Raw genomic sequence first — 144,179 nt, 5'->3', positions numbered from 1 at the left:
AAGATAAACATAAAAAAATCACTTGGATTCCTCTACATCAACAAAAAGAACATCGAAGAGGAAATCACCAAATCAATACCATTCACTGTAGCCCCCAAGAAGATAAAATACTTAGGAATAATTCTTACCAAAGATGTAAAAGACCTATATAAAAAAACTACAAAGTACTACTATAAGAAACTAAAAAGGACCTACTTAAGTGGACAAACATACCTTTCTCATGGATAGGAAGACTTAACATAGTAAAAATGTCTATTCTACCAAAAGCCATCTATACATACAATGCACTTCCGATCCAAATTGCAATGACATTTTTTAATGTGATGGAGAAACAAATTACCTACTGCTTCATATGGAAGGGAAAGAAGCCTCGGATAAGCAAAGCATTACTGAAAAAGAAGAAGAAAGTGGGAGGCCTCACTCTACCTGATTTTAGAACCTAATACACAGTCACAGTAGTCAAAACAGCCTGGTACTGGTACAACAACAGGCACATAGACCAACGGAACAGAATTGAGAACCCAGATATAAATCCATCCATATATGAGCAGCTGATATTTGACAAAGGCCCAGTGTCAGTTAATTGGGGAAAAGATAGTCTTTTTAACAAATGGTGCTGGCATAACTGGATATCCATTTGCAAAAAAATGAAACAGGACCCATACCTCACACCATGCACAAAAACTAACTCCAAGTGGATCAAAGACCTAAACATAAAGACTAAAACGATAAAGATCATGGAAGAAAAAATAGGGACAACCCTAGGAGCCCTAATACAAGGCATAAACAGAATACAAAACATTACCAAAAGTGACGAAGAGAAACCAGATAACTGGGAGCTCCTAAAAATCAAACACCTATGCTCATCTAAAGACTTCACCAAAAGAGTAAAAAGACCACCTACAGACTGGGAAAGAATTTTCAGCTATGACATCTCCGACCAGCGCCTGATCTCTAAAATCTACATGATTCTGTCAAAACTCAATCACAAAAAGACAAACAACCCAATCAAGAAGTGAGCAAAGGATATGAACACGCACTTCACTAAAGAAGATATTCAGTCAGCTAACAGATACATGAGAAAATGCTCTCGATCATTAGCCATTAGAGAAATGCAAATTAAAACTACGATGAGATTCCATCTCACTCCAACAAGGCTGGCATTAATCCAAAAAACACAAAATAATAAATGTCGGAGAGGCTATGGAGAGATTAGAACTCTTATACACTGCTGGTGGGAATGTAAAATGGTACAACCACTTTGGAAATCTATCTGGCATTTTCTTAAAAAGTTAGAAATAGAACTACCATACAACCCAGAAATCCCACTCCTCGGAATATACTCTAGAGAAATAAGAGCCTTCACATGAACAGATATATGCACACCCATGTTTATTGCAGCTCTGTTTACAATAGCAAAAAGCTGGAAGCAACCAAGGTGTCCATCAACAGATGAATGGGTAAATAAATTGTGGTATATTCACACAATGGAATACTACGCATCGATAAAGAACAGTGATGAATCTGTGAAACATTTCATAACATGGAGAAACCTGGAAGGCATTATGCTGAGCGAAATTAGTCAGAGGCAAAAGGACAAATATTGTATAAGACCACTATTATAAAATCTTGAGAAATAGTAAACCTGAGAAGAACACATACTTTTGTGGTTACGAGGGGGGGAGGGAGGGAGGGTGGGAGAGGGTTTTTTATTGATTAATCAGTAGATAAGAACTGCTTTAGGTGAAGGGAAAGACAACACTCAATACATGGAAGGTCAGCTCAGTTGGACTGGACCAAAAGCAAAGAAGTTTCCAGGATAAAATGAATGCTTCAAAGGTCAGCGGAGCAAGTGCGGGGGTCTGGGGAACATGGTTTGCGGGGACTTCTAAGTCAATTGGCAAAATAATTCTATTATGAAATCATTCTGCATCCCACTTTGAAATGTGGCGTCTGGGGTCTTAAATGCTAACAAGCGGCCATCTAAGATGCATCAATTGGTCTCAATCCACCTGGAGCAAAGGAAAATGAAGAACACCAAGCCCACACGACAACTAAGAGCCCAAGAGACAGAAAGGGCCACATGAACCAGAGGCCTACATCATCCTGAGACCAGAAGAACTAGTTGGTGCCCGGCCACAATTGATGACTGCTCTGACAGGGAGCACAGCAGAGGACCCCTGAGGGAGCAGGAGATCAGTGGGATACAGACCCCAAATTCTCATAAAAAGACCAAACTTAATGGTCTGACTGAGACTAGAGGAATCCCGGCGGCCATGCTCCCCAGACCTTCTGTTGACACAGGACAGGAACCATCCCCGAAGACAACTGATCAGACATGAAAGGGACTGGTCAGCGGGTGGGAGAGAGACGCTGATGAAGAGTGAGCTAATTATATCAGGTGGACACTTGAGATTGTGTTGGCAACTCTTGTCTGGAGGGGGGATGGGAGGATAGAGAGAGAGGGAAGCTGGCAAAATCGTCAAGAAACGAGAGACTGAAAGGGCTGACTCAATAGGGGGAGAGCAAGTGGGAGAAGGGAGTAAGATGTATGTAAACTTATATGTGACAGACTGATTGGATTTGTAAACGTTCACTTGAAGCTTAATAAAAGTTATAAAAAAAATAATAATTCTATTATGAAAACATTCTGCATCCCACTTTGAAATGTGGCGTCTGGGGTCTTAAATGCTAACAAGCGGCCATCTAAGATGCATCAATTGGTCTCAACCCACCTGGAGCAAAGGAGAATGAAGAACACCAAGGTCACACGATAACTATGAGCCCAAGTGACAGAAAGGGCCACAGGAACCAGAGACCTAAATCATCCTGAGACCAGAAGAACTAGATGGTGCCTGGCCACAACTGATGACTGCCCTGACAGGGAGTACAATGGAGAATCCCTGAGGGAGCAGGAGAGATCAGAGGGATGCAGACCCCAAATTCTCATAAAAAGACCAGACTTAATGGTCTGACTGAGACTAGAGGAATCACGGCGGTCATGGTCCCCAAACCTTCTGTTGGCCCAGAACAGGAACCATTCCCGAAGACTACTCATCAGACATGGAAGGGACTGGACAATGGGTTGGAGAGAGATGCTGATGAAGAGTTGTATCAGGTGGACACTTGAGACTGTATTGGCATCTCCTGTCTGGAGGGGAGATGGGAGGGTTAGAAACTGGCAAAATTGTCATGAAAGGAGAGACTGGAAGGGCTGACTCATTAGGGGGAGTGTAAGTGGGAGTATGGAGTAAGGTATATATAAGCTTATATGTGACAGACTGACTTGATTTGTAAACGTTCACTTAAAGCTCAACAAAAATTATTAAAAAAAAAAAAAGACCAGGCTGACTGGCCTGACAGAGACTGGAGAAACCCCAAGTGTGTGGCCCCTGGACACCCTTTTGGCTCAGTAATGAAGACAGTCCTGAGGTTCATCCCTCAGCCAAAAATTAGACAGGCCCATAAAACAAAATGAGACTAAAGGGGCACAACGGTCCAGGGGCAAGGACGAGGAGGCAAGAAGGGACAGAAAAGATGGTAATAGGGAACCCAAGCTCGAGAAGGGAGAGTGTTGACGTGTCATGGGGTTGTTAACCAATGTTACAAAACAATATGTGTACTAACTATTTAATGAAAAACTAGTTTGTTCTATAAACGTTCATCTAAAGTACAATTAAAAATTAATTAATTAAAAAAATAAAAATTGCATGTGCTCTGAGATTACACCCAATAAAAATACGTGACAGCACGTGAAAGCTGAACAATGAATAAGGAAGACTGAAGAAGAATTGATATCTTTGAATTGTGGTGTTGGCAAAGAATATTGAACATACCATGGACTGCCAAAAGAACAAACAAATCTGTCTTAGAAGATGTACAGCCAGGATGCTCCTTAGAGACAAGGATGGCGAGACTGCTTCTTACATACTTTGGACATGTTGTCAGGAGGGATCCGTCCCTGGAGAAGGACATCATGCTTGGCAGAGTATAGGGTCAGCAGAAAAGAGGAAGACCCTCAATAAGGTGGATTGACACAGTGGCGGCAACAATGGGTGCAAGCATAACAACGATTGTAAGGATGGCTCAGGACTGGGCAGTGTTCTGTTGTGCACAGGATCACTATGAGTCGGAACCAACTCAATGGCACCGAACCAAAAAAAAAGTACGTGGAATTTGGACTAAAATTAAAAGGGACTAAAAATTTTTTAACTTTATTATTTCAAACTTGAAGATAGAAATTAAAAAAAAAAAAACCCAAACTCATTGCCATCGAGTCGATTCTGACTCACAGTGACACTGACTCACGGCGACCCTGGAGGACAGAGTAGGGCTGCCCCATGGAGTTTCTCAGGAGTTCCTGGTATATTTCAACTGCAGACCTTTTGGTTAGCAGCCCAGTGCTTAACCAGTGTGCCACCAGGGCTCCAAAAATAGTAATAGCCAACATTTATTAAGCAATTACTATACCCCGAGCAATGCCAAAGATGAGGAAATTGAAGAATTTTTACCAACTTCTGCAGTCTGAAATTGATCAAACGTGCAATCAAGATGCATTGACAACTACTGGTGATTGAAATGCAAAAATTGGAAACAAAGAAGGATCAGTAGTTGGGAAGTATAGCCTTGGCGATAAAAATGACACCAGAGATCGCATAATAGAATTTCATAAGACCAATGATTTCTTCAATGCAAATACCTTTTTTTCAACAACATAAATGATGACTATACACATGGGCCTCGATGGATGGAATACACAGAAACCAAATCAATTACGTCTGTGGAAAGAGATGATGGAAAAGCACAATATCACCAGTCAGAACAAGGCCAGGGGCTGACTGTGGAACGGACCATCAATTGCTCATATGCAAGCTCAGGATGAAACTGAAGAAAATTAGAACAAGTTCATGAAAGCAAAAATACAGCCTTGAGTATATCACCTGAATTTACAGACCATCTCAAGAATAGAGTTGATGCATTGAACACTAATGACCGAAGACCAGACAAGTTGTGTAATGACATCAAAGACAACATACATGAAGAAAGCAAAAGGTCATTAAAAAGACAGGAAAGAAAGAAAAGACCAAAATGGATGTCAGAAGAGACTCTGAAACTTGCTCTTGAACGTAGAGCACCTAAAGCGAAAGGAAGAAGTGATAAAAGAGCTGAACAGAAGATTTCAAAGGGCAGCTGGAGAAGACAAAGTATTATAATGAAATGCACCAAGACCTGGAGTTCAAAAACTAAAAAGGAAGAATACACTCAGCATTTCTCAAGCTGAAAGAATTTAAGAAAAATTCAAGCCTCAAGTTGCAATTTTGAGGGATTCTATGAGGAAAATGGAAAGCCTGGTGGTATAATGGTTAAGTGCTACAGCTGCAAACAAAACGGTTGGCAGTTCGAATCCACGAAGCACTCCTTGGAAACTCAATGGGGCAGTTCTACTCTGTCCTATAGGGTCACTATGAGTCAGAATTGACTCAACGGCAATGGGCTTTTCTTTTTTAAATGGGGAAAATATTGAACGGTGCAGGAAGCATCAAAAGAAGATGGAAGGAATACACAGAGTCACAATACCAAAAAGAACTGATCAACATTCAACCATTTCAGAAGTTAGCATATGAACAAGAATTGATGGTACTGAAGGAAGAAGTCCAAGCTGCACTGAAGGCATTGGCAAAAAACAAAGCTCCAGGAATTGATGGAATACCAACTGAGATGTTTCAACAAACAGAGGCAATGCTGGAGGTGGTCACTCATCTATGTCAAGAAATTTGAAAGACAGCATCTTGGTCAACCAGTTGGAAGAGATCCATATTTGTGCCCATTCCAAAGAAAGGTGATCCAACAGAAGGCAGAAATTATCAAACAATATCATTAATGTCACACGCAAGTAAAATTTTGCCAGAGATCATTCAAAATCAGCTGCAGCAGTATATTGACAGGGAACTGCTAGAAATTCAAGCCAGATTCAGAAGAGGATGGTGGAACAAGGGATATCATTGCTGTTGTCAGATGGATCTAGGCTGAAAGCAGAAAATACCAGAAAGATGTTTACCTGTGTTTTATTGACTACACAAACACATTTGATTGTGTGGATCATAATAAATTATGGATAACATTGTGAAAAATGGGAATTCCAGAACACTTATTGTGCTGATGAGAAGCCTGTACGTAAATCAAGATGCAGTTATTCAAACAGAATTGGGGGATGCTGCACAATCGAAAGTCAGGAAAGGTGTAAGTCAAGGTTGTATCCTTTCACCATACTTATTCAATCTGCATACAGGACAAATAATCCAAGGAGCTAGATTATATGAAGAAGAATGTGGCATCAGGATTGGATGAAGACTCATTAATACCCTGCAATATGCAGGTGACAAAACCTTGCTTGCAGAAACCGAAGAGTACTTGAAGTACTTACTGGTGAAGACCAAAGACCACTGCCTTCAGTTTGGATTACACCTCAACATAAAGAAAACAAAATCCTCACAACTGGACCAGTAACCAACATCATGATAAAAGGGAAAAAGACTGAAGTTGTCAAGGATTTCATTTTACTTGGATCCACAATTAACACCTATAGAAGCAGCAGTCAAGAAATCAAATGACGTATTACATCAAGCAAATCCGCTGCAAAAGGCCTCTTTAAACTGTTGAAAAGCAAAGATGTCACTTTGAGGACTAAGGTGTGTCCAACCCAAGACATGATATTTTCCATCACCTTATATGCATACGAAAGCGGGACAATGAATAAGGAAGACTGAAGAAGAATGATGCTTTTGAATTATGGTGTTGGCAAAGAATGTTGAATATACTGTGCACTGCTAGAAGAATGAACAAGCCTGTCTTGGAAGAAGTACAGCCAGAATGCTCCTTAGACACAAGGATGGTGAGACTTCATCTCAAGTACTTTGGACATATTATCAAAAGGGACCAGTCCCTGGAGAAGGATATCATGCTTGGTAAATAAAGAGTCAGCGAAAAAGAGGAAGGCTCTCAATGAGATGGGTTGACACAGTGATTCCAAACATGGGCTCAAGCATAGCAGGGATTGTAGGTATAACATGGGAGCAGGCAGTGTTTTGTTCTGTTGTGCATAGGGTCAGTATGAGTCAAACCTGACTGGGTGGTACCTAAGAATAACAACAACAATATGCCAAGCACTATTATAAATTATTTACATTTTTTATCTAACGTAATCCTCAAATAACCCTATGCGGAAGGTACTATTACTATCTCCATTTTATGTTGCTGTTTTTAGGTGCCATGGAGTCAATTCTCAACTTACAGTAACCCCATGTGACAGAGTAAAACTGCCCTGTAAGATTTTCAAGTCTTTAATCATTACCCAGTGGTTAAAGTGCTCTGCTGCTAATCAAAAAAGGTCTGTGGTTCAAACTCATCAGCCACTCCACAGGGGAACGTGTGACAGTTGTCTTCTGCTAAGATTTACAACCTTGGAAACCCTATGGAGCAGTTCTACTCAGTTCTAAAGAGTCGCTATGGGTCAAATCCACTGCAGTGGATTTGGGTTTTTATTTTTATTTTTGGTTTTAATCTTTACAGAAGCAATTCCAAGTTTTTCTCTCAAGGAGCCACTGTGTGGATTCACACCATCAACCTTTCAGTTAGTAGCCATGTGCTTAAACGTTGTGCCTTCAGGGCTCCACTGAAGCAAAAAGAGGCTTAAAAGCTTTTTCAAGGTTACTCAGCTATAAAGGGGCTCAGTCAGAATTCAAACCCAGGCAATCTAGCCTCATGATGATAGAACTATGAATTACTTTTCTTTTTCAAACTGACCTATAGTATGGTTGATGTATTTTTTAAGTGACTAAAAAAGGAGTTTTCTGTAACCTTTTGCACTCAGAAAAAGCTAAAGATGTACAAAGCATCACTGTGATGCTTTGGCAAATTCTGTGGGAAATTCTCTAACACTTTGAGGGTTATTTATTCTAAAACTACCTAGAAAAACAAGGACTAGCACTCCTAGTATCATTCCTAAAAAACTAGTGTTATGGATTGAATGGTGTCTCCCAAAAATGTATATCAATTTGGCTAGGCCATGATTCCCCGTATTGTAAGATTGTCCACCATTTTGTCATCTGATGTGATTTTCGTACATGTTATAAATCCTATCACTATGATGTTAATGAGATAGATTGGGGCAGTTATGATGATGAGATCTACAAGATTAGATTGTGTCTTAAACCAATCTCTTTTGAGATATAAAAGAGAGAAAGGAGCAGAGAGACATGGGGACCTCATACCACCAGGAAAGCAGCACTGGAAGCAGGGCATGTCCTTTGGACCCGGGGTCCCTATTCCTGAGAAGCTCATAGTCCAGGAGAAGATTGATGACAAGGACCTTCCTCCAGAGCTGACAGAGAGAGAAAGCCTTCCCCTGGAGCTGATGTCCTGAATTTGGACTTCTAGCCTACTAGACTGTGAGAAAATACATTTCTCTTTGTTAAAGCCATCCACTTGTGGTATTTCTGTTATAGCAGCACTAGGTGACCAAAACAACCAGCCTTGGCTATAACTTGATTCAGGGAGAGTTAAGAGTACAGCTGGGCTCTCAGGAGCATGACATGCTGGGATAAAGAGTATGATCATGTGTTCTCATTTACCTGGTGAACATGCCATACTCTACTGATGGTGGACTCTCCTATCCCTAGAGAAAGAACTGTGATTAAATCATAGAAAATCATGTTCCCTGTGTGAATAATGCAGAGGCACAAGCTTAAAAAAAGAAATGGTGTTACAACAATTGGGTTTTGTTTTTGGTTTTTTGTCTTTAATAAATAAGTCTGCAGGAAATTCTACCTTGAGCATTTTTGCCAGAAGACGTAGTAATCTCTTTTGCTTTCACTCAAGAACAAAGGGAAACTTGAGTGTCATCTTCAGTTTAGGTTCTTTTTAGAGGAATAATCCACCAGTTTCTCTTACGTAGCATGGAACCCTAGGTTTGTGGTGCTATTTTCAGTTGATCCAAAGTATTGATTAATCACTCCAAGCTAGTTTTCTTCCATAGCTTATTCCTAGAAATTAAGAACAGATTTTTTTTTTTTCTTTCTGGTATATTAAGGGTTGGAAACCCTGGTGGCGTAGTGGTTAAGTGCTACGGCTGCCAACCAAATGGTCAGCAGTTCGAATCTGCCAGGCACTCCTTGGAAACTCTATGGCGCAGTTCTACTCTGTCCTATAGGGTCGTTATGAGTCGGAATCGACTCGACGGCGCTGGGTTTGGTTTTTGTTGGTTATTAAGGTTTACGTATTTTAATGGAGTCCCTGGGTGCTGCAAACAGTTAGTGCACTCAGCTGCTAACTGAAAGGCCTGGTGATCTATTCAAAAAAAAATCAGCCATTGAAAACTCTATGGAACACAGTTCTACTCAGACACATGTGGGGTCTGGTGTTAACTTGACAACTGGTACTGGTGATATATATATGTATGTATGTATGTACATGTATATACATACAGACACACATATGTATATATGTACTAGAACCACCAACCTTATGGTTAGCAGACTTCTTTTTTTTTTTTTTTCCTTTATCTCTCACTGCTTATCTATTTTTGTTGCTCTGACTTTTCCCATGCCTCCTTTGAGTAACCTGTTTTGAAGTCTTTATTTCCCGTTTATGCTAGTCTGGCATTTATACTACTTGGACTTCCTCAAGTTGAATTCTATGGCCATGTTTGGAAATGGCCCCAGATGGGCAAGGCTCCAGTGAGATTGGGATGCTGTTTTAAGCAGCTGTACATTTGGGTGTGTGATCTGCAGCCACAGTTATAACAGCTGATGTAACCGTATGTACACGATGTGGTACCTTTATAATTGTTCTCTAATCATGACTTGACCATCTCTAGTCTCATCACCCTAATTTCTCTGGGGATGGTGGTAGGTCCGGAACACTCTGCCAGGACCTGGTTTGGCTTATGTACCCCAAGCTCCAATGAGGTTATAGAGTTCCCAGCACCAAGCCTTCTACTGTTATCTACCACCACAAGTAATTTTAGTGACAGTATGTGAAGGTACCATTAATTCACAATGTACGGTCAAATTAACGATCCACCTCAAATAACTCATTTGGTGGGAACAACAAATTCACCTTTCAAGGAGTAAGATAACTTGTGTGATCTCATTCTATCCTCACCCTCCATACAGACCAGAAAATATATTGTGTCTTTTTTTAATGTTAATAAGTTACTGACAGTCAACTTTTCTTTTTCTTCTCATTGAAACACTTATGGGTCCAAAACACATGTCTACAGAACACACACATACCACAGACTGCAGTGAGAGAAAGGTAATGTAATGTCAGCCCAATCCCCATATTGGAATGGGGAACCTAATGACAAATTATAGCCTGTCACTCCTAACAAATGAGCTAAGTGGCAATAATAGGAATTTGAGCAGCTTTGAGTTCTCTGGTTTTGAACAATACAGCTTAGGGAAGTTATACAAAGTATATGTTGAAGCATATGTATTTTTAAGGCTCTCTAAGATCACTGGAGATTTTCTAAGAGCTGAATTATGGAATTGAAAAAATTCCTGCTCGTGCATGGTGCCACATCCCTCCCTCTGCCTTTCACAGTCTTTGTTTCTGACACTCCACTCTACTTAGCAGCGAGACAGGGAAGGAAGGCAAACAAGAGTTGTTGGCAACTTATCATGTGTCAGAAAATATTACATATTCAACTTCATTAAATCCTGAGAACAGTTATGGTTATTATGCTGGTTTTACAGAAAAATATAATAAGCCTCAAATTGTCTATGGATTTTGGTAAAATAGTTGGTGCTCAACAATGAGTGAATGAATCTGTTGAATGGTATAATCTTGTCCAAGGCCACACATCTGAAACCAGAGATCTTGCCTCCACCCCAGGGCCCTTTTCACCACACAGAGCTGCCTCCCAGAACGTCTGTCAGAATCTCCCTCCTCCAAGTATTTACAATAGAAATGTTGTTGGGTGCCATCGAGTCAATTTCAACTCATAGTGACCCCGTATGACAGAGTAGAACTGCCCCACATGGTTTTCTAGGCTGTAATCTTTATGGGAGCGGATCACCAGGTCTTTCTCCTGTGGAGCTGCTAGGGGGGTTCAACCATCAACCTTTAGTTTAACAGCCTAGTGCTTAACTGTTGTGCCACCAGGACTCCTTACCCCCTAAAAGCAGAGCAGAATTGGCAAAGAATTTTACACATGGCAGGTGCTCCACATTTGTTCAGTGGATACTGGGTATAACCTAGAAGTTGAAATTTGGTTTCTCAGAAGTGGGCATAGCTCAGTAGCAGTGTCTCTCCCCTCGTCAGTCCATGATACTCCAAGCAGTCTGAGCCCTGTAACAGCTCTCCTGCTATCAACCAACAAGTTCCTTTATAGGAGACCAGGGAATGAGTACAGAATTAGCTCATCCCTCCTCTCATGACCAGCTTCCCTGTGTCCCCACTCCCTGGACCCAGCAGAAGTGGTGTGAGATGCTACGTGAACGTCTGCGTCACTCAGCACTCCCAGCTGAGCACAGCTGCTTCTGCTCCACCTCTGCTAACCTCCCAGGGCCTTGAGCCCCAAGCCAGGAAACCCTGAGTTTATGTGTATCTATCACCCCAACTTAAATCATGGGCCTTTCCCTTGAAAGCCATGGATTATCTAAATATAAAAGATTGTCTCTACTATTAAGGTGTCAGATGGCAAAACTCACTCATCCGGAAATACTTTGCTGGCTTAGTAGCTGTTTTTGTGCACCAACCCTTTCCCCTGTTGTAATGCATGTGTTCTCTTTCTAGATGTGTTAACATCTGTTATGGATTGAATTTTGTCCCCCCAAAATATGTGTTGTAAATCCTAACCTCTATGCCTGTGGTTACAATTCCATTTGGGTATAAGTTTTCTGTTATGTTAATGAGGCAGGATAAGCGCAGGGTGTGTCTTGAGTTAATCTCTTCCAAGAGATAAAAAGAGCGGATTAAGCAAGCAGAGATGGGAGACGAGAGATGCCAAATCACATGAAGATTGCCCAGGAGCAGAAGCTAAAAGAGACAAGGACTGTCCTCCAGAGCTGACAGAAAGAGAAAGCCTTCCCCTAGAGCTGACACCCTGAATTCAGACTGCTAGCCTCCTCAACTGTGAGAAAATAAATTTCTGTTTGTTAAAGCCATCCACTTGTAGTATTTCTGTTATAGCAACACTAGATCATTAAGACATCTAATTTTATTTCTTATCAGTTCCAAGGGGACCACCTGTTGGTCCTTAAAAGCACTTCAAAACTAGGATGAGTTTTTCTCCGAAAATCCTAGACCTCTTAACCAACCAAAATCAAACCCAGTGCCGTCAAGTCGATTCCTACTCATAGCAACCCTATAGCACAGAGTGGAACTGCCTCATAGAGTTTTCAAGGAGCACCTGGCGGATTCAAACCGCTGACCCTTTGGTTAGCAGCTGTAGCACTTAAGCACTATGCCACCAGGGTTTCCAGACCTCTTACATACCTTTAAAAATAAAAATAACACAGATGGTACTGGAAGATTGAGCTCTCCCATGTTACAAAGTTACAAAGGTCACAGTTTTCAAAGAATTGATTCTATTTTCCTATTGAAATCCAAAAGTAAAAGCAATGAAACCCAATTACTCTTGCATGTGTCTAGTCACGATAAAACTTTTTGTTAAAAGGTGAAAACAGTTTACCATTTTGTCCTTCAATCCATCCTCCACACAAAAATGCAAATCTAACCTCAGTAGATTCTCCCACTTAGAACACTCCACCTGCACTGGAGTGTGCATTGTAGCAGTGTTTCATCAAGTTCCAAGACTTACCTGCTGAAGGGGCCGGAGGTAAGATAATGACCGAGCTGGACCTGGAGGGGTCTGGGTCACACTGGGCAGCACACACACCATCCATCAGACCTGGGCTGGAATTAGAGGATAGTATTGCCCTCCAAATTTTCTAGGAAATCCAGATTTTTTAACGTAAAAGAGTCTATATTTTAAATGTTGACAACTTATTTTTTAAAAATACTGAATGACAAAATCCATATAATTTCCAAATTTGAACCCTGGGTCCCCTGTTTTTGATGCTAGACTCCGACCTCTGTCCACCTGTAGCGCTTCATCCGCTCACTCTCTCCCGTAAGCACACACCTGATCATATTCAGATAATGACAGTTTTATAAAGGCACCTCACTGGTTCCTACTTGAGTGCTTTCATTCAGGTATTCCCCAGCCCCACCTGGAATGTCCTCAACCCTTTTCCTACTAGTAAACACATAGTCATCTTTCATGATTCAGCTCAAGAGCCTTTCCTCAAGACATACACCTCATCCCTATCCAGGCCAAACTGAACTGTATATAACTTCCCTATTACACCTGTAATGTTTTGCTCTTGCTTATTTACCTGTCTCTCCCTAAAAGATTAAGCACCTCAAAGGCAGGGGTAGTATCTTATCAATGTCTGTATTCCCAGTACTTAATGCAGTATCTGGCACACCAGCATCATCACTGTCGTCATTATCATTAGCACACATAGTACTTACCATGTTCCAATTGCTTAATGAGTATTAACCTGTATTATTATCCCCGTGTTACAGATAAGAAAATCAAAGCACAGCATGGCGAGATTGAACACCAAACAGTCTAGAGTAAAGACCACGCTTCTAAATACTATACTGTATTTCCTCCCATATGGAGCAGTGTTATTCTTTGGAAATAAAGTCAAATCTATTAGTCATTTTCTCATAGTTGACCATTAAATGTTCCTATCCCTTTCTTATGTATCTTTCAGTTGCTAATCAAATAGAGGCTCAGAGATAATTTCATAAGGAAGGACATTATTAAAGTAGTAATATTAAAAGACCCTAAATCTACCCAGGCTTCTGAATTCATAGGCCCTTGTTTCAGCCTTGATGCAAAACCAAGTGCAGCCTGACCCAGTGATAACCCCATTAGGGAGTTTATTTTTGGTGCGAACAACCATTTAAGCAAATATGCCCTTCTGTTTTTTCTAGTGCTGTTTGTTATTGTAGTAAAATCCAAGTTGGGCTTCATGTGGGAAATCAAAGAGCCAAAGACAGGAGGACTTTTCATTATACGCAGACATGCAACAGAGCGCTTTTTATTCTCATTCAAGCATTTATGACCTATCTGCACAGCCAAAGAATGGAAAATCTGAAAAGAAACTAAGTGCTAGCCTGGCCTCTGCTCCTTCACCCAGATGGGAGTTGCACAGGCGTGTTTGAAGTTTCGGGTCAAGTGTTGTCACTCTCAGAAACCAGTGGGTCTGCATTTTCCTTCGCAGCACAAGTACTCCAGCTACAGACATTGTTCCTGTTTTTATCTGATTATAAATATCCAACTAAAGTCGTTAAATGTTTGGAAAAGGTGACGGGCTGATAATACTTAAGAGACTTTGCATTACTCTGTTGCCAATTAAATAATGTAGTCAAGGACAACTGGGGAAGTCATTTAGCAGGATTAATCAGTAATCTAAAAGCTTTGTGTCTGTGTGTGATTGTCCTTTTCTTGGCTGGCATCTGTGAATTGATCATTGAAAAATCTGATAAAGGAACATACTAAAAGTACACGGTAAAACCCAAATGATTTCCATCAATTACAGCTCACCTTTCATAAGGCTCAAACTTGATATTTTAAAACATTTTAGTTATCATCTTGCTTCAAAAAAAAAAAAAAAAAAGCACCCTTGGTTAAAATTCTACTTTCCTTTCTTTAAGATATTTGAGACCTAGGTGGTTTAATCCTCCACTTGCTGTTAGGTGCCATCAAGTCATTTCCAACTCATAGTGACCCTACAACAGAACTAAACAATGCCCGGTCCTTCACCACCCTCATGATCGTTGTTGCAGCCACTGTGCCAGTCCTTCTCATTGAGGGTCTCCCTCCTTTTTGTTGACCCTCTACCAAGTCCCTCTTGATAACATATCCAAAGTAAGTAAGACTAAGGGGCCTTCTGGCTGTACTTCTTCCAAGACAGTTTTGTTCATTCTTCTGACAGTCCACGATATATTCAGTATTCTTTGCCAACACCATAATTCAAAGGCATCATTTCTCTTTGGTCTTCCTTATCCATTGTGCAGCTTTCACATGCATATGAGGCGATTGAAAATATTATGTTTTGGGTCAGGTACACCTTAGTTCTCAAAGTGATATCTTTGCTTTTTAATACTTTGAAGAGGTCTAGGAAGGAGGACCTGTAATCCTCCACTTAGTACTGATTTTTACTTGTATAGTATTTTTTAAATAAAGATTTCATGCCCTATATATGCGCATGTTCATTTTCCCCTAAAACCTAGGCCTGTATTCCTAACCCATGACAACTACTGCCATCTGCTGGTCATTGGTATATAATTCAATATGAACAGTTCTGAGTCAGGAATGAATTATGAAAAACCACGTGCAATGTTCTAGGAGCAACGGAAGTAAATTACAGTAGAGTACACTTGGCACTTTAGAATTGACCCCTTTAAATTACAACTTCTTTCTCCCTCTCTTTCTAGAATTGACCTTTAAATTATGACTTCTCCCTCCTGTTGGGGAAATATAATTAAAAACAAAATCTACTCCCAAACCAGAAAACGTCTCCACAAATACAGAAGAGAAAGAAAAGTTTTATTATTGAATAAGCATTGTGAGGATGGGCAGGATTGGGCAATGCTGTCTTCTGTCGTACATAGGATCGCAACAAGTATTAAATCAGAATGTTGCAATTGCCTAAAGAGACCCTTTATGTAGCTAAGTGGATACAACCCATTACATTCATGTGTTCAAATAAAATAGTTGTGCTATTTTCTAATATCTTAATCACAAGATACCTGAAGTTATGATAACCTTCTTCCAGGAAACTTGATGATTACATTTCAAAAGAGATGTTTCCCAGGTCCTTGAGGAAACATCCTTGATTTACATACTTCTCAAAAAAAAAGAGAAAAAATTTAGAATTACAAGTTATCTAAAGTAAATTCTGAAAGAACCGTGAAGGGGCGCCTCTTCCCTCATTTTCAACAGGGAGAATTAAAACTTCTTATTTTCAATTTGTATTTGTCCTCATACTCCCTCCTCTTGTCTTCCTTCCTCTTTCCATCCTTTCTTCTTCCTTCTTTCTTTCCTTCTTTCTGTCTTTCCTTCCTTTCATGAAGCCAATAGGACACAAGGCATTATGCAATGTTAACCTACAGGTTTAAAGAAACAAAAAGGCAAACTTTTGCTGCCCCCTGGTGTTCAAGTTCCTTAGCTTTTCTGGGCTTTCATTTTCTCTTTTGCTAAAACTAAAAACATAATAATTCATTAATTATTGTTTCAGTTCTTCTTTTTGTCAAAGAAGAGACTCTCATACTCTGTTAGAAGTGAAAGAAAAGGAGTTTTATTGAGGGATAATACAGTTCAAGCTGGGCGGAGCTAAGTAAAAATACAAAGCGCTCCACCATTCAGGCAGAGAAAGGGGCCTGTACACCTAGAGATCACAGGAAAGGTAGGGAGTCAATGCAAGACAAAATGTGCTTCACCTTGAAGTCCTTTAAAATGTAAAGATCAGCCACTTGGCTAGGAGGGAGTGAGTTACCACCCAGGTTTACCAGGTTATACATGATTAGTCTTGAACACATTTTTCCTGGAAACAAATTGTTTACATCTTGATACATTCTTCCCATGAACAAACGGTTTATATCCTGACCTTTTGCTTCCTGGGAATGCACATTGGCCCCAACATTCTTATACCTAACAGGAGTGCCTCCAATTTGGAACTTTTCCATTTACACTTTCATTCATTCAGTTATACAGTCATTCACTCAATTATTCATTTAATGAATGAATATGAACAATACTATGAACCTATAAACCATGCTGTATGCTAGATGACTAAAAAAACCCAGTGCCGTGGAGGATTTTGTGTTGCTAGATGACTAAAAAAAAAAAAAAAAAGATGACTAGAATACAAAATTGTGACCAATGTGACAAGGAAAGAAAAATGAAAAAACTGAAAGCAAAATTACACAAAAATCTGTTTTAAAGTGTCCCTAGAGTTCACAGCATCAGAATCAACTCCATGGCAAGGCAACCAACAACACAACAGAGTGCATCGGTTCAGCTGTACCAAATCTGTGGTGCCAGGGCTTAACAACAGTCTGAGAAAAGAGGGGGGGAATGTGGAAGTGGGGAGAGAGAGGAGGAGAGGAGGCGGTGAGGAAGAGGGCAGGCACGTGAACAGATGTAATCCAGGGGAGGGTGGATGTGCTCCAGGCATGACAGCACAGAGGATAACTTGTTCCTTCTTTATTACAAGCATATTATAAACAAAACTTTAATAAAGGACAGATGAGGTTAACAGGAGTATGTTTCTTTTGGAGCAAGATTTGTACATAATGTTTTAACTTAATTCTGGTCATTATTGTCAGATAATCTAGAATAAAATTTTGCATCTGGTACAAGATCTCTTGGGGAGCCAATGAAGTTCTTAGCAACACCATGATTCCCTTCCCTCATCTCCCCTCCATTTGGCCAGCTAGAGACATTTCACACTTTGATCAGATGCTGCCTCAGTGGTCGCCAATACTCCGCACCTATTCTCCAATTCAGTCACTTGAAACAGCTGGGGGTTCCACAGAGGTGCCATACCTCCATGACATACCTTGGCTTGAACTTGGCACTTGGTGCTCTCTTCCCTTCTCCCTCCCTTTTTTATATAGTGAGAAACAGTTTTATTTCTCCTGGAATCCAGATTTCTGGGTTCCATGGAGCTGAGGTGGCCAACCTAGGCCATTTTCCTGAGATGTTCTTTTGAACCTCGAGCCTTGAGAAAAATGGTTTCTAAAAGTTACCTTTGAGTCAAATAATGGTCTAGATGAACTAGTAAAAACCCTTGTGCTTTCAGCATTGTGCTTTTTTGAGGAATTATCTATGTGCAGTCAGTGCCCCAAAACAGAAACTCCAAAGATCAGGCTAGAGCTATGTTTTAAGTAATTGTTCTTCAAGACAATGCTGTATGAAATCCTTCCTAACCACAAATTGTCTTATCAGTTTTGTTCCAATCCTTTTCCACGACAATGTAGATGAGCTGGGGTATAAGACTCTTTGCAGGTTTTCTCATCTTTGAAAGATTTTTGACTCCCTAGTTGAAATATTTTTTTTTAATTTTTTTAGTTGAAATATTACTGATTTGCAAATCATATATTAAATAAACTTCAATCAATTTCTATCATTGTCTTAATATGATTTTTGTTTTAACACTAGGTAACTAGTAAATGTCCTTCAGGATGCCTGACACATATTACACCCTCTGGGAAGCTTTCTCTGAAGACTCCCGTCTTCCGTTTTCCCTCAGCACTTTAGAATACATTTTCAATTGCATTCTGTGCCAGGCTTGTTCGTTAACTCAAAGTCAAACCAAACCCATTGCCATTGAGTCTATTCCCAGTCATGGCGACCCTTGATTGCTGCTGTTGTTATTAGGTTCCCTAGAGTCTGTACAACTCATAGTGACACCGTGCACAACAGAACAAAACACTGCCCCGTCCTGTTCCATCTTCACAATTGGTGCAATGTTTGAGCCCATCGTTAAAACCACCGTGCCAATCTATCTTGTTGAGGGTCTTCCTCTTTTTCACTGACTCTCTACTTTGCCCCACGTGATGTCCTTCTCCAGGGACTGGTCCCTCCTGATAACATGTCCAAAGTGTGTGAAACTAAGTCGCACCATCCTTGCTTCCAAGGAGCACTCTGGCTGTACTTCTTCCAAGGCAGAACTGTTGATCCTTTTTTCTGGCAGTCCATGGTATAGTCAATATTTTTCACCAACAGCATAATTCAAAGGCAGCAATTCTTCTTCAGTCTTCTTTATTTATTGTCCAGCTTTCACATGCATATCAGGCAACTGAAAATACCATGGCTTAGATCAGGCACACCATTGCCCTCAAAGTGACATCTTTGTTTTTGAACACTTTGAAGAAGTCTTTCGGAGCAGTTTTGCCCAACGTAATGCATTCTTTGATTTCTTGACTGCTGCTTCCATAGGTGTTGACTTTCATCCAGGTAAAATGAAATCTTTGACAACTTCAATCTTTTCTCCATTTATCATGATGTGGCTTATTGGTCCAGTTGTGAGGATTTTTTGTTTTTTCTTTGTGTTGAGATGTAATCCACATAGTCTTTGTTCTTCATCAGTAAGTGCTTCAAGTCCCCTTTACGTTCAGCAAGAAAGGTTGTTTCATCTGCATATCGCAGGTTGTTAATGAGTCTTCCACCAAGCCTGATGCCATGTTCTTCTTCACATAGTTCAGCTTCTTGGATTATTGACTCAACGTACAGATTGAGTAAGTATAGTGAAAGAATACAACCCTGATGCATACCTTTCCTGATTTTAAACCACGCAGTCTCCCCTCGTTCTGTTTGAGCAACTTCTTCTTGGTCTATGTACAAGCTCTGCAGGAGCACAATTAAGTGTTCTGGAATTTACATTCATCCATAATTTGTTATGTTCCACACAATCGAATACCTTTGCATAGTCAATAAAACACAGGTAAACATCTTTTTGGTATTCTCTTCTTTCAGCCATGATCCATCTGACATCAACAATGATATCCCTCGCTCTACATCCTCTTCTGAATCCAGCTAGAACTCTCTGGCTGTTCCCTGTAGATGTACTGCTGCAACTATCTTTGAATGATTTTCAGCATAATTTTACTTTTATGGGACATTGGTGATATTGTTCCATAATTTTTGCATTCTGTTGGATCACCTTTCTTTGGAACGGGCACAAATATGGATCTCTTTCAGTTGGTGGGCCAGCTACCTGTCTTCCAAATTTGTGGGCATAGATAAGTGAGCACATCCAGGGCTGCATCTGTTTGTCAAAATATCTCAATTTCATATTCTGTCAATTCCTGGAGCCTTGTTTTTCACCAATGCCTTCAGTGCAGCAACCACATAGGACAGAGTAAAACCACTCCATAGGGGTTCCAAGACTGCAAATCTTAATGGAAGCAGACTGCTACATCTTTCCCCTGTGGAGTACCTCGTGGGTTTGAACCACCAAGCTTTCAGTTAGCAGCTGAGCGCTTAACAATTGTGCCATCAGGGTTCCTATTAATTGTTAACAAGCTCCTCCAAAATCTCAAACTCCTTTTGGATCACCCTTTCCATCTCATTGCCATTACAGGAACCTAGTCAACTGTATCTCTCCACAGCTTTCTTGTGGGGAGGTTGATATTCTTCCATTCCCCATATACCATGGGGTGGTATTCTCCTGGTTCCTGGTGTTGATTTGGCCCATGACTGCTATAAGAACAAATATTATTGTGAAATCTCTGCAGTTTGGCTTTGCAATCCTCTAACCATCTTTGTGGCTTTCATTTACTAGCCTTTCCAGAATTGGAACCTGGCTCATGGTCTTCCTCTTACCCTAAGCCCTACCTGCCACAGTTCCAGGAGATGCAGTATTAATGTGGCCAGCATGGCCTGGGGCGGCGGAGGGGGGGCCTTCTCTTTCTGATTCAGTTGTTCACTTGCTGCATCTTTCCATGATGTAGAGTTACTAATCTTCTAAAACCTTGAGGTCCGGTATCTCCCTCCAGACCCTCCCCTCCTTCCATCTTTTATATCTCCTCACACCATCACTGCTCTTAGACTTCTTTGAGACCTCCAGTTCCTTGATCCTCCACTTTCACCCATCATTCCACTCCCTCCGGGCCTCTTTGTTCCCTACAAGGCTGAATTCCCTGGTTGATGATATGGTCTCACCTTCTCAGTATTCTCAGTCCCTTGAGGTTCAATCCAATCAGACAGTAGGGGCCTGCAGAGAAGATTATACACTCTTAAAGATTAGTACCACTTCAGATTCATGGTCCCCAATCTGATATGGTCCCACAGTCATGCCAAATGTTTGCTATCTTTCCTCAAACCTATTATGCAACCCCTGTCTCCTACTTTGTTGAGAAAATGAGGCATCAGCAATGAGCTCCTTTAAGTCCACAACACCTGCTCTTTTTTTTTTTTTAACACCTACCCTTACATTTATTTACAGCCACTCCCATTTTTCCCTCTTTTCTTCCAGGCTCAGGTCTCCTTCCACTGATGCAGGACCATCATTTTGCTGGTGCTTTTGATCCCATCCCTCTTGGGATCTCTGGGATCTTGTCCATTAGTTGTCCCTCTCATTGGTATTTTCCATTTTTTCCTCTGTGTGAACTTCTTTCCCTCTGCTTACAAACATAGTCAAAACTCTCCCATCATTAAAATTAAAAAAAAAAAAAACCCTTGACTTCTTAACCTCCTCTAATTTTCTCCCAATATTTCCTCCCTTCTCATCCAAACTTTATGAAAATAGGTTATCAGCTGTCTCTGTTCCTCACCTCCAGGCTGTTCCACACTGCCCAATCTGGCCAGAGTTTCTGCACTTGATGGAACAGCCAGTGTAAGCTTTTATTAACATTCCAGTGTCAGATCAGAGTGAGGGCATTGGGTGTATAAAGAAATGTTTGAAAGCTATTTGGTTTTGGTTTTTAAATCAATTTTTTATTAATTAAAGGAAAAACAATTTAATAATAGTTGTTAAAAAATAAGCAACTTTTCCTTAAGCATTTGAGTTCAACTTTAAAATCTTGTTCCATTTATAAGTTTAATAAAATGAGAAATATCATTTTCACTTTTATATTATTATTGAATTAGCTATTATCGGCTTAAAGGAGCGCTGGAGGTATAGTGGGTAAGCACTTGGCTGCTAATCAAAAGGTCAGTGGCTTGAACCCACCAGCAGCACCTCGGAAGAAAGATGTGGCAGCCTGCTTCCATAAAGATTTACAGCCTTGGAAACCCTACAGAGAAGTTCTACTCTGTCCTATTGGGTCGCTATGAGTCGGAATCAACTCAACAGTAACAGCTTTGGTTTTATTATTATTGACTTACTGGATTAGTTATTATTGAATTAACATTCCTATATTGAACATAATAATTTCCCTGAGTTCTTTTTTGTGATTATATACAATTAAATAGTTTCAACATTATATTCTACTTAATACATAAGCATTTCGAATTCCTGATAAAACAAATTTACGACACCTAAAGGTTTGCTATGAGTCAGAATTAACGGCAATGGGTTATAACCAAAACATTTCCAAGAACTCAAAATAGTTCTTGAAATTGAATTATTTAGACTCAGAAATACAGCAACACAAAATACCTTGCACAATATCTTTGCCTTTTAGTATCAACATAAGCTAAAATCAATTGCATATTAAATTGGAATTATAAGGATAATCGGTGAGAGTCTATATACCTTCACATACTTTACAAAAGTTTAAATAAGAAACACAGAGCTTTTTCCTAAACTTAAGAGTATTATTAGTCCTATGTTGGATTTATTTCACCATTTGTTTTTAACCAAAACCTTCCCAAGATTGAAAGGCATTTATCTAGTGTGACCATATCCTTTATCTTTCAAAGTGGGACACTTTTGAGTGAGAAGAGGGGGGAGACTAAAATACAGTAAAACCTGCAAAAGCAGGAACCTGTGTAAGGTGATGCCTTAGTTATCTAGTGCTGCTGTAACAGAAATACCACAAGTGGGTGGCTTCAACAAACAAGTTTATTTCCTCAAAGTCTAGTAGGCTACAAAATCAAATTTAGGGCATTAGCTCCAGGGGAAGGCTTTCTCTCTCTGTCGGCTCTGGGAGAAGGTCCTTGTCATCAATCTTCCCCTGGACTAGGAGCTTCTCAGCACAGGAACCCCAGGTCCAAAAACATGCTCTGCTCCCGGTGCTGCTTTCTTGGTGGTATGAAGTCCCCATGTCTCTCTTTCTTGCTTCTCTCTTTTATATCTCAAAAGAGATTGGTTTAAGACACAACCTAATCCTATAGATTGAGTCCTGCCTCATTAACATAGCTGTCACTAATCCCATCTCATCAACATCAAAGAGATAGGATTTACAACACACAGGAAAATCACATCATATGACAAAATGGTAGACAATCACGCAATACTGGGAATCATGGACTGGTCAAGTTGACAGATATTTGGAGGGACACAAGTCAATCCATAACAGGTGGAAACCTGTCAGAGAAGGAAAACTCAAATATTTTCCACTAATAGAGAATAGAAAAGTAGTAAGACTGCACCGTGTCAAAGGCAGAAAACTTGCAAGACCCAGAAAAACAAGGCAGTCCTGAGGAGTCCCAGCTCTCACAGGTTGAACTATAATTATAATGTGTTAATTGATCTATATTAGCTATAGTCTAGGACTGCCCCAGGCAAACCAGGCTATAAGGACTAGTTTACAATTTGGAGTGGGCAGAACTTCCTGGGTCAAGTGCTCAGGACCACCTATGGTTATATAGGTCAGAGATTGAGACCAGGATATAGGACCTGAGAGATAACTGTTTCCTTGGTAATTCTATTTGTGCCCCATGTGGATCTGCAAGGTCTTTTTATAATTGCTGTGTAACCAGGGACTTCAAGTGTATACCCTTCATAGTGATTTTTCTATTTATATCTTCCAATTTCTTGGACATGTTATCAGGAGGGACTCAGTCCCTGGAGAAGGACATCGTACTGGACAAAGTAGAGGGTCAGCAAAAAAGAGGAAGACCCTCAAGGAGATGGATTGACACAGTGGCTGTAACAATAGGCTCAAGTATAACAATGATTGTGAGGATGGTGCAGAACCAGGCAGTGTTTCGTTCTGTTGTACACAGGATTACTGTCATTGATTTAATTTTGTCCCCTGAAAATATCTGTCAACTTGGCTAGTCCATGATCCCCACTATTGTGTGAGTGTTCACCATTTTGTCGTCTGATGTGATTTTCCTATGTGTTGTAAATCCTACCTCTATGATGTTAATGAGATGGGATTAGTGGCAGTTATGTTAATGAGGTAGGACTCAATCTACAAGATTAGACTGTGTCTTAAGCCAATCTCCTTTGAAATATAAAAGATAGAGTTGAGCAGTGAGACATGGCGACTTCACACCACCAAGGAAGTAGCACTGGGAAAAAAGTGCATTCTTTGGTACCAGGGTTCCTGCACTGAGAAGCTCCTAGTCCAGGGGAAGATTGATGACAAGGACATTCCTTCAGAGCCGATGAAGACAGAAAGCCTTCCCCTGGAGCTGACACCCTGAATTTGGACTTGTAGACTACTAGACTGTGAGAGGATAAAATTCAGTTTCTTGAAGCCATCCACGTGTGGTATTTCTATTAGAGCAGCACTAGATAACCAAGACAGTTGTTATGAGTTGGAACTGACTCAATGGGACCTCACAACAACATGTAACCAGGGACTTCAGGTTTATACCCTTCACAGTGATTTTTCTATTTATATCTCCCAATTCCAAGTTCTACCCTTATCTATGTCTTTCTTAACCTCTTTTATTGCCTGATTTGGGTAGACAGAATTCACCGCCCCACCATCACCGATTGCTTTCAATGTTTCCCACTGGCCATGACTCTAAAAGTCATTTTAATGTTATCTCTTTGGCTTTTGCATTTCCTTCATTTCTGGCTCTGAAACTATAAATGTTTGTTCATGCTAAGGATAGACGTCACCAACAACTTCCTAATTATCAAATGAATCAATCTTTTTCGCTCATAGTCATAATGGACCACATTAAATATCTGAACAACTGTCTCCAGCAACTTCATTTCCCTTCACACTCATCCTCTGATACATCACCTCTACCACCATTACCACTATCATTACCACCACCACCACCAAGGCATGCACACACATCTCACCTCCCTAATTCCTTGGCTCTTCCTTTAAGACTCAGCTATCACTTCCTCCAGGAAGTCTGGGAAAGATACCCCTGCTCTGTGCTTCCAAGATACTGAGTAGCACTCTCATAAAGCAGCCCTTATAACATTGTTTTATAGTATCTGGCTTTTTTCTCTGACTCCTCTTACCAGACCAGGAGCTCCCTAACAACTGAGAGTGTATAGGTCACGCATCTTCCTCTCTTCAGCATTCAGCTTCAGGCCTAGCACACAGTGGCAAGAATAATATAGTAACTAAGAATTCAGACATTGCAGTTAAGACAGATTTAGGAATCTCAACTCCCTAGTTGCATAAATCTGAGAGGACTTCTCAAATGTTCTGCACCTCATCTTCCCCATGTGATAATAGGAACAATAACATCTACCTTTGTGCTTTCTCAAGCATCACATTCTACCTAGAGTTTGATTATCTTAGTTTAAGATTTAATCCCCGTAAAAGTCATAGACTTTTGGAAGAAGTAAACTGCTGTTGGAGTGATTGGACATTTACAAATTAGTAGGAATGATAGGTTTGATTTTTTTTTTTTTTTTGATGGGAGAAAGAAAGGGAAGGTCTAAGGGCCCCAAACAGACAAAGAAGCTATTGAAAGGGGCAAATAAACAGAAAGAAGGTGTTACAGATTGAATTGTGTCCCCTAAAAATATCTGTCAACTTGGCTAGTCCGTGATTCCCAGTATTGTGTGATTGTCCACCGTTTTGTCATCTGATGTGATTTTCCTATGTGTTGTAAATCCTATCTCTATGATGTTAATGAGATGGGATTAGTGGCAGTTATGTTAATGAGGTAGGACTCAATCTACAAGGTTAGGTTGTATCTTAAGCCAATCTCTTCTGAGATATAAAAGAAAGAAATGAGCAGAGACATGGGGGCCTCATACCACCAAGAAAGCAGAGCCAGGAGCATGCAAGTTTTGGGCCTGGGGTACCTGTGCTGAAAAGCTCTTTGACCAGGGAAGACTGATGCCAAGGACCTTCCCCAGAGCCAACAGAGAAAGCCTTCCCCTGGAGCTAGCATACTGAATTTGGACTTCTAGCCTCCTAGACTGTGACAGAATAAATTTCTCTTTGTTAAAGTCATCTGCTTGTGATACTTCTGTTATAGCAGCACTAGATAATTAAGAGAATTTCGTACCAGGAGTGGAGTGCTGCTCTAACAGATACCTAAAATGCAGAAGCAGTTTTGAAACTGTAAATGGATAGAGAATTAGAAAGGAAGTGAGAAGAGCTTTCTCACAGAGGAGAGAAATGGCAGCAGCAGAACCAAGAGACCAGCACAACACAGTGCTAGAGCCAACCCACAGTGTGAGAGAGGGTCTTTTGGCCAAAGTTTATTGGCAGAGTGGGGTGCCTCCAGGCACTTATTGGTGGAGCTACAGAGCTTTGGAACACTTGCCCAAGACAGGCAGATGCAGGTGGTGAGGCCTGAGGGGTGGAGAGGCCAAAGAACCAGGAAGCAGAGAATCTGAAGAGGCAAGGAACACAGGAAGCAGAACTGCCTCAGCCTCAAACAGTGGAGTTGCTATTCAGATGGACTAGGAGAATGGGGCCATCCAAGTCTGAGGAAGCAGAAGGGGTGAGGCCGAGTCAACTTCTTTGGGTTTCCTCATCTATAATATGGGGATTATAAAACCATCCACATCACATCATAGCTGTGAGGATTAAATGAAGAATACATGGCTCTCAATAAATATTAGCTATTTTACATGCTGCTGTTAAAGATGTTTAAAAGACAAACACGGGCCCATTTCCAATTTACTTTTAAGACTATTTCCAGACACCACATGTATTTGGTGGGGAAAGAAAGCAGTACTCTCAGGGTTATTTCCTAGATTTTAGTATTTGTCCACTGCCCACAGTTTTATCTTAAGTTCTAAAAGCAGAATGAAGAGCAGGAGCTGCAAGAGAGCTCATCAAATACATGGATCTTATGTCATAGCCCAGACCCTGACATGCTGAGAAGAGCACTCTGTGTGCATCTGTAATATTAAAATATATTCTGAGAACCTATAATTTCTTGGTCCTTTCCTATACAGAACACAGAAAATAAGACCCGTATTTCTTTAGAGCAAGATTGAACATATTCTCTCTCCTTCACGAAGGTAGGTATAGGGCTTAGGGGTTCGTCTTACAGTTTACTTATCCTATAAATGAAATTATAATGCTTCTCATAGGGCGTGAGAATTCCAGGATTCCAAGATTCCAGGATGGATGGCCATTCCATCAGCCAGAATATGTTCATTATGGGAATCATTATTCTAGGGAGAGTGGAAACTGGACAAAGTTTTTCTTCAATAAATTCAAATGTTACATAACTTCAATGATAGAAGTGATAAAAATGGATACAATTTGAAGTGAGCTTTGAAGAAGAGACAATGTGACTTAGAATGGAAGCTATTTCTAGGATCAAATGGACTTAGAATGGAAGGAAGGGATGGAGAAAACCAAAGAACTGCAACAAGACAAATAAGGGAATCTCCAACCATCTGGAACTCACCAAAGTTAAAATAGATTGTCAAAACTGACTTCTGCTTATCTCATTTCAAAGCATGTGGTTCTTCCCTCAACCAGAAATACAGATGCCAACACTCAGGCCCTCATGCCACTGGGTGTGATCCAAACCCACATAAAGAAAGCGATATTATGGGAATTCTGTCTTGGGTATGTTATTAATTTATACCTCTGGGTGATCCAAATGCTATTTTTGGAGTGTTTCTCGATGAAAGCAATATTGATATTTGGGGTAGGATGTTCTTTTATTCATTGTGCAAGACTGTCCCACGGATTATAAGATGTTTAGCATCTCTAGTACCCAGCCACTAAATGCTAGTAGCACCTCCCACCGTGACAACCAAAGACCCTCCCTCTGAATATTTTTAAATGGTCTTCAAAAGAGACATGCTGCTTCCCCTTGGGAATGGCCAGAAGACTATCAGAAGGCCCCAAAACTTTTATTCATTCCTCAGAAAAAGGACTTGACCAAGTTATGTTTTACAACTAGACACTCTACTTTTACTAAAGATTATTATAAAAATTGCCACCTAAAATTCGCTGTATGTAAATCTTTTTTTGATGAAGTTAGTATATATTTCTAATTCACTCCATAAAGTTGTTGTTGTTAGTTACAGTCAAGCTGACTCCAACTCATAGTGACCTTACGTATAACAGAATGAAACGCTGTCCAGTCCTGCACCATCTTCAAGATCGTTGCTATGTTTGAGTCCATTGTTTTGGTTACGTCAATCCATCTTATCGAGGGTTTCCCTCATTTTCACTGACCCTCGACTTTACCAAACAGAATGTCCTTTTCTACTGATTGGTCTTTCCTGATGACGTGTCCAAAGTAAGCTAGCCAATGTCTTGTCATCATTGCTTCTAAGGAGCATTCTGGTTGTATTTCTTCTAAGACTGATTTGTTCCTTCTTCTTATAAAAAAAAAAAAATTTTTTTTTCTTCTTATAGTCCTTGGTATATTCAGTATTCTTTGCCAACACCACAGTTTGAATGCATCAATTCTTCTTCTGTTTTCTTTGCAATAAATGTCTTCTTAAAATTAGATTTAGTGAGTGTTTTCTTTCCCCGAGATACACTGCTACGCTTCCTCCCTCTGATAAACAGAGTTATAAAACTCTGATAAACAGAGTTATACAATGGGGCATTTTTCTTTTCTCTTGTTTGCTTAAAATGTTAGTGCAAGTAATAATTACTTAATGACCTATAAGACAAGCATAAGAAACCTAGAAAGCTCCAATTAAGCTTTCTGTGGCAAAATAAATCCAAGTTTCCACTTAACTAAAATATTAATGTTAAATGATATTATCAGAGAGAAGACACACCATTATACTTAAGAAATAATGACATGATTTAATTAGTTCAGTTATTTACCACAACTAGGAATGTTAAAAGAACTTGTATTGCAGATAAATCTGTTACATGTTATATTAAATTCCTTTACAGAATGCTACCTTAAGATTGGCCTGGTATATATTTGCATATCTTTTGCTTCTTACCCCAATAAACACCAGCCATTCTTTGAGTATGTTTTTTTCCCTTGTGGGCACGGAAAGAAGAAGTTAATTATTTTGAGGACTGCTTGTGGAAAAATTTCTCTGAACATAATTTTGTTAAGGGTCATTCTATTTTCCCAACAACCATACTGTGGACAAATGATGACGTTGGGGTTTTTGAACCTGAATTTACACCAGTGTAGAGATCTCTGGGGTCTTCAAGCCTGCATGGGTTAGCCTGGCTGCTGAACTTGAAGAGGCAACAAATTTTTTTATTTATTGCTATTATTATTTTGTTGTTGTTTTCTTATCGTCCTCTTACAATATTTTGTTAACAATGTTCTGCTACATCCAGAGTGACCAACTGCTAATAGAACGTGCTATGGCCTAGCCAAGTTGACACACATTTTTGGGGGGACACAATTCAATCCATAACACCATCGTAATACCTTATAGACGAGGGGATGGGGGTTGGGGAATTATGCATGACGTTTATTTGAAAAAAGCGAAGCTGTTGGAATATTCAGAGTTTCACAATCAGAAGTGTTGTAAAGTAGTCTTGTAACTTCTTTAGAATTGTCTCTAGAAAAGCAAGGTTGGTAGGTTAGCAGAAGGGAATTCAGAGGGCAGGAAGATGAGGGCAGCGCAAGATGCAACTTTCAAGGATATACCCTTGAGACTCTCATTGACTCTTTAAGAATTTCTCATACCAGTCAAAAAAAGGGAGACTACTTACTGGCTACTAGAAATTGTGTCCTCCTTTTTTCTATAGCCCATTAAGAAAAAAAAATTATTTAAAACTTGGAAATAAGGCAAAAAGATTACTTCTTGCCTTTTGAAAAACACACTAAAGGAATGTCTAACAAGCCTGACTAGGGGGCATAAAGCTCTGGGAGAGCAGGGGCAAACTATGGTCAAATCCAGCTCTCCACCTTTTTGTGTAACTACAAGCTAAAAAATAGTTTTACATTCTTAAATGATTGGGAAAAAAAAAACAAAAGGATAATATTTTGTCACACATGAAAATGATATAAAATTCAAATTTTAGTATTAATATATAGTTGTGATGCAAGTGGTTAACACTCTTAGCTGCTAAAAGAAAAAGGTTGGAGGTTCCAGTCCACCCAGACGTTCTCGAGAAGAAAGGTCTGGTGATTTACTTCTAAAAAATCAGCCATCAAAAGTCCTATGGAGCACAGTTCTACTATGACACACAGGAGGTCACCATGTGTCAAAGCCCACTAGACAGCAACAAAGCTGTACTGGAATATAGCCATGCTCATTCAATTAGGTATTGTCTATGCTTTCATGAAAGGAACCCTGGTGGTGCAGGGGTTAAGCACTTGGCTGCTAACCAAAGGGTTGGTGGTTTCAACCTACCAGACACTTTGTCACAGGATGAAGATGTGGCAGTCTGCTTCCATAAAGATTTATAGTTTTGGAAACCCTATGGGGCAGTTCTACTCTGTCCTATAGGGTTGCTAGTAGTCGGAATCAACTGGATGGCAATGAGTTGGTATGCTTTCATGCTACAAGGGCAGAGTTGCTTCTTGATGTTGCACTTTAGCACACAAGGTTTGCCCACCCCTGACCTAAAGTAGGAGACCTCGTGGCACAGTGGTTAAGAGCTTGGCTGTTAAACAAAAGGTTAGCAGTTTGAATCCACCAGTGGCTACTCTGTCCTATAGGGTCTCTAGGAGTCAGAATTGACTTGACGGCAATAGGTTTGGACTTAAAGTGTGTAACTTTGTTTTACTGTTCCTTACTATAAGGGCTGGGACTCTGTGGTGTTAGATGCTATCTTGTAGAACAATGGTAAGCTAAAAATGGGCTCTTTTTCCTTTTAAAGATGCAAAAGGTAACTATTCATAGACAAGATAACCTCCAAGGCTACAGTTTTATTGCCCTGTAAAACAACAACAACCTTCCTCTCACTTACTTTGGACATGTTATCTGGAGGGACCAGTCCCTGAAGAAGGACATCATGCCTGGTAAAGTAGAGGGTCAGGGGAAAATGAGATGGATTGACACAGAGGCTGCAACAATGGGCTCAAACATAGCAACAAGTGTGAGGATGGCGCAGGACCAGGCACTGTTTCGTTCTGTTGTATAAAAGGGTCACTGTGAGTCGGAACCAACTCAATGGCACCTAACACCAATGACAAAATAAAAACCAGTTTTGTATCTCATCTTTCAATTTTATTTTAGCATTTTTTTTTTTTTTTTTACTGTTTCAGCTTATTATACCCTCCTTTGAACAAGCTTTGTCATCCTGCTACTTTCTTCATTAAGGAGTTAAATACATCTCTGACATAGGCTGACTATATATTTAAGTATAATGTTTTAACTTTCTGAAAATTTATTTTGACACTCTCTTCTAAAACGGTTGGCTTTTGTTTGTTTACTAAAAGAACTCTGTAATGGCTATTGTTGAGATCAAATCACCTATAGTTGGCCACTTGCTTGCTTCCAAGTATTTGTGTGTGTGTGTGGGTGGGTGGGTGGGTCTGTGTCTGTGTATTTCTGGTAATGCCTAATGATGTAAACTGCCAGATAATTAGCTGTGGGTGGGGAGGTGGGAGCCTGGTTTCTTACAGGAGGTCAGGAATTTCCTTAATTTTGTCTAAAAATGTTAGTTTCTTCCCAGAAATAACATGTGAACTGTATCACTCAAAAAACCAGAGCAGGCTTGGGACAATTTTCCCATGACAGACATCACATGTTCAAGCAAACACTTGAGCCCTCACCTGTAAATAACTGTAGAAAAGCCGTAAGTCTAGTCTATCCCCCTCCAAGTTTTCAGCTCCCTCGCTTCCAGGAGTCTAGTGCTTATGAGGTCTAACTTCTACTTTGTGGCAGAGTAGACCTTGTGCTGAGTTACAGCTGAAGTCCAGAGCTGGTCACCTAAGCACATAAGCTGGTCAATGTCCCCCAATGAAGTAGCAGCCATAAGACCTAGGGCATCCATGCCCCTCCAATGTCCCTCTCCAAGTGGTGGGCTTCCTGGTCCCCAGTAGTGCAATTTAGACCTGAAACAAATGAGAGAACGGAAGTCTTTACCATTTAAGTAAATAGGCTATATGGGCAGGATCCAGGTTAACATAAGACAGTGATATATTGAAAAACAACTGTTCTTGTGTCTTGTTTCAATATTTTGCTCCTGTAGGGAATAAGGGAAGTATCTTTCACAGCCCTTCTTTCACCCCCATCCTCATCTTGTAAGTAGTTAGCACCATTTCTTTGTTTCAGAGACCATTCTTAAGATTCACTGCCACCCAGTGCTTTTTTGAGGGGGCTCAATCCATCAAGGGAGGTTAAATGGAGTTGTCCTGACAGTAGGGAAGGATGGGGGCTTTGAGAGTAAGGGATAATCCCAGTGTAGGGCTGGGAGAGGAAGGTGGTTCTGCAATGAAATGATGGAGATACGAACCTGGATTCTGAATCCAGGCGTACTGGATGCTGCTCTGGTGGGAGGGGTTAAAGATGGCCTCATCACTTTAAAAGCGCTCACACACACACAGTTGAAGATGAGTAAGCCAGACTTTGTAAATCAGAAAGGTTAACCATTAGCTTGTTACTCTTTGTCTATTTCCCCTATGTAATCCAAATCAAAAACTTTGTTGCTCGACTCATAGCAACCTTTTACCGACCTCATATGAGGAGAACTGCCCCAGAGGGTTTCCAAGGAGAGCGGCTGGTAGATTCGAACTGCAGACCTTTTGGTTAGCAGCCGCGCTCTTAACCGTTGTACCACCAGGGCTCCTATGCCATCCAGATACCTGAATTAAGGCAGTCTTTTTTTTTTTTTTTTTTTTTTGGGGGGGGTCAACCCCATCTCTGCCCTGGCGCCTATAAATTAACGGAAATGAGCCAACTTCTGCTTGAGTCACAGTGGTGGAAAACACTGTTCCCCCGCCTCCGCCAGGATTTTGCAGCGGGTGTGACTCTCAGCCTGTGATGCTGATTCTCCCTCCCGCGAGAACTTCAGGAACGCAGGCAGGCCTTCACCGCTAGTACTGAGCAGAGCAGGGAGTGACAGTCTTCCTTCTAGGGTTTTTGTGAAAGTTAGCCCGTTAAAGGACCCGGCAGAATCTGGCACCATGCAAGCGCTCCCTAAATGGTCTCTCTCATCGTTATACTAAACCCGCTAGTTAGAACAGGGCTGGCAAATGAAAACGAAGTCCGAGAACCGGAAGGGTCTGCACAAAGGGGAGGGCCGCGCGCGGCACGGCTCTTTGAGGAGGGGTTTGGCGGGAGATCCTGCACACCGTCCAATCCACCCCCTACGGGAGAGGAAGAGGCGGAGTCAGGCCGCCCTCCCGACTCCGCACTGCTCACTCCCGCGCCGGCGTTTGAACCCGCTCGGGCTTCAAGGCTCGCTCGCCCGGACGCACCTTTCGCAGCCACATCTTCCCCGGCGCCGGGCAGGGACGTGCCCTGCCTCCTGCAGACATGGCCTCGAGCGCTGCCACCACGACTGTAAAGGTGAGATTAGCAGTCCCGGCTGCGGTCCGCCCTGCCCGGTGCCCTCTCGCCCTGGTTCCGGGGATCCGTGCCTCTGGCGGTGCCCCCTGTCCGTGCGCCCCGGCCGCCGCTCGGATCATCTGGGGCGCCGCACCCGGGTCCGACTCGCCTCGGGGAAAGAGGGGGTATGCTTGCAAACTCGCCACCACCTTTGGTCTCTTCTGTGCTCGCACCCGCATGGCGTAGGCACCTCTCTTGGCATGGTTCCTCTCCCCTGAAGCTAGAGGGTCGCCCAGGTGGCTGCGCACCTGCAACTGGGGAAACCGTCTCCTCGTGTCTTGTCCAACTTGCGCTTCCGCTCCCTGACTCCCTCACCGCCCGCGGCCCACGTGGGAGAACTGCCAATTTGCTCTTCTACGAGCTTCCGGTTTTCTCTTCCAGATTTAGGCCTTCTCTGCTGAAGTTTTCCCCAGCAGTGCAAGGCGGTGGGGCTTATAAGGCTTTTTTTTTTAAGTACCTAACGGTAGTACTGGCTTTCCCGCCGTGTGTTTAGGCCTCTGGCTTTAAACTGCTATGTTTGCAGTCTTGAAAGTTCGAGCTCTATTTACTAGTGCCTTCAGTCTTCAGGGGTTTCTGCACAAGGAGTCATTGTACCGTGGGAATTTTGGCCAGAGGCGGCCCGAGTCCTGAGGGTTGTAGCGAGTCTCCCTGGGGCTTTAAACACTTTTCTGGTAAGAGTCTCCAGAAGAGTGTAGAATTACATTGCCTAAGGGAAAACTGATGATAAAACTTAAGACCTCTTTTAGGTTGTTTATTATTGACCACCAAGGCAGTTAACTTGTTTGACTTTTCGAGATTGTTGGCGTTAGGAAATCCATGTCCGCGGACTTATGCAAGCATATATTTTGATTTCCCACACTTTGTTCAGTTCTCCGGAGACAGGCAGATCTCTGTGCGGTCGGTTTGCAGTCAGCCAGAGTAACTGGCTTATTAGCTTGCAGCTCTTGATAAGACACCCTGAATGAGAAGGGTCTGGGGATGTTGTAGCCAGACTTAGTTGTGAAACTGCTCTTGCCCTTTTGAAAAGAACATTGTATTCAACAAATATTTATAGAACAACAGAAAAAAAAGAACACCCAACAAATATTTATAGAACATGCCTCCTGTGCCAGGCTGGGGAATCAGGGCAAAAAGGGTTTTCATGACGCTCATGGGCAAAGTATGTGTGTTCTTTAGACGCTCATCTCTGAAGTGGGGATAGTACTGCAGGGTTTGCTGGGAAGGTTAGAATTGTATTTGTCTAGCGGCGTCCCTGGGCAGCACAAATGGTTAAGGGCTCTGCTGATCGAAAGATTGGAAGTTCGAGTCCATCCAGAGGCATCTGGGAAGAAGGGCCTGGAGATCTAAGTCTGAAAAATCAGCCTTTGAAAACCCTGTGGAGCACAGTTCTGCTGACACACATGGGGTCACATGAGTGGGAATCAACTTGGCAGCTCGTGGGTCTGTCTAGCACATGCTCGAAGCTTATCAAATGATAGTACTTATTATTACGGGAAGGAGCCCTTGTGGCGCAATGGTTAAGTGCTCGACTACTAACCAAAAGTTTGGTGGTTCAAACCCACCAGCAGCTCCATGAGAGGAAAGACCTGGCAGTCTGCTTCTATAAAGATTTCAGCCTAGGAAACCCTATAGGGCAGTTCTACCCTGTCATGGAGGGTCACTAGTGTCGGAATCGAGTCGATGGCCCACAACAACAGTATTAGGGGAGCTGAGATTAATGTTGAATATCTTTTCTCAAACAGGTAAACAAATTGTGGTGGGTGTTATTACATAACAGCTTTCATTGGGCAAGCAGGAAAGTGTCACCCTTGCCTTACAGAAATATGCTTAAAGTGCCATTAAAAACAGAAATGGTATTTAAACCAGTGTCACTTTAATCTGGTTCAGCATTCTCCCTGCCACACAGTTTCCCTGAAAAATTAATCCCATACGTTTAAGTGCAGAGCGGGCACTGTGATTAGAGCACTGATGTAAATGTTGGATGATGGATATTTTTGGCCTTGGCGAACTGCTGAATGTAAAATTAAGAGGTACAAATAGTGCTAGGCCTGCCTGGCTGATTTGTCTCTTTGAGGTTGGAAAGGGTGACATCTTTGCTGTTGAGAAGCCATGATGCCACCACCATAGCCCTCAGACTGCAGAAGCAACATCCTATATAGACAATGAGGACTAGTGACCAGGGCAAAAACAGACTAACAAAAACAATGTTCTATCCCCAAATCACAGAATAGTAGAGCTGAAATATTCTGTCAGGACCATATAGCCACCACCCCCAACCCCTTTGTGCAGGCATAAGATTGAGGCCCACCAAGGCCAACTGCCATGGTTAATGACAGAATAGGGCCTAGAGCTTGGCAGTCCACCAGTTAGATGTAGTGAAGCGTTTCTGAAATCTGGCACGTGGTTGCTCTATGGTTTCTGTTTTATTTTGTGAGTAACAAGTAAACTAAGTCCAGCAGTTCCACTCCCAGATAAAACTGTCCCATGATACCAGTGGGGGATTGGTTGTGGGACCCCAGCAGATACCAAAATCTGTGGATGCTCAAGTGACTTACATAAAATGGTGTAGGATTTGCATAGAACCTATGCACACCCTCCCGTATACTTTAAATCATCTCTAGATTACTTATAATACCTAATACACTGTAAAAGCTATGTAAATAGTTTTTATACAGTACTGTATTGTTTAGGAAATAATGACAAGATCCAAAGTGAACAGTGCTGAAACAAAGAGTGCTGAAGAGAGACTGAGGATATGTGAAATGTTGGGGGGCTACAGGAGGGTGTACCTACACATCACTTCATTGGCGTGGATTCAGTGTGGTACTCAGCAGAGGGCAAATTCAAGTTTTGCTTTTTGGGACTTTTTCCTCCCTTGACTGTTTTAGATGCGAGATTGGTTGAATCTAGGATGTGAACCCGCAGATACGAAGGGCTGGTTGTATATACTCAAAAGACTTAAAAGCAGGGATACAAACAGGTAACTGGTACACCAGTGTTCATTGTAGCACTATTCACAGTTGCCAAAAGGTGGAAACAACCCAAATATCCACCGACAGGTGAATGGATGAACCAAATGTGGTATAGCCATACAGTAGAATATTACTTAGCCATAAAGAGAAATGAAGTCCTGGTACATGCTGTGACATGGATGAACCTTAAAAATATTATACTGAGTGAAATAAGTCAGACACAAAAGGAAAAATATTGTATGATCACACTTGTGTGAAATAGCTTAGATTTCAAAGGGTGGCTCAGAAGACAAAGTATTATAATGAAATGTGCAAAGACCTGGAGTTAGAAAACCAAAAGGGCAGAACATGTTCAGCATTTCTCAAGCTGAAAGCGCTGAAGAAAATATTCAAGCCTCAGGTTGCAGTATTGAAGGATTCTACAGGGAAAACATTGAACGATGCAGGAAGCATCAGAAGAAGATGGAAGAAATATAGTCACTGCACCAAAAAGAATTGGTCAGTGTTCAACCATTTCAGAAGGTGGCATATGATCAAGAACCATTGGTATTGAAGGAAGAAGTCCAAGCTACACTGAAGGCATTGGCAAAAAACAAGGCTCCAGGAATGCCAATTGAGATGTTTCAGTAAATGGATGCCGCACTGGAGGTGCTCAGTCATCTTTGCGAAGAAATTTGGAGGACAGCTACCCCGCCAACCTAATGGAAGAGATCCATATTTGTGCCCATTCCAAAGAAAAATGATCCCACAGAATGCATAAATTAGTGAACAATATTATTAATATCACACCCAAGTAAAATGCTGAAAGTCGTTCAAAAGCAGTTGCAGCAGTACATCAACAGGGAACTGTCAGAAGTTCAAGCCAGATTCAGAGGGCACGTGGAATGAGGGATATCATTGCTGATGTCAGGTGGATCATGGCTGAAAGCAGAGAATACTAGAAAGATGTTTACCTGTGTTTCATTGTGCAGAGGCATTCAGCTGTGTGGATTGTAACAAATTATGGACAACTTTGCAAAGAATGGGAATCCTGGAACACTTAATTGTACTCATGTAGAACCTGTATATAGACCAAGAGGCAGTAGGTGGAACAGAACAAGGGAATACTGTGTGGTTTAAAGTCAGGAAAGGTGTGTGGCAGGGCTGTATCCTTTCACCATTCTTAATTCCATCTGTATGCTGAGCAAATAACCTGAGAAGCTGGACAACACGAAGAGCAGGGCATCAGGTTTGAAGGAAGATTCATTAACAACCTACGACATGCAGGTGATATAACCTTGCTTGCTGAAAGTGAAGAGGACTTGAAGCACTTACTGGTGAAGATCACAGACTCCAGTCTTCAGTATGGATTGCAGTTTAACATAAAGAAAACAAAAACCCTCATAACTGGACCAAGAACTAACATCATGATAAATAAAGAAAATATTGACGTTTTCAGGATTATCATTTTACTTGGATTCACAATCACCGCCCATGGGAGCAGCAGTCAAGAAATCAAAAGATGTATTGCATTGGGCAAATCTGCTGCAAAAGACCTCTTTAAAGTGTTAGAAAGCAAAGATGTCACTTTGAGGACCAAGGTGCGCCTGACCGAAGCCATGGTATTTTCAGTCGCCTTATATGCATGTGAAAGCTGGACAGTAAAAAAGGAAGACCAAAGAAGAATTGATGCCTTTGAAATATGGTGTTGTCAAAGAATATTGAGTATACTATGGACTAACGGAAGAACAAACAAATCTGTCATGGAAGAAATACAGCTGAAATGCTCCTTGGCAGTGAGAATGGTGAGACTTTGTCTCACATACTTTTGACATGTCATCAGGAAGGACCAGTCCCTGGAGAAGGACATCAAGCTTGGTAAAATAAAGGGTCAGCAAAAAAGAGGAAGACCCTCCATGAAATGGGTTGACACAGTGGCTGCAATGATGGGCTCGAGCATAATGATTATGAGGATGGCACAAGACTAGACAGTATTTCGTTCTGTTGTACATGAGGTTCCTATGACTTGGAACCAACTCGATGGCACATAACAATAGGCAAATACATAGAGACCAAAGTTTGAAGTTGAAGTTTTCAAGGATTTCATTTTACTTGCATCCAAAGTCAATGTCCGTGGAAAAAACAGTCAAGAAATGAAATGGCATGAATTTCTTTTTGGCAAATCTACTGCAAAAGACCTCTTTATTGTGTTCAAAAACAAAGATGTCACTCTGAGGACTGAGATGTGCCTAACCAAAGCCACAATGTTTTCAGTTGCCTCATAAGTGTGCGAAAGCTTAACGGTGAATAAGGAAGACCAAAGAACAATTGATGCCTTTGAATTATGGTGTTGGCAAAGAATAGTGAATGCACTGCCAGAAGAATGAAAAATCTTAGAAGAAGTACAGCCAGAATGTCTTTTCGAAGTAAGGATGGTGAGACTTTGTCTCATGTACTTAGGACATGTTATCAGGAGGAACCAGCCCCTGGGTAAGACCCTTAATGAGGTGGACTGACAGTGGCTGTATCAATGGGCTCAAACACAGCAACAATTATGAGGATGGCACAGGACCAGGCAGCATTTCATTCTGTTATACATATGTAGGGTCACTACGGAGCAGTTCTACTGTGTCCTACAGGGTCGCTATGAGTCGGAATCGACTCGACGGCACTGGGGTAGGGTCACTATGAATTGGAACCGACCAGACAGCACCTAACAACAACAAAATTTATCAGTGGTTACCAGGGGCAGGTGGAAAGGGCATGGGGAGTTACTGCTTAAGGGGTACTGACTTGCTGTTAAGGATGATGAAAAAAATTGGAAGCAGATAGTGGTGATGGTTGTACATGGTGAAGACAGTTAATGTCACTGAATTGTACACTAAGATAGTTGAAATGGCAAATGTTTTGTTGTATCAGTTTTGCCTCATCTGTTTTAAGGAAAAAAAAAACTTAAAAAAAAAAAGTAAACCAAAGAAATCATCTAACTTAAGAAAGAGGGGGGCTGGTTAGCATGCATAAAGCAGTTCTCCAGCCTGTGCCCCCTGGGTGTTCTCTTTCCCGATGTGGGTGTAAGAGGCGCATTATGTATCTGCGCTCGCAGTTACTTCACTGGCAGGTGGCATATGTGGTGGGATTCACTGTCACTGTTTCATCTGATCATTTACAAAACAACAGTTCAGTTGGAGGTGCAGGGGTTGGGGGAGGAAAGAGCTGTGGAGCTGAGAGGCCAGCCTCATACCGCAGCCCCAGGGCTTGCTGGTCAGCAGCTTAACCTCCTGAACCCTAGGGTCTTGGGCTGCAAGGTGAGTACCAGTAAGAACTACTTTGAAAGTTTGTGGATTTAAACATAGTAGCATGTCACTTTCCCGGCCCAGTTCTTGGCACTCCACTAATGTCAGCCTCTTCATCCCCCTTTTTAAAATACAAATATTACCAAGTGTTTGAGCTGAGATTCATTCTCCCCAATCTGAAGGATACAGTTAGCTCGCTCACATGGAAAATAACACCAGGTTTGATAGTATGATATTTAGTTTATTGTTCGAATCTAGCTGTCTACTAGCAGAATTGTATTAAGAAATATTTATGGAATACTTACCAGACATTAAGGAGCCCTAGTTGTACAGTAGTTAAGTGCTCAGCTGCTAACCAAAAGGTCAGCAGTTAGAACCCACCAGCCGCTCCACAGGAGAAAGATGTAGCAGTGTGCTTCCGTAAAGATTACAGCCTTGGAAACCCTATGGGGCATTTCTACTATGTCCTGTAGGGTCGCTTTGAGTCAGAATCAACACAACAGCAACAGGGTTTGCCGGACATTAGGAATATGTCTTGCAGACAAGGTCTCTTAAAGCTATATCTTTAAGACAAGGTCTCTATTTTCTTCAAGTTCATATTCTTGTGGTGTGTGAGAGACCCACAAACATGAAAATAAAACACCAATGACGGTGAGAGTGGGGGGCAATACTTTTGAAGAGGTGAATTTTAAGCTCATACCTGTGTACCGATGAAGAAGCAGCTACATGAGGACCTGGAGAAAGAGATGGAGGGCAGGGACAGCTAGTCCCAAAGTTCTGGGGAGGACATGAGCTGCGTGCGTATGGTAGGAATGGAAATGTCAGTGACTGGTGCGCTCTGAGAGTTGGATGGGTGTATCTGTTAGAATCTTCCTTGTAGATTTTGGATTTTCTTTTGATTATGTTTTAGAAACCATAAGATGGAATATTATCTGATTTACATTTTTTTTTCAAACTTCACTGAAGAATATAGTTTTATTGCTTCAGAGATAAGAGTTGAGTTAAAAGTCAGACTTTTATATATGCATGGTATTTTCTATGTACTATGGGGTTTTTTATCATAAAAGTATAAAAATGTATAGAAGCTAATGTTAGAACAGAACAAAGAAGTAAGTTTTTCTTTAGATGGCAGTAATTGCACTGCATTGTATATAAAAAGCATTGTATATGGGTGGGTACAATTCATTCCCAAATGTTGACATCACTTTTCCCTCCCCTTTTTTATCCTTTTTTTTTTTATTAACTTTTATTGAGCTTCAAGTGAAAGTTTAGAAATCAAGTCAAACTGTCACATTTAAGTTTATATACACCTTACTCCGTACTCCCACTTGCTCTCCCCCTAATGAGTCAGCCCTTCCAGTCTCTCCTTTCGTGACAATTTTGCCAGCTTCCAACTCTCTCTATCCTCCCGTCCCCCCTCCGGACAGGAGATGCCAACACAGTCTTAAGTGACCACTTGATATAATTAGCTCACTCTTCATCAGCATCTCTCACCTACTCACTGTCCAGTCCCTTTCATGTCTTCATGTCTAATGAGTTGTCTTCGGGGATGGTTCCTGTCCTGTGCCAACAGAAGGTTTGGGGACCATGACCGCCGGGATTCCTCTAGTCTCAGTCAGACCTTTAAGTATGGTCTTTTTACGTGAATTTGGGGTCTGCATCCCACTGATCTCCTGCTCCCTCAGGGGTTCTCTGTTGGGCTCCCTGTCAGGGCAATCGTCGATTGTGGCCAGGTACCAACTAGTTCTTCTGGTCTCAGGATGAGGTAGGTCTCTGGTTCATGTGGCCCTTTCTGTCTCTTGGGCTCTTAGTTGTCGTGTGACCTTGGTGTTCTTCATTTTCCTTTGCTCCAGGTGGGTTGAGACCAATTGATGCGTCTTAGATGGCCGCTTGTTAGCATTTAAGACCCCAGACGCCACATTTCAAAGTGGGATGCAGAATGTTTTCATAATAGAATTATTTTGCCAATTGACTTAGAAGTCCCCTTAAACCATGGTCCCCAAACCCCCGCCCTTGTTCCGCTGACCTTTGAAGCATTCATTTTATCCCGGAAACTTCTTTGCTTTTGGTCCAGTCCAGTTGAGCTGACCTTCCATGTATTGAGTATTGTCCTTCCCTTCACCTAAAGCAGTTCTTATCTACTAATTAATCAGTAAAAAACCCTCTCCCACCCTCTCTCCCTCCCCTCCTTGTAACCACAAAAGTATGTGTTCTTCTCAGTGTATACTATTTCTCAAGATCTTATAATAGTGGTCTTATACAATATTTGTCCTTTTGCCTCTGACTAATTTCGCTCAGCATAATGCCTTCCAGGTTCCTCTATGTTATGAAATGTTTCACAGATTCGTCACTGTTCTTTATCGATGCGTAGTATTCCATTGTGTGAATATACCACAATTTATTTACCCATTCATCCGTGGATGGACACCTTGGTTGCTTCCAGCTTTTTGCTATTGAAAACAGAGCTGCAATAAACATGGGTGTGCATATATCTGTTTGTGTGAAGGCTCTTATTTCTCTAGGGTATATTCCGAGGAGTGGGATTTCTGGGTTGTATGGTAGTTCTATTTCTAACTGTTTAAGATATCGCCAGATAGATTTCCAAAGTGGTTGTACCGTTTTACATTCCCACCAGCAGTGTATAATTCTCTCCGCAGCCTCTCCAACATTTATTATTTTGTGTTTTTTGGATTAATGCCAGCCTTGTTGGAGTGAGGTGGAATCTCATCATGGTTTTAATTTGCATTTCTATAATGGCTAATGATTGAGAGCATTTTCTCATGTATCTGTTAGCTGCCTGAATATCTTCTTTAGTGAAGTGCGTGTTCATATCCTTTGCCCACTTCTTGATTGGGTTGTTTGTCTTTTTGTGGTTGAGTTTTGACAGAATCATGTAGATTTTAGAGATCAGGCGCTGGTCGGAGATGTCATAGCTGAAAATTCTTTCCCAGTCTGTAGGTGGTCTTTTTACTCTTTTGGTGAAGTCTTTAGATGAGCATAGGTGTTTGATTTTTAGGAGCTCCCAGTTACCTGGTTTCTCTTCGTCATTTTGGATAATGTTTTGTATTCTGTTTATGCGTTGTATCGGGGTCCTAAGGTTGTCCCTATTTTTTCTTCCATGATCTTTATCGTTTTAGTCTTTATGTTTAGGTCTTTGATCCACTTGGAGTTAGTTTTTGTGCATGGTGTGAGGTATGGGTCCTGTTTCATTTTTTTGCAAATGGATATCCAGTTATGCCAGCACCATTTGTTAAAAAGACTATCTTTTCCCCAATTAACTGGCTCTTAGCCTTTGTCAAATATCAGCTGCTCATATGTGGATGGATTTATGTCTGGAATCTCAATTCTGTTGCACTGGTCTATGTGCCTGTTGTCGTACCAATACCAGGCTGTTTTGACTACTGTGGCTGTATAATAGGTTCTGAAATCAGGTAGAGTGAGGCCTCCCACTTTCTTCTTCTTTTTCAGTAATGCTTTGCTTATCCGAGGCTTCTTTCCTTTCCATATGAAATTGGTGATTTGTTTCTCTATCACCTTAAAAAATGACATTGGAATTTGGATCGGAAGTGCATTGTATGTATAGATGGCTTTTGGTAGAATACACATTTTTACTATGTTAAGTCTTCCTATCCATGAGCAAGGTATGTTTTTCCACTTAAGTATGTCCTTTTGAATTTCTTGTAGTAGAGCTTTGTAGTTTTCTTTGTATAGGTCTTTTACATCCTTGGTAAGATTTATTCCTAAGTATTTTATCTTCTTGGGGGCTACTGTGAATGGTATTGATTTGGTTATTTCCTCTTCGATGTTCTTTTTGTTGATGTAGAGGAATCCAAGTGATTTTTTTATGTTTATCTTATAACCTGAGACTCTGCCAAACTCTTCTGTTAGTTTCAGTAGTTTTCTGGTGGATTCGTTGGGGTTTTCTGTGTATAAGATCATGTCATCTGCAAATAGAGATAATTTTACTTCCTCCTTGCCAATCCGGATGCCCTTTATTTCTTTGTCTAGCCTAATTGCTCTGGCTAGGACTTCTAGCACAATGTTGAATAAGAGCAGTGATAAAGGGCATCCTTGTCTGGTTCCCATTCTCAAGGGAAATGCTTTCAGGTTCTCTCCATTTAGAGTGATGTTGGCTGTTGGCTTTGCATAAAAAAAAAAAAAAGATGCCCTTTATTATGTTGAGGAATTTTCCTTCAATTCCTATTTTGGTGAGAGTTTTTATCATAAATGGGTGTTGGACTTTGTCAAATGCCTTTTCTGCATCAATTGATAAGATCATGTGGTTTTTGTCTTTTGTTTTATTTATGTGACGGATTACATTAATGGTTTTTCTGATATTAAACCAGCCTTGCATACCTGGTATAAATCCCACTTGGTCGTGGTGAATTATTTTTTTGATATGTGGTTGAATTCTATTGGCTAGAATTTTGTTGAGGATTTTTGCATCTATGTTCATGAGGGATATAGGTCTGTAATTTTCTTTTTTTGTAATGTCTTTACCTGGTTTTGGTATCAGGGAGATGGTGGCTTCATAGAATGAGTTGGGTAGTATTCCGTCATTTTGTATGCTTTGAAGTACCTTTAGTAGTAGTGGTGTTAACTCTTCTCGGAAAGTTTGATAGAACTCTGCAGTTAAGCCGTCCAGGCCAGGGCTTTTTTTTGTTGGGAGTTTTTTGATTACCGTTTCAATCTCTTTTTTTTGTTATGGGTCTATTTAGTTGTTGTACTTCTGAATGTGTTAGTTTAGGTAGGTAGTGTTTTTCCAGGAATTCATCCATTTCTTCTAGGTTTGCAAATTTGTTAGAGTACAATTTTTCGTAATAATCTGATATGATTCTTTTAATTTCAGTTGGGTGTGTTGTGATGTGGCCCATCTTGTTTCTTATTCTGGTTATTTGTTTCCTCTCCTGTATTTCTTTAGTCAGTCTGGCCAATGGTTTATCAATTTTATTAATTTGTTCAAAGAACCAGCTTTTGGCTTTGTTAATTCTTTCAATTGTTTTTCTGTTCTCTAATTCATTTAGTTCAGCTCTAATTTTTCTTATTTGTTTTCTTCTGGTGCCTGATGGATTCTTTTGTTGCTCACTTTATATTTGTTCAAGTTGTAGGGACAGTTCTCTGATTTTGGCTCTTTCTTCTTTTTGTATGTGTGCGTTTATCGATATAAATTGGCCTCTGAGCACTGCTTTTGCTGTGTCCCAGAGGTTTTGATAGGAAGTATTTTCATTCTTGTTGCATTCTATGAATTTCCTTATTCCCTCCTTGATGTCTTCTATAACCCAGCCTTTTTCAGGAGGGTATTGTTCAATTTCCAAGTATTTGATTTCTTTTCCCTAGTTTTTCTCTTACTGATTTCTAGTTTTATTGCCTTGTGGTCTGAGAAGATGCTTCGTAATGTTTCGATGTTTTGGATTCTGCAAAGGTTTGCTTTATGACCTAATATGTGGTCTATTCTAGAGAATGTTCCATGTGTGCTAGAAAAAAAGTATACTTTGCAGCAGTTGGGTGGAGAGTTCTGTATAAGTCAATGAGGTCAAGTTGGTTGATTGTTGTAAGTAGGTCTTCCGTGTCTCTCTATTGAGCTTCTTACTGGATGTCCTGTCCTCCGAAAGTGGTGTGTTGAAGTCTCCTACTATAATTGTGGAGGTGTCTATCTCACTTTTCAGTTCTGTTAAAATTTGATTTATGTATCTTGCAGCCCTGTCACTGGGTGCATAAATATTTAATATGGTTATATCTTCCTGATCAATTGTCCCTTTTATCATTATGTAGTGTCCTTCTTTATCCTTTGTGGTGGATTTAAGTCTAAAGTCTATTTTGTCAGAAATTGATATTGCTACTCCTCTTCTTTTTTGCTTATTGTTTGCTTGATATATTTTTTTCCATCCTTTGAGTTTTAGTTTGTTTCTGTCTCTAAGTCTAAGGTGTGTCTCTTGTAGGCAGCATATAGACGGATCGTGTTTCTTTATCCAGTCCGAGACTCTCTGTCTCTTTATTGGTGCATTTAGTCCATTTACATTCAGAGTAATTATAGATAAATAAGTGTTTAGTGTTGTCATTTTGATGCCTTTTTATGTGTGTTGTTGACAATTTCATTTTTCCACATACTTTTTTGTGCTGAGACGTTTTTCTTAGTAAATTGTGAGATCCTCATTTTCATAGTGTTTGACTTTATGTTTGTTGAGTCGTTACGTTTTTCTTGGTTTTTATCTTGAGTTATGGAGTTGTTATACCTCTTTGTGGTTACCTTAATATTTACCCCTATTTTTCTAAGTAAAAACCTAACTTGTATTGTCCTATATCACTTTGTATCCCTCTCCATATGGCAGTTCTATGCCACCTGTATTTAGTCCCTCTTTTTGATTATTGTGATCTTTTACATATTGACTTCAATGATTCCCTGTTATGAGCATTTTTTTTTTAATTAATCTTAATTTGTTTTTGTGATTTCCCTATTTGAGTTGATATCAGGATGTTCTGTTTTGTGACCTTGTGTTGTGCTGGTATCTTATATTATTGGTTTTCTGACCAATTTCCTTTAGTATTTCTTGTAGCTTTAGTTTGGTTTTTGCAAATTCTCTAAGCTTGTGTTTATCTGTAAATATCTTAATTTCGCCTTCATATTTGAGAGAGAGTTTTGCTGGATATATGATCCTTGGCTGGCAGTTTTTCTCCTTCAGTGCTCTGTATATGTCATCCCATTGCCTTCTTGCCTGCATGGTTTCTGCTGAGTAGTCTGAACTTACTCTTATTGATTCTCCCTTGAAGGAGACCTTTCTTTTCTCCCTGGCTGCTTTTAAAATTTTCTCTTTATCTTTGGTTTTGGCAAGTTTGATGATAATATGTCTTGGTGTTTTTCTTTTTGGATCAATCTTAAATGGGGTTCGATGAGCACCTTGGATAGATATCCTTTAGTCTTTCATGATGTCAGGGAAGTTTTCTATCAGCAGATCTTTAACTATTTTCTCTGTGTTTTCTGTCCTCCCTCCCTGTTCTGGGACTCCAATCACACACAAGTTATCTTTCTTGATAGAGTCCCGCATGATCCTTAGGGTTTCTTCATTTTTTTTAATTCTTTTATCTGATTTTTTTTCAGCTATGTTGGTGTTAATTCCCTGGTCCTCCAGATTTCCCAGTCTGCATTCTAATTGCTCAAGTCTGCTCCTCTGACTTCCTATTGCGTTGTCTAATTCTGTAATTTTATTGTTAATCTTTTGGATTTCTACATGCTGTCTCTCTATGGATTCTTGCAACTTATTAATTTTTCCACTATGTTCTTGAATAATCTTTTTGAGTTCTTCAACTGTTTTATCAGTGTGTTCCTTGGCTTTTTGTGCAGTTTGCCTTATTTCGTTTCTGAGGTCATCCCTGATGTCTTGAGGCATTCTGTAAATTAGTTTTTTATATTCTGTATCTGATAATTCCAGGTTTGTATCTTCATTTGGGAAAGATTTTGATTCTTTTGTTTGGGGGGTTGTAGAAGCTGTCATGGTCTGCTTCTTTGTGTGGTTTGATATCAAGTGCTGTCTCCGAGCCATCACTGACTGGGACGCTGGCTCCAGGCTCCGAAAACAGTTGCTGCTTCCCCGTATTTGTTCGTTCTCTGTCTCTAAAGCTGTGTTTGTTGTTCAGGGTTCGTAGATTGTTATGTATGTGATCGATTCACTTGTTTTTCCAAGTCTTTGTTGCAAGAGGGATCCGAGGTAATGTCTACCTAGTCCGCCATCTTGGCCCCGCCCCTGATTTACATTTTTAAATGATCACACCAGCTTCTGGTTATAGAAGACTGTGGAAAGACAGCTGGGTGATGAAGACACAAGGCATGGTATGGAAGTCTTAAGGTGGGAGCCATGGAAACCGGTTGCTGTTGAGCCGATTCCAACTCCTGAGGTCACCCAGGAGTAGAACTGTGCTTCATTGGGTTTTTGATAACTGATTTTTCGGAAGTAGATCTCCCTTCTTCCAAGACACCTCTGGGGGGACTCAAACCTCCAACGTTTTGGTTAGCAGCTGAGTGTGTTAACAATTTGTACTACACAGGGGCTCCAGGAGCCACAGGTAGTGAGAAATATGGGAATGGGGGTTGTCATTGTGTGCCATCATGTTGATTTTGACTCAGTGACTCCATGTGACAGAGTAGAACTACCGCATAGGGTTTTCTTTGCTATAATCTTTTTTTTTTTCCTATTGTGCTTTAAATGAAAGTTTACAGGGTAAATTAGTTTCTCATTCAACAGTTTATACACAAATTGTTTTGTGACATTGGTTGCAATCCCTATGATGTGTCAACACTCTCCCTTTCTCCACCCTGGGTTCCCTGTTTCCATTCGTCCCATTTTCCTGTCCCTTCCTGCCTTCTCATCCTTGCTTTTGGGCAGGTGTTGCCCATTTGGTCTCGTATAAATGATTGAAGTAAGAAGCACATTCCTCACATGCGTTGTTGTTTGTTTTATAGACCTGTCTAATCTTTTTTTTTTTTTTAATCTTTGGCTAAAGGGTGAACTTTGGGAGGGAGTTCAGTTCTGAGTTAAAAGAGTGTCCAAGTACCATAATCCCGGGGTTCCTTCAGTCCCTGTCAGACCAGTAAGTCTGGTCTTGTGTGTGTGTGTGTGTGTGTGTGTGTGTGTGTGTGTGTGTGTGTGTGTGTGTGTGTACCATAATCCCAGGGTTCCTTCAGTCCCTGTCAGACCAGTAAGTCTGGTCTTGTGTGTGTGTGTGTGTGTGTGTGTGTGTGTGTGTGGATTTTTTTCTATATTTTTTTCCCCGCTCTGTCTGGGGCCCTCTATTGTGATCCCTGTCAGAATGGTCAATGTTGGTAGCTGGCACCATATAGTTGTCCTGGGCTCAGGCTGGTGAAGGCTATGGTACTTGTAGTCCACTAGTACTTTGGACTAATATTTCCCTTACATCTTTAGTTTTATTCTTTCTCCTTTGCTCTGGAGGGGATGGGACCAGCAGATGTATCTTAGATGGGCTGCTCTCAAGCCTTTAAGACCCCAGATGCTACTCACCAAAGTAGAATGTAGAACGTTTTCTTTATGAACTATGTTATGCCAGTTGACCTAGATGTCCCCCGAGGCAATGGTCCCCAGCCTCATCTTGACTGTAATCTTTACAGAAGCAGATTGCCAGGTCTTCCTCCCATGGAGCCATCAGGGCCCATAGAGTGGGAATATATTTTGTAATTAAAGCAGAGATTGGTGAGATGTAAGGAGCATCAGCCATGGTGGTGTGCTTGACCACACGGAGGGCCATGCAAATCTTAGGCCTCCAGACTGAGGCCATTCTGGAGGGCTTCATCAGTGGACTGAATGGGCTATGGCTCCTTAGGCAGCTGACCAGCTTTGCTTTGGGGCATTCAAGAAGATAACTCATGTTAATCCTAGTTGCTCTGGCAAGGATGGGACACGGTCTCATTGTGGGTGGGTTGTTGTGGATGTTAGGTGCTGTCAAGTCAGTTCGGATTCATGGTGTGACTGTCTGTACAACAGAACAAAATCCTGCACAGGATTGCCCAATCCTGTGCCATCCTCACAATCATTGTTATGCTTGAGCCATTGTTGTTGTCACTGTGTCAGTCCATCTCCTTGAGGGTCTTCCTCTTTTTCACTGACCCTCTGCTTTACCAAGCATGATGTCTTTCTCCAGAGACTGACTGGCCTCTGCAGAAAACATGTCCAAAGTACATGAGACAAAAGTCTCGCCATCCTCACTTCTAAGGAACAATGTGGCTGTACTTCTTCCAAGACACATTTGTTCGTTCTTTTCTCAATCCTTGACATATTCAATATTCTTTACCAACACTGTAATTCAAAACCATCGATTCTTCGGTCTTCCTTATTCATTGCCCAGCTTTCACATGCATGTGAGGCAATTGAAAATACCGTGGCTTGGGTCAGGCACACCATAGTCTGACCCTTTGGTTTTTAACACTTTAAAGAGGTCTTTTGCAGCAGATTTCCCCAGTGTAATACGTTGTTTGATTTCTTGACTGCAGCTTCCATGGACATTTGATTGTGGATCCAAGTAAAATGAAATCCTTGACAACTTCAATGTTTTCTCTGTTTATCATGATGGTGTTTATTAGTCCAGTTGTAAGGATTTTTGTTTTCTTTATATTGACGTACAATCTGTACTATGGTCTTTGATCTTCATCAGCAAGTGCTTCAAGTCCTCTTCACTTTCAGCAAGCAAGGTTGTGTTATCTGCATATCGCAGGTTGTTAATGAGTCTTCCTCCAATTCTGATGCCACATTCTCCTTCATATAGTCCAGATTTTCAGATTATTTGCTCAGCATACAGATTGAATAAGTATGGTGAAAGGGCATGCCTTTCCTGATTTTAAGCTACCCAGCACCCCCTTGTTCAGTTCGAAGAGTTCCCTCTTGGTCTAAGTGCAGCTTCCTCATGACCACAATTAAGTGTTCTGGAATCCCCGTTCTTTGAAATGTTATCCGTAATTTGTTATGATCCACACTGCCGAATGCCCTTGCATAGTCAATAAAACACGGGTAGATATCTTTTGGGCATTCTCTGCTTTCAGCCAGGATCCATCTGACATCAGCAGTGATATCCCTTGTTCCACATCCTCTTCTGAATCTGGCCTGAATTGCTGATAGTTCCCTGGTCCCTGCTGCAACCACTTTTAAAAGATCATCAGCAAAATTTTACTTGAGTGTGATAGTAATGATATTGTTGGATAATTTCTGCATACAGTTGGATCACCTTTCTTTGGAATTGGCACAGATATGGATCTCTTCCAGTTCTTGACCAGGTAGCCGTCCTCCAAATTTCTTGGCACAGACAAGTGAGCACTTTCAGTGCTGCATCTGTTTATTGAAACATCTCAGTTGGTATCCTGTCAATTCCTGGAGCCTTGTTTTTCACCAGTGCCTTCTGTGCAGCTTTGACCTCTTCCTTCGGTACCAAAGGTTCTTGATCATATGCTACGTGCTGAAATAGTTGAACGTGACCAATTCTTCTTGGTGCAGTGACTCTGTGTATCCCTTCCATCTTCTTTTGATGCTTCCTTCCTGCGTTGTTTAATATTTTCCCTGTAGAATCCTTCAATACTGCAACTTGAGGCTTGAATTTTTTCTTCATTCTTTCAGCCTGAGAAATGCTGAGTTGTTCTTCCCTTTTGGTTTTCTATCCCCAGGTCTTTGCACAGTCACTAAAATACTTTGTCTTCTCAAGCCACCCTTTGAAATCTTCTGTTCAGCTCTTTTACTTCATCATTTTTCCTTTTGCTTTAGCTACTTGATGCTCAAGAACAAGTTTCAGAGTCTCTTCGGTCTTCCATTTGGGTCTTTCTTTTCTTTTTTTTAATGACCTCTTGCTTTCTTCATGTATGATATCCTTGATGTCAATCCACTACTCACCTGGTCTTCAGTCATTAGTGTTCAGTGTGTCAAATCTCTTCCTGAGATGGTCTCTAAATTCAGGTGGGATATACTAAAGGCCATATTTTGGCTGTTGTGGACTTGCTGTAATTTTCTTCAGCTTCAACTTGAACTTGCATATGAGCAGTTGATGCTCTGTTCTGCCCTTGGCCACTAGCCTTGTTCTGACTGATGATATTGAGCTTTTCCATTGTTTCTTTCTGCAGGTGTAGTCAATTTGATTCCTGTATATTCCATCCAACAGGGTGCATATGTATCATCATCGTTTATGTTGTTGAAAAAAGGTATTTGCAATGAAGAAGTCCTTAACCTTGCAAAATTATATCATGTGATCTCCGACATCATTTCTGTCACCAAAGCCATATTTTCCAACTACTGATCCTTCTTTGTTTCCAACTTACGCATCCCAATCACCAGTAATTATCAGTGCATCTTGTTTGTGTGTTTGATCAATTTCGGACTGCAGAAGCTGCTAAAAGCCTTCAGTTTTTTCATCTTTGGCCTTAGTGGTAGGTGTGCAAATTTGAATAATAGTCATATTAATGGAGCGAGTAATGGGCAATAAACACAATGGTATTAAAGGCAATGGGTATTAAACTCATGGAGTCTAGACTGTAGAGAATCTCTTTCAAGCTCTCCTTTTGGCTGAGCGTGGCAGGCAAAAGCCTTCAGATTGAATGTCCTTGAATAGCTCTCTGAAAGCAAAGGACAAGCATAGGCCACAGTTGGGAAGTCCAATGACCAATAAAACCAAAAACCAAACCCATTGTTGTAGAGTCAATTCTGACTCCTAGCGACCTTTTAGGACAGGATAGAACTTCCCCAAAGAATTTCCAAGGAGCACCTGGTGGATTCGAGCTGCCAACCCTTTGGTTAGCAGCCTTAGCACTTAACCACTACGCCACCGGGGTTTCCCAGTGACCAGTGAGTGCTCATTATTTTCACTGGAGACAGGGTGGCATTTTGGACATGTCAGTTCTTATTTTGTGGGGCTGTCCTGAGCATCACAGGACATGTTGTGCATCCTTGGTCCCTTCCCAGGAAATGCCAGTAGTACTCCCCCAGAATACCAGAAGGATGTTTACCTGTGTTTTATTGACTGTGCAGAGGCATTCGACTGTGTGGATCATAACAAATTATGGATAACGTTGCAAAGAATGGGAATTCCAGAACACGTAACTGTGCTCATGAGGAACCTTTACATAGATCAAGAGGCAGTTGTTTGGACAGAACAAGGGGATACTGATTGGTTTAAAGTCAGGAAAGGTGTGGATCAGGGTTGTATTCTTTCACCATACCTATTTAATCTGTATGCTAAACAAATAATACGAGAAGCTGGACTATATGAAGAAGAACAGGGCATCAGGATTGGAGGAAGACTCATTAACAACCTGCATTATGCAGATGACACAACCTTGCTTGCTGAAAATGAAGAGGACTTGAAGCACTTACTAATGAAGATCAAAGACCACAGCCTTCAGTATGGATTACACCTCAACATAAAGAAAACAAAAGTCCTTACAACTGGACCCATGAGCAACATCATGATAAATGGAGAAAAGATTGAAGTTGTCAAGGATTTCATTCTACTTGGATCCACAATGAACAGCCATGGAAGCAGCAGTGAAGAAATCAAGAGACGCATTGCATTGGGTAAATCTGCTGTAAAGGCCCTCTTCAAAGTGTTGAAGAGCAAAGATGTCACCTTGAAGACTAAGGTGCACCTGACCCAAGCCATGGTGTTTTCAATCGCATCATATGCATGTGAAAGATAGACAATGAATAAGGGAGACCGAAGAAGAGTTGACGCCTTTGACTTGTGGTGTTGGCGAAGAATATTGAGTATACCATGGACTGCCAAAAGAACGAACAAATCTGTCTTAGAAGAAGTACAACCAGAATGCTCCTTAGAAGTAAGGATGGTGAGACAGCGTCTTACATACTTTGGACATGTTGTCAGAAGGGATCAGTCCCTGGAGAACGACATCATGTTTGGTAAAGTACAGGGTCAGCGGAAAAGAGGAAGACCCTCAACGAGGTGGATTGACACAGTGGCTGCAACAATGAACTGAAGCATAACAACGATTGTAAAAATGGCACAAGACTGGGCAGTGTTTTGTTCTGTTGTGCATAGGGTTGCTATGAGTCAGAACCGACTCGACAGCACCTAACAACAACAACATTCCCCCACTCATTGTAATGACCAGAAATGTCCCCATGCATTGGTGCTTCAATCGTGGAATTCTTACCTTCCACTTGGGAGACTCGGATTCAATTCTAGACTAACACACTTCGTGTACAGCCACCACCTTTCTGTTAATGGAGGCTTGTGTGTTGCTGTGATGCTGAACAGGCTTCAGCGGAGCTTTCAGACTCAGGCAGATTAGGTGGAACGGCAGTCTGCTGAAAAGCAGCCAGTGAAAACTCTATGGATCACAACAGTTTGATCCGCAGCCAATCATGGGGATGGCACAGGACCAGGCAGCATTTTGTTCCCTTGTTCATGGAGTCGCCGTGAGTCAGGGTAACTTGACAGCAGCTAACGAGAATTTCCAGATGCCCCCAGGAGGGCAAGGTTATACTTGGTTGAGAACCTTGGGGCTAAATCCCTGGATTAAATGCCCTGTGAGGAGAGGTAGGAACAACTAGTTTTGTGTACTGAGCAACAGAGAAAAATGAGAAGAACAAGGGCTTTTTTGTTGCTTTGAAGACTTTTATTTTGTCTTTTTGTTTTTTTGCTGGGGCTGGGATATGGGAAGCTGTTCATATATCCAAATACATAGCTGCTTTGAACGGAAATTGTAACTGATATTGCATGCATTACTTTATTAGATTCTCATAATTTATGAATCAAGTAAAAATCTTACCCTTAGAGGTACATATGAGGAAACAGATAACATGCATTTTTGTATGCAGTGGACCCTAGATCCATGTTACAATCATGGTATTCTCGCTGTAGGGAACCTGGCTGTGGCTCAGAAGCATCTAAACTAGTGGCTGTCCAAGTGTGAGCTGCATCACCATCACCTGGGAACTTGTTACACATGCAGATTCTCAGCCCCCTCCCTAGATCTATCAAATGAGGAACTCTGGGGTGGGGACTTCAATCTGGGTTTTAACAAACCTCAGGATATTGGGGTGCCTGCCTGAGTTTAAGAACCACACTGGAGAGCTTTGGAAAGAATGTTGGGCACCTACATTTTTAACAGGCTCTTCAGGTGATTCTTACCTAATGTATCAGTTTCCTATTGCTGTTGTGACAAATTAGCACAAATTTGTTGCTGTTGTTAGGTACTATCAAGTCAGTTTTAACTCATAGTGACCCTTTGTACAACAGAAGGAAACACTGCCCGGTCCTGCACCATCCTCACAATCATTGTTATACTTAAGCCTATTATTGCAGCCACTGCATCAGTCCATCTCGTTGAAGGTCTTCCTCTTTTTCGCTGACCGTCCACCAAGCATGATGTCCTTCTCCAGGGACTGATTCCTCCTGATAACAAGTCCCAAGTATGTGAGACATAGTCTTGCCGTCCTTCCTTCTAAGGAACTCTCTGGTCGTACTTCTTCCAAGACAGATTTGTTCGTTCTTTTGGCAGTCTGTGGTATATTCAATATTCTTCTCCAGTATCACAATTCAAAGGCGTCAGTTCTTCTTTAGTCTTCCTCATTTATCATCCATCCAGCTTTCACATGCACATGAGGTGACTGAAAACACCATGGCTTAGGTCAAGAGTACCTTAGTCTTCAAGGTGACGTCTTTGCTCTTCAACACTTTAAAGAGATCTTTTGCAGCAGATTTGCCCAATGCAGTGCGTTTGATTTCTTGACTGCGGCTTCCATGGGTGTTGATTGTGGATCCAAATAAAATGAAATCCTTGACAACTTCAGTCTTTTTTCCATTTATCATCATGTTGCTTATTGGTCCAGTTGTGAGGATTTTTATTTTCTTTATGTTGAGGTGTAATCCATATTGAAGGCTGTAGTCTTTGATCTTCATCAGTAAGTGCTTCAAATCCTCTTCACTTTCAGCAAGCAAGGTTGTGTTATCTGCGTATAGCAGGTTGTTAATGAGTCTTCCTCCAATCCTGATGCCCCGTCTTTCTTCATATACTCCCACTGCCTGGATTATTTGCTCAGCATACAGATTGAATAGGGATGGTGAAAGGGTACAGCCCTGATGCACATCTTTCCTGACTTTAAACCACTCAGTATCCTTCTTCAAATGACTGCCTCTTGGTCTGTGTACAGGTTCCTCATGAGCAAGCACAATTAAGTATTCTGGAATTCCCATTCTTCGGAATATTATCCATAATCGAATGCCTGTACATAGTCAATAAAACAGAGGTAAACATCCTTCTGGTAGTCTCTGCTTTCAGCCAGGATCCATCTGACATCAGCAATGATATCCCTTGTTCCATGTCCTCTTCTGAATCTGGTTTGAATTTCTGGCAGTTCCGTGTCGATTTACTGCCGTAGCCACTTTTGAATGATCTTCAGCAAAATTTTACTTGTGTGTGATGTTAATGATATTGTTTGATAATTTTCACATTCAGTTGGATCACTTTTCTTGGGGATAGGTGTAAATATGGATCTCTTCCAGCAGGTGGACCAGGTAGCTGTCTTCCAGATTTCTTGGCATAGACAAGCAAGCACCTCCAGCACTGCATCTGTTTGTTGAAACATTCAGTTGATATTCCATCAATTCCTGGAGCCTTGTTTTTCACCAGTGTCTTCAGTGCAGCTTGGACTTCGTCCCTCAATACCATCGGTTCCTGATCATATACTACCTCCTGACATCATTGAACATGGACCAATTCTTTTTGGTGCAGTAAACCCAGTACCCAGTGCTGTGACTCTGTATATTCCTTCCATCTTCTTTTGATGCTTCCTGTGTCGTTTAATATTTTCCCTATAGTATCCTTCAGTATTGCAACTCAAGGCTTAATTTTTTTCTTCATTTCTTTCAGCTTGAGAAATGCCTAGCGTGTTCTTCCCTTTTGTTTTTCTATCTCTTGGTCTTCGCACATGTCATTATAATACTTTAACTTCTTGAGCCACCCTTTGAAATCTTCTGCTCAGCTCTTTTGCTTCATCATTTCTTCCTTTCGGTTTAGCTACTTGACATTCAAGTGCAAGTTTCAGAGTCTCTTCTGACATCCACTTTGGTCTTTTCTTTCTTGTCTTTTTAGTGACTCTTGCTTTCTTCATGTATGATGTCCTTGATGTCAGTGCACAGCTCATCTGGTCTTTGATCATTAGTGTTCAATGAGTCAGATCTATTCTTGAGGTGGTCTCTTAAGTTCAGGTGGGATATGCTGAAGTCATACTTTGGCTCTTGCAGTCTTGTTCTAATTTTCTTCAGTTTCAACTTGAACTTGCACATGAGCAATTGATGGTCCGTTCTGCAGTTGGCCCCCAGCCTTATTCTGACTGATGATATTGAGCTTTTCCATCATCTGTTTCCAGAGATGTAGTCAATTTGATTCCTGTGTATTCCATCTGGCAAGGTCCACGTGTATAGCCCCCGTTTATGTTGGTGAAAAAAGGTATTTGCAGTGAAAAAGTCATTGGTCTTGCAACATTCTATCATACAATCTCCACCATCGTTTCTATCACCAAGGCCGTATTTTCCAACTACTGATCCTTCTTTGTTTCCAGCTTTCACGTTCCAATCACCATTAATTATCAGTGCATCTTGATTGGGTGTTCAATCAATTTCAGACTGTAGAGGTTGGTAAAAAATCTTCAATTTCTTCATCTTTGGCCTAAGTGGTTAGTGCATAAATTTGAATAATAGTCATATTATAACTGCTCTTCCTTGGCATGTGGATATTATCCTATCACTGACAGAATCGTACTTCAGGATAGATCTTGAAATGCAACACCATTCCTCTTTGTGGTGTCATTCCCACATAGTAGACCATATGATTGTCCAATTCAGAATGGCCAGTACCAGTCCATTTCAGCTCACTATACCTGCAAAACCAAACCCACTGCCCCTGAGCTGATTCTGACTCATAGCGACCCTGTAGGACAGAGTAGTACTGCCCCTTAGGGTTTCCAGGGAGTGCCTGGTGGATTCCAACTGCTGACCTTTTGGTTAGCAGCTGTATCGCTTAACCGCTATGCCACCAGGGTTTCCTTCAGCTCACTAATGCCCTAGAATGTTGATGTTTATACATTCCGTTTCATTTTTGATGATTTCCATTTTCGCAGATTCATAGTTTGTACTTTCCAGGTTCCAATTATTAATGGATGTTTGCAGCTGTTTCTTCTCATTTTGAGTCGTGCCGCATCAGCAAATGAAGACCCTGAAAGCTTGACTCCATCCGCATCATTAAGGTCGACTCTACTTTGAGGAGGCAGCTCTTCCCCAGTCATGTTTTGAGTGCCTTCCAACCTGAGGGGCTCATCTTCCGGCACTATATCAGACCATGTTCCAAATCATAAGATTTTCACTGGCTAATTCTTTTCAGAAGTAGACTGCCAGGTCCTTCTTCCTAGTCTCTCTGAGTTTGGAAGCTCAGCTGAAACCTGTCCTCCATGGGTGACCCTGCTGGTATTTGAATACCGGTGACATAGTTTCCAGAATCACAGCAACATGCAAGCCCCCACAGTACAACAAACTGACAGACACATGGGGACCACAAATTTAGTGGATTAGAAAACAACATGAATTTATTCTCTTTATTCTGGATGTCAGAAGCCTGAGATGAATCTTACAGGTCCAAAACCAAGACATTGGTAGAGCTTGATTGTTCTGGAGAGTCACGGGGAGGATCTGTTTCCTTGCTTTTTCCAGGTCCTAGGGGCTGTCCTCATTCCTTGGCTTACAACCTGTATCACAATACCTTAGTCCCCTGATTCCATTGTTACATCTTCATCCATTGACCTTTTGCCCTCTTTTTCTTATTAGGATCCTTTGGTTCCATTTAGGACCCACCCTCATAATCCAGGATAGCTTCCCCATCTCAGGATCCTTAACTCATAAAGTAACATTCACAGGCCCCAGGGATTAGGATATGGATAAATATATTTTGGGGCGGCATCATTTTTCTGCCTACCATACTCAGTTAGTCCAGATTTTGGAAATTTATGATCCAGGCCCTAGAGTAATGGTGCTTAGTTTGGGAGGTACACATCATTCTGGTTAAGGGGGAAGGACATGGATTCCTGTTCCATCCTTGCTCCATACGATTTGCTTTTGGACGAGCTAATTTTTGTGCTGCTTCCTTGTGTGTAAATGGGTGTAATAATACAATGCTTATCTCTTGGTGGTTGTGATGATCAAACAAGGTACGGCCAGTGAAGCACGTAGCATAGTGCCTGTGACACATATGAGCTCAAACAGTTACTCTAAAACAAAGGCAGGCCCTGAGTTGACTCTAATTTAAGTGGCTCCAGGAGGTGCGGACAAAATTAGGCACTAGACGGGCCTGGGTGTTTCTTCCCAGCTGTACTTTGCCATCTTGCCAGCAGGTGGCGACATTGGCCACATCTTGGTGTTGCAGACCTTCATCTGCAGCAGGAAAATGGCTGAGGTCCAGTTCCCTGGTGGGGCAGTACTCAATTGAGACACTTGTCCTTGTCCTTTGCCAGGTGTGGGTTTTCATAAACAGCTGGAGTCAGTTGGATGACTGCATGGCCTCGCCTGCGGGTCATTCAAGTGCCAGAGACCCCATCCTGGCTTTCGCTGATGAGCAGTACCACACATTCCTCCCTAAAAGCTGAGATGCCAGTTACCTAATGCAGGACTTTCATGCAGCCAAGGTGGTGTAGACTGAAGGTGGGGACTGTAAGGGTGGGCTCAGGAGGACACCTTGTTAACAGCTTTTAACCACTGCTGTGATTCTGGCCTAGGTTGCCGAAACTGAAAGGGTAGTTCCAAAACGAACTCCAGTACAAACAAGCCAGAGGGTCCAGTGTGGAATCCAGACTCTGAGATGGCATGGCCCAGGGAACATCCAGAAACAGCCAAGAGAAAGTGGTAATAGGTCAGAAAGCCAGAGTTGTCAGGAGAAAGCAGAATCCCCAGCACTTGTTTCCGATTCAGTGACTCGGCCGTTCCATGGACCAGGGTGAGACTATGGGCTGAACAGTTTATTAGCCTCCCCATGATCTGTGGTGCTTCAGAGGTACGTGAAATGAAGGATAAGATGGAAAAGCCAGACTAGAGAAAGGTTAAAAAATTGCTATCGAATGGACTCCAACACATGGTAACCCCATGTGTATCAGAGTAGAATTGTGCTCCATGGGGTTTCTGATGACTGATTTTTCAGAAATTGGTTGCCAGGCCTTTCTCGAACCTCCATCCTTTTTGGTTAGCAGCTAAATGCATTATCCATTTGTATCACCCAGGGAGGAGGATTAGGATCGCATAAAACGGTGATTGATTTTTTCTGTTTCAGTTGAACTGCCATGATTTAAGTGTATTGACTTAAGTGAACACTTCTGCCGATTTGGTAACTAATATCGGCTAGGCTGTACCTGTCACGTTAAATTCTAACAAGGTAGGAGGTGAAGGTGGGGTTCTGTAGCCTGCTGTGGTTTCAGTAATGTACCACAAGGTGGCACCAACTTCAAAAACTGATTTTGCCACTTAAGGAAATTGTGGGAACAAGTTGAAAGCTCCAAATCATGTAACCATGTTGTGAACACAGATACCCTAATTGGAGAAAGCTGTGTCATGTCGAGTCGTTGCCCTTGGAAGCACTTCAACTATGTATGCTTTTGAGTCTACTGTATAGAATTAAAATATTAAAGCCCGAAGGATCCATAGGGTTTCTCCAGTCCCTGTTTTTCAAATTGGTAGGAAACTTACAGAGGTGCTAATTCTGTTTTTAGAAGTAAAACCATTCTCAAAAGGGAGGAATAAGAGGAGTATGCTGTTCCCAATAAAAAACAGTTCTAAATTAGAAAATCTTCAGTAAAATCTCAGTAAATTTCCCTTATTTTGTTGATTTTTTTTTTCTTTCAGGAAACTAAGGGCCAAAGAAGTAAACCATTTTCTCACATAGTAATATAAATCAGCTTCTATAATCTGATCTGAAAAAATATGTAATTTAGATGATCATTTATTTCTTAACTGTGAAGTTTTTTTCTCAAGGAGTTACTTCTATTAAATAGAAATTGTACTTATGATAATAAGCTTAAAGCTTTTCATTAGAAAAAATGCTCAGGTTACTTTTCATTAGGCTCATCATCCTGTTAGCCCATCACTGACTGTTTAAATACTCTTCCTTCTTCAAGATGTATCAGCCCAAGGAAGCCTTCCAATTAGTGTCACTTATGTAGTTCTCTGCTTTAACAGTTTATTTAGTACTTCATTATCTTTGTAATTGTTTTTGTGTTTCTTAGTCACTGAATTTGATTAAGCCCTAGAGAGTACACCATCTCCTCACTTATTGACTTGGTTAGGTTCCAAAGACCAGGTCGTTATGCAAAATAGGCATTATGGGAAAATGGAGGGTGATTATATCATATCACTAAATGGAGGATGACTACATCATGACATAACTGCCAAATCACTGAAAATCATGCCCCAGCCAAGCTGACACATAACTTTAACCATCACAGCCAGTATTACTCTCACCCCACACTCGGCATTCATTACTGCCAGATGTATGTCATTAATGCGCAGAATAGACAGTAGATGTTTTACTGTTGTTGTATATGCAAACTTCTGGATAACAAGATAGTTGATAAGTGAGGAGAAGGTGTAGTACCAAGTTTCTTTGATTCAGATTAGTCCCTGAAGACAAGTACTATAAAGTTAATCTCTGGAAAATACGGTAGAACACTTGAATTAAGAAAATTAGACTACCTTTAAATAACATATATGTTTATATGTGTATGCATGTATGTATATGTATATAGGTGGCACACATGGTTTGCACTCGACTGCTAACCCAAAGGTTGGCAGTTCAAACCCATGCAATGTTACTGAGGAGGAAAAATCCTGATGATCTGCTTCTGAGAAAACTCTGTGGAACCATTCTTTGCATACATGGGGTTGCCATGAGTTGGAGGGACTTGACTGCAGCTGACAACAATATATACAAATATAAACATACATGTATAAATAACAGTTTGATTTCGCGTGTGTGCATGCATGTGCATGGGGAGGCTAACTTTTCATAATATCCTAAACTCTCTGTTCTCTTTCCATTTCTATGATTCTGTGGTTCTAGTAGCATGGGGAAGAAAAATTTCCCTTGTTTCTTTTTCAAATGGGGGGGAGAAAAGGAGCCTTGGTAGCACAGTGGTTAAATGCTAGTGGCTCCACAGGAGAGAAGACCTGGGAATCTGCTTCCGTAAAGATAACAGCCTAGGAAACCCTATAGGGCAGTTTACACTGTCATACAGGGTCGCTATGAGTCACAGTCAGCTCGGCACACAACAACAATGAGGACGAATGGTTACCGAATGGCTCTGTCTAATATTTTATATTCCAACAGTCTTCTAAACATTTTTTATTACGTAACCCATTTGATTGAAAAAGTAAAGTTGTTAATAAAGTACTTTCTGGAACCACATTTGCCTATTTTTAGGTTTGATTTTTTTATGTCAGCTAAAGTAACTTTTCTATGCTTATTTATACTTTAAGCACTCAGAAATAAATGCGATGTAGTCCAAAAAGGTGACCTGTGGTTTGGTTATTTCTGGAATGTAGAAGACCTTCAAGTATTCATTCAGTGTATGAGTGTTTTTCAGTAATTTTCAGATTTTTTAAATAACTGAAGCTTAGCAGGAATGAAGGAGAATGTAGGAGCGTGAATAAATGCATTTGCTTGAAATAATGGCTTTTGTTTCTAGTGAAAAATGACCAAATGTGTTATCTTTATTTTTCTCACCTTTTCTCTCCCTTAGATTGGAATAATTGGTGGAACAGGCTTGGATGACCCAGAAATTTTAGAAGGAAGAACCGAAAAATATGTGGATACTCCATTTGGCAAGGTTAATATCCAGTTCATGGAGACATGTCAGCTTTTTTCTTTCTCCTTGCTGGCTTGATTTTTAAGTTAGAAAAATAAAGAATTGCTTTGCCTTGGCAGTCCAGGGCTGTGGGCCCCAGACGGGAAGGGCTAGGTGTCCTGCTTTGGGGCTCTATTAGCTGAGCTCGTTTCCGAGGGAGGCCTTGGACCTGGCTGTATTGAGAGCATGGCTCAGGCGTGCGGATAACTTTCGATTTATGTGTTGCTAGAAGCCAGATACTCATTTTAGACATAGCAGCTGTACTCTTCTGGCCTCCCCATTCAAATCAGCTTACCTCTGTTTTAGGCCCTTGGGTCACCCCATGCTAATTCAGGGGATAGACTGATGACTATAGGGAGGAAGTATTATAAAGAGGAGCCCTGGTGGCGCAGTGGTTAAGCGCTTGGCTGCTCACTGAAAGGTTTGCAGTTTAAACCCTCCAGTCACTCCACGAGAGAAAGATGTGGCTGTCTGCTTTCATAAAGACTACAGCCTTGGAAACCCTATGGAGCAGTTCTGCCCTGTTCTCTAGGGTCACTATGAGTCGGAATCGACTTGATGGCAATGGATTTTATCATTACAAAGTAGCATTTTCTTAGTGAGCCCTGGCCCAAAGGAGGGTTATCTTAGGGACCCCGAACACAGTTGATGTTGTAAATGTATGACTAAACTAGAAATAAAATACTCCTTCTTTTCTAGTAGAGGCCATTATTCTCCAAGCCCCTGTGTCACCCGGCCTGGACCAGGGTAGGGTGTCTGCCTTCTCCTGATTTCATATTACTGCTTCCAAACATCATAGTTCCTCTGATCCTCCTGTGAAGATTCCCACATCTGACCATCCCAACCACACCAGCCTTTTCGCTAGCTCCTTAGACTGACCTCAAGTCCTCCAAGTCCTGCAGTCAGTATGGCCAGCTTCCTATTCTCCTGCTTTCTTAACCTCCTTCAGCTCCAAGGGCCTTTTTCCACTCCCTCAAGTCATTACATGGACATCTTGGACCTGGTTAAGAGAAGCAGATAGGTCCAATGCTGAGTTCTTAAATCCCATGAAGCTGGCCTTCTGTCCTTTCTGCCTGTCACTCACACTTATTTTTGAGCCTGCCAAAGACCCTTGACCAGTCTACCATCCCAGATCCTTGAGGTGCCTGCTTCAAATAGATCTGACTAAATAGTACCTACCCAGGCATCCAAGGCAGACTTCAGAGTCCTGCCGATCACTGTGCCTACAGAGGGCTCAGCGCTACTTATTGAATGATTAAGCTGATCAGTCAAATCTAGATTTCTTTCACTTCTCTAAGACAAATCCTATTGTGGATAAACAGTTAAAATGGCCACTTTTTAATTGTGTGTCTATATATATACAGGGAGTCCCTGGGTGGCAAACAATTAAGAGCTCAGCTACTAACCAAAAGGTTGACCTTTCTAATCCACCCAGAGGCTCCTCAGGAGAAAGGCTGGAGATCTATTTCTGAAAAATCACAGCCTTTGAAAACCCTATGGAACACAGTTCTGTTGTGACACACATGAGCTTGTTGTGAGTTAGAATTGACTCAGTGACAACTGGTTTGGTTTTTGTGGTATACATGTGTATTTGGTATGTGTTCATGTGTGTATTTATATATATATAGAATATGTTTTGAAGTCATTGAGTTAAAACCATTTTTCTTTATGTGTAGCCATCCGATGCCTTAATTTTGGGGAAGATAAAAAATGTTGATTGTGTCCTTCTTGCAAGGTAAGATATTTTAAGCTTCTCCAATGTTACTACTAAATGAGAATTTAACTTTCCCTTAGTTTCTGGAATGAGTCATGATGCAAAGGCTTATGCGTTGGTGAAATCAGAGCATCTTAGTCACGTGGCTTCACCACTGACAGTGTTGGAGTTATCCTGACCTTGGATGCCAAAGATCTCACTTCTGTTAGATTGGGAAAGTGGTCAGAACGGGCCAGTGGACGTGATGACTTTGACTAAGCTTGAAGTTCTGGTTTCAATTCCAACTGCAAAAGGAAATGTTTCTTCTGTTCTTTTTTATTTTTTTTTCTTCCTGTTATCAACATCATGAAAGACAGTAGTTCATCTGTGACCCCTTACATAGCGATGGTTGCATATTTGGAGGTTGTGGGTCCAGGGTCTCTGAAGTAGGCTGCTTCTGTGTCCATAGCCTTGACTCCTTGATGAGGCTAGTGCCCATTTTATAGAGATTTGTGTTCTGCTAATGATGCAGTTTTTTCGGACCTTGATTGTCTCCCATCTACAATGGTTTCTTTGGCCTGGGGTTCTTTCATTAAAATGCTTGCTCCAGCTTACTCTCTTTAATTCCTTGCCCCAGTGTTTGTTTCCATCAAGTGAAAAACGTATTCCAAATTTAGATAGTCTTTATTAAAAAAAAAAAAGACAAAATAATTTTTATCACATAGTTAGAAATTAGTCAAATTACATGCATTAGTTTTCTTTTGCTGCATTACAAATTACTACAGATTTAGCTGTGTAAAACAACATATGTGTTTTATCTCACAGTTTCCATGGGTCAGGAGTCTGGGCACGGCTTAGCTGGGTCCTCTGCTCAGGTCACACAAGGCTGCACAGGGTGCATCTGGAGCTTGGGGTTCTCTGCCAAGTTCATTTTGTTGTTGGCAGAATTTAGCTCCTTGCGATTATAGACCTGAGGCCCTTAGCCCCTAAAGGCCACCCACAGTTCCCTGCCATGTGGCCCTCTCCGTAGGCAGTTCACACCATAACAACAGCTCGCTTCTTCAAGACCAGCAGGAGAGTGAAAGCTGGCCAAGTGGAGTCCAGTCACAGGAGGCCCATCCCAGCCTTGTCCTGTTCCACTGGTAGGAAGCAAATCTCAGTTCCACTAGCACCCAAGGGAAAGGAGATTATATAAGGTGTGAAAACAGGGCCACCCTAGTATCTGTCTGCCACTCTACATTTTTAAAGTATAAGTGGCTCCTCTAAATCCAGTGAAACTAAATTGTAGTTTTAGATGGTCACGTGGGATGGATTTCAGGAAACCTTAGCTGATCTGTGGTCATTGCTGGAGAACTGCTTAATTTTTCCAGACTGTAGGAAAAAACAAGGAGCCTTGGTAGCACAGCCTTGGAAGCCTGACAGGGCAGTTCTACTCTCCTTTTGGGCTGCTGTGAGTCGGAATTGACTTGATGGCAATGGGTGTGGGTTTGGTGGGAGAAAACAATGGGTGGCGTGGCCCATGGTGAGTGTTCTATGTTTCTACAGACTGAACTGAAATGTGTTGGGCTGTGAAGTATTTGACCCTCTAATGCAGTGGTTCTTAGCTACTTTTGATTTTTTAATTTCTTTTGAAAAATCTCATTAGAGTTTTAGAGACCAGCCTCAGGAAAATGTGTATCCTTTCTGGGTATTCATGGACCCCCACCTTCTGCTGTCAGTTAGTTTTCTGAGTTTTTACATGCTCTAAGCATTCATCTGCCTGTGGTGCTCTCCTTCCCCCTAGGCATGGGAGGCAGCATACCATCATGCCTTCCAAAGTCAACTACCAGGCAAACATCTGGGCTCTGAAGGAGGAGGGTTGTACCCATGTCATAGTGACCACGGCTTGCGGCTCCTTGAGGGAGGAGGTTCAGCCTGGCGATATCGTCATTATCGATCAGTTCATCGACAGGTGAGCGAGCACTGTACATGCTTTGGGCTCTTAGAAGATCATTCTCTGAGTAGTGCAAATGGTTAATGCGCTCAGCTGCTAACTAAAACGTTGGAGGGTCAAGTTGACTCAGAGGCGCCTTGGAAGAAAGACCTGGTGATCTACTTGTGAAAAATCAGCCACAGAAGACCCTATGTGGCACAGTTCTGCTCCTACACATGTGGAGTCTCCATGAGTCGGGGCTGACTTAACTGCAGCTGGTGAAAGATCATTCCTGTCCCAGGTGGATGATCTGTGGGAACCTGGCCGAGAAGGGAGGATGAGGCCACAGACTAGTTTTAAGCGTTTTATTGTGGGAATTTTTAAACATGTCCAACATACAATAATGCCACAAACTCTCAAGTTCCTAATTCCCAGCTTCAACAATTATCAATTCACTGCAGTACGTTAACTTTAAAAGATAAGACGTAAAGCGCACACATTAATATTTCTTTAGTATGTAGACAATAATCTCCTTTTCCTTTAGGTCACACAAACTTATTTTTTTTTTTACAGTTGGTTTGGTCAAATAAAGGTCCAGATGAGGTCCACTCATACACACATGGGCCTAATCAGCCTTTTAGTCCAGAAGTTTCCACTCCCACTTTTTCCTTTTTCTTTTTGTCCTGGAGAGCCTCCCCGCATTCTGGATTTTTCGGTATCTAAATGGTGTCCCTATGTGATTGCATCTCCATGTCATTTAGTGTCTTCCTCTGTCCCCTGTAAACTGGTAGTTAGCTCTGGAGGCCTGATCAGAACCAGGTTTGATTTCTAGGTGAGAATACTTCTGTTCCCACCATCAGAAGGCATGTAACATCAGCTTGTTTCTTTTCGTTTTTGGAGAGTATACCAGTCTCCCTTTTTTTTGTCTTTCCACGACATTAAGATTGATCAGTCAGTTATCAGGACATTTTTTTTTTTGATTGCACAAATAGTATGTAACATTCCTTTTCCAAAGAGTTAAGCAATAACAGACTGCCGAGCACCTGGGCCTTTTGAAATAGTTGAAGAATTCACAAAGGGAAGCAATGGTCTCCTGGATGTGGGACAGGGGCCTCTGCTCTCTGATCCTTGGCCCTGGGGTGGGGTGGGGTGCCACCAGGTATAGACCAGTTGAGGACTCTGACCGCAATCCCTATCCAGTCCATCTTGCTCCTCACAGCTGTCATCTGGAAGCTTGCTACACCCTCAAAGGCCCCCCTACCACTTAAGGTCCCAAGGGAAGCTTATTCAGTCCAGCTCTATATGTCTTCTGCCTTTCTAGGGGTTCTTTACAATTTCTGGTCCATTAGAAACATTCTTGTTTCCTGACAGAATGAAACTGCATTGGGTTGAATCGTATGAAATTGCCTGTTTTGTAGGTCAGGAATGGTTAAGTATCAAAAATTTCATGTGGTTCAATGTAATAAATAATAGAAAATAGACTAAAGTCAACGCCCATGGAAGCAGTAGTCAAGAAATCAAATGACATATTGCACTGGGCACATCTGCTGCAAAAGACCTCTTTCAGGTGTTCAGAAGCAAAGGTGTCACTTCGAGGACTAAGATGCACTTGACTCAAGCTATGGTGTTTTCAGTCACCTCGTATGCGTGCGAAAACTGGACAGTGAATTAAGGAAGATCAAAGAAGAATTGACGCCTTTGAATAATGGTGTTGGTGAAGAATATTGGATATACCATGGACTGCCAAAAGAACAAACAAATCTGTCTTGGAAGAAGTACAGTCAGAATGCTCATTAGAGGCAACGATGGAAAGACTTAGTCATATATTTTGGACATGTTATCAGGAGCGACCAGTCCTTGAAGAAGGAGATCATGCTTGGTAAAGTAGAGGGGCAGCGAAAGAGAGAAAGACCCTCAACAAGATGGATTAATGCAGTGGCTGTAATGAGCTCAAGCATAACAAAGATTGTGAGGATGGTGCCGGACCAGGCAGAGTTTTGTTCTGTCGTCCATGGGGTCAATATGAGTGAGACAGCATCTAACAACAACAGACTGAAGTCATTATATGTGCCTGCCTTTTTTCCCTGTCATTGATTAGTGGCTGACTTTATATAATTTATTTTCTCATTTATTATCCATCTTTCTCTCCAGAACCTAAGCTATATGAGGGCAAGGACCTCTCTGTCCTATTTGCCACTCTAGCCCTGGCACCTAGAGCAGTGCCTGGACCATGGTTGCTCCACCAGTATTTTTGAATGATTGAATGAACATGATTACTGGAAGAGAGAGGCAAGCTGGGGTTGGTGTTCAGAGGACATTTTGATTGAAGTCTCTATAGCCTTCAAAGTCCATATGTTTAGAGGTTAATGACATGAAATGATTGTAATCTGATTATTTTAAAAAGCAGAATATAAAACTGCATGTCCAGAATGATCCCACTTTTGTATAGTATTATATATGAAACTGCAAGGAAAAGCCTGAATTGGGTACTAAGCCTAGGATGAATTTGTTACTTAAATTCTATAAGTGCATGTTGTCACATTTCCCAAATCTTTTCTCACATGTAGTCAACACAGATACTCACGTACTGGCTCTTTCGAGGAAGCAGTTGGGTCAGAAAGAGGGAGAGGAGGAAGAGAACAGGCATTGGCATCAGATCTGGCCTTCCTCTTATCTTGACACTTAGCTGTATAGTCTTGGTGGTGAGCAGCTTAATCTTTTGGTGTCTGTCTCTGTGATGTCTGGATAAGCTACCTCTGTAGTGTTGCCATGACAGTTGAAAGTACCCTAGCAAGTGCCTTTTATTGGAATACTGGTGGCACAGTGGTTAAGAGTTTGGCTGCTAACCAAGAGGTTGGCAGTTCAAATCGACCAGCTGCTCCTTGAAAACCCTATGGTGTAGTTCTACTCTGTCCTGTAGGGTTGCTTTGAGTCGGAATCGACTCGACAGCTGAGGGTTTGTTTTTAGTTTAGCATATGTTACCCAATAAATGGCGCTTGTTGGTAAAACAAGAAAAAAAGACCTGTTAAGAGGAGAATCCCTAGGGAATATCATTTAAGTGTAAGATACACACTTTTTATTAGTTGCTGTAGCATCAGCTTCAACTCATGGTGACTCCATGTACTGCAGAACGAAACGTTGCCCAGTGCTACTCCGTCTTTGTAATCAGTGGCATATTTGAGTCCATCGTTGGGACCATTGTGTAGTGCCTTCCAACCTAGGGTGCTCGTCTTCTAGCACAATATTGGACGATACTCTGTTGTGGTCCGTATGGTTTTCTTTAGCTAATTTTTTTGAAGTATATCACAAGGCTTTCCTTCCTAGTCATCACAGTCTGGAAGCTCTGCTGAAACCTGTCTACCATGAGTGACTCCTGGTTTTTGAGATACCAGTGGCATAGCTTCCAGTATGGTAGCAACATGTAGGCCACTACAGTACAACAGACTGACAGACAGGTGGTGGGAAGAATGAAATCTCATTAACAATTTTTATATTGATTACATACTACAATTATAATATTTTGGATGTATTAGGTTAAGTAAGACATAAAAACTAATTTTACCTGTTTTTTTTTTTTTTTTACTTTCTTAATGCGGCTACTAGAAAATTTTAAATTTCATATGTGGCTTGTGTCATATTTCTGTTGGATAGCAGTGTTCTAAATGACACTGGCACTGGTGAGCAAGTGGTTTCCAGGCTTAGGCACATATATGACTCACCATGAGTGTGTCTGAGTGGCCTCTAAGAGAAGAAACCAGGACTATTTGCCTTATGGGTAATGGCCTCCATGTGTTGTACTGATGGCACATTTTGTGGTAATGTCGATCTTGGGCCATTCCTAGGGATTTAAATCAACACTGCTGTTTTGAGGCAGGCGCCAGACACCACCCACCGCTTGGTGCTGTCATTGGTCTCTGAATGGTGAGCCATAAGCTAGAGGCTGTTCTGAGCCTGAGGTTCCCATAGCTGTACCCACAACCCCAGCTGATTTGACAGAAATTGCAGAGTTTCACAAAGCCACCCATGAGTTATAGAACCACAGGGTGCAGGAACACTGGATTAGGAGGTTGCATCTTGCTTTTCTCTGGCCTCGGTCAAATCACTTCACCTACCTGGGTCTCCATCCCCTCCTTTGCCTACACTGCTGGTGTGTGCCTCTTCAGGGACTGATCTAGAACCACACAATTTGCCTATTGCTATAACTTTACTAGCACATTATCTTAGAGAAAACATCTTTGTCCTAAAATGGAACGTTTTAATCTCCCTCACAGAAGTCTGATAAAGGAAGAGGTGCAATGGAGTAGTATGGCTGTTTTACAGATGTGGGAGCTGCTTTCACTACCCTGAGTGCACAGTAGAGGAAGAAAATACCAACCAGCATATCAGCCATGCTGTGCATACCTGAGAGGTCATTATGGCTTAAGAGTAACAGGTGGCCCTGATTTTCACAATTGTTTTGAAAAACTTTAAATTTCTTCTCTAAAAATGAAATATGGCCTTGAAAGGAGTCTGAAAGGTCAGAAGCTCTTTAAGAATGTAAGGTCAAATGTTAAAGACGTCAGCTCTTACTCATCGTTTTTTTGTGTGTCAGGAATATATTTCCCACCTTCTTTTTTCTAGTTATGTGTTAAAAAGTTAGAAAACCCAGATAACTATTAGTAAAATCACCCATAATCCCCCAAACTCCAAGATAAAAGATCATTCATCTGTGAATATCATTCTTTCTCTCATACCACATTGCAGCTGTGAAACGTCTAAACACCTGGCCCCTTGTGAGCAAAGGAGAACATGCATGTCACTGACCTTGAGACAGCAGGACAGCAGACCAGGTGGGGAGGCCTGTGGTGATTCCAGGTATTTTGGGGTGCGTACGGTCAGCCCCATGTCTGTGTTTCTCAAACATGGAAAGCAAATGACTTCACTGGCGTTTAAAGTGAAAGGAACCGTCTTTTCTTTGTGATTGGGGCAGTAGCGGAACACAAGATGTATGTTGGTCTGAAAGTTGCGTACCAGAAGAGTGTGTAGCATGTGCCGTTTTCCCATTTTTATTGCACGATGACAGGCTTCCTGACTTCTCTCTTGCCACAGGTCCTGGGCTCCGTGTGCGACATTCTTTACAAACCAAAAATTAAAAATGGGAATTCTGCCATAGCCACATTTCCTGTGTGGAGTATCTGTGAAATCTGTGTTGGCAATTATAGTCAGGGAAACACTGAGAGCCTGTAGGAAGCTGGTCTTCCGTAGGTCTCCTCAGTACCCTACATCTCCTGCTGTGTGGGGTTTGATTAATCCATTTCTTTTACCTTGTACAAGGCCCCATTGCTTGAGCCACAGGTTATTTGGCAATTTGGGGTAAAACATGGTGAAGAATGGAACTTGTTCCACTTCCTGGCAGTCATTAAATAGTCCACTTGAGCTGGAGAAAGAATTCTTTCCATGACATTTTCTCCTAAGAAAGTTATTGATGCCATTTGTACTTTAAAAAGACTTCACATGGCATACTCTCCAAAATTAATAATTTGAGAGTTCCTCTCCTGTGCGTGCCGGGACCCTGGGTGGCACAAACAGTTAACTGCCCGGCTACTAACTGAAATGTTGGCGGTTCAAATCCACCCAAAGGCGCCTTGTAAATAAGGCCTGCCAGTATACTTCCCCAAAAAATCACCCATTAAAACCATGTGGCGCACAGTTCTACTCTGACACACATGGAGTCGCCATGAGTCGAACTGGTTTTTCTCCTGTAGGTGCAGGGTGCATTTGGCTCTCACAACATCACCTGTGGGAACTAAGCAGGATGATCTGTGGGTGGGGGAGACAAAAGACCTCATAAGGAGTCACTGTAGGTTCCCTCCTCAGAATCTGGCTTTGCCATGTGGAATAGGCACGGCACTCTGAAAGCCTAGCCACCCTTAGGTTCTAGTAAGGTTTTCTGGGTTGCCTTATACCTGCATTCATCCTGGCATCCTCTCGTTCTTCGTCCTCCACTTTGTCTGTTTTGCCACTGTTCAGAGAGCAGCTGGAAGAGCTGCCTGTCCCCTCACTTGCTGATTGGTTCTACCTCATGTTATCTTTCCCCTGGTGGTAACTGTTCTTTGCAAATACATAAAGATGCATCTCTCTCCTATGAGCCCCGCAGGATTGTGGTCAGTATTTTCTGAAACCAGCTGCTTGTGCCTCCTCCTGCCTGTGGCTTGACAAGGGTGCCCTGTCAGCCTAACCAGGTTCTGAGATGTGATGTGGAAATGTTTAGAAGCATGACTGTGCATTTGCTTGATTTTTGTTTTATCTTCTTGCCGCCAACTTTGAAGCTTAGGTGTGGCCATCACCCATCTCCTGTGCCACCCTGCTCTTAAAGCTTGCCTTCAAGGATGCATTATAAAGTGGTGCGAAGGAGTGGCTTCTAGTGAGCTTTGGTTTTTTTTAATGAGTTTTTGGTGAAAGTTTACACAGCAAATTAGGTTACATTTAGCAATTAGTATGTAAATTGTTCAGTGGCATTAGTTCCTTTTTTTTTTTTTTTTCAGTTTGTCAACTTTCTCATTAATTTTGTTCTAGATTGTTCATTTCCAGTAGTTTCCCTGCCCCCTTAACCCTTTCATTTTTGTTTTAAGAGAAGTTATTGATTCTAGTGAGATTTTTTTATTGCATTGGAACAAAGCAAGATTACCTCTCCACTAGCTGCATTTTTTTTTTTTAAGCATTAGGCATTTTGTTGTTTCTTTCTGTTTTCCTCCTGGTACACAGGCCCTCCATTTCCTAACTCAGTTGTTGTTAGATACTTACACGCATTTGTGTCTGTGGGAGGACTGGCAATACGGCCTTTCTTTCACCCCAGACTACTAACTGCCACGCAAGGCACATGGGCAGGGATTCCAGAAATTTCCATATATGACCTCTCTCTCTTCACCATTAATCCTGATTATACCACCAAAAGGGAGTCAGTTCACCATAGCATGCAAGTATTAAAAGGAACAACTAGATCTGTAAACTGGGTAAAAAAGATACCCATATTAGGTTAAAAAAAAAAAAAAGTACAGAGTAGTAGGACCCATGAAACTGCTTCTGTCACTACCACTAACATCTCAGGGTAAGACTAGCAAACCTGCTAATAAGGAAGAGGTAGATTTCTTATTTTTTAATTACCAGTTTGCCGTCAAATCAGCTCTGACTCATGGTGACTCCATAGGGTCTTCAGTGGCTGATTTTTTGGAAGTAGGTTACCAGGCCTTCCAAGATGCTTCTGGGTAGACTCAAACCTCCAACCTTTCAGTTAGCAGCCAAGCAGTAACTGTTTGCACCACCCAGGGACTCCTACTTAATTAAAAAAAAAACCAACTCAATGCCGTCAAGGCTGTCATCTTTATGGAAGCAGACTGCCACATTTTTCTCCATTGGAGCGGCTTGTTGGTGGTTGAGTCAAACCACCAACCTTTTGGTTAGCAGCCGAGCACTTTAACCATTGCACCACCAGGGCTCCCAAACCAATTGCCTTCGAGTCGATTCCACCTCATCGTGCCCCTATAGGACAGAGTAGAACTGTACCATAGAGTTTCCAAGGCTGTAAATCTTTACGGAAGCAGACTGCCATACCTTTTTCCCCTGGAGCAGCTGGTGGGTTCGAACCGCCAACCTTTCAGTTAGCAGCCAAGTGCTTAACTTTTGTACCACCAGGGCTCCTTCTACTTAATAGTGACCCCTATGTAGGGATGTTTTGTAGGTAAGGGTTGTTTTTTAAAAACAATGAAATAACTACTACATAAAAGCTAATGATTATAAAAGAAAAAAAAATCAGGGTATGATTATTAGTGCCTGGCCAAGTGTTTTCTGTAAAGTGTGGCCAATATGTTGGCCTGTTGTGCCCAAGGCCTCTGGCTAGGTCACACTTGAAGGATGCAGTAGAGGAGCTCTGGCTTGGAAAGAAAGAAATCCAACTTTTTTTCCTTGCTGTGCCCCCAGATTCCTTTGTTACTGAGTGTCCTCATCTGCTAAATCTGGGTTGGAACAGTTCCTAAGAGTTTTGGAGTTGCATACTTACTCATCAGGAAAGTCCCGCTGTAAACACTCAGTGGTAGCGGATTATGTCAGTTTTTTTCTCCTTCCTAGAGACAGCCCTGCCTGGGCCTTCTGCACAATATTATAGTTAAAAGTTCTTCCTTGTTGTTGTTAGTTGCTATTATGGATTGAATTGTGTCCCCCCAAAATGTGTCAACGTGGCTAGGCTACGATTCCCAGTATTGTGTGATTGTCCACCATTTTGTGATCTGATGTGATTTTACCATTTGTTGTAAATCCTGTTTCTATGATGTTAATGAGGCAGTTATATTAATGAAGCAGCACTCAATCTACAAGATTAGGCTTTGTCTTAAGTCAACCGCTTTTGAGATATAAAAGAGAGAAGCAAGCAGAGAGACAGGGAGACCTTATACCACCAAGAGACAAAAGCCAGGAGAATAGCACGTCCTTTGGACTCAGGGTTCCTGCACTGAGAAGTTCCTCGATGAGGGAAGATTGGTGACAAGGACCTTCCCCCAAAGCCAGCAGAGAGAGAAAGCCTTCCCCTGGAGCTGGCATCCTGAATTCGAGCTTCTAGCCTGCTAGGCTGTGAGAGAATAAATCTGTTTGTTAAAGCCATCTGCTTGTGCTATTTGTGTTGTTGAAGCTCTAGATGACTAAGACAGTTGCTGTTAAGTCAGCTCACACTCATGGTGACCTCGTGTACAACAGAACAAAATATTGCCTGGTCCTGCGCCATCCTCGTGATTGTTGGTATGTTTGAGCCCATTTTTGCAGCTCTCGTGTCATTCCATCTTGTTGAGAATTTCCTTCACTTTCTCTGACCCTCTACTTTACCAGACATGATATCCTTTTCTAGCAATTGATCTTCCCTGATGATATGTCCAAAGTAATCAAGAAGAAGTCTTGCCATTCTTGCTTCTAAGTTCTTGCTACCTTCCCCTATAAAGGCCCCAGAGGTTGAGTGTGCTCTCAAGTCAAGTACATAGTCAGTTTCTTTCCACCTCTTAGGCAGAAGATGGATGCTGATGAGTACAAATGGAGGTTTATGGTGAAGAATGACACAGGAAACCTTTGCTTAACTCCTTCTCCAGTTCCTGTCAGCAGCCATTTTAAATGCTTGCTGTTCTCTCACAGCTTCCTGCCCATCTCCTGCATTCTTCATGAAGAATGTCACCTCTTTCTTTACAGAAAAAAAATGGCAGCCACTAGGCATAAGTTCATCATCTTCCTTTGCCCTCCCTTTCACCAGTTAAAATGTGTATTGCTTTCCAGTCAACCTTCCCATTTTACAGTTTTTTCCTAAGAATAAAAACACCAAATGGTGCATTTTTATAGACATTTATACAAGGATGTGTCCATATTGTTTCCTAAGTGAGTATCCTAAGGCAATGGTTGAGTAACCACCTTGTGGGGTGTCATGAAGCTATAAAAAGCATTCATTAAAGTTATATATGTTGACCTGGATCAGTGCCCGTGATACTTAAAGTGAAAATACCAAGCTGCTTAGTGATGACACTAGTAACTGCTTTTATAGCTCTTATGCTTAAAATGAAATGTGTTAGAAAACCAGAAGGGAAGAACACACTTGACATTTCTCAAGCTGAAAGGACTGAACAAAAAATTCAAGGCTTGAGTTGCAATACTGAAGAATTCTGTGGGCAAAATATTGAACAACGCAGGAAACATCAAAAGAAGCTGGAAGGAATAAACAGTCACTGTACCAAAAACAGTTGGTTTACGTTCAACCATTTCAGGAAGCATATGATCGAGAACCAATGGTATTAAAGGAAGAAGTCCAAGCTGCACTGAACACATGAGCGAAAAACAAAGCTCCAGGAATTAACTGAATGCCATTTGAGATGTTTCAACAAACGGACGCAACGCTGAAAGCACTCACTTGTCTATGTCAAGAAATTTGAAAGTCGCTACCTAGCCAAACAACTGAAAAAGATGAATATTTGTGTCCATTCCAAAGAATGGTGATCCAACAGAATGTGGAAATTATCAAACAATATCATTAATATCATATGCAAGTAAAATTTTGCTGAAGATAATTCAAAAAGAGTTGCAGCAGTACCACTACCAGAAATTCACGCCAGATTCAGAAAAGGGTATATGACGAGGATATCATTGCTGGTGATAGGTGGATCTTGGCAGAAAATGGAGTGTCTTAGGCTGAGTTCTCTAGAGAAGCAAAACCAGGAAAGCATATAAATAACCATAAAGGAAATGGCTCATGCAGTTATGGAGGCTGGAATATCCCAGATCAGGTCAGGCTGAAGGCTTTTCCTGATTCATGTAGCCACGTGGGCTGGCAAACCCAAAATCTGCAGGTCATACAGCAGGGCTCTTGGTCACAGGCTGTGAAGAATGACAGATCCCAAGATCAGCAGGCAAGGCAGCAGGTAAGCAGCTAGCTCAAGTCCCAAGAACCAGAGATCAGACAAACAGGAGCCAGCTTCAGGATCTCGAGTGAACAAAAGCTGGCCAGCCTTGCCAGAGGGTCCATCTATATTGGGTGCAGGCCGTACCCCCAAGGAAACTCCCTTTCAACTAATTGGCTACTCACAGTAGATTCCATTACAGAGGTGATCACATTATTTCAAATCTCATCATGAAAATGATCACATCATCATACAACTGCCCAAACTGCATCGTAACTGCCAAACCACTGAGAATCACGGCCCAGCCAAGTTGACACACAACATTAAAGATCACAAAGAGAATACCAGGCGTTTACCTGTGTTTTACTGACTATGCAAAGCCATCAGACTGTGTGGATCATAGTAAATTATAAGTAACGTTGCAAAGAATGGGAATTCAGGACACTTAATTGTTCATAGACCAAGTGGCAGTCATTTGAACACAACACGGGAATACTGAGCGATTTAAAAACAGGGAACGTGTGCATCAGGATTGTATCTTTTCACCATACTTAAATTCAGTCTGTATGCTGAGTAAATAATCTGAGAAGCTAGACTGTATGAAGAAGAGTTTGGCATCAGGATTGGTGGGAGACTCATTAATAACCTGTGATATGCAGGTAACACAACCTTACTTGCTGAAAGCAATGAGAACTTGAAGCACTTACCAATGAAGATTAAAGATTACAGCTTTTAGGGGTTACGCCTCAGCATAAAGAAAACAAAAATGCTCACAACAGGGCCGATAAGCAGCATCGTGACAAACAGAAAATATTGAAGTTGTCAAGGATTTCATTTTACTTGCATCCACAATCAACATCCATGGAAGCAGCAGTCAAGAAATCAAATAGCATTGCATTAGGCAGATCTGCAAAAGACCTCTTTAAAGTGTTAAAAAATAAAGATGTTTACTTTGAGAACTAAGATGCGCCTGACCCAAGCCATGGTATGTTCAGTTCCCCTATATGCATGAGAAGGCTGGACAATGAATATGGAAAACTGAAGAGCTGATGCCTTTGAATTACAGTATTGGTGAAGAATATTGAATATACCATGGGCTGCCAGAAGAACAAACAAATCTGTCTTGGAAGAAGTACGGCCAGAATGCTCGTTAGAAGGGAGGATGGTGAGACTTCGTCTCATGTACTTAAGGTATATTATCAGGAGGGACCAAACCCTGGAGAAGGACATCATGCTTGGTAAAGTAGGTGTCATTAGGTGACGTCGAGTCGGTTCCAATGTGTACGATAGAACGAAACACTGTCCAGTCCTGTGCCATCCTCACAATGTTATGCTTGAGTGCATCATTACAGCCGCTGTGTCAATCCATCTCGTTGAGTGTCTCCCTCATTTTCAGTGACCCTCTCTACCTTACCATGCACAATGTCCTTCTGCAGGGACTGGTACCCCATGGTAACATGTCCAAAGTATGTGAGACAGTAAAGTAGAGGGTCAGCAAAAAAGTAGAAGAACCTCAACAAAATGGATTGACACAGGAGCCCAAATGATGGGCTCAAGAATAGCAGTTGTGAGGATGGTGCAGGACCAGGCAGTGTTTCATTCTGTTTTGCATAGGTTCACTATGGGTTGAAACTGACTCAACGGCACCTAACAACAACAATACTATGATCCTGGTACTGCTAATTATCACATCACTAGGAGGCATCTCCCACATGCCTTATTATCCCCTTTAACAGGTCAGAAAACTGAGGCCCAAAGAGATTGTGATTCGCCACCTGTGTCAGAGCCAGGATTTTAAAATGTTCATGTCCATTGTCCCAGCAAATCCTCTTCTTGACATTTGACCTTAAGAAACGCATGTACAAGGATGCTTGTGTAGAGACACCAGTCATAAACGCTTTTAGTTACACATTCATTGTGTAACAAGTAAATAAATGATGGTACATCCATGGAATACATATTATTAAGCACATTGTGAAACAATCCATTTTGTATCCTATTTAGGTTCTTTCAACAGAGAGAAAAACTGTACTTATGTGTTTGTGTGACCATGTGAATTGTAGAACAAGAACACTTTTTCTTTTTATTTTATACTATTTTCAATTTTCTGGTTTCCCTTTTCTTTATATCTCTTAGCTTCCCACAGCTGTAATTAGACACTCGCCACATTCTTCCAACAGCTACACAGTATTCCGTTGATGGGTGTATCATTTATTTTAGCAGCCTTGTAAGTGGAAAATTTAGTTCATAACCTTTTATATGAACATACTTTAGGGAAGGAGCCCTGGTGGTACAGTGGTTAAAGCACTCAACTGCTCAGTCTGCTTCTATAAAGATTTTTTTTTTTTCTTGGAAACCCTGTGGTGCAGATGTATTCTGTCATATTGAATTTCAGTAAGTTGGAATTGACCTGATGGCAACAGATTGGGGTTTATTTTTTATTTTTATTATTTGCATTTTTATAACTGTAGGGTAAATTCCCAGCAGTTGGAGTCCTCGTGGCATATTGCTTAATCACTTGGCTGTTAACTGAAAGGTAGGCAGTTCAAAACCACCAAGCGCTCCATGGGAGAAAGATGTGGCAGTCTGCTTTTGTAAAGATTACAACTTTTGAAACCCCATAGGGCAGTTCTACTTTGTCCTATAGGGTTGCTCTGTGTCAGAACTGACTCAACGACAATAGGATGGGAGGAATACTGGGTGTGAAGGTGGGCACATTTGCCGTGATAGCACTACAGAATCTACAACTTGACCGAGCGCCCTTCTTTTCCCCCAGAGCTTGGGCGCTAATGAAAAGAGAGTTTTCTGTTTTGTTTTGGGTTTTTTTATTTGTTTGTTTTATGTTGCTTTCTTAAAAACTGCAGGAGAAAGATATAGCAGTCTGTTCTCTTAAAGATTTACAGCCTTTGAAACCCTGTGGGGCAGTTCTCCTCTCTCCTAAAGAGTTGTTATGAGTCAGAATCAACAGCAACCGGTTTGGTTATTCTAAAAACTGAATGTGTCTGTCTGTCCGCCTATGAGGTGAAATCAATTCCCCAAAATCACTTCTTATGAGCAGCTGTTGTCCTGCTTTGACAATACATTAATTGACTCAGGTTCCTGCATACCAGGGCTTGTCCAAACCCTCAAATGTTTATGGGTTGTGTTTGCTTTTGTTGTGGGGCAGCTCTTTTCCCTCAGCTTGTTTGCAGCTCTTCCTCCTCAAAGGAAAAATTTTAATCAACAGATTTTTTAGCATCTCAATTCAAGAAACAACCTACCAGTCAGTCTTTTTTCTGGACTTTATTTTTCTTTCCTGGCATTACCTTTGTGTGTGTGTGTGTGTGTGTGTATGTGTGTGGTAAAATGTAGATAACCTAAAATTTGCCTTTTGAACCATTTTTTAAGTGTATAATTCACTGGCATTAATTCCATTCACAGTGTTGAGCAACCATCACCACTATGTAGTTCCAAAATTGTTCATCACCCCAAACAGAAACCCTGTACCCGTTAAGCAACAACTCAGCCATTCTCTCCTTCCCTTTTCAGGCTTTTTTCCCCGTGTGTCTGAAAATAGCCTGTGTTCTCGCCTTGACTGTTTTGAACTCACTTCTCCTGATGGTATCTAGCATTTACCCTTCCATGGCTTCTGTGTGTGTATGTGTTCGTACTAATTTTTCCTATGATGTATTTCTGTTCGACAAACTCAAGCAACTTTTTGGTTACTCTTGACTAGAGGACCATGAAAGCGTCATACTCTGAGGTTGGCAGATGAGAAAATGAAAACAGATTTCCCATAAGCCAGTTACTACTGCTGGTCTCTTGCTTCTTGTTAGATCTCATTCAGTTCCTGCATCGACCATATAAGGTAGGTGGTATTGTTCCCATTTTAAAAATGAGGTGCAGGTTACAGTGACTTGCTCAGGGTCACACAGCTAGTGAGTGAGTGGTAAAAACCAGTCAGATCAGTTAGTCCCTGAAGTCTGCTTCCAGTGGGATCCTAAGTTAACGGGGAGGTGAAATTAGCAGTCCCCTAGCTTGGAAAGTTTACTGATTGAAGCAAAAGTAGGGGGCAGACCTTCAGCCCCAAGCGTTTATTGCTGTAGAAGCCATTTCTCAAATCATGTAAACATGTGTATTAGCTTCCTATTGCTGTTGTAACAGATGGGCACAAATTTAGCAACTTTAACAACACAAATGTATCATCTTACAGTTTTGGAGGTTAAGATTCAGCATGGGTCCCACTAGGATAAAATCAAGATGTTGGCATGGCTGCATTCCTTTCTGGAGGCCTTTCCGCTGTCAAGATGCTACCTGCCTTCCTTGGCCTGTGGCCCCCTCCCATCTTCAAAGCCAGCAACGACAGATGGATTTCTTCTTACATCTCATCACTCTGACATTGACTTTTCTGTCTCCCTCATTTAAGGACCCTTGTGATGGCAGGCTTACCCAGATAATCCAGAATAATGTCTATATTTTAAGGTCAGCTGATTAGCAACCTTCATTCTGTTGTTAGCGTAAATTTCCCTTTGCCATGTAAGGTCACATATTCACAGGTTCTAGGGATTAGGTTGTAGACCTCTCTGGGAGATTGTTATTCTGTTTATCACACCATGCCTCTTCTGCAGCTCAGTAAGATGGAACTGCCACTGCTAAATCTCTCGTCCCTGGTGTAGGTTGTTGTGGGAGGCGTGAGATCCTTCCCATTCGTCTCAGCCACAGGCTAGAACACATTTTCCTATCAGTGTCCTTCCAGCCAGTGGGTTTGATGTTGCCTGAGGTGAATTGTATCCAATTGGGACCAAGAATAGATTCCAATTTCATCTCCTCATGTTGTTGTAGTTGTTAGTTGCCATCAAGTCGGTTCTGACTCATGGCAACCCGGTGTGTGCATAATAGAACTCCTCTATAGCATTTTCAAGGCTATGACATTTCAGAAGCAGGACTGTCTTCCAAGGTGCCTCTGGGTGCATTTGCACTGGTAACCTTTCGGTAGTAATGCAGCACTTAACCACTTGGACGGCTCAGGGACTGTGCCTATCCCAACGGGGCCCCTTTATTAGGGAAAGGTGCTCACCTGTCACTGCTGCAGACCTAGCTGCTTTCAGCAAGAAGCTTACAGTCTATCTGGCAGGTGTTCTCCATTGACCCGCTCTAAAAGATTGCTTCTACTTCTGAGCCCTCTGCACCTGAGTTCATCTAAACGGTGGTTTAAGGGACTACTGTCACCCTCGTGACTCCTCAAAGGGATAGTAGTAGTAATACTTTGCAACAAATGTTACTATCCAGCCTCATACTCGGGTTTAACATGTAAGATGGGGGTATTATTGTATCAAAGTATGTTGAGATATAGCTGCTTGAGGCTTTTGCAGCCATGTTTTCATGTATGGAGTCCCTGGGTGGTATGGTACAGTGGTTAAGCACTCAGCTGCTAACCAAAAGGTCAACAGTTCAAATCCACCAGCTGCCCCATGGGAACATTATGGGACAGTTCTACTCTGTCCTATAAGGCCACTATGAGTCAGACTTGAGGGCAACAGGTTTGGTTTTGGTGGGTGGTGGAAATGGTTAATCTTCTTGGCTACTAACCAAAAGGTTGGAGGTTCGAGTCTACCCAGAGGCTCCTTGGAAAAAAGGCCTGGCAACCTACTTCCAGAAAATCAGCCACTGAAACCCCTGTGGAGCACAGTTCTCCATCACTATGAGTCAAAACTGACTTAAGGACAACTGGTTTTCTTACATAATCAAGTGTATAAGTGTTGGTATTGCTGATGCTTCCTTCATGAAGAAACAGACTTAGAGAGATGAACTAATTTGCTCAAGACCGCACAGAAATTCAGTAAAGATTCAAATCCAAGTACAAAAGTAGATTTCCTGTATTTTCTGCGTATCGAAACCTGTTGCCATCTAATCAATTCCAACTCATAGCGTCCTTCCCTATAGGACGGAGTAGAACTGCCCCATAGGGTTTCCTAGGCTGTGATCTTTAAGAAAGCAGACTGTCACATCTTTCTCCATGGAACCGCTGGTGCGTTCGAACTGATGGCCTTTCAATTCACAGCTGAGCACTTAACCACTGCACCACCAGAGCTCCTGTTCAGCCTGAGGGTGAATTGTTGCAATTCTGTTTACAGAAGAGCTGTCTTGGGTGGAATTTGAAAGTACTTGTGGCGTGAGCTGGCAGGCGTGTAAGCCTCCTGTCCAGGCTCGATCAAGAAGCAGAAGTCTGCTCTGTGAGGACTTTACTGGCAATTATTCCAGGGTTCTTTCAGAGTTCTCCGTGACGAACAAAAGGGAGGACAGGAGTTCTTAAAATTACTACACACATTTTCATTCTAGAATTTCCCTTGGGGCTGTTCTCTGCTCACCTCGGGCGAGAGCCCCATTGCTCTCCGTGAGAATTTCAGCATAAGTAGCATTACCTCATTTTATGCTGTGTGTAAGTGGTACAGTTTACAATCACTGGAAAAGTTTAGTCATTAAACGTTTCATTGAATGCATGGACACAAATTCATTAAGCAAAACCACGTAGGTGGGCAAATTGAGTGAAGAGGCATTTCTCATCTGCACCTTCCCTTCCAGCATCTTGATAGTATAGCCCTGAAACCATGGGTTGGTTTTAATGCCTTCATCTCTTCCCCAGAGCCAGCTCCTTCTCTTGCTTCTTAGAAGCTTGTGCACTCTGAGTCACAGCTTTTGTTTCCACTGTGTGGCCTTTTTCTTGGTGCTGACTCCAGTTCTGTCTCTAGCCCAGAAACTCACTTTTTCAGCTGCTGTGGGATGGGCATCTTTGTTGACTTAATCCTCATGTTGTTCTTGTTATTGTTAGCTGCCATTGAGTAGACCCCCGACTCATGGCACAGTGAAATGAAATGCTGCCTGGTCCTGTGCCATCACCATGATTGGTTGCAGATCAGACCATTGTGATCCATAGGGTTTTCACTGCTGATTTTTGGAAGTAGGCTGCCAGGCCTTTCTTCCCAGTTCATCTCAATCTGGAAGCTCTGCATCTAGCTCAGCATCATACATAGCAACATGCAGACCCCCACCGATAGACGGGTGGTGGCTGCACATGAGGTACATTAGCAGAAATTGAACTCAGGTCTCCCACGTGGAAGGTGAGAATTCTACCCTAAACCTCCAGTGCCCCCTTAATCCTCATAATGCCATTATGAGTGGGTAGAACAATACCATATTTTATTATTGGAAGATGGAGAATCACAAAGGTCAGGCCTTGTGCTAAAAGTCATATAGTTGATAGCAAGCTTTGTTTAAAGAAAAAAATGTAAAATGTTCCACCCGAGGGAGAGGATTGAGACCGTAGTCAAACATCACATGTATATAGCATAACAAAGTGTAATGTAATAAATATTATATCTTAAGGTGAGCGTTCAAAGCAGAGAGAGGAGTAACTAGGCAAAGAAGGGCTGGGCTAGAAGAGAGAAGGAACAGAGATAGAGAAGATGGAGTGTTGCCTAATGGACATCTACTGGATAGAGCTGCTGGAGGTTTCTGCAGTCCTGTTTTTCATACTAATCTCGGGTGTAAGTGGGCATTCTGCTAATACTTGACTCATTGAAGACTGAAATGAAAACAAGCCAAAGCCACCATTTTATGGGTGTGTTTTACAAAAAGAAAAAAGCCCTTATTTATATAGGCTGCAACAGTCATCTGACCTGTTTTTCAACCCCATCTGGAGTTGCGATGGGGATGACTTAACCTTCTCCTTAAGACACAAAGGGTTGGGAGAAGCACGGACAGGATTTTCATTCCTCCAAAGTGCTGAGGCCTCATCTCTGGGTGAGACTGCTTCGGTCTAGCTCATGTTCCTGCTTGGTATGTGAGGGGGTGGAAGTAATGGGTTAACTTTGGTAGGGAGGGGGGCCAGCTGTGCACTGTTCTCTCTAGACCAGTAAAAGTGTTTCTTAGTGCCGTTTCCCACACTCCCACCCACAGAAGAGGACATCAGAGGACGTTTTACCTTCCCCTGTTGGCTTTCCCCTGCCCCATCTCTCCCCTGCTCTCCTTCCCTCTGTAGGGAAGATAAGGACTTGCCGTTTCCTGTCTTACTCATGTGTTCAAGTGTAGAACAATTGAATGGACATAGAAAGTGATTTATTCTGAGAATTTCTAGTGAGAAAGAGGTGGAGGATTTGGCACTGGAATTAATGTTAGCCCTTCTTTTGTTGATTCAAAAATGTTTTACCAAATCATAAAGAGGGACTAAGAAATGTAGTCATAGATCTTTCACATGGAGAGGAAGACAAGGCGGTATAAAGAAATAAAAGTTCAGTTTAAACTTAGAAAAATAGGGGTAAATATTAAGGTAACCACAAAGGAGACTAACAATCCTACTCATCACAATAAAATAAAATAAATAGAGACTCAGCAAAAACAAAATCAACAACAACAAATATGAGGAAAGGACAATATATAAAGAAAATCTACTCAGCACATAAAATCGATTGGGAAAAAGAAACTGTCAACACACAAAAAAAGACATCAAAATGACAGCACTAAATTCATACCTGTCCATAATTACCCTGAATGTAAATGGACTAAATGTACCGATGAAGAGAGAGTGGCAGAATGAATTAAAAAATAAGATCCATCTATATGCTGCCTACAAGAGACACACCTTAGACTTAGAGACACAAACAAACAAAAACTCAAAGGATGGAAAAAAATATATCAAGCAAACAGTCAAAAAAATAGTAGGTGTGGCAATATTCATTTCTGACAAAATAGACTTTAAAGTTAAATCCACCACAAAGGATAAGGAAGGACACTATATAATGATTAAAGGGACAATATACCAGGAGCATATAACCGTATTAAATATTTATGCACCCAGTGACAGGGCTGCAAGATGCATAAAAGAAACTCTAACAGCACTGAAAACGGAGATAGCTCCACAATTATAGTAGGAGACTTCAACACACCACTTTTGGTGAAGGCTAGGACATCCAGAAAGCAGCTCAATAAAGACACGGAAGATCTAAATGCCACAATCAACCAACTCGACCTTATAGACATATACAGAACAGTGCACCCAACAGCCAAGTATACTTTCTTTTCTAGTGCACATAGAACATTCTCTAGAATAGACCACATGTAAAAAACCCACTGCCGTCGAGCCAGTTCCAACTCACAGCGACCCTATAGGACAGAGTAGAACTGCCCCATAGAGTTTCCAAGGAGCTCCTGGTGGACTTGAACTGCCGATCTTTTGGTTAGCAGCTGTAGCACTTAACTACTATGCCACCAGGGTTTCCAGGCCACATATAAGGTCATAAAAATGCTTTACCAAAATGTTGAACTAAGAGGCTTTAGAACTGATAATGGCGATCTAGAGGAACACAGTAAAGGAGACAGCAAAGAGACAGATTCCAGAATGTGTGGCAGGATAATAGCTTCTTTCTTCAGTGGGGTCAGTGGCATGAAATAATAAGGCTAGGGGTTGAGAGCAGGAATTACTCCCAGTTTTAGAGACATGACAACCAAATGCTAAGGTAGGACCTCTTTTGGACCCGGAAACTAACAAAGCAGCTGTTGAAAAACAATTTTTGAGGCCATCAGGGAAATTTGCATATGGCCTGATGTTAGGTCATAGTAAAGAATTACTGTTATTTTTATCAGGTGTGATAGTGACATTGTGATGGAAAATAATCCACATGCTTTGATGCATCTGAAGTACGGGGACATAAGGCCTGGGATTTGCGACCATGAAAAAAATAACAGATGAAGCAAGTTTGGCAAAATTTTGAAAATTGTTGAATCTGGTTGCTGGGTATGTGGGGCTCGGTATATAATCTTCTAATTCAGCGACGATTGCAGATTTTCGTGTTGGCTTCTTAAATGTTTTACTGCCCTCCCTGAGCCCACTAGTGAGTCGTATTTACACACAGGTGTGGTTAGCCGGTAGCCTGTCACAGCAGCCAGATCACAGACACTCGAATTCCTGGTTGCTACCAGCCCAGAGCCAGGAAAGCCAAGTACCATCCCAAAGCTGCTTTTTTTTTTTTTTTTTTTTTTAACCATTTGCCTTCAGCTTCTCCAAAGCTATTGATTCTGGAGTCAGGACCAAGATGTCAGTCTAGAGACGGTGGAATCACTGGCCCCTGGGTGATGGAAAGATGGTTTTACAAACAAGCAAACCTTCTCACTTTGTCTTGTAGGACCACTACAAGGCCTCAGACCTTCTATGATGGGAGTCGTTCCTGTGCCAGAGGAGTGTGCCATATTCCAATGGCTGAGCCATTCTGCCCCAAGACGAGAGAGGTTTGTAGTCTCTGGAAGGTGTACCAAAATAAACCATAAGGGTTTGGGGTGGCATCTAGAGCCAGATTAATTGGCTGAGCAGGTGGTCCTTCTTCCCCTCTGAAGGGAAAGTTTATGCAAGGTTTTATGAAGAGTTGTTTCCCTTTGGGCGTCCCTAGATGATGTAGACGGTTTAGCACTCAGCTGCTATCCCAAAGGTTGGCGGTTTGAGTCCACCCAGAGGCACCGTGGAAGAAAGACTAGATGATCTACTTCCGAAAAATCAGCCAATTAAAACCCTGTGGAGCACAGTTCTACTCTGACACACATGGGATCTCCATGAGTTAGAATCGACTCCATGGCACCTGGTTTCGTTTGGGCTTTTGGTTTCCCTTTGCTATAGTGCCTCAACTACTCAATCATCTGCCAGCTGAACCACTCAAAGTTGTAACCTACGCTTTTATAAGCTTCAATTTTGCTCTCAGGAAACCTCTTCACTCATTTAGTATAGCATAGCATGTTGGTGAAAAGTATACACTCTGGAGCCAGATTGCTTAGGATCAAATCTTTGTCCTTCAGCTTAATAGTTGTGTGTAATAGGACAAGTTACTTAACATCTCTCCGCTTAGGTGTCCTCACTTATAAATTGAAGATAAATGATAGTTTGTACCTCATACAGCTGTTCTAAGGAATAAAACAATTAATGCATATGGATTGCTTTGAGCAGTGCTGTCAGTAACAAAGCATCCAATGAATAGTAACTGCTTTTATTAAATTTTATTATTATTGATAATCTAAGAATTGTCAAAATAACATATTTTTTACCTTTGAGCTGAGTTTGGCCATTGCCCAGCCTCTTCCCAAGGTGATAGTAAACTCTCAGAACTAAGTGGGCAGTCCTGCCAAGGCCAATGGTGGTCTAAGATGAAAAATCACAGCCTTAGCTCCCAGGGTACAAAATGCTACCACAACCCAAGAGTTGATTTCTTGGCCCACACATTTTCTTATATCTTCTTATAATCCCAGGTTTGAAAGTCAGAAGTGTTTTCAGAAGTGAACTTCCTAATAAAATCTGCTTTATAGAGTAAGCAAACTAGGGAATTTAAATATCTATACATAAAAATATATATATCTATACATGCTTATCATTCAGATGTATACAGTAAGTAGAAGATTAGTTTTGAAACACAAATCTGTTCCTGTAATTTTTGCCCTCTGTGGGGATTTCAGGGTGGAAAAAAGTCCTGTCCATTTCAAAATCGAGGCAGCTTGCTGAGAAATAGGCTAGGGAGAGAATATGCATGTTAATATTAAATCTGAGATCTTGTTGTACCAGATAGAAAACTGATAGGGAACTAGGTATAAAGGTGGGTGGGGAAGTACCAATGAGCTATACATACCCATTGTGGACGAGTCAATTCTGACTCATGGTGACCCTTTAGGACAGAGCAGAACTGTCCCATAGGGTTTCCAAGGCTGTAATCTTTAAGGAAGCAGACTGCCACATCTTTTCTCCCGCAGAACAGCTGGTGGTTTCAAACCACCAACCTTTCAGTTAACAGCCAAGCACTTAACCACTGCACGACCAGGGCTCTTTACTCAAGGTGAGAAAGATTGCGTTAGTCATAATGACACAAGCGTTTTTTAAGAGCAGTACCAGTAATTACCAGTAAGTAAATAAGAGGAAAACTCTTGCAAACCCAGGTTCCTTAAAAAAAGGGAACTTAAAGTCAAATAAGCAGAGTGATGTTCTTCCATTTTACTGACTTAAATGGGATTTAATTTTTCGTTTTAAAGACTTAAAGTTTTTTATTACACTAAATTTGGCCAAAGTAATAACATAGTTTATTTTATGGTTTTTACTTATGGTTTTATAAGTAGCAAATCTTTTTTTTTTTTTTTTTTTTTTGCCATATTACTTATTTTCTAAGTTAGAGTTTACCTTGATACCAAACCAGGACCAAACCCATTGCCTTCGAGGCAATTCTGACTTATAGTGACCCTATAGTACAGAATAGACTGCCCCTGGGGTTTGCAAGGCTGTAACCTTCACGGAAGCAGACTGCCACATCTTTCACAGAGCAGCTGGTAGGTTCAAACTGCCAACCTTTCAGTTAACAAGCAGGCTCTTCAACCACTGCGCCACCAGTGTGGCAGTTGTGTGACAGTTTCCGAGATGGAATTTGGCCTCCCTTGAGACTAAATTGGAAACCCTGGTAGCATAGTGGTTAAGAGCTATGTCTGCTAACCAAAAGGTCGGCAGTTCAAATCCACCAGGCGCTCCTCAGAAACTGTATGGGGCAGTTCTTCTCTGTCCTATAGGGTTGCTATGTGTCGGAATCGACTCTGCGGCAATGGAGTTGGGTTTTTTTTTGATACTAAATTAATTCAGCTAATATTACTCTAGCCAAGCCAAGCACCCCATGAGGACTGAAAAAATACTAGGGAAAGCATTTGGGGAAAATAAGCCTTCAAAATATTACTTTCTTCATATACACTCTAAAGGAGATTTTTAAATATTGTCCAAAAAATGGGAAGAGTAGATATCATAAATAATCACTTGACTTGCAGTATCCACATGATCTTTCAGGCAATGATAAGGAAGAATTATCAAGATGAATTCTCAAGCGACAAGGGGTACAACAGTTGTGTCATATCCTAGCATTTGTGCTAATACATGTGTATGTTTAAAAAGATTACATATGTAAATATTTACATGCAAATAGAGTATTTCTGGAAAGTTAATGAAAACCCTGGTAACAGTGGTTTCCCGTGGGGAACTCAGTTCCCAGAAGAACACAGAGGTGGGAGAAATACTTCTTAGAGAAGAATGAATATCCTTCTGTACTGCTTCTATTTTGTACCATGTACAAGTATTATTCCCAAACTAGTGTCATTTCTGGTCATCTTAGGAGGTGAACTGAAACAAGTCCATCAAAGTCCTGACACATTAAATGTATTTAAGCCAGTCATCTACTGCTGCAGGTACCTTTGTGAGACTTGCTCCATTGGGATCACCGTATTTTTATGCAGTTAATGCGCACCTTCTATGTTTTTTTTTTTTTGGCCAACCACTCACCCCCAAGGTATTTTCTTAGGCATGCTGTGCTAATTTTTTTTTTTTTTTTTTACAGCAATGTGTGAAAAAATTTAGCATAGTGGCTCTTACAAATTTTGGAGGGCATGGTTTGCAAACAAATGTAGAAGACGTATGTTATTTGCATAAAAATATGGTGCTCAAGACAAGAAAATTAAGTCCTCTCTCACTCCACCGGTTTTATTTCTGCTCCTTTCCTCTGGCTTCATCTGCTCTTGAAGTGCAAAGTGCCAGTTCAGGTGGTGCTGCCTCCGAGGCCTCTGATTGGCACACCCACACCCATAAGTCTCCTCCCTTGCCTCTTCCTATTGACCATGGGATCTAACTCCCAGAGTGATGCTGAGGACACAGAGTGGCACGCAGGAGTTGTAATCTTCCTTCACACATCTCCTCCTGTCTCTAGAAGCACTCTGAAGTTTGGCCAAGATATACAGTTTGGTTTTTCATGACCTTAAAAACATTTCATGAAGGCAGGACTGGGCTGGTTATATCTTAATTTTGAAAAAAAGGATTTAGGCTCTTACATTTATAACCTATACTACTTAGGAAAAGTTTTGTGATAAAATTATCTTATTTTCAGCACTTACAAGATTAATAAACATAATGTAAAAAAAAAAAAAAAACCACTGCTGTCGAGTCGATTCCGACTCATAGCATCAACTATTCATTGTCTATGGTTTGTCATGGTTCTAGATTTGAAGTTGCCAAAGCTTCTGTTAAAATTCCCCTATTTCCATAGCATAGTACAAGTTATTTTTAAGAAAACAGGTTAATTTGCTTCTGTGCTAAAGCATGTGCAGGCAAGATTTTGGCCCAGATTGGAGCTTTGTATAGACTTAGAAGCACTTCATTTTATATAATATCCCAGGAAATTTTGCCAGTTATTTTGCAAACATGTAGAAGCTGCCATTAATAACCATGAGAATACCAGTTTAGCTTTCATATAGTGTTTCCAGTGTGCCCAGCATAATTCTGTCCTGTGCATATCTGAACTCATTTAATGCTTGCAACATCTCTGAGTTACGCAGTATTATTCCCATTTTACAGATGGGTAATCTAAGACATAGAGAGGTGAAGTGACTTTCAATTGTGTGCACTGTAGGTGAGCGGTTGAGTTTAAGAAACTTTTTTAATTAAAAGGGAATTATTGAAACACAGGCTAAGAAAACATGAAATTAATAATCTGAAGATTAGGTGTCAGTTATTAATCAGAACACTGGACAAAATGATTATGCTTTTTAATAATGTTTATAAAACCCATGCATGGCCTTGTCACCAAATGGATGCCAAGATAAATTGCTCCTGAGACAGCAAGAATTAGCCCAGCTTCATTCTGTTTTCACCGTGTGCCCTTGGAGAGGTCAACAGGCAAAAGAGACTATGACGGATCACTTTGTAGCCAGAAAAGATTTTACAGATATCTTCAGATTTTATATAGAAGAGCAGTGGGAATGGAACTTGTCAGGAGCCTGGCAACAGTTGTCAGAACTTCTCTTTGGGGAGATGTGAGCGGTGAGAGGCACGTTAGGTTAGCCTTAGAGGTTAAGGGTTAAGATTCAAGTTGTCTGTATTGATAAACCAGCTCAGCTCATAAAGTTGGTGAGAAGTAAAGGAGATTTAAAAAAATGTCCACCGTGTCGCAGCAGCTCAGTGTTTGCTCTTAGAGCGATGAGCTGTGTATGTGCAAGAAGGTAGGGAAATGGAGAGTTACATAAATGGGTAGGGGTCTAGGAAAGACCCTTCTGTGATCTTCCAGGTTCTCTCTGAACTTCTTTAATTAGCTAATTAACCTGTTTAACATCAGGGAAAAATAAAGTCTTACGCTGTTTGCATGTTCACATGTTTTGAGTTTGTGGCTCTTTCTCTTTTAGGTCCTTATAGAGACTGCTAAGAAGCTAGGACTCCGGTGTCACTCAAAGGGGACAATGATCACAATTGAGGGGCCTCGGTTTAGCTCCCGAGCAGAAAGCCTCATGTTCCGCACCTGGGGGGCGGATGTTATCAATATGACTACAGTTCCAGAGGTGGTTCTTGCTAAGGAGGCTGGAATTTGCTACGCAAGTATCGCCATGGCAACAGATTATGATTGCTGGAAGGAGCATGAGGAAGCGGTAGGTGGAATCTCTCCTGAGCATGTCTCTGCGTTTCGTCGTGCCATGAAAACCAGTAAGAGAGTATCTCAACTATTTGTTTCTATTGCATTAGTTCCAGAAAGTGCTTTTCTTCAAGATTCGTGTACTAATAAGGAAGGATGAATTGTCAAGCGACAAGCAAGGTGCACACCCATTCCATCATATTTTATCATTTGTATTAAAATATAAGCGTGTGTAGAGTACTTCTGGAAAGTTCGCCAAACAAAACTGATAACAGCAGTTCCCTTGGGGAGATGAGACGGGTTTCTGGTCAGCTTTTTTATATTGTCATTAGGTGTCACCAGATATTTCCTGTTAACTCCCATTTTGGAAGATGGAAACAAAGCTCTTCACAGGAAAGAAAAAGCATTTTTATCGAAGGATCAATAGTGAACAGTACACTGTAGGCATACATGGACTACAGTGTTGGAAATTATTTTGAGACTTAGGCCTTATTTTAAGGATAAAGGTGTCTTTTGATGCTGTATATAATTTCCGTGTGCTGTGTTACTGTTTATTTTAGTTGTTTTCATAGGGAAAAAATCTATTTTCTCTTCTTGGTAAGGACTCTTCATATCCATCCATTTAACCTACCGTGACTGGATACTGTACTTGGTATAAGAAGGTGACACAGCAAACAGACAAGTCTGTTGGGGGTCAGGGAGTAGACTTAAGCAAACTGTTGTAGGAAAGCTAAGAGGTACAAAGAAATGGTGCACGAGATACCAGACTACCAAGCCAATTAACAAACCAAAGATTTGAGGTCTGGGAAGCCACCTGGTTTAAGTGTGATGGGAAAGGTGGGCATGAGTTAGTGGGGGGAAGAGTAGGGGGACGAGGGAGAGAGGAGCAGGGTCATGTCTCAAAGGGCCATGAAAGCCTTGGTGAGGATTTCAGAAGGGAGGCCCATGAGGGAATTTATACCCCTCATTGCAAAGTCTGATTGGTGTTCGAGAACACTGGACCACTGAACTGAGGCTTCCAAAATATATACTTCATTGTGGAAAATTTCCAACGTATGCTAAAGTAGAGAGTAGAGCATAGTGGACCCTCAGATACCCGTCACCCAGCTTCCACCGTTAATCAACTCACGCCAATCTTGTTTCGTGTATGACTCTACCCGCCTTCTCTCCTCCCCCCTCATTATTTTGAATAGTTGTCTAAATGGCCTCTTTTTTTTTTTTAATAAATGCAACCACAACACCGTTATTGTACCAAAACAATTGATATTAATTCCTTAATATAAACAAATTTAAAAAAAAAAAAAAGGCCACGCCAGACAAGAGACGGGCGTTCGTGGTGAATGGGACTGCTCTTGAAGCTCTGCGCGCGGGCCCCTCGCCCCCCACCCCCGCCCGTCCGCTGGCGCCGCGTGGAAGGCCAGGGGTGTGGAATCCGGCCCGACCTCGCTCACCTGCCCCCCGGCCTCACTGCCCGTGTCGGCGGCGGCGGCGGGGTCTTCTGACAAGCGGGACAGCCTCCGCGCTCGCCCTGGTGTTGTGCCTCTTGTCCGGCCTTCCCCACGGCGGAGAGGGCCTTCCCGTGCGCGGTGCAGCACCGTGCGCCACCCAGGTTGCGCGAGTGCGCCTCAAGCGGCCCTTTGCGGTGCTCCTGGAGCGCTCCAGGTCGTCCCTCAGGTGCCGAAGCCGAGCGGCATTGTTGTTCCGGTTCCCAGCCCACCCCTCTGGTCACTGCTTACGTGTGTGGGTGTGCGTCCCTGGAGCCTAGAAAAGGACCAGAAGAAAAGGCGGAGTCGAGTCGTTAAGACTAGGGAACGCCTGGCGGGACGGTGCCGTCGTTTATCCTCAGAAAGCCAGTGAAAAGGGACACGTGTGCCCAGTGCTTGCCGAGACCCACGTGAGGCATGTGAGAGCAGACGGGGGGCCGCGTGCTGTGTCCGTTGGAGCCCCGGTCGCGTAGTCGCAGATGGGCCCCAGAGGTACGTTGTATGTAGTTTCCCAAAGTCTGCGCGCGGCGCGTACCCGCGTAGGCCCTGTGCTTGCGGTAATCTGGCGCTAGTGAGACGAGAAATAAAAAGGGTGCGACCTTCCGGGGCCCTCAGTTGCCTCTGCGGTGCTCCCTTCCCTCCTAGCACAAGTGGAGGGTGGACGTGGCGGCAAAGGGGAGCACGCGCGCCCGGGTGAGGCAAGCTGGTGAGCGCGATGCGGCAGGCTCCGGTCCGGCCGCGAATGCTCGCCTTGCTTTTCCCCGGAGGTGCTTACCAGTACCGCAGACCCCTCACCCCTACCCCTCACCCCCACCCCCCGGGCGTCCTTGAGCGCCTTGCGGGGGATGGGTGGGGACTACCCGACCTCAGAGAGACAGCCTTCTCCAGGATCTTCGAGGGTGCCTTGGGGTACCGGATCCCCCAGCCGCCGCCCCTCTCTTGAGCTTAGCCACCTATCGTGGTTCGTAGGCAGAGCCCCTCACCCTGGGAGAGGTCCGCCGACCCTGCTGTGGGGCCGCGCGCTGCCCTTCGCCTACGCTTACCGCGGCTTGCGCCTCCCCTTCCGAGTCGGGGGAGGGTCTCGCTGGGCCAGGAGTTCAGAGCCGGGCCGAGTGCACGCGTGTGCGGCTCTCCAGTTGTGCGCCTGGGGGTGGGGGCGGGGGGCCAGGGGCCGCCCCGCAACTGCTTCCCCCCACCCCCCCGCCTTAGTGCAGCTTTCTACCTGCACCCATCCCTCGCTCAGGAGCGTTCCCGGCTATGCGCCCCTGGGCTGGATGGATGGACTTGGCGGGGGCTGCCCCTGGAGCGCCTCGCTCGCCACCGTCGATCACCCCTGTGGTCCGACCGATCACCCCTGTCGTCCGACCGATCACCCCTGTCGTCCGACCGGTCGTGCACACAGGGTCCCCGGTCGAGGACTGAAACTGGCCTCGCCATGTTGGGCGTCGCCGCCGGCCTCCCTTGCAAGTGGTGTTTCCCGGGGACACGCCCTCGGACCAGGCCTGGGCCGGGTGTGCGGGGCTGTAGAGCACTAGAGGGTTGCCCAAGGTGGGGGAGAGAGAGAGGGAGAGAAGGAGGGGTCCATGGGCTTCTGTGACCACGGTGGGTCGGTGGGGTCCGACCTCCCTCCGTTTTTAGGAAACCCTGGTAGCGGAGTGGTTAAGAGCTACAGCTGTTAGTTAACCAAAAGGTTGGCAGTTCGAATCCGCCAGGTGCTCCTTGGAAACTCTGTGGGGCAGTTCTGCTCTGTCCTGCAGGGTTGCTATGAGTCAGAATCGACTCGACGGCAGTGAGTTTAATGGGTTTGGTATAATCACATGTACGACGGCAGTGAGTTTAATGGGTTTGGTATAATCACATGTACGAACTGTTCACATTTTCTCCCTTTTCTCATAGTCTTTGACAGTTTGTTCAAATCGAGATCCTTTCCAATCCACACATGACTTTTTCTTTTTAAAATAATACTTTGTTGGGTGTTTGGTGAACGTTTACACTGCACACACATTACGTTTTAATGACACGCCTCTAAGTCTCTTAACCTAACCCCCCCCCCCCAGTTTTATTTGAAGAAACCAAATAACTTGTCCTGTAATTTTTCTCATTTTAAAGTAGAGAAAGGGACAAACAGTCAAGAAATCTTGAAGTAAGGAAGAAATGGACGTGGTTGTTCCGGGCTTATTTAGGGGAGATGCTTGTTTCGCCGTCCAGTTTCCCGTAGAATGGGGTAAAGTGTTCTTGCTGTCTGTCCATCACGTGTGCGGAGTTTGGGTCGTGTATGAACACAGGTTCTTTGTCTTTCATGAATGCCCCATCCTGACTCCTCATTGTAATAATTGCTAACTGCCAGGATGCCTTTGATATGTAGAGAAGAATAAATGGAGTTCTCAAGGCCTTGGTAACGTTTTAGATCCTGTCCTGGGGAAATTTCATCTCTTCCCAGTTCCATTTTAGCCTTTGACTACATTCTTTCTGCCTCTGAATTCTGAATCCTCAAGTTTTATAACTTTGCTAAGAATACCAGATACTGCTTTGCATAATACTGGAAGTTAGGAAGGTATTCTGTAATTATGCAGCATCTTTTGTTTGTAAGAGATTGGCAAATCCTGATTTTAAGTCACCACGTAGTATCTGATTTGGCAGCTTTGGTAACCTAAGGACAGCTCAGCCTCATGGCATTGAGAAGCTATTTCCAGTCAATAGGGAAGTCCAACTCCTGCAGCCCTCTGAGAGCAGATTGCTGCCTGTCCGTGGCTTGTGCTCCATCTAGTAGCATTTGTCGGCTCCTTTGCAGAACTAACAGTGCTTCCCTTTAGTAGGTCAAACGAGGTTTGAAAAGCAGTCAGTTGAAAACATGAAACTTTAATTAGGAACAGAGAAACTAAGGTCTGTATAAGAGGTAAGTACAGAGATAATGTTGAATGCCACAGAAGGGGTTAGATAAAAGACGACACTAACTCAGCCAGCTATGTGAGTCATGCTTGAAACCCAGATACACAGTCCAGAGTGGTAAGAAGGTTTAGAAATATCTTACGCCCTCCTTCAAATTCTAGTTGCTCCATTTAATTGTGCCCATTGTGACCATGGGTGAGTTTTTTAGCCTGTTGTCTCTTCTGTAAAATGGAGCTGGGGGAGTGCATGGTGGTGGTTAGTTAAGATTCTGACCTGGCAGGATTATTAGGAGAATTAAACAATTATATGTGTAGAACAGCCAGCCTAGTGCTGGCTTATAGGAGGGTGGTCATCAGATGGTCTTATGATGGAGTTGTGTGGGGTGGACCAGGAAAAGGTTTGTGAAATTTAAGCTAGATCCTGAACAGAGGGTCAGGTTTTATTGTGAGGAAGCATTTTGGGTGGTGCTCAACAGCAGGAACAAAGGAGAGAAAATAGAGGTCAGGGTCGATGTGGAAATATCAGTTAGAAAAAAAGTATAAGGGAAAAATCTCTTGGATGTTTCATGACCCTGCATTCCAAAACTCGACTTGAAACATCCCTGGACGTGTACCTGGTCATTATCTAGCTGGTGGCTGCTTTATGTTCCCACAGCACCTGAGCTCACCTCTGTTTCAGGGCTCATTTTTTTTTCTAAACACGTTTTGGTGTTTATGGGGGGGATCTAGACTTTGCATTCAAGGCAATAAAAAGAAAACTGTAATCATCATGCCCCTAAATCTTGGATTTCTAACAAGCATAGGGAAGCGAGAGAAGTAGTCTGCCTCCAGTGATGGTCAGTTGTATATTCACTACTTTTTTCAGCTTTTACTCAGGAAACAATTTCAGTCACACACGAAAGTACGAGCTTCCATGTATGCAACATCGAGCATCAACCAGTAGCATATCAACTTAAGGCCATAATTATGCCCTCATCCATAATTTTATCCATAAGTATTTCAGAAGAGATCTAACACAGCCACATCATTACCACACTCCAACAATAATTTCTTCAGCTATCCAGGCAAAAGTTCATGTTTCCAGTTATCACAAATGTCATCAGTTACCGTAGATATGATTTTGTTTTTGTTGTAGGATTTCTAAAAAGACAACTAGGTCATTTATCCTAGAAAGTTTTCTAGTCTGGATGGTTGAAATCATCCCCTTTGGGTAGTTTAACATGTTTCTCCATCCTCTGTATTTTCCGTAAATTGGAGCTAGATCTAGAAATTTCAGTGGATTCAGGTGCTGTCAGTAGTGTTTTGCTCTTCCACCGGGAAGCATAGCATAATGACTGGTTATATTTGTGTGTGTGTGTGAGAGAGAGAGAGAGGTTACCAGCTGATTAATTAATTCATTAGGAGCTATAATAAATAAGTGCTAATACTTTTGATTCCATCATTTTTTTTTTTTTTATTAGCTGAAATACTTCTCTGAAAACAAGTATGCTTCTCTTCTGTTGGTTACCCAGTGTAGCGACGGTTTTAAGGCTGGAACCAGTTCTGCTTTGTACATGGGGGATCACCGTGTCTTGCTAGACCATGCTGATACACTGTACATCTGACATCATTTCTCAGATGCATATTGAAACCCTTCAGTGCTTTTCAGAGATGTTACTGGTTTCTCCAAGAAACCCCTCCCCCGGGACTAAGACCAGTCATAAATGCAGAGCATGGGCTCAGAGGACTGAAACTACAGTAAACTGACTTTGCAGATCAGGTTGGGACTCAGGAAAAAGTGGGAATGTGTTCTGTGAAAAGGAATGAAAATGGAAAATGCTGCTGACATTCTATGCTGTTGTTTCTCTAGGTTTCAGTGGACAGGGTCTTAAAAACCCTGAAAGAAAATGCCAATAAAGCCACAAGTGTACTCCTCACTACCATACCTCAGATAGGGTCCATGGAATGGTCAGAAACCCTCCATAACCTGAAGGTAAGTGTCTTCAGCCATCTGGAGATATCAGACACTACCATAGACCTTCAGCCACCCTTTTCTCTTATTGATAGTTCACTTTTGTTCTATCACTTCCCAGGTTTTAACCATTTACAGAATTGAACAGTCATACTTTTGGCTGGTAGTCCAAGTTCATTGGAGGGTAAGGTGGAGAGAGTTTTCTTATCTAATGTACCACAGTGTATCCCACAGTCTTACTTCAGATGATTGATAGTACTTGCTCTACTTAATGGCTTACGGTGGTGACAAAGCTATTTTGTCTTTGAAAGATCCATACAAAGTGTCAACAGGCCTTTAAAGTGAAAACACTGACGTAGCAATACCAGAATGGTGCCAGGAATGTCTGGTTATTAGTCACCGTATTTTTTGCAGGTAACGTGCCCAGCCATATAACAGACAACATAGCACACTTACAAAAATAGTTATGGGGGAAAAATAGTTTCAGTGGGAAGTGTGCAGTTGGTAAAAAAAAAAAAAAAAGTGTAATAGACATTATTTGCATAAAAATATGGTAATATTGCATTAGCCTAAGATAGTAATTAAAGATAAAATATGGATAGTGTTTCAACTCTGGAATTAATTCCCAGAATGTTATTTAAACTGACTGATATAAGCTCAGAGATGCATGATTTTTATTTGGATGTTTCGTGACTCTTGATTAACCACACTAGTTAAATTGACATTGCATTCACCTAATACCTGAAAAGGATAGCCAGTGTATCCCAGGGTCTCCTAAAACACATCTTTACTCTTGGATCTGATAGCAGTAGTTGAGAAAGAATTCAAAAAGTAGATATAAGCCCTCCCTACCTGAATTAAGACCTAGGAGCCTTGAATGAGAGCTACAGTTTTGGTGACACTGATGTGGTAGTAAAGGATTGACTGCTTAGGCAAGGGATGAGACTGATCTGTAGTGTTTGCTGATTTCTGTGTTATAAATGTTCCAGCACATTTGTTAGTATAAAAACCTCCAAGATGAAGTCACTGATTAGTTGAGAAGCATACGCAGAATTGACTCTTGGTGCTGGTCCAAGCATGCCCCAGCACTTCACTGTGACAAGATGTGTCTTTAGGATGAACACAATCAGCAACACTGGCATTTGTGATCTACCTTCCCCACCAGACTTTGTCCATACGCAGCAGGGAACACATCTGTTGGTTTCAACACTGTGCCTCAGGGGTAGATATTACTTAATGAATAAATAATAGCCCTTGCCTCCCGTGAAGTGTTTCATAATACATTGAAAAAGGGGAAGCCCTTATTATTATTACAAAGAAAAGAGAAAATTAAATTCTTTGAGTTAGGGAATGTCCATTTAGACTTGAACAAGTGGCTTTTTTTTTTTTTAATTCAGTTAGTTTTGTCTGTTGAACGTAAAGACCGTGTGGTACAACAGCACAACTTTTGCTTGGCTGTGTAAAGAAAGTGCTGGAAATGTGACTCATACCCTGGCTGCTTCTGAGGCTAAATGTGAGGGGAAGTCATGATAGCTACATATTAGGAAACCTGCAAGATATGGTGATTTTTTTTTTTTGTTGTTGTGTTTTGATTTAATATATTTTTTTTTTTTTTTTTTTTTGGTTAGTATATATATATACACTTAGAGAGAGACAACAAAACATTTGCTGTGTCGACATTTTATGCATGGACAATTCAGCTTCCCCATTTTAGTCATAGTCTCTTGAATGTAAATAGCCGAGCAATCAGTTTATTATTACTTCAGCTTTATTTTATTTAAGTAAAAATGATTGGATGATAGAAATCAGTGTTCTCTTTACCTTTTCTGAAGCTTCTGGAAGTGTGTGTAAAATTGTGTATTTTTATATGTATGCATTTCTAAAGAGGCTTGGTATATATAGTTTTAATTAAATTCTCAAGGAATATATACCATGCTTTTGTGCAAATAACCTTCTTCTATTTGGCAGCCACGCCCCCCCCCCAAGGTAGTTTCTTAAGTGTGCTTTGCTAATTTTTTTTTTTTTTTATAGCAACATGTAGAAGAAAATTGGCATGGTGGCAATTGTGGGGGGTGAGGGGGTGGGAAGGGCACTGCCAGCAAACAAACGCAGAGGGCATGTGTTATTTGCAGGAAAATACAGTAACCTGAAGAGGAAAAATGAAGAATCTCTGTTCAAGACAAATCGAGGATTGGATTGTGCCCTCCATTCTGTGGCATTAAGGCTCACAGCACTAATAATCCCTTATTCTGAATGTTTCTGTCTTTTAAGCACTAAGATGTAAGGTCATGCATTCACTCACTAATTCAGAAATACTTAAGTGAGCACCCACTATTTGCCAAGCTCTGGTTTACAAAGATCCAAGGTTTCCTGTGATGAAGAAGGCCCTATTCTGTTTGGACATCCTGACACATTAAAATTGTAATGATTTTTTTTTTTTTTTTTTTACAGTGGAATAAGGTGTATAATGTTGTTAGCTGCCATTGAGTTTGCCCTCGACTCATGGCAACCCCATGCACAATGGGACCATTGTGATCCATAGGGTTTTCATTGGCTGATTTTTTTTTGTAAGTAAATCGCCAGGGCTTTCTTACTAGTCCATCTTAGTCTGGAAGCTTTACTGAAACCTGTTCAGCATCATAGCAACACACAAGCCTCCACTGACAGGCGGTACCTGTGCTTGAGGTGCATTGGCCAGAAATCAAACCCAGGTCTCCCGCATGGAAGGAGAGGTTGCGTAAACCATAACCCAGCGTGGAAGGTGGTTTAGAAAATACCTTCTCGTAGATGTAAAAGAGGACAGAACTAAGGGATAGAACAATCCTCTGAGGTTGGCATTACCAAGAATCTAAGAACTGCGAGTTATGCCTGAAGTTCCATATCTGGGAAGTGGTTTTGAACTTTGACATGACAGTTTTTCCGAAGAGCTTATTCAGAGTGCTTGTCCCATTGGTCCTCACTTGTCCAAATTAGGATCTGGTTTTTAACAAGCACCCCAAGTGGTATCATACTCACCCAAGTATGAGAACCAGTAAATTCTAGTAAGATTTGTGTGTGTGTGTGTGTGTGTGCTTTAGGTGAAAGTTTACAGCTCAGGTTAATTTCTCATAAAAAATTCATACACACATTGTTATATGACCCTAGTTGCAGTCCCAATAATGTGACAGCACACTTCCCCTTTGCACCTCGGTTTTCCTGTGTCCATTCAGCCAGCTCCTATCCCTTTCTGCCTTCTCATCCCGCTTCCTGACAGGAGCTGCCCATTTAGTCTGATGTATCTACCTAAACTGAGAAGTATACTCTTTACAAGTATTATTTTATGTTATATAGTCCAGTCTAACCTTTGTCTGAAGAGTTGGCTTTAGGAATGGTTTTAGTTCTGGGGTGACAGAGTCTGGGGGCCGTGTCTTCTGGGGTTCCCCTAGTCTCAGTCAGACCATTAAGTCTGGTCTTTTTATGTGAATTTGAGTTCTGCTGCACACTTTTCTGTGTGTTCCCTGTCAGGGTGGTCATTGGTGGTGGCTGGACACCATCTAGTTCTTCTGGTCTCAGGCTGATGGAGTCTCTGGTTTATGTGGCCCTTTTGTCTCTTGGGCTAATATTTTCCCTGTGCCTTTGGTGGTCTTCATTCTCCTTTGCTCCAGGTGGGTTGGGATGAATTGATACTTCTTAGATAGCCGCTTACAAGCTTCTAAGACCAAATTCTAGTAAGTTCTTGATTCATCATAACCTGTGTCTACTTTCTTTCAGAACATGGCCCAGTTTTCGGTTTTACTACCGAGACATTAAAATAGCATGGCTGCCCAGGAGAAAAGAAGACTTTATAATTCCAGTCACTTCAGGAATTCCTACTGAATTTGAAAAAACATGGAAAATACACGCAGCTTTCGTGCCCTTGCCTGCTTGGGAAGAATGTGAGAAGAAAGACAAGAAATTGCACATGTTAGAGATTCTTTCTACAAGACTTGGGCTAGTTCAAAAGACAAGCAAATGACCAGTAAACATGCAGAAAAAATCCTTACATTTTACAAAAAAGACAAGGAGATACCAACCCCCTCCCTTTATTAGATTTCCAACAGTAAAGGGAAGTGGTAACATCTAGTTTTCCATGCTGCCAAGGTATATAAAGAAGAAGTGGGACTCTTGGGCCATTTACTGATGTGGCTGTAAATTGGTACAATTTTTCTGGAGAGCAGTTTGATAAAACATATTGAGATGCTTTAAAAAATGTACTGTTTGAGCTGGTTATTCGTAGGAATTTATCTTCAAAATTATCAGAGATGCATACAAAGAATTTTGTATAAAAAAGGATGTCCGATGTAGTGTTGGTTATAATAGCAGAAAAATTAAAACAATCTTGAATTTCCAACAATTGAAGGTAAGTTATGGGTTAGCTGCAATTGGATTTTGAAGCAGCCAACTGAAGATCAAGTTTTCACGTAATATTTAGGTCCTAAAGAAATGGTTGCTCTATTAACACAAAGTGAATAAAGGATACATAAGCACTGACAGTAGTAACTTTGTTTTAAAATTCTATGTAAGTATAAAAAAACTAGAAAGAAATATAATCTTTTATCCTATTTAGAGGAAGGATACTGGATAGTTTTTATTTCCATTGTATTTTTCTGTATCTTCACATTTTTCTACAATGAATATAATCAAATAGTAAAGTTGTTTGCTTTAAAAATCAAAATGGACTTGGAGAGATCCAGTTCTTTAAAACACAACGTGTCTGCTAATGACAAGAGATTTAAGACCACCATGCTAGGAAGAATTCTGTTTAAGGAAGCAACATCTTTATTCCATTGAAAAAGAGGATTGTTAATGGTTACAGAGAATATTTAGATTTGCCATGACTTCCTAAGAAAGACTGGGTGTTTAATACTGAAAAACCAAAAAAAAAAAAATTGCTGAACCCATTGCCATCGAGTTGATTCCAACTCATGGCTACCCTGTAGAACAGAGTAGAACTGTCCCTCAGGGTTTCCAAGGAGTGGCTGGTGGATTTGAACTGCCAACCTTTTGGTTAGTGGCTGAGCTCCTAACCACTGTACCATCAGAGCTGAGTTAGTCTAAAAGCTATTATTTAAGAGACTATATATATATATATATATATATATATACACACACATTATAGTGTGTCAAGTATTTTTAAAATTAATATTGAACTCTTTGTTTCTACTCCTTGTGTGAGTTGATGAATTAATTTACATAGGTTGGTGATTTTTGTTTTTTAATAAAGAAAAAAAGGAAGTGGAAACTTCTGTGTTTATTATTAAGTTTTTAAGAATGCTTTTTGGTTTTGTTCTTGAAAGTTTTCTATTACAAGGAGATTCCCCTTCCACCCCTGGAGTACTACATTTCTTTTCACTGGTCTATTACAGGGTATTTTAGTGATGTATCTTTTGCCTAGTTAAAAAAAATCTGTAAAGTCAATGTATTTGTATTTATGATTTTGCCTTGAAGATAAGAAGCTGCTAATAGTTAACAATAAAATAACCAGTTATCTCCCTGCTTTAATATTGAACTGTTCGGGTTACATGTGATTATGTGATTAACCCACTGCCGTCGAGTCGATAGGACAGAGTGGAACTACCCGATAGAGTTTCCAAGGAGTGCCTGGCGGATTCAAACTGCCAACCTCTTGGTTAACAGCCATAGCACTTAACCACTACGCCACCAGGGATTACGACCCTTGAATTCCCTGAAGTGATGGCTTTCAGCTCTAGCTGCACATTAAGTTCCATGAAGGACCTGACAGCTCAGAACTCAGAGTTCTCAGGCCCTGCAACCTGTAATTGTTTTCACTGCTCTCTAATATATACTATAGGAGCCCTCACGGTGCAGTGGCTAAGCTCTGGGCTGCTAACTGAAAGGTTTGCAGTTCGAACCCACCAGCCACTCCATGGGAGAAAGATGTGGCAGTCTGCTTCTGTAAAGATTACAGCCTTGGAAACCCTATGGAGCAGTTCTACTCTGTAACACATGGGTAGGCATGAGTTGGGGGCCCATCCAACGGCAGCGAACAAACAACCTTCCCTTTTAGTGGGTATCTGAGAATGTCAAGGCGAAAATGTGAATTTTTTTTTTTTTTTTGCCTTCAGAAAGTACAGTTCTCTCCAACTTACGGAGGTGTTTTTGTTTGTAAGGCTCATTCATTCTGTACAAAGTCGATGTGTTTTTTCCGAGACCTCCATTCTTGAGTACTTTGCTGACCATGTCCTCCCTAAACACATTCACTTCTATGATGCTTAACTTTTTGTTTGTTTGTTCGTTTTCTTAGCTGCTAAATTAACACCACGGTCAGTTTGAGCATTTCAGAGCTTTCCCAGTGGATTGCGGGCATAGTGAGAAATCTAGGAAAGCTTTGACTTGGAGACTTAGTTCCTTGGAAAAGGGCTGAGTTATTAATTAATGGATTTGCATCTAATCAAAGGAAAATATTCATTGACATGATACGCTGCTGTTCTGTTTGTTAATTGGTTTTTGTGATTTGGAGGATGACAGCAAAAATTGTTAGTATGCAGTGTTAACCAAAAAAAAAAGAAGACTAGAGAACAGCAAGTTACATTTGAGACCTGAAAATAATCAGCAAGTCATCCTAAGCACATCCTGAAATTATTTATAATAGGTAAAAACATGGGAATAACTAAAATTCTTATTGATGTGATCTAAACAATGTGCATCGATTCAAACAATATGCAGCTGTCAAAAACAATGAAGATGTCCTTGTGCACCCATGTCCGTGATTAAAGGAATTCATGGAAAAGTGTGTAAAAGTAAGTATGCAGTTTGTGTGGGGATATCAGTAGCATTTATATGATTTATCATAGAAATTTCTATAAAGAAAGTGATAACCTCTGAGGAATGGGTCAAGAGACCCACTGGCTACTCCACACTCTTCTGTGTTCTTCAGACTTTTTACCATAAGCATCTACACCTTAATTTATACATCGTAAGGAGTGGAAACTAGAGGAGACCTGGCTGGCTACCAGTTTGTGTAAAATGAGATGATATATCTAATTCTTAATTGGGCATTGAATTCTGATAGTTCACATCCAGTGAACTATCCAGTCCTGGGCACATTTTAAGGGGAATATTTTATTGGGCATCTAAAACCAATGGGAGGTCTGGACTTAGTGGACCAATTGAGATTAGAGGACTTCCTGAGACTGTTGCCCTGAGACTCTTTAAACCTTAAACTGAAATTAACCATTGAAGTCAACTTTTAGGTAAATAACAGATTGGCCCATAAAATAAAGACTATCACCCCTGGGTAAGGAGCCTCTTTAAAAGATACCTGTATGAGACCAAATAAGTCAAAACATTAAAGATGAGAAGGTAAGGGATCAGGGAAATTCTTGTTGTTAGATGCCATTGAGTCAATTCTGACTTACAGCAACCCTGTGTACAACAGAACGAAACATTGTCCAGTCCTGCACCATCCTCACAGTCATTGCTATGTTTGAGCCCACTGTATCAATCCATCTCATTGAGGGGCTTTCTCTCTTTCATTGACCCTTTCTGTACTTGATCAAACGTGATGTCCTTCTCCAGGGACTGGTCCTTCTTGATAATAACATGTCCAAAGTATGTGTGACAAAGTCTTGCCACCCTCGCTTCTAAGGAGCTTCCTGGCTGCACTTCTTCCAAGACAGATTTGTTCGTTTTTCTGGCAGTCCATGGCACATTCAATATTCTTCGTGAACACCGTAATTCAAATACATCAATTCTTTGGTCTTCTCTATTCATTGTCCAGCTTTTGCATGCATAGGAGGCGATTGAAAATACCATGGCTTGGGTCAGGTGCACCTTAGTCTTCAAAGTGACATCTGCTCTTGAACACTTTAAAGAGGTCTTTTGCCGCAGATTTGCCCAATGCAATACATCATTTGATTTCTTGACACCTCCTTCCATGGCGTTGATTGTGGATCCAAGTAAAATAAAATCCTTGAAAACTTTACGTTGTGGTATAACCCATACTGAAGGCTGTAGCCTTCGATCTTCCTCTGTAAGTGCTTCAAGTCCTCTTCACCTTCAGGAAACGGTGTTATGTCATCTGCATACTGTAGGTGGCTAATGAGTCTTCAGCCAATTCTGATGCCGCATTCTTCATATAGATAGTCCAACTTCTCGGATTATCTGCTCAAAATACAGATTGAATAAATATGGTGAAAGGAAACAAACCTGACACACTCCTTAATTTTAAAGCACACAGTAGCCCCCTTGTTGTGTTCAAATGACCATCTCTGTGTACTAGAGTACTGGAAATAGCAACAACCAGAACAGAATGAATGTGAATGATGACACATTGTGAAAAATGTAACCAGTATCTGAATAATTTGTGTAGACATTGTTAAATTGGAAACTAACGCGCTCTGTAAATCCCTTCCTGATTTTAAACCGTGCAGTATCCATCCCCCGGTTCTGTTCGAAGGACTGTCTTTTAATTTATGTACTCCAAAAAACCTACGTACTAGAATACTGGAAATGGTACAACTGGGCCCGAATGAATGAGAATGATGACATGTTGTGAAAAATGTGACCAACATCAGTGAACAATTTGTGTAGGAATTGTTAGGTGGGAACATAATGTGCTGTGTAAAATTTCAGCTTATAACACAATAAGATATTTAAAAAATTAATAAAACCAACAGAAGGTTGAAGGGGCAGGGAAAATGATGCCACATGAATAATGCTTAAAGAAACTGAGTTTGTCTAACCATTTAAGACAAAATCTTGAGTAAGAGCTTTAAATATTTAAAGGACTGTTTTTCAGTTATACATTATCTACCTCACTATTCTTAATTTTTTTTTTTCTTTAGGCCTCCTTGAATGTAGAGACCATGGTTTTTTTGTTCATTTTTAATCACATAGTATGGGATCCTCTGCCTTGTACACATTAATCTTCAACAATTTTTTTTAAGTTTTTTCATTTAAAAATGTATACGCAAATTGTTTTGTGGCATTGGTTGCAATCTCCACAATCTGTCGACACTCTTCCCCTTTCCCTTTCTACCCTGGGTTCTCTGTGTCCATTCATCACGTTGTCCAGTCCCTTCCTGCCTTCTCGTCTTTGCTTTTGGCCAGGTGTTGCCCACACGGTCTCATATACTTGACTGAACTAAGAAGCACGTTCCTCAAGTGTGTTATTGTTTTATAGGCCTGGCTAATCTTTGGCTGAAATACAGACTTTTGGAGCGGCTTCAGTTCCGAGTTAGCAGGGTGTCCAGGGGCCATAGTCTTAGGGGTTCCTCCAATCTGTCAAACCAGTAAGTCTGGTTTTTGTGTTGTGTGTGTGAATTTGTATTTTGTTCTACCTCTTTCTTCCATTCTGTCAAGAACGCTCTATTGTGATCCCTGTCAGAGCTGTCTGGGCTCAGGCCGGTGGAGGCTGTGGTTCATGTGGTCCGTTAGTCCTTAGGACTAATATTTTCCTTGTGTCTTTGGTTTTCTTCTTTACTCTAGATGGGATGGGACCAATAGATGTATCTTAGATGGCCGCTTGCAAGCTTTTAAGACCCTAGATGCTACTCACCAAAGTAGGATGTAGAACATTTTCTTTATGAACTGTTATACCAGTTGACCTAGATGCCCCCAAGACCATAGTCTCCAGCCCTCAACCCCAGTAACTCAGTCCCTCAAGGTTTTTGGATGTGTCTAGGAAGCTTCTTTGACTGCCTTGGTCAAGTTGGGCTGCCTTCCCCTATATTGTGTGTTGTCTTTCACTTCACCAAAGTTATCTTCTGTTTAGTTAGTGATTTCCCCGTCCTACTCCTCCCCTCTCTCATACCCATCTAAGATTTTTTTTTCCCTAAGTGTAAACCACTTCCTGGGTTTTGTAATTGTCTTCATCATCTAGTGCTGCTGTTTAACAAATACCACAGTGGATGTCTTTAACAAAGAGAAATTTAATTTCTCACAGCCTAGGAGGCTAGAAGTCTGAATTCAAGGCACCAGCTCCAGGGAAGGCTTTCTCTGTGGGTTCTGAAAGAAAGTCCTTGTCCTCAATCTTCCCCTGGTCTAGGAGCTTCTCTGCACAGCGATCCCACAGCCAAACGACAGGCTGTGCTCCTGGTGCTGCTTTCTTGGTGGTTTGAAGTCCTCCTGTCTCTCTGTTCACTTCTCTCTTTTGATTGACTCCTGCCTCATTAACATAACTGCCGCTAATCCCACTTCATTAACACACTAGAGGTAGGATTTGCAACACACAGGAAAATCACATCAGATGACAAAATGGTGGACAGTCACAGGATACTGGGAATCATGGACTAGCCAAGTCAACACATATTTGGGGGGCACAGTTCAATCTATGGCATTCTACCCTTTGGCCCCCAAAATTCATGTTCTTGCCACATGTAAAAACATATTCACCTCATCATATCATAGCAGAAGTCTTAATTCAACTCCAAGACCAAAATCCAAAAATTCATCTTCATTTGTGAAATCTAAAACAGAAGTTGTCTGCTTCCAAGGTACAATGGTGGAACAGGCACAAGGTAGACATTTCCATTACAAGTGGAGGAAATTGAAGGGAAAGAGGGCATAACAGGCACCAAGCGAGTCAGCAGAACACGTTACATTAGCTCTCAAGTCTTGAAAATAATCCTCTGTTCTTTGAGACCATTGAAGCTATGGTCCTGCCCTCCAGACTCTGAGTGTTGGCCATACTCTTCATGTTCTGTACGGAGGCCCCTCAGCACTGGGCTCCAGCTCCACCTTCCAGGCCCACTGGAACTGCAATTCTGCCCCCTCATCTTTAGGCGGCCCCATTCTCCTAGTCCATCTGAGTGGCAACTCTACCCTTTGAGACCCAGGCAGCTCTGCTTCCTGCGATCCTTGTCTCTTCAGCTTCTGCTTCCTGGTTCCTTGGCCTCTGCACTCCTTGGGCCTTGCCATCCATGTGTGCCCTGCTCAGGCAAGTGCTTCAGAGCTCTTTAACTCCACCAATAAGTGCATGGAGGCACCCCACTCCTCTGTAAACTTCAGCCAGAAGGCACTCAGCTTTCATGCTCCCTGGGCCAACAAGCCGCCTAGCTCCACCCATCAATGCCCAGAGGCACTGCTACTCCCCCAGGAAGCCTGGACACAGGCACTCAGCTCTGTGGGTCAGCTCCAGCGCCATTTTGTGCTGGTCTCCTGTTTCTGCTGCGGCAATTTCTCTGCTGCTGCTTCTTGCCATCTGCCCTGTCTCCAGCGTAATAGTTTTATTCACTTCCTTCTGAGTCCTCACCAGAACTGTCTTTGATGTCCGTAATTATACCACCAGTCTCTTCAAAGCAATCTGAGCTTTTACTAGTAGGCATTTTAAAACTCTTCCAGCCCTATCCATTCACAGTTTCAAAAAAGCTTCTACATTTTAGATATCTGTTAGAGCAGCATCCTACTCCCGGTACCAAATTCTGCCTTCATCATCTAGAGCTACCATAACAAGTACCACAAGTGAATAGCTTTAACAAAGATAAGTTTATTCTCTCACAGTGTAGGAAGCTAGAAGTTCAAATTCAGGGTCACAGCTCCAGAGGAAGGCTTTGTCTCTGTTCTGGAGGAAAGTCCTTGTCATCAATATTCCCCTGGTCTAGGGGCTTTTCTGCACAGGGACCCCCCAGGGCCAAAGGACAGGCTGTACTACCAGTATTTCTTTCTTGGTAGTATGAGGTCCCCCTGTCTCTCTGCTCACTTCCATCTTATATCTCAAAAGAGATTGATTTAAGACACAACCTAATCTTGTAGATTGAGTCCTGCCTCGTTAACATCATAGAGGTAGAATTCACAACATAGGGAAATCACATCAAATGATAAAGTTGTGGACAATCACACAATACTGGGAATCATGGACTAGCCAAATTGACACATTTGAGGAGGACACAATTCAATCCATGACAATAATAGTGGTCTCATACAATATTTGTCCTTTTGTGATTGACTTATTTCACTAAGCATAATGTCCTCCAGATTCATCCATGTTGTCAGATGTTTCCCAGATTCATCATTGCTCTTTATCATTGCACAGTATTTCATTGTCTATATGTGCCATAATTTGTTTATCCATTCATCTGCTGATGGGCATATAGGTTTTTTCCATTTTTTACTATTGCGAGTAGTGCTGCAATGAACATGACTGTACATAAGTCTATCCCTGTGATGGCTCTTATTTCTCTAGGATATATTCCTAGGAGTGGGATTGCTGGATTGTATGGTATTTCTATTTCTATCTTTTTAAGAAGGCACTGTATTGTTTTCCATAGTGCTTACACCATTTTACATTCCAACCAGCAGTGCATAAGAGTTCCAATCTCCCCGCAACCTCTCTAGCATTTGCTATTTTCTATTTTTTGATTAGTGCCAGTAATGCACTAATTAGTCAGTGGGGAAATGGCATCTCATTGTAGTTCTGATTTGCATTTCCCTGGAAACCCTGGTAGCATAGTGGTTAAGAGCTACGGCTGCTAACCGAAAGGTCAGCGGTTTGAATCCACCAGGCACTCCTTGGAAACCGTATGGGGCAGTTCTACTCTGTCGTATACGGTCGCTATGGGTCGGAATCGACTCGACGGCAGTGGGTTTTTTTAATGACTAACTTGGCAAAGATTGTAAAGATGGCGCAGGACCAGGTGGTGTTTTGTTCTGTTGTGCATAGGGTCTCTATGAGTCAGACCAACTCGACAGCACCTAAAAACAACAACAACAATGACTAATGATCATAAGCATTTCCTCATGTGTCTGTCAGCTGCCTGAATGTCTTCTTTGGTGATGTGCCTGTTCATATCCTTTGCCCATTTTTTAATTGTATTATTTGTCTTTTTGTTATTGAGGTGTTGAATTTTTTTATGGATTTTAGAGATTAGACCCTTGTTGGAAATGTCCTAGTAAAAAATTCCCAGTCTGTAGGTTCTCTTTTTATACTCTTTTGGTGGTCTTTTGATGAACATACGTGTTTGATTTTTAGGAGCTCCCAGTTATCTAGTTTATCTTCTGGTGTTTATGTACTGTTAGTTATGGTTTGTATTCTATCTATGCCATGTATTATGTTCCTAGTGTTCTCCCTACTTTTTCTTCCATGATCTTTATCGTTTTAGGTTTTGTATTTTGGTCTTTGATCCTTTTTAAGTTAGTTTTTGTGTATGGTGTGAGGTATGGGTCCTGTTTCATTTTTTTGTGAGTAAACTTCCAGTTTTGCCAGCATCATTTGTTAAAAAAGATTGTCTTTCCCCCCATTTAGTGGACTGTGGTCCTTTGTCAAAGATCAGCTGACCATAGATGGATGGGTTTAAGTCTTCAGCAAATTTTGGTGAAATGGAAATCTGATTATATCTTTTTCCTACACAAAACCCTTCATCAACTCTCCTCCCTCAAACACCTCCTCCACTTCCACTTTTAGAAGGTGATTATCTAAACAGAAAAAATTGAAGCATCAGCAGAAAATTTCCAAAGACCTCCTCCCCTCTTCACCACCACCATCATTCTCTCCTTCCTTCCCCCATGTCGGTGTCCATATGCTCTGCTTTCCCTCAGGTTTCATTTATGACAGTGGTTCTTAACCACACATCAGCATCACCTAAAGGTTTAGTTAAAATACTAATTGCGTGGCCCGTCCCAGGGTTTCTAGTTCTGCAAGCTGGATTGGGGCCTGATAATTTGTATTTCTAACAAGTTCCCAGGTGATGCCAATGCTGCTGGTCCAAGAACCACACTTTGAGAACCATTGTCATAATTATTTTGTCTCTGCTCATCCAGTTAAGCAACAGATCCATGCCTCTCGCCTATCCAAGAACATCACTCCAGCAATTGCCCATCCTTTGTAACCAAATTCTCTCTCATTATCGAATTTCTCTCAGCATACAAATCCACTGTTAATCTCTCCCATTAAAAAAAAAGTCTTGATCCCAATTTGCTTTTTTGTTTGGGGGCGGGGGGGGGGTGTTCGAATCTATTCTCCATTTCTGATTCCTGTTCTCCACTCTTAACCCACTCCAACTAAGATTTTTGCCAAACCCCCAACAACAGCACCAAAATTATTATCAAAGTCATGTCTTTACTAGGTTTAATGGTCAATTCTCAGGCTTCACCCTTTTGTCCTATCAGCGGCATTTGATACATTTGATCACTCCCTTCTCCTTGAAAAACTTTCTTCACTCACCACAGTCTTGATTTTCCCTCTGCTTCAGCAGTTGCTCCTCCTTAGTCTTCTTTGCTGATTCCTCCTCTTCTCCCTGACCCCAAAGTTACTCACAATACACAATGGCTGTAACAATGGACTTGAACATACCAACAAACATGAAGATGGTGCAGGACTGGGCAACATTTTGGTCTGTTGTTTATGGGGTCACCGTGAATTGGAGCCAACTCCCTCTCCCTCTATGTGTATATATCCAAATCATCCATCCAAATGTCATTTGTACACCAAACTTATTTATCTCTGAGGAACTAAATCCCTTCCTAGGAACCTGGTCACACCTGATTCATTGTCTCTTCTATTGGTTCTATTAACATGTGTTTGTCTGCAGATATACATAAAGTCAATTGCTTATCAAAGTGTCATTTATATGTCAAGCTTATTCATTTTATTTATCACTATGAGCTAGATCCTAAGTAATTATTTAAGAACAAAACTTGTTTCCCTTTTTGCAGAGGTATACTTCAATAGCCAGACAAATGGAGGAAAAACTAAACTGAATTGTAAAACTGATACCAAAATCTATTTTGAGTATTTTAGAGTAAGCATTAAGAACATTTTTTCCCTTTCTCTACCAGATTGGAGGAGAGAAGAGAGATGAGTGGGTGCAGCTGTGTAGACAGCGTAGCTAGATCAGAGCTTCTCAGCCTTTCACATGTTTCATTACCATACTCCTAACAATGAAGAACCTCGGAGGCAAGATGGGACCAGCCTCAAGCATGGATGTGAGCCTAGCGCCCAGCTCTCTGCAGCAGTTCAATTCATAACAAGAATCGCAGTGTCCCTGCATGGCAGAAACTGAAAGTCCACGTTCTCCAAGAAGGAAATGAATACATTTACAGATATGATGTTAGTACCTTAATTTATTGTTACGAGGGCCCTCTTCCCAATATCTTCTATTTTCATCAATGCCTCCTTGTTAGAGTTGGAGGCTAATCAGGGTGTAGTAGAAAAAGTACATAGGATGGAGGGAATTAAAAGAGTTCTGGGTATAGGATCTCTAAATGAACAACAACAGCAAAAAAAATCACATGAAATTTATTCTGTTGCCTTGACAGTTATTCATATCTTTCAGTGTTTGCTAATTTTTGTCATATACCTCTGTTTTCCCAAGGAGACTATAATCTCCTAATAATTAGGGGCAGATTTAGATCCCTCCTTACATTTAATAATGAGCAGCAATAAAAGTTCATTTTACTTGAGTCAGCGTTTTGAACTGATTATTGTTATTATGTGCCACCCAGTCGGTTCCAACTCAGTGACCTTACATACAACAGAATGAAACACTGTTCAGTCCTATGCTATCCTCACAAACATTGTTATGCTTGAGCCAATTGTTGCAGCCACTGTGTCAATCCATCTTGCTGAGGGTCTTCCTTTTTTTCCATTGACCCTCTACTTTACCAAGCATGATGTCCTTCTTCAGGGACTTGTCCCTCCTGATAATGTGTCCAAAGTATGTGAGACAAAGTCTCACCATCCACACTTCCAAGGAGTATTCTGGCTGTACTTCCTCCAAGGCAGAGTTGTTTGTTCTCATGGCAGTCCATGGTATATTCAATATTTTTCACCAACGCCATAATTCAAAGGCGTTGATTCTTCTTCAGACTTCCTTATTCATTGCCCAGCTTTTGCATGCATATGAGGCAACTGAAAATACCATGGCTTGGGTCAGGATCACCTTAGTCCTCAAAGCGACGTCTTTGCTTTTTAACACTTTAAAGAGGTCTTTTGCAGCAGATTTGCCCAATGCAATACATCCTTGGGTTTATTGACTACTGCTTCCATGGGCATGGATTGTGGATCCAAGTAAAATGAAATCCTTGACAACTTCAATCTTTTCTCCATTTATCATGCATGATGTTGCTTATTGGCCCAGTTGTGAGGGTTTTTGTTTTCTTTATGTTACATCCATACTGAAAGTACAATCCATACTGAAAGCTGTAGTCTTTGATCTTCATCAGTAAGTGCTTTAAGTCCTCTTCATTTTCAGCAAGCAAGGTTGTGTCATCTGTATTGCAGGTTGTTAATGAGTCTTCCTCCAAACCTGATGCCACATTCTTCTTCATATAGTCCAGCTTTTTGGATTATTCGCTCAACATACAGATTGAATAAGAATGGTGAAAGGATACAATACGGACACACACCTTTCCTGATTTTAAACCATGCAGTATGCCCTTGTCCTGTTCAAATGACTGCCTCTTGGTCTACATACAGGTTCCGCACGAGTCAATTAAGTGTTCTGGGATTCTCGTTCTTCACAATGTTATCCGTAATTTGTTATGATCTACATAGTTGAATGCCTTTGCATAGTCAATAAAACACAGGTAAACATCTTTCTGGTATTCTCTGCTTTCAGACAAGATCCATTTGACATCAGCAATGATATCCCTTGTTCCATATCCTCTTCTGAATCCAGCTTGAATTTCTGGCAGTTCCCTGTTGATGTACTGCTGCAACCACTTTTGAAAGATTTTCAGCATAATTTTACTTGCATGTGATATTGATAAAAAAAATTTTTTTTTATTGATACTATTTGATAATTTCTGCATTCTGTGGGATAACGTTTCTGTGAAATGGGCACAAATATGGATCTCTTCCAGTCAGTTGGCCAGATACCTGTCTTCCAAATTTCTTGGCAGAGATGAGTGAGCATCTCCGGCGCTGCATCCATTCATTGAAACATTTCAACTGGTATTCTGTCAATTCCTGCAGCCTTGTTTTTCGCCAATGCCTTCAGTGAAGCTTGGACCTCTCCCTTCCATACTGTTAGTTCTTGATCATATGCTACCTCCTGAAATAGTTGAACATCAACCAGTTCTTTTTGATACAGTGACTCTGTATTTCTTCAAGAGCAAGTTTCAAGGTCTCTTCTGACATCTATTTTGATCTTTTCTTTCTTTTCTGTCTTTTTAATGACCTCTTGCTTTCTTCATGGTGATGTCCTTGATGTCATTCCACAACTCATCTGTTGTTTGGTCATTAGTGTTCAGTGTGTCAAATCTATTCCTGAGATTATCTCTAAACTCAAGCTGGATATACTCAAGGTCCTATTTTGTCTCTTGCGGACTTGCTCTAATTTTCTTCAGCTTCAACTTGAATTCGCTTATGAGTAACTGATGCTCTTTTCCACACTCAGCCCCTTGTCTTGTTCTGAGTGATGGTATTGAACTTTTCCATCATCTCTTCCCACAGATGTAGTCGACTGGATTACTGTGTATTCCATCTGGTGAGGTCCATGTGCATAGTCGTCATTTATGTTGTTGAAAAAAAGTATCTGCAATGAAGAAGCCAGGTCCTTCTCCCTAGTTTGTCTTAGTCTGGAAGGTCTGCCGAAACCTGTCCACCAAGGGTGACCCTACTGGTATTTGAAATACCGGTGGCAAAGCTTCCAGTATCATGGCAACAGGCAAGCCACCACAGTATGACAAACTGACAGACACATGGTGGTTGAATTGATTAGCCATGGAAATTGAATGACCAGTCACACCAATGGAATTAGAATCCTGAGGAAATAATTTTTGAAAAAGTACAAACATAGAGACTGTTGTCTCGGAATTCTAAAGGGATATGTGCCTGATTTCACAAGTATTTTTTGCAGAGCACTTTTTTTTTTTTTTTTTTTTTGAGAAAAAAAATTTGATGATTTCATTTAAGGAACATTAACAGGAAATCATCAATGTTTTTAAACAACACCTTCAGTTTTACAGATGATTCAGTCATTAAGTCTACATATTGTAGTGTGATGATGTGCTTGTTAGCTTTTCTCTTTATTTTACTTCTCTTTAGTTTACAAATTCTCTCCCTGTAAGAAGCAGGATTATGAGGCTAAAAGATAAAAAGACCAGTTGTCATTGAATCATAGTTGGAGATTTCAATACACCACTTTCAATAATGGGTATAATGGCTAGACATGAGGTCAGCAAGGAATTAGAAGACCTGAACAACGCTAAACCAACTAGACCTAACAGACATCCATAGAATACTCCCCCCAGCAACAACAGAAAATACATTCTTCTCAAGTGCATGTGGAAGATTCTCCAGGATAGACCATATGCTTAGCCATAAAACAAACCTCAATACATTTAAAAGAATATAAATAATGTAAAGTATGTTCTCCCATAATGAAATGAAATTAGAAATCAATAACGAAGAAATTTCCGAAATTCACAAGTATATGGAAATTAAACAACATATTCTTAAATAACAAATGGGTCAAAAAAATAAAGAGAAAATTTAGCAAATATTTTGAAATGAATGAAAATGAGGGCACAACCTACCATAATTTATGGAATGCAGCTAAAGCATTGAATAGAGGGAAATTTATAACCATAAGTGCCCATATTTAGAAAGAAGAAAGAAAATAACGTAATCTTTCTACCTTAAGACGCTGGAAAAAGAACAGCAAACTAAACAGGCAGAAGGAAGAAAACAGTAAAGATTGGAGCATAAATTAATAAAACAGAGAATAGTAAAACAATAATGAAAATCAATGAAACCAAAATCTAATTCTTTTAAAGGACAAGCAAAACTGACAAACTTTTAGCTAGACTAATCAAAAAGAGTGACAGAGAGCACTAAAGAAGACTCAAATTGCTCGAATCAGACATGAAAGAGGGGGACATTACTACCCATCTTACAAAAATAAAAAGGATTATAAAGGAATACCATGAACAACTGTATGCCAATAAATTAGATAACTTAGATGAAATGGGCAAATTCCTAAAAAGAAATAAACCACCAAAACTTAGTCAAGAAAAAAATAGAAAATCTGAACAGTCCTATACCAAGTGAAGAGACTGAGTTAGTAGTCAAAAAAAAAAAAAATCCACAAAGACAAGCCCAGGTCCAGACAATTTCACTGTTGAATCCTACCATACATTTAAAGAATTAGGAGCAATTCTTTCCAAACCTTTCCAAAAAAAGAAGAGGAGGGAACACTTTCTAACTCATTTTGTGAGGCCAGCATTACTCTGATACCAAAGCCAGACAAAGATATCACATGAAAACTATAGACCAATATGAATAATGATTGTGAATTATAAATACAGATGCAGAAATTCTCAACAAAATACTAGCAAAGTGAATCCAGTAGCATATTAAAAGGATTGTACACTATGACCAAATGGGATTTAGGCTAGGATTGCTCAACATGACTATCAAGCAATGGAATAGACTGTATTAATAAAATAAAGGGGGGAAACACCCATATGGTCATCTGAATTAATGCAGAAGAAGCATTTGACAAAATCCAACACCTTTTCATGACAAGAACACACAACAAACTAGGAATAACAACAAACTTCGTCAACTTGATAAAGGGCATCTACGAAAAACTCACAGCTAACATCGTACTTAAAGATGAAAGTCTGGTGGTTTTCCCCTTAAGAACAAGACAAAGATATCCACTTCGATTCAGGTTATAGCAAGGACAACTAGGCAAGAAAAAAATAAAAAGTATCCACACTGGAAAGGAAGAAGTAAAACTATCTTCAGATAGAAAGAATCACACATCAGGCACACAAAATTGCCAGATTTTAGAATCTTGGCTGCTTGTATTTTGTTATAATTTTTCCTATGCCTATTAACTATAAAACCTTTAAATGAGCTCTCACTAAGAGTCAAAGAGAACAGAGTGAGGGGGCGGGGATGCTACATTGACCTCCTTTGCCAGGTGAGTGGAGAAAAAAAAAGGTGGTTGTAGCTACAATGGAAAGGAAAGAAGACTGAGTCCCAGGACTTTCCACAGGAAGGAATGAGAACACCCGAGGCTTGAAAAGACCTATGCAGTTTTCTGGTTGGCTGCTTACAACCGATGACATCACAATACAAATAAATAGAAATGGGGGGAAAAGCAGATTCAAATAATCGAGTTACTTATTGAAGAAGTTACTGTCTGTGCTAGTATCAAGTTCTAAATCTGATTCTGAGCTTTCTAGCTACCAGGAAAAATAAAAATTATGATAAATGCCATAGTGCTCCTTACTGGAAATGAGGCAGCATGTTAAATTCCCGAAAAAAGTGTATAAGAAATAGCTGTCAGTCTGGATTCTTAAAAGCAAGAAACAGATATCATCTCCAGCTAAGCCAAAAGGTAATTTACTAAACAGTTACTGGGATAGCTCACAGAATCACCAGGAGGGATGCTGAAACATGATACACTAGAAAAAATGCACTGAAACATGTTTCAGAATTGATCTGGGATAAAATTGCTCTTTTCAGTGCCACAGATACTGCCAGTCCCGCCTGCAAAGCTGGTGTTCTCTCAAACCCTTGTTTTTTGTGATACCAGCTGGTAACCAGGTTCTGATTGATAGAGACTGGGTCACATGTCTGTGTCCTAACTGCAAAGGAGGCTGGGAAAGCAAGCGCCTAGCATTTTTAGCTCATGTAGTAGAGCATTACCTTACCCTTGCCATATAAGCCAAATACTTATCAAGGTTTGGCATACCTCAAACATAAAAAGTGGTTCTACTGCTGGACAGCCAGAGCAGCTGACAAATGCCCTTAACAACCATACATCATCTGCTTTGAAGTTTTCTGTAAAATCAATATAATCAATCCTGAGAGGGACTTAAACAAAGGTTGCAAACGAGTTAATTGTGCCCATACTGACTTACTGACCTAAATGTTCTCAGTCTAATAATGTATTTATAGCTCTACACTCATTTAGTATTTCCAGTAGGGGCTCTTAGTATACCCATATATGTAGCTTTCTTGGATCCATTTAACTTGATCCAAGAATAGACTCCAGAACACCTAAAGGTGTAGATAGAATCTTTTTTTTATTACCTCTAAGGAATTTCAATAAAACTGAATTTTCATTGGTTAAAAAAGCAAACACTTGGGTAATAACACAATTACCAGTTAACAGTATTTGTTTATTTTTAAAGAAAATTAGTCACGATATGACTAAAAACTGAAATTCCTGCCAAGATACAAATTTCAAAAGTGACAGAGGTGTATGTGGAAAAGAAAAGGTGAACTGCAAAAATTATAAAAAGCTATTACTGGGGAGATTAATTCACTCCAGATGCACAATCATCTCAGAATGGAACTCTGTTTGTCTTCTCCCTGAGTACAGTGATTGCAAGTGAGGAAGGAGGATCCCATGATTGCCTGTTTATTTCTGTGGCCTTGAGCAGAGACTGCTTTGTCAGATGACTCCAACTGCAGGCTATTCCAGAAGGTGGATGCAGGGCGATATATTTAGAGTGGCTGCCAGTAAGCATGGGTGAGGCATGCTTAGGCTTGCTGCGGAGTGATGATGCCTAGCTTATATGGACACGTTAGCCTGAAGCATATGAGCCAAGACTGAAAAAAACAAAACAGCAAGCAAAAAATCTCCAGGCCCAATTCTGAACCAGTATCTAAAATAATATCCTTCGCAGCTAGCATAATCTGTAGAATTAGAAAGATATGCTCCCAGAAGGAAAAGAGATGGGAGATACTGAGCAAAGTTCCTGGGATCAGAAAGTCCTTTTTGGCTGTTCTCAGAACTACCGTCTGTCCTAGGGGCACTCTGGGCTTCTTTCCCTGCTTTCACCAAACCCTGCCCTATGCTACGCTTGCTCCAGGAACCCAATACTGTGTATGAGTCACTTCTTACCACCAAGGCAGACAGGCCTCTGTAATTGTTGAAGAGTATGAATAGTTTGTTTTTAGCTCACTAAAAAGAAAAATATATTAACCATCATAGTCAGGATGAAGTAGAGATATATCTCAGGGCAGAAAGAGAGTCATTTGATCCATGAGACTGTTCATTGTTGCTGTTGATTAAAACAAACCAGTTGCTGTCAAGTCAATTCCAACTTCATAGCATAGCAACTTTTTGGGACAGAGGAGAACTGCCACAAAGGGTTTCCAAGGCTATAATCTTTGTGCAAGTAGACTACCACATCTTTCTCCTACAGACTGGCTGGTAGGTTCGAACTGCCGACGTTTTGGTTAGCAGCCGAGCATTCAACCACTGCCACCAGTGCTCCTTTTACTGCTGATTAGTAAAAAAAAGTTTAAACACCAGTTTTTCAAAATACACCTCTCCCAACTCACTTAAACACCATTTGGGTCAACATCCTTTGTCCAGAAATTGTTGTTCTGTGGTGGAAAATGTAAAATTGTTGAGAGCTAACATCATGAAATTTGGATCTACCCATTATTCTGTAGTGAATAGACTGCATTTTACATATAAGGGAAGAAATTAAGGCCAATATACTTTGAAAAGAGCTCTTGGCTTAAGTTTGTGACTCTTTCCTCCCCCAAATTTAACTAAGGATAAAAGAACAATTACTAATTTGTTCCAGGTTACTCAGGTACTAGCAGATATCTCATCAGCAACAATGGAAGTTATAAATCAATAGAAAGAAGAATTACCAGAATATAATGTGAACTATGTTCCCTGCTGGCGTAGAGGTTAAGTGCTACGGCTGCTAACCAAAGGGTCAGCAGTTTGAATCCAACAGGCACTCCTTGGAAACTCTATGGGGCAGTTCTACCCTGTCCTACAGGGCTGCTATGAGTCGGAATCAACTCAACGGCACTGGGTTTTTGGATGTTCTCTGGGTTTAAATATAAACTCTCTGAGAAAAAGAAAAAAAACTTGCATCATCTCTTTTCCTATCAAAGAAGGCTTGAAAGTGATTCAGTAGATTAGTAGAATAGCCCGGCAACTGAAAGCCACATCTAGCAATTGAAACTAGCATTTGATTAGCTAAAAAGAGAAGAGTCCTCAACAAGGACTGACACAGTGGCTGCAACAATGGGCTCAAACACAGCAATGATTGTGAAGATGGCGCAGGACTGGGCAACGTTTTATTCTATTGTACATAGGGCAGCTACAAGTCGGAACCAACTCGACCGCCCCCGACAACGTTTGATCACAGTGTTTTCCACTAATTGAAGGTATGTGATTTTATGGAAGAATGTGGTTGGGTTAAGGGTGGGGTGGGGAGTTGGGCGTGTTTGTTGAAGAAACAGCGTGGAATAGACTAAGCACAATGCCAAATATCAGGGTCAACTAATCTAGATTTGGAAGGAGCCCTGGTGGCACAAACGGCTGATAGTTGAAAGGTTGGCAGTTTGAATTCACCCAGTGGCTCCACGGCAGAAAGACCTGATGATCTGCTTCCATAAAGACTGCAGCCAAGAAAACCCTATGAGGCAGTTCTACTCTGTCACATGAGCTCGCTATGAGGTGAGAACAACTCCATGGCAAACAATGGCCACCATCACCAGAACTTGGGCTATGATTTTGGCTTTTTAGACAACAGAGACAATAATGCTCAGCAGCGTTTCATTTTACATTAGATTCTAATGCACCCAACCTAGACCTATAAAGGCTGTCACATAATATTTTAATGCTTAATTATTTATATATAATGTAGTTATCAATGCATTTCAAATGGCTTTCTTTTCTTTTTATTGTGCTTTAAGTGAAAGTTTGCAAATCAAGTCAATCTCTCATACAAAAATTTATATACGTACTCCTAGTCGCTCTCCCCCTAATGAGACAGCACAGTCCTTCTCTCCACCCTGTATTCCCATGTCCATTCAGCCAGCTTCTGTCCCCTCTGCCCTCTCATCTCCCCTCCAGACAGAAGCTGCCCACATAGTCTCAGGTGTCTACTTGAGCCAAGAAGCTCACTCCTCACAAGTATCATTTTCTATCTTATAGTCCAGTCCAATCCCTGTCTGAAGAGTTGGCTTCGGGAATGGTTCCAGTCCTGGGCTAACAGAAGGTCTGGGGACCATGACCTCCCTGATCCTTCTAGTCTCAGTCAGACCATTAAGTCTGGTCTTTTTACGAGAATCTGAGATCTGCATCCCACAGCCCTCTTGTTCCTTCAGGGATTCTCTGTTGTGTACCCTGTCAGGGCAATCATCGGTTGTAGCCGGGCGCCATCTAGTTCTTTTGGTCTCAGGCTGATGTAGTCTCTGTTTATGTGGCCCTTTCTGTCTCTTGGGCTCAAAATTACCTTATGTCTTTGGTGTTCTCCATTCTCCTTTGCTCCAGGTGGGTTGAGCAATTGATACAATTGATGTATCTTAGTTGGCCACTTGCAATAATTTAAGACCCCAGACAACACTCACCAAAGTGGGGTGTAGAATGTTTTCTTAATAGATTTTCTTATGCAAGTTGACCTAGATGTCCCCTGAAACCATGATCCCCAGACCCCCACCCCTGCTACTCTGGCTTTCAAAGCATTCGGTTTATTCAGGAAACCGCTTTTGATTTAGTCCAGTTGTGCTGGCCTCTACTGTATTGCATGTTGTCTTTCCCTTCACCTAAAATAGTTCTTGTCTACTATCTAATTAGTGAATACCTTTCTCCCTGCCTCCCTCCCGACCCTCTCTGTGCCTCCCTCCCCACCCTCTCCCTGCCTCCCTCCCTACCCTCATAACCATCAGAGAATATTTTCTTCTCTGTTTAAACTATTTCTCGAGTTCTTATAATAGTGGTCTAATACAATATTTGTCCTTTTGCAACTGACTAATTTCGCTCAGCATAATGCCTTCCAGATTCCTCCATGTTATGAAATGTTTCACGGATTCATCATTGTTCTTGATCGATGCATAGTATTCCAGTGTGTGAATATACCATAATTTATTTATCCATTCATCCATTGATGGGCACCTTGGTTGCTCCCATCTTTTTGCTATCGTAAACAGTGCTGCAGTGAACATGAGTATGCATATATCTGTTTGTGTAAAGGCTCTTATTTCTCTGGGATATATTCCAAGGATTGGGATTGCTGGATCATATGGCAGTTCTATTTCTAGCTTTTTAGGGAAGCGCAAAATCAATTTCTGAAGTGGTTGTACCATTTTACATTCCCACTAGCAGTGTTTAAGTGTTCCAGTCTCTCCACAACCTCTCCAACATTTACTATTTTGTGTTTTTTGGATTAATGCCAGACTGTTGGAGTGAGATGGTATCTCATTGTAATTTTGATTTGCATTTCTCTAATGGCTGATGATCGTGAGCATTTCCTCATGTATCTGTTAGCTGCCTGAATGTCTTCTTTGGTGAAGTACCTGTTCATATCCTTTGCCCATTTTTTAATTGGGTTATTTGTCTTTTTGTTGTTGAGCATGGGTGTTTGATTTTTAGGAGCTCCCAGTTACCTAGTTTCTCTTCTGGTGTTTGCACATTGTTAGTAATGTTTTGTATACTGTTTATGCCATGTATTAGGGCTCCTAGAGTTGTCCCTATTTTCTTCTGTGATCTTTTTTGTTTTAGATTTTTATTTAGGTCTTTGATCCATTTTGAGTTAGTTTTTGTGCATGGTGTGAGGTATGTGTCTTCTCTCATTTTTTTTGCAGATGGATATCAAGTTATGCCAGCACCATTTGTTAAAGAGACTGTCTTTTCTCCATTTAACTGACTTTGAGACTTTGTCAAATATCAGCTGCTCATATATGGATGGATTTATGTCTGGATTCTCAATTATGTTCCATTGGTCTATGTATCTGTTGTTGTACCAGTATCAGGCTGTTTTGACTACCGTGACAGTATAATAGGTTTTAAAATCAGGTAGTGTGAGGCCTCCCACCTTGCTCTTCTTTTTCAGTAATGCTTTACTTATCTGGGCCCTCTTTCACTTCCATATGAATTTGGTGATTTATTTCTCTATCTCATTAAAAAATGTCTTTGGAATTTGGATCAGAATTGCATTGTATCTATAGATTCCTTTTGGTAGCATAGACATTTTTACAATGTTGAATCTTCCTATCCATGAGCAACGTATGTTTTTCCATTTACGTATGTCTCTTCTAGTTTCTTCCAGTAGTTTTCTTTGTATAGGTCTTTTACATCTCTGGTTAGATTTATTCCTAAGTCTTTCATCTTTTGGGGGGCTACTGTAAAAGATATTGATTTGGTGATTTCCTATTTAACGTTCTCTTTGTTGGTGCAGAGGAATCCAACTGCTTTTTGTATGTTTATCTTGTATCCTGATAATCTGCTGGACACTTCTATTAGTTTCAGTAGTTTTCTTAAGGATTCTTTAGGCTTTTCTGTGTATAAGATCATGTCATCTGGAAATAGAGATACTTTTATTTCTTCCTTACCAATCTGGATGCCCTTTATTTCTTTATCTAGCCTAGTTGCTCTGGCTAGGACCTCCAGCACAATGTTGAATAAGAGTGGTGATAAACAGCATCCTTGTCTGGTTCCCATTCTCAAGGGGAATGCTTTCAGACTCTCTACATTTAGGATGATATTCACTGTTGGCTTTGTATAAATGCCCTTTATTATGCTGAGGAATTTTCCTTCTACTCCTATTTTGCTGAGAGTTTTTGTCATGAATGGGTGCTGGACTTTGTCAAATGCCTTTCCTGCATCAATTGATAAGATCATGTGGTTCTTGCCTTTTGTTTTATTTATATGATGGATTACATTGATTGGTTTTCCAATGTTGAAGTATCCCTGCACTCCTGGTATGAATCATGGTCATGGTGAATTATTTTTTTGATATTGATTTTGTTGAATTCTATTGGCTAGAATTTTGTTGAAAATTTTTACACCTAAGTTCATGAGAGATAAAAAAAAAAAAAAAAAAGCCAAACCCATTGCCGTCGAGTCAATTCCAACTCATAGCAACACTATAGAACAGAGTAGAACTGCCCCATAGAGTTTCCAGGGAGTGCCTGGTGGATTCGAACTGCCAACCTTTAGGTTAGCAGCAGTAGTACTTAACCACTACAGCACCAGGGTTTCCTCATGAGGGATATAGGGCTGTAATTTTCTTTTTTGTGTGGTATCTTTACCTGGTTTTGATATCAGGGATATGCTGGCTTCATAGAATGAGTTTGGGAGTATTCCATCATTTCTATGCTCTGAAATATCTTTTGTAATAGTTGTGTTAACTCTTCTCTGAAAGTTTGATAGAATTCTGCAGTGAAGCCATCAGGGCAAGGGTTTTTTGTTGTTGTTGTTAGAAGTTTTTAAATTACATTTTCAATCTCATCTTTTGTTATGGGTTTATTTAGTTGTTCTACCACTGTTTATATTAGTTTAGGTAGGTAGTGTGTTTCTAGAAATTCATCCATTTCTTCTAGGTTTTCAAATTTTTTAGAGAACAATTTTTCATAGTAATCTGATATGATTCTTCAGGTTATTTGCTTCCTCTCCTGTTTTTCTTTTGTCAGTTTGGCCAATGGTTTATCAATTCTGTTAATTTTTTCAAAGAACCAGCTTTTTGATCTTGTTATCACTTTCAATTGTTTTTCTGTTTTCTATTTCGTTTAATTCTGCTCTAATTTTTATTATTTTCTTTCTTCTGGTGCCTAAGGGTTTCTTTTGTTGCTCTCTTTCTAATTGTTCAAGCTGTAGGGATGAATCTTTGATTTTGGCCCTTTCTTCTTTTTGTATGTGTGCATTTATTGCTATAAGTTGACCTGTGAGCACTGTTTTAGCTATGTCCCAAAGGTTCTGATAAGAAGTGTTTTTATTCTCATTGGATTCTATGAATTTCTTTAGTCCATCCTTAATTTCTTCTATAACTCAGTTGTTTTTGAGCAGGGTGTTGTTCAGCTTCCAAGTGTTTGATTTCTTTTCCCTGCTTTTTCTGTTATTGTTTTCTACTTTTTATGTTTTGAATCCTGTTAAGGCTTGCTTTATGACCTAATATGTGGTCTATTCTAGAGAATGTTCCATGCGTGTTGGAAAAGAAAGTATACTTGGCTGCTGTTGGGTGGAGTCTATGAGGTCAAGTTGGTTGACTGTGGCATGTAGATCTTCCATGTCTTTATTGAGCTTCTTTCCAGGTGTTCTGTCATTCACCAAAAATGGTGTCTTTAAGTCTCCTACTATTGCGGAGCTGTCTATCTCACTTTGCAATGCTGTCAGAGTTTGTGTTATGTATCTTGAAGCCCTGTCATTGGGAGCATAAATTTTTAATATGTTTATATCCTCCAGTATGGTGTCCCTTTAATCATTATATAGTGCCCTTCCTTATCCTTTGTGGTGGATTTAACTTTAAAGTCTATTTTGTCAGAAATTAATATCACCACTCCCATCCTTTTTTGATTGTTGTTTGCTTGATATGTTTTTTCCATCCTTTGAGTTTTAATTCGTTTGTGTCTTTAAGTCTAAGGTATGGATGGCTCTTGCAGGCAGCATATTTTTTTATCCATTCTGACACTCTCTGTCTTTTTATTGGTGCATTTAGTCCATTTACATTCAGCATAATTATGGATAGGTATGAGTTTAGTGCTGTCATTTTGATGTCGTTTTTTGTATGTTGTTGACAGTTTCTTTTTTCCCACTTAGTTTTTTGTACTGAGTAGTTTATATGTTGTCTTTTCCTCTTATTTGTTGTTGTTGATTTTGTTTTTGCTGAGTCTTCATGTTTTTATTCTATTTTATTTTGATGTGTAGGATTGTTAGTCTCCTTTGTGGTTACCTTAATATTTACCCCTGTTTTTCTAAGTTTAAACCCAACTTTTATTTTTTATATCACCTTGACTTCCTCTCCATATGAAAGATCTATGACTACATTTTTCAGTCCCTCTTTCTTGTTTTAATGTTGTCTTCTTTTACATAATGACATTGCTGTTTCCCTGTTTTGAGTTTTTTTATCTTGATTTATTTTTGTGATTTCCCTCTCTGGGTTGATATCTGGTTGTGCTGTCCTGAGTTCTGGTCTTGGGTTGATATCTGATATTATTGATTTTCTAACCAGAGAACTCCCTTTAGTATTTCTTGTAGTTTTGGTTTGGTTTTACAAATTCCCTAAACTTCTGTTTACCTGGAAATGTCCTAATTTCGCCTTCATATTTGACAGATAGTTGGATATATGCTGGATATATGATTCTTGGCTGGCAATTTTTTTCCTTCAATCATTTATATAAGTTATCCCTTTGCCTTCTTGCCTGCATGGTTTCTGCTGAGTAGTCTGAGCTTATTCTTATTGACTCTCCTTTGTAGGTGACTTTTCGTTTATCCCTAGCCATTCTTAAAATTCTCTCTTTATATTTGGTTTTGGCAATTTTGATTATAATATGTCTTGGTGACTTTCTTTTAACATCTATCTTGTTCAGAGTTTGATGACCATCTTGGATAGATATCTTCTCATCTTTCACGGTATCAGGGAAGTTTTCTGCCAACAAATCTTCCACAATTCTATTTTCTGTTCTCCCCTCATGTTCTGGTACTCCAGTCACTCGTAGATTATTTCTCTGGATAGATTCTCACATGATTCTTAGGGTTTCTTCATTTTTTTAAATTCTTTTATCTGATTTTTCTTCAGATATATTGGTGCCAAGTGTTTTATCTTCAGTCTCACTAATTTTGCCTTCTGTATCCTTAATTCTGCTCGTCTGGCTTTCTACTGAGTTTTCTAATTCTGTAATTTTATTGTTAATCTTCTGAATTTCTGATTGCTGTCTCTTTATGGATTCTTGTAGCCTATTAAGTTTTTCATTATGTTCTTGAATGACCTTTTAGATTTCTTCAACTGCTTTTTCTTTGTGTTCCCTGGCTTGTTCTGTGTTTTGCCTGATCTCGTTCCTGATGTCTTGAAGAATTCTGTATATTAATCTTTTGGATTCTACATCTGGTAATTCCAGGAAGACATCTTCATCTGGAAGATTCCTTGATTCTTTGTTTTGAGAACTTTGTTGAAGAGATCGTGGTCTGCTTCTTTATGTGATTTGATATTGACTGTTATCTCTGAGCCATCTATAAGTTATTGAATTAATTTATTTCATGTTTACTTGCTGTATCCTAGCTTCTTGCTTTGTTTTACTTTGATATGTCCAAATAGGATGCTTGAGTGAGCTATCCTGATTATTTTCACCTTTGAAGCTCTAACATCCTGTCACCAGATGGCTAGAGCTGTTATCATGTATATAAGCCTAGGAGTCCATTCACTTGTCTTGTATGGATTTAGCTCAGGTGTCCATGTAGTTGGTCATCAGGTGTGTGGTATGGGCTCTGTCCTACAGTCTTAGAGGTAAGTACAGGTATCTGGTTGCAGCAGGGCCTCACACTCCAAACAAGACAGGGGGCTGACAACCATCCCTCAAGTGTCTGTGAGGAAAGCGCTTCCTGTTTAATAGGTGAAGTAGTGTCAAACATGAAACACCCACCTCTCCACCACACAGCTGAAACAGTAGTATTCAGGCCTCAGGAACATACGCTGTTCCGTTTTGCCAACAAGGGCCTATTGTCCTGAAATGAGCCCACACAGGTCTATGCTGGGGTGAATAGTATTCAAAGTCCATGGACCATTTGTGCCTGGACAGGAGCCACTTCTCTCCTGAGCTGCCCAGCTTAGTGGAGCTGGCAGAATATCTTTTCCCCCAATTGTTAATTTATTCCTTCTTCAAGGCTGGGAAAATGGCTCAGAGAGCACAACTGGACCTATCTCAGGCCCTGGGAAATCGACAGCCACTGAAGCCAGCTTGGGGTTGGGAATGCAGTAAAATAAACTCAGTGTTTAGCTTTCGCAAAGAGTGCCATTCTTCTTTGGTTCCAGAGGTGTGAGTAGGCAGTGAAGCTCGCTGTCTCTCCCTGAGGAAACCATGTCCCTAACGCTACCACTAGGCCTGCCCCAGTCTCTCCAGGGGATCATGCCTGAGGGTTCCCACTAAGTCAGGTCTGGAAACTCCTTGTCACTTCTGAACCGTCTCTCCTTCCCTCTGCCACTTGGTCCGATTTCCTAACTTTGCCTTTGATATTCAGGGCTCCTAGCCCGTCATACATATATAATCATTTCACTTGTCTTTTCAAGTGTTTGTTGACTACTCTGCCATCTTGGCTCTGCCTCCTCAAAGGGCTATCCAAAGGGCTATTCTTTCTCATAAATGTTGTTGTTGTTAGCTACCATCTAGTCAGTTCCAACTCATAGAAACCCTATGTACAGCAGAATGAAACATTGCCTGGGCCTGTGCCATCTTTACGATCATTGCTATGTTTGAGCCCATTGTTGCGGCCACTGTGTCAATCCATCTCATAGAGGGTCTTCCTCTTTTTTGCTGACCCTCTACTTTACCAAGGATGATGTCCTTCTCCAGGGTCTGGTCCCTTCTGATAACATGTCCAAAGTATGTGAGACAAAGCCTCACCATCCTCACTTCTAAGGAGCTTTCTGGCTGTACTTCTTCCAAGGCCAATTTGTTCATTCTTCTGGCAGTCCATGGTATAGTCCTTATTCTTCATCAACTCCATAATTCAAATCCATCGATTCTTCTTTGGTCTTCCTTATTCATTGTCCAGCTTTTGCATGCATACGAGGTGATTAAAAATACCATTGCTTGGGTCAGGTGCACCTTAGTCCTCAAAGTGACATCTTTGTTTTGTAACACTTTAAAGAGGTCTTTTGCAGCAGATTTTCCCAGTGCAATACATCATTTGATTTCTTGACTGCTGCTTCCATTGGCGTTGATTGTGGATCCAAGTAAAATGAAATCCTTGACAACTTCAATCTTTTCTTCGTTTATCATGATGTTGCTTGTTGGTCCAGTTGTGAGGATTTTTTTTTTTATGTTGAGGTCTAATCCTGTAGTCTTTGATCTTCATCAGTAAGTGCTTCAAGTCCTCTTCACTTTCAGCAGGGAAGGTTGTATCATCTGCATGTTGCAAGTTAATGAGATTTCCTCCAACCCTGATGCTGCATTTTTCTTCATATGGTCCATCTTCTTAGATTATTTGGTTAGCATACACAATGAATAAGTATGGTGAAAGGATACAGCCCTGACACACACTTTTCCTGATTTTAAACCATGCAGTATCCCTTTGTTCTGCCTCTTGCTCTCCGTACAGGTTCCTCATGAGCAAAATTAAGTGTTCTGAAATTCCCACTATTTGAAATGTTATCCATGATTTGTTATGATCCACACAGTCAAATGCTTTTGCATAGTCAATAAAGCACAAGTAAACATCTTTCTGGTATTCTTTGCTTTCAGCCAAGATCCATCTGACATCAGCAATGATATCCCTTGTTCCACGTCTCTTCTGAATCCAGCTTGAATTCGGCAGTTCCCTGTCAATGCACTGCTGTAACTATTTTTGAATTATCTTCAGCAAAATTTTCCTTGTGTGTGATATTAATGATGCTGGATGATTTCCACATTCTGTTGGATCACATTTCTGTGGAATGGGCACAAATATGGATCTCTTCCAGTTGGTTGGCCAGGTAGCTGTCCTCCAAATTTCTTGGCATAGATGAGTGAGTGCTTCCAGCATTGCATCTGTTTGTTGAAACATCTCAGTTGGTATTCTGTCAATTCCTGGAGTCTTTTTTCTCACCAATGCCTTTAGTGAAGCTTGGACTTATTCCTTAAATACCATCACAAATAATACTTTTATATTTTTATTACAAAATTAATTTCTGTTTATTTCAGAAAATTTGAAATATATATAGAATAACAAGGAATATTTTTACATTTCTTTTAATCTCGCTGCACAGAGAAAACATTGATGAGCCTTTCAGACTAATTCAAGTTTATTTTATTCATTTCTTTAAGTTAAACTTTGTGTTTTGAGATAATTGTAGATTGGTGTGCAGTTCTAACAAGTAATACAGACAGATCCAAGACACCCTTTGCCTAGTTTCCCACAATGGTAACATCTTGCAAGAGCATAGTACAACATCACAAATAAGATATTAACATCAATACAGTCAAGATACTGAGTATTTCTATCACCAGGATTCCTCATTTTGCCCTTTTATAGTCACAACCACTTTCCTCCTGCTCTCGGCCCCTCCTTAACCCGTGGAGCCACTAATTTGTTCTCCGTGTCTATAATCTTGCCATTTCCAGAATATTTTATGCAGGGAGTCATATAGTATGTAGCCTTTAGGGATTGGCTTTCTTCACTCAGCATAATTTTCTGGAGATTCATTTAGGTTGTCACTTGTATCAATAATTTGTTCCTTTTTATTGGTGAGTAGTATTATATGGTATGGATGTCCACAATTTGTATAATTGTTCGCCTGTTGAGGTGCATTAGGGTTATTTTCAGTTTTTTGGCTATTGCAAATAAAGCTGCTATAAACATTCGTGCCCAAGTTTTTGTGTGAATGTAAGTCTTTGTTTCTCTGGAATAACCCATTGCCGTCAAGTCGATTCCGACTCATAGTGACCCTCTGGGACAGAGTAGAACTGTCCCATAGAGTTTCCAAGGAGCACCTGGTGGATTTGAACTGCCAGCCTTTAGGTTAGCAGCCGTAGCACTTAACCACTACTGCACCAGGTTCCCTTCTCTGGAATAAGTGTTCAGTAATGCAGTTTCTGGGTCATATAATAGTTGCATGTTTAGTTTAAGGAATTGCCAGACTGTTTACTAGATTGGCTGTGCCATTTTCATTCCCACCAGCAATGTATGGGTAATGTTTCTACACATGCTCACCATCATTTCATCTTGTCATGTTTTATTTTAGTCATTCTGATAGGTGTGTAGTGATATCTCATTCTGGTTTTAACTGGTGGTTTTAATCATCTCTCCTAGAAACTAATGACTTTGAACGTTTTTTATATATCACCTTCAGTGAAATGTCTCTTCATACTTTTGCCTATGTTTTAATTGTTGAGTTTTGAGAGTTCTTTATATATTCTAGGTACTTACTAGTCCTTTGTAGAATATGTGGTTTGCAAATATTTTTCCCACTCTGTATCTTGTCTTTTCATATTCTAAACAGAGTTTTTCACACAGAAAATCTTTTTAATTTTGATGAATGCGGTGCAGTGAATTACTTATTTGGGCCTTCTAGCCATGCATGTTCTTGTGATTCCCACAAAATGACTGAACAGGACTATGCAAATAAGGTGTTTATGGCCTATCAAGGGGATTAGACAGCTCACTAATAATGCAAACAAGGTGTATGAAACCCTTAGGGGGGTGACCATGCAAATAAAAAAAAGAGTATGGAACCCTAAGGAGGGAACTGGTCAGTTTCAGCATCTCAGTAGGCTTAAAATGAGCCAATCCCAGAGGCTAGAGAGGGAACCTCATTACCATCAAGAAGTGAAGCATATGCAATCTGCTGTGCTTCCACTACAGGAGCGGGCAGATCTGGGTCTCATGGCGAGGAGTAATGTGACAAACCTGATCAAAACAGGTTAGACAGGATGCTGGCACCTGCTAGCAGCAGCAGTGGCCATGGTCTCCCCAGAGGCCACAGCTTTCCAGAGGCTCCAATCGGTCTTTCTGCTGAGCCTTGGTCATGGCCCCCAACCTTCCCACCCCGTCAGTTATCTTGGTGGATTTAAACATTCAAGTTCGATCAAACTGGGTAATTATGACAGAAGGTGGATTCGATCCCTGTGAATGTGTTTGCTCTCATGAACATGTGATGAGAAGGCTGATCAATCTGTTCAGGCAGTCCTACTGCAGATACAGAATGTCTTCAAGAATTACCAGAACCCTCTGGTGATAATGGCATCAGTATTACCATGATCTTGACGGCCTGGATGGTTATGGCAGTAATCTTATTCTTACTAAGACCTACGAATCTAAGAAAATGTAATTTACCTGGAAGGCCCATCACTCCTCATAAGGCACAACATTCACAAACCCCTCCTGTGGACTAACTTCATGATATGGGAAGTGAAAATAGCTAAACACCCTGCACAACCAATGAACGAAGATGACCAGAGTACCCGTAACCCCATTAAAACAAGTTTTCTTTTTGCACCTGCAATATGGGACGGTATTGTTTTCATGAGCTTCTAGAAATTTCATTTGCAAGCTTATTTTTTGCTTCCTGTGTTATCGCCATTCCTATTTATAGTATATTTGAGTAAATGATATTTCAAAAAGTTACATGGGTCCTTTTTTTTTTTCTTTTTTTGGTTGTTCTAAACCTAAACATTCTATTCATTCTATTTAATTATCATCAAACTTTTTGTGATGATTTCTGGCCTGATTGAAGGAATTGTGAGATCTCTGCATTTAAAAATTTTAAATAGTTTTGATAGGCTTTAAGTTTTTTTGCATATTTATAAAGTTATTTGGGCTTGTCTGAGGTTGTATGAAAGAAAATTAGAACTGTATTGTATTTACATTTACCATGATAATTTATTTGTGGATGGGTGTTTTCTCTTGCTCTTGGGACTGGGGAAGCCTGTTGAACATTTTACAAATTTTAGCTGAAATCTGTATCATCTGCTACAACTGGCTTATGTGGCTAGAATTGGAGAAGAGAAGAAATGAAATGGTTGCTTACTAAGTTTTTTACTCCCATTAAAAAATCTAATGTTAAGAAAATTTTAAGTAAACTTAATTGATCAATATGGTGGATGTTAATAGCTCATTATATGATACTCTTAATCCTCTGTACAGTAGCCTTCCAAGGCTTCATGAAAAGAAAAACATTAATTTTGATGATAGTTAAATAGAATGTTCAGGTTTAGGACAACCAAAAAAAAAAAAAAAAGACCCATGTAACTTTTTAAAATATCATTTACTCAAATACACTGTAAATAGGAATGGTGATAACACAGGAAGCAAAAAATAAGCTTGCAAGTGAAATTTCTAGAAGCTCATGAAAAACATTAAGTCTTCCTGACTTTACAGGGTATAATATATACAGTAGTAATGTAAGCTATAATTTACTGTTAAAACTAGTGCCTCTCAGGAAGCATCTTTTCTGTTCTAACACTTCCCTGTTAGAATGAAACTCTCTTAAAGCTATATTGAGGGCCTGTTTGGTTACTGATATTTGAATGCCTATTACTTATTTACCTTATTTTTTTATTTGAAGGGAAAATTTTGAGTTCCTTATTATCATTCTGATTTTTAAAACATTTTAATGAATTCTTGGCTTACTCCAAGGGAAAAAGAAGAAAATTAGAATCAAGGATCTTTTCCTCACTCCCTATCTCATTCCTGTCTTGGTAATGTGATAGATTGGGACAGGGAAGAGTATTAACATAAGCAAAGTTTTGACATGTATAAAAAAGTAAAAGGTTGCACTGTTTTGCTAAGCTTAAAAAATAAATGAATACAAATGGCATGAAAAATATTGGCATGAGCAATGTGGTTATGCAATTTTTTTCCTAGCAAGTAGTTGCAGATGGCTTATGTGGGCTAGCAGATATTTTGCTATCAATGTAAGGATTTTTCCACCTAGATAAGTCTAGCATTTCATTGTATAAATCTGAGAAATTACTTATATGACTTGAATAAACTTCTGTATATCATTGTACTGTTCAATAGAGTCTCTGACATACTCATGGAGTGTTCTTTCCTTCATTATGATCACATTCTAGGCCATAAGGGCATCATTTCATTATATAATCCAATTTTGACTGCTTCATTCCTCCTTGTGTATCTTGGCTTTGTGTTCAACTTCTTGAAACAATACAACCAACCCTTCATTACTTGTGCTAATAGAGTGATAACATAACACAGGTAAGTCAGATCCTGGAAAAATGAACACCACAGAGTAAAGGATTTTCCTCTTGCTCTGGCCTGCTGGAAGACTTCCCAGCTATAACTGGTAACATAATTCAGGCAGAAAGGGCAGAAACAGCATAAAATGAAGCTAAATCCTGGTCGCATTCCGTTTTTCTGCCTTTGCCCCCCTGGCGATTGAAGCCTTGCCCCTATATCCTAACAATCTGTCCTCTAAGCTGCTAGAAGGCCAATCTCTGCCAGAGATACTGATATATACATTGAATTTGTAGCTCACAAATAATTGAGAATTTTCTTTGGTTTAAGAAATGGCCATAGCATGGAAAGAGAATGTCTAGCGTTAGCTAGACATTCTGTTTCTAGAGACCTGAAAATCTGTATTTTTATTCCTAGTCCTTCATTTCTGTCACATACACTTAGTTGACATTGTATCTAGGATTTTAGCTTTTTCCTTTGTGGACCTACTTGCTTAGTAACAGAAGTTCTTACCTCAGTGAAGTATTTAGTCTTGTTTTTATGCTGGTAAAATTTCTCTGCATTTCTGAAAAAGACAGTGTACTGCACATAAAGTATTCTTGTTAACCTAACTAGTAATTTGTATTATCCTATTTAATTCTTAAAACTTCTACATGTGGCCTTTTTATTGAGCACATTATTAAATCATTTCTTGGCTTATCTACATTCACCAGGATGGTGGCTACAATCCTTTTAAAATAATCTGGAAAAAAGAAAGATGAAACTCCACATTTTAATTATCTTTGGCTCTTAAACATTCCACAAATGCAATTGAGTTTATTTTGTTTTAGAGCCATTTAATGTCCTTTTATGCAAAATAATATCTGTTGCTTTCCATATGGAAAAAGTTAACATTGGGAATGTTCATAGTAAATGATGTTATCGTGTAGCTATCCAACCACTATCCTATGGTCAGCAAGTCATATTTTGTAGCTTGTAGAGATTTTCTGAAATAACTATTGAGTATAGCTATACCATGGTTCTTTTAGTGTCTTTTTGGTATAGGATGTGATGGTATTTATGGAACTATAGATCTCTGTTATGGTTAAGGTTATGTGTCAGCTTGGCTGGGTCATGATTCTCTGTGGTTTAGCAGTCATGATGTGGTTTGGTGGCTATGTTAATGATGTAATCACCTTCATAATGAGATCTGTTACAATGTAATCAGCTCCATGATGAGATCTACTATGAGCAGCCATCAGTTGGAAGGGTGTTTCCTTGGGAGTGTGTCCTGCATCCAATATATGTGGACTTTCTGGCAAGGCTCACAAGCTTTTGCTCACTCTGGATCCTGCATCTGACCTCTGGTTCTTGGGACTTGAGTTAGCAGTTTACCTGCTGATCTTGGGATTCGTCAGCCTCCACAACCTGTAAGCCAGCAGCCTGCTATCTTACCTGCTGATCTTGGAATTTATCAGCTTCCACAGCCTGTGAACTAGAGGCCTGCTATATGACCTGCCAAACTTGGATTCAACAGCCCCTGTGGCTATGTGAGTCAGGAGAAGCCCCCAGCCTGACCCATGGACTAGGGACTTTCCAGACTGTACAACCTTGTGAGCCATTTCCTTGATATAAACCTCTCTCTCTCTATATATATATGTATGTATGTATGTATATGTTTCACTGGTTTTGCTTCTCTAGAGAACACAGCCTAAGACAATATCTTACATTTTCTAAAGAACCATGGAAGCCTATCACTCTGAATGAAAGCCTGTTACTTGAAATGAATATGAGCTAAAATTTGACCAGATCAGCTTAAGACACAAAACAGCAATTTGAAGAAGGAAAAATGAAGAGAGTTTACAGTTCATGATTCAATTTTTGTTGTTGCAGTAGTAGGTTCAGTCTTAAAATTATATTTCTAAATGAAAAATCATACGTATTTATTACCATGTCAGATGATTATTTTGTAAATAACAAAAGTGGTCCTGTGATACATTAAATGTTAACTGCTGTTTTAAAATGTTTAAATTATGCCAAACAAATCATGTCTGTGCCATCCAGGGTTTATTGTTAATCTTTTCCTGGGACTTGGATTGGAATAAAGGGTTTGTACTATGCACTTTTTATTAATGAATAAATAGAGAAGGTTAGTAACGAAAAAGGTAGGGGGAGAAGAAGAAATGGGAATGAAGTATATCTTTTGGACTCAGGGTCCCTGTGCTGAGAACCTCCTAGACCCAGGAAACAGAGAGGACTGTAATGGGCAAGATGGAGAGAAGTGGCAGCAGAAAAAAGGTGGCAGCAGAACCAGTGGACCAGCAAGAGAGTGTGGTGGGCTTCCTGGCCCATGGAGTGAAGTGGCTACAGTGGGTGTGGCAACCCACAGAGCAAGAGAGCTGAGCACCTTCAAGCAGGAAGCTTGCTGGTGGAGTGGGGTGCCTCCCAGCACCTACTGGCGGAGTTAAAGAGCTTTGTAACACTTGAGTAGGGCAGGGGCTGAGGGACCAAGAGCCAAGCGAGAGGGAAGGGCTAAGAAGCTATCCTGACCAAAGAACTGTATCCTGAGTCATTCCTGATCCTGAATTGTAACCTATTACTTCCCTAATAAACCCCATAACTCTGAATATAGCCTGTGAGTTCTTTGCAGCCATTGCAATGAATTATTGAACCCAGCAGAGAAATAGAAAGTGCTGTGGGAGGGACGGCTGGTTTCAGAATTGGTAAAAAGATTGGAGGTGGAGGCAGGCATATTTGACTTCTACCTCATAGGGATCCACTTTGAGCTGATGATCTTGATTCTCTCTCCTTCCCCTTGTGAAGTTAGAGAAGGTCTAAAGATGCCATGCTATTTTTTACTATGGAATTCAATCTATTTTTCCTTTTATGAATCTTGTTTTGATGTAAAGTCTAAAAACTGCCTAGCGCAAAAACTTTCTGATTTTTTTTCCAAAACATTTTACACTTTGTATTTAATCCATGATCCATTTTGAGGCAATACCGCATAACGTGTGAGACTAAGGTCCTGGTTCTTTTCTTTTTTTTCCTGGGGGGGTCATTGTTCAGTTGCTCCAGCACTATTTGTTGAAAAGTTTATGCTTCCTCCATTGAATGGCATTTACACTTTTGTAAAAAATCAGTTGAACATATTTGTGCGCATCTATTTCTGAGTTCTCTATTCTGTTCCACTGATGTATATGTCTGTCCTCCCAGCACACAGTGGAGTCTGTGGCTGTATAATAAGTCCTGAAATTGGGTAGACTGATTCCTTCCACTTCATTCTTCCTTTTCAAAATTGTTTTTGCTATTCTAGTTTCTTTGCACTTCTATATAAATTTTAGAATAATCTCCATAGCTACAAAAAAACTGCTGATATTTTATTGTAATTTATTAAATCTGTATATCAGTTTGGGAAGAATTGACATCTTTACTATGTTGAATCTTCCAATCCATGAACATATGTCTTTCCATTTATCTAGATCTTCTTTAAGTTCTTTCATTATGCTGTGTAGGTTTCAGCATACACGTCCCATATGTGTTTTAATAGATTTACACCTCGGTATTTCTCTCTCTTTTTTTTGAATGATTATAAATGTTATTGTATTTTTAATTTTGGTGTACATATGTTCATTGCTAGAAATAGGAGTACAATTGAGTTTTGCATATTTATGTTGTATCTTGTGACACTGTTGAACTTGTTATTAGTTCTAGGAGTTTTTTGGGGGGTAGATCTCTTGGAATTTTCTATGTTGACAGTCACATCCTTTGCAAACAGAGCCAGTTTTATTTCTTCTTTCAGACCTGTATGCTTTTCTTCCTTTTCTTGCTTTAGCTAAACTTCCAGTCCTATGTTGAATAAAAATGGTGAGAGTAGACATCATTATCTTGTTCTCAGTCTTAGGAGAAACCATTCAGGTTTTCACCATTAAGCATGATGTTAGTTGCAGTTTTTTTTTGTTTTGTTTTGGCTTTTTTTTTTTTTTTTTTTGGTAGATGCTTTTATCAAGTTGAGGAAGTTTCCCTCTCTTGCTATTTTTCTGAGAGTTTTTATCATGAATGGGTGTTGAATTTTGACAAATGCTTCTTCTGCATTGATTTATATAATTTTGTGGTTTTTCTTTTTTAGAGTGTTAATACAGTAGATTACATTCGTTGATTTTCAAATATTGAATGAGCTTTGTATCCCTGGACTAAACCCCACTTGGTCATGGTGTATAATCGTTTTTATATATTCCTAAATTCTACTTGCCAGTATTTTATTAAGGATTTTTGCATATATGTTCATGAAGAACATTGGTCTGTAAATTTAATTTCTTTGTACTGTGCTTGTCTGATTTTAGTAGGAGGGTAATACTAGCTTTATAAAAAGAATTGGGAAGTGTTTCCTCCTCTGCTCTTTTCTAGAAGAGATTGTGTAGAATTGGTGTCAATTCTTTAAATATTTGGTAGAAATCTCCAATGAAATCATCTAGGCCTGATATTTCTTTTTTGGGAGTTTTAAAATTGCAAATTCAATTTCTCTAATTGTTATAGGGCTATTAAAATTATCTATTTCACATTGGGTGAGTTATAGTAGTTTGTGTTTTTTGATGAATCAGTCCATTTGGTCTAAGTTGTCAAACTGATGTGTGTAGAGGCTTTTGTGGCATTTTCTTATTGTCCTTTGGTGTCTGTAGGCCTTCAGATAGCCTCCATTTCCTTCCTGATATTGATCATTTATATCTTCTCTCTTTTTTTCTCTGTCAGTGTTGCTGACAAAGGTTTGTCAATATCTTGCTTGTAAGAGATTTGTTCATTTTATTGATCCTTTCAAAGAATCAGCTGCTTGTTTCATTGATTTTGTTCTATTGTTTTTCTGTTTTCAATTTCATTGATTTCCACTCTTTATTATTTCCTTCCTTTTTCCTTGCTTTGGGTCTATTTTGGGTTCCTGGGTGGCGCAAATGTTAAGGTCACGGCTACTAACCAAAAGGTTGGTAGTTTGAACATACCCCAAAGCATCTTGGAGGAAAAACCCAGTGATCTGCTTCCTAAAGGTCACAGTCATGAAAACACTATGGAGTGCAGTTCTATGGTGGACATTCTACAAATACCTGGCCAGTACTCCTCAAAATTGTCAAGGTCATCAAAACAAGGAAAATCTGAGAAACTGTCACAGCCAACAGGAGCCTCAGGACAATGACAACTAAATGTAATATAGGATCCTGGAACTGGAAAGGGACATTACATAAAAACTAAGAAAATTTGATTAAAATATAGACTTAAGATAATAATAATGTATTAGTATTGGTTTAGTAATTGTAACAAATGTCCCACATTAACATAAGATGTTAATAATAGGGAAAACTTGGTATGGAGTTTATGCGTATGTGCTGTACTATCTTCTAATATTTCTGTAAAAATAAACTTGTTTTAAAAAATAAAGCTTATTTTAAAAACAGTATTGACTCTCTTGGTCTTGTTTCACCATTTACTTTTTCCAATTAAGCCTAAGTCCTATTAAAAGCACAAAAAGACAGCTTAGCTTGGCTGTACTAGTTCATTTCAGTTAGCTTTGGAGGTATGAATGATACTTGCTTTGTTTTATCCACTCAGCTCAAGTTAAGAACAGCACGTACTTTCTTAATATGAACTGTTTCTTAACGTGGCTTGTCCTTTCTTACGTAGCCTATCTTTTTTCACTCTCTCCATCCATTCCCCAATATAGTATTGAGCTGGAGATATGTACACACACACACCCACACACACACCCACACACACACCCACACACGGGTGTGCTGAAGCCAACTTAAACCAATTCGTGAGACTCTATTGTTAAATTTTCCGGGATGTTGCAAGCCAGTTGTTAAACAGAGCCAACACTAAAAATTAAACTATATAAAGTTACAATTAAATAAATTATATTAAAAACAAAGTTAATAAATGCTCAAAGTCATCACTTCTAATTATTTCACTGCATCTTACTAGTATCTATACTCTTGAGGTTATTTATGTCTATTGTATCTATATGGTGGATATACTATACACTGGTGAGCTACTGCACATGTTTTCCCAGTTCTGTGTTCAGTGGTGTCACATTGTTAACCTTAAATAAGCCATGGAGGGAGTATTTAATCCACAGACATTAACAAACATTACAAATCAGGGTTTGAATTGTTGTTTCGTTGACTGTCTCCTTAAGAATGTGATGGAGAAAGTGTTAACTTGGATTGAACTTCAAAATACCTGTAGTACAAAAAATTGAAGAACCATACTTCCAGTGTTTGAAAATGATTTTCCAATTCAACAAAGAAGTTATTTACATCACTGATGAATGAGTCAAGTTCAGACATTTAGCTTTGTTATTTTACTTTGATCTTATTTGTTAACTGAAATTTCATTTTCCTGTACATGAACATATCAACCAGCATTCATGTCAGGATTACATTCATTTGACAACTGCGACCATAATTTGGCTACAGATACAGGGTTTGGCAAACATCAGCAAGACCATTCTGTGACACTCAATTTGCTATATAAAATTTACAATAACGGGTATGCATATTTTATTATTATTTGTAAATTGTGTGCTACATATCCTTTATGTCAGTAAAATACATAATAAACATGTATGTTTATGTGCATGCATGTATTTTTTCCAGAAAAAACCCCGTTGCCGTCACATCAATTCCGACTCATAGCAACCTTATAGGACAAAATACAAATGCCCCATAGGGTTTCCAGGGAGCAGCTGGTGGATTCAAACTGCCTGTCTTTTGGTTAGCAGCTGAGCTCTTAGCCACTGCACCACCAGGGCTCCTTTTTCCAGAGAGGTGTTTATTAAACACTTACCAGTGACCCACTGTCTACACACATTCCCTAAGCAGAATGCAGGGGTTATTTGCAATATGAATTAAATATGAGGTTCTACCCAGTAAATGCAATCTTAAAGAGATGAATCCACAGGTATAGTTAATACTTCAATAAGACATTTTGTCAGGGAAATTCCATTCCCACATAAGTATCACCCCAATTCCTTTGAAACCAAATCTTTCCACAAGCTATGGGTTCCTATAAATCTCCACTACTATGAGTTTCTTCCCCAAATCTGTTCTGAAAATAGTGAGAACAAAAAGGGGCAGAGACAAATGAAAATATTTATATTTTTTAATAAACTTGTATTAATTAGGAATCTTTAGATTGCAAGTAATGGAGATCAACTCTAGATAAATTACAACAAAAAGAAGACAATGAGGCAGAGAAAAACTACAACTGGAAACCAGAGTGCTGTAAGAAACTGACGATGTTCTTTCTCTCTGTGTCTCCTCTCAGTTATTTTCTACGTATCTGTTTCACTCTGCACATCTTGTTTATTCTATAGCTGTGCTGCCCAATATGGTACCCACCAGGCAAATGTGGCTATTTAAATTTAAATTAATTAAGCTAAAAATTCAGTTCCTTGGTTGCACTAGCTACATTTAACATATGGCTAGTAGCTACCATATCAGACAGCATAGATACAGAACACATCCATTATCACAGAAAGTTCTTTTAGACAGGGCTAATCTATAGCATGGCCAGAGACAGATTTATATTTAAAATAATGGAAGTTTAACCATTAGGGGCCCTTACTTGCACGGTTTTGTTTCAAGGGTCAGGCATAGCTTTGAATTTATAATTTTGCATTATTTTTCTTAGACTGGAACCCCCAAATTATATTAGTTTCAGTACCCACAAAACTTGGATCCAAGTTTGATCAATATATACCAGTCTTTTTTGTTTTCCACTCTATGGCAGTGCCTTAGTTCAAAAGACTAGCTAGCAGAGCCAGGAATCCCCTAGTTTTATTTTCAAAGTCCTAGTGGGAAAGACTGGCATGGTTTGAATTCCATCAATTGAAGACTTGTCGCCTGTTCTGCAGACAGAAATATGGAGCATGTAACTGTATGTACCAGAAGTACTTGGTTATCATGTTATGTGTTTAGGGGTGGTGGTGTTAGGGAAAAGTGGCAGACCCCAGAAATGGAGAGGCAGGAAGAGAGGGCTGGCCAAATAGCCCTGTATGTTTCTACTACACAATGAAAACTATAAAGTAACTGGTAACAGAACATATTTACCTCTACAATCTTTCAAGCATCCCTAGATGTTTTAAAGCTTAAGAAGACAAAGACTTGAGGAAAAGCAAAGTTGTCTACATGCAGACCAAAGACTGAGAAACTGTGTCACAACAGGAAGTATCTTTGTACAGAAATAGTCAGTGTTGAAATAGTTCCCAAATTTTCTGTTATTAAAATGAACGATGATCATAGATTCATGAAAGAGCCAGAAAAGACTATTCTTTAACTGATTAAAAACCTACAGAGGGAGGGGTCTAAGAGCACGGGCATTTGTATAGCCAGCATTTGGGCTTTGGCACAGGCTGCAAGTCTGGCGTCTTTCCTAATGAGAAGGACTGAGATGATAACGGAAATTCTGAGATGGAGGAGGAAATGCAGAACATGCTATTAGAGGTCAGGCAATGGCTTTCTAGCTGTAAGGATTCTGGATGTATTTGCAGACCAATATGGGCAGAATAAGACTATAATCCAACAAAAGGCAAGACTATTGGCTAACAAAGCTGTGTACTTATCAGATTGCAGAAGGCCAAATGCAGTTTTACTTCATCCTTTGCAGCAGGCTCTGAAATTAATCATTTCAGTATGACTTAGCCCGGAACTTCTGTTTCTGGAAAGTGTGGGCTAGGTTATTTGAAGCAATTCTACTGCAAAAAAAAAAAAAAAGGCAACTAAAAATTCTGAATACAATAAAAAATCTTTCATTGAAGAACCAGCAAGGTAGTAACAAATTGTTGTTGTTGTTGGTAGTTGTTGTCAAGTCCATTCTGACTCATAAGAACCCCATGTATGCAGATGTCCAGAGCCGAACTGTTAGAATAGGATTTTCAAGGCTGTGACCTTTCGGAAGCAGATCACCAGGACTGTCTTCTGAGGCATTTCAGTTAGTAGTCAAGCACCAGGCGAAAAAAGTGAAAGAACGTCAGAACCCAGAGAGGTAAGCAACCACAAAAGCTTCTTTTGCCCTGAGGCTATTTGCTGAGCAGAAAAAAAATCACTTTTGTCTTAATGGCCTTGGAAAGCAAGGGGACCAGAAATCAAAACCTAGGCCTACTCAAGGTGAAGTGTCTAATAGGAGATTTTCTCCATATTAAGCTGAGTATTCAAAGAGCTACACCTTTAGAGTAAGGGCACACTAGAAGCAAACTGACCCATAGAGAATTGCAGCCCAGGTTCACATTGCCTGAGTGGGTCACGGAATCTCAATCACTAAATTTGATTTAAGACACTCCCAGACTGGATGTGTCCACTGGAGCCTGGCAGAACAAATATAAGTTCTCCCTGGGGCAAGCACTTTTATACCAGGCCTCCCTCAAATTATTTTTACAAAGAACTTTTCAGGGACAATCATCAGCTTACAAAGATAGGCCAACACATAAGTGAAAACAACTTCATGCAGGAGAATCAACAGAAACTACAGATGACAGAAACATACCTACAAAGACCTCAGATATTGAAAGCTTTGCACAGCTGTTCCAGGGCACAGATATAAAATGTTTTATAGTGATACTGTATGGAAAAGTCCCAGAGTGAAAACAAACCCAAATGCACATCAACAATAGAAAGGATAAAAATCATTCTGGCATATTCATATCCAATTATCCAACACTGAAAACAACATGAATTCTTCTCAAAAAACATAATGGTGAGCAAGAGAAGAAATAAAAACTACACCCAGCATGATTCTATCTGCATAAAGGTAAAAATAGACAAAAGGAAACTATTGTTAGGATGCATACATAAGTAGAAAACTATAAAGAAAAATAAAGATACAACTATTAAAAAGCTTAACACAGAGGTTACCTTTAGGGTAAAGGGAGAGCTTATGATCAGAAAAATACATTTTGGGAACTTCTGGAACTTGAAATATACTATTTATTGACCTAGTTGGTTGGAACATGGAT

At 40.7% G+C, this 144,179-nt stretch overlaps 1 protein-coding gene across 6 annotated transcripts; it reads left to right on the top strand.

The window, feature by feature from the left end:
* The first annotated feature begins 32,682 nt into the window (after positions 1–32,682).
* Positions 32,683–104,236, top strand: MTAP (methylthioadenosine phosphorylase). Of its 6 annotated transcripts, XR_010322849.1 has the most exons (10): positions 32,683–33,266; positions 61,824–61,910; positions 63,605–63,663; positions 65,405–65,572; positions 70,278–70,388; positions 86,092–86,194; positions 91,142–91,381; positions 91,476–91,545; positions 97,587–97,709; positions 101,439–104,236. XR_010322849.1 is itself a non-coding variant. In XM_023545223.2 (9 exons), exons 1-9 carry the CDS (start codon positions 33,234–33,236, stop codon positions 101,475–101,477), a joined length of 963 nt encoding a protein of 320 aa, XP_023400991.1. In that variant the 5' UTR covers positions 32,691–33,233; the 3' UTR covers positions 101,478–104,236. The 6 variants fall into 6 exon arrangements, 4 of the variants coding, with proteins under 4 accessions (XP_010586200.1, XP_023400991.1, XP_010586198.1 ...); XM_023545223.2 differs by lacking the exon at positions 91,476–91,545 and having other exon boundaries at positions 32,691–33,266; XM_023545224.2 differs by lacking the exons at positions 32,683–33,266; positions 91,476–91,545 and adding an exon at positions 64,652–64,763.
* The last annotated feature ends 39,943 nt before the right edge of the window (positions 104,237–144,179 follow it).

This window comes from Loxodonta africana, chromosome 9 (assembly GCF_030014295.1).
Source record: "Loxodonta africana isolate mLoxAfr1 chromosome 9, mLoxAfr1.hap2, whole genome shotgun sequence".
Lineage (NCBI taxonomy): Eukaryota > Metazoa > Chordata > Mammalia > Proboscidea > Elephantidae > Loxodonta > Loxodonta africana.
This window is presented reverse-complemented; position numbering and strand designations above follow the sequence as displayed.

What these genes read in the sequence shown, in the direction of transcription:
- MTAP (XM_023545223.2), top strand. Translation starts at nt 33,234, where the DNA reads ATGGCCTCGAGCGCTGCCACCACGACTGTAAAG. An exon ending in TGGATACTCCATTTGGCAAG is followed by an intron (nt 61,911 to 63,604) that starts GTTAATATCCAG and finishes CTTTATGTGTAG; the next exon opens with CCATCCGATGCCTTAATTTT. An exon ending in GATTGTGTCCTTCTTGCAAG is followed by an intron (nt 63,664 to 65,404) that starts GTAAGATATTTT and finishes CCTTCCCCCTAG; the next exon opens with GCATGGGAGGCAGCATACCA.